Below are 115,614 nucleotides of genomic sequence, written 5' to 3' on the forward strand. Positions count from 1 at the left end.
GATGATAGAATACACTTAATTTCACATTTATGAGTAAATTTGGTATCTTACTTCACTATTAACAAGATTAAAAGCTAACCTTGCTTTATTTTAGGCTTTGATGTCTTAAGGACAGACAGCCAGGAAGATGGCCTCACATGCCTACTCTGTTGCTAAGTACTTTTCCTTCATTCACACATTTCATAATCAAAGCAGCCCTGTGCCTTATTTTACAGATGGAGAAACTGCAGGAAACTGGGATGCCCAGGTACTTATAATGCTGGCTTCTTTTCTTCATTAAGGTTCTAGTTCAAATGTCACTTCCTATGAGAAGCTGTTCCTGATCCCCATCTAAAGTAGCAACTCCTTCAACCCCACCAAAATCACTGTCATATTGCCCTTCCCTTTTTTCAGGGTATTTATCTACTTGTTGTTATCTTGCATATCCATTTGTTTAGATTATTTTAAAATTATCTACCTTCTCAAGTAGAATGTGGGCTTCACAAGAGCAGGAACGTTGTCTCCTGCTCATTGCTATTTCTCTGGAGTTGAGAAGACCTAGGACATCTTCAATCGATGTTAACATACCAAACGAATCTGATGCCAAAGCCTGCTGACTTAACCACCATGCTACAAATTAAGTCGGAGAGCAGAGAGGACCACAGATATTCTCAGCCCAATGAAAGTTATTAGCACTAATTTTATAAAAAGAGAACAAGTGACACTAATTTCTTACAACACAGCATGGTATCCAACACCCCTCCCCCAACTCATTTTGAGGATCAGTAATCATGATTATCAGTTTTTTTCTTTTTATTGATATCAGTTGGTGAAATGTGATTTGAAATTGGAGTAAAAGAGGAACTAAAATATTATAAGCTCTTTCCAGACTCTGCCATTTTAAAAATATTCATTAATAACTTGAATGCATGCTAGTTTTTACTTTCTGTTCATCATTCTTTCAGCAACTGGCCTTTGCTCTGTAGTTAGTTTGGTATAAAATTGTTCCAGGCTTCCTCATCACCGCTGAAGGGTTTATTACAGCAGATCAGAATCTAATTCATAATGATTTCATAGTTTAGCAATGAGTTTGAGAATTTGAGTAGCATTCAACAAACTAAAAAGTAAAAATAGGCTCCCTGGTAGTAAATGATAGCACAGAAATAGAAATCCACAGTATAAAAGAGAGTACTCTATAGTCACAGCAGCTATTAGTTAAATTTATCTTCCTCTAAATGATCAATTAGAAAAGTGGTAAGTTTATGGGGAATATGATATTCTTTGTCAATATAATACAATTAAAGAAGAACATAGAGTTATTATTTTCAGCAATACAGGTATTCCATTTAGCATGACATATGAATTATTAGCAGAGCTGCTTAGGGAACAGAAACATTGGAAGGATCAGTATTTTTTGAAGGTGATTTAGTATAAAATAATTGAAAACAGAAGAATAATGTTTGCTATAATAGTCATATTTATACACAGTATGTGTTAGTGGTTAAGATAAATGCTGCAGAATTACCTAACCTATAATTTCTACTGCAAAATGTTCATTGTGTAAACTTAGCACGTAAGTAATGTTTCTTTAGTTCTCTCTCAATGATGTCAGTTAGGAGATCATCTCCAATTTTGCTGACGTCAATGAAGGGATATTACAATGCTTAAGATACCTGTTAATTCCTTACCATTGGTGTCAGTAACAATTGTAGTGCTTGTTTACTCATGGCAGGGAATTATTAACTTACAGTCTGTGATATGTTACAGATACATGATCAAGCAAGGTACCATGAATAGAGTAGATAATATAGTTTTCTAAAAGGGTGACTTGGGATAACATCACTTGTTATCACTTGTTAGAAAACTGAATAATCTTTATTCTATCTAATGATTCAATATACAATAAGCAATAGTAACAATGCATGTAAATTATAAACAGAATCTAAGTAGAAGTATTAATTAAAATATTACTTTACTAAAATAATTTCTTAGTAAATAGAGGCAAGTCTACTTATTTAGATATTTTTAAATCCCAACATGAGAGTTTTAGATGTTTTTAATATTTCCTTGACTCTGACTAGCATGTTAAAATATTAAGTAGAGATATATTTTTCTTCCCAAGTTTTCATTTCTGCCTAGTAAACTAATAATACATTTACCTTACTTAAAATACATTCTAAAGGAAAAAAATCTATGCTTTATTGGGTTGAATAATGCCCTCCTACCACTCACCAAAATTCATGTCTACCTAGCACCTCAGAATGTGATCTTATTTGGAAATAAGATGTAAGACATAAATTAAGATAAGACCATATTGGATTAGAGTCATCCTTATAAGAACAGGGTTGATGTCCTTATTAGCAGAGGACAGAACATACAAACATGCAGGCACACAGCACTCAAGAGAGAGTGAAGATATAGGCAGAAAAGGCAGAAACTGGAGCGACATGTTGCTATGTCAAGTCTCTGTAAGAATTGTCAGCAACCACCAGAAGCTAGCAAAAGAGACATGGAACAGATTTTACCTCTAAGTTCCCAAGAAGGACACCTTGATTTTAGACTTCTGGTCTCCAAAACTGTGCATAATACATTTCTGTTATTTTAAGCCATCCAGTTAGTGGTAACTTGTTATAGCAGTCTTAGGAAATGAATATATATGCTAAAGTCTACAATTAATTCATATGTTATATTACATAAATATAGGAGGTTTATGTAAATTCTTTAAAAAATATTACCATGAACTTTTAGTGACATGATATATACTTCCAGCATATTTTAGTTAGTACCACATTTGATTTGAACAAGTTGACAAATAGCTATTTAGTAAGCATTTAGATTATGTATACACTTAACTGGTTTTTATTCTTGTGATTTAAACTGGTATCTAGTGAGGTGTGAATGGGCCCACCCAATAAACTAAAGGTGATTTTGTGTAAAAGACTTATCCCAGAATTTATAAAAAGTGCAACACATACACTATTATTTATTTATTTATTATCTCTTTGTGAAATACGCCATATTTATTCTATATGTGGGGCAGTATGTATTCTAATAAATAGACCTTTGAAAAAGAAACACAGCATTTTCTCTTGTTTCAGAACCACTCGTTTAACACACAATTTCATGATGTGTAAAATTACACAAACTAAAAAAATTATTATAGTCCAACTGAATTAAGTGCCATGACTTCTAAAGGTTCTATCTGTTATAGGTTATATAGAATCGTATACCAGTACTTTCCTTGTGAACTGAAAACCCCCTGGGGACTGGTTAAAGTTCCAACCAAGATTATATAGGACTACATATCTCATTATTTGACTGTTTGGTCGCTCAAAATACAAGTTAGTGACTATTCTGAAGGTATTCAATTATCAGAAGTTTTAGTTACGTAGATCTCGGATACTATCTTGTTTTTAATATTCTGTTGTTTTTGGACAGTTGGTACTTTGGTCCCTTGTGCTTGCTCTCTTTTAATTTCCTTCTCACTCTTACTCATGTAAATGCAAGAAATAAACTTTATTGTTTTAAGCCACTGACTTCTTTTAAACCAGATCATAACCCTGCCTCTGCTGACTGATGGAAGTGTTAACTTATTAAGATGAAATAATATGCAAGAAAGTTTTCTGTGACTTCTGGAAAAGAGAAACTTCCTGACAGTGTAGCACAGAGGAGGCAAATAGTGACTCGTGGCATCTTACTACACTGATGGACACTGACTGCAGTGGAGCATGGTGGGGGGTGTGTACACACATGGAGCAAAGGATGAGGGTTATACTATAGGAAGCAGACTGAAGAAAGGGAGAGGAACTGGTTCTTGCATTATATTATTTGAGTCACTGGATCACTTCTCTTCTTAAGTTAACAATTAGGGCTTATTTTTTTTAAGACAGTTTGACTTGAGATGCAAAAGACATATCAGTTGGGCCTGATACAAGAGAGACTGTGATTTTTGTTGTTATTTGGTCATTTTAATACATTGAAATGGAGATAACCACGGATATAGTGAAGATGAAGTTAAATAAGATATGAGTAAGATATGGGTATGGTTGATAGGAGTTACTGGGCAGAGCAGATGGTAGAAGATCTAGAGCATAGGCAACTCCTTTGGGCAGGAGAGATACTTCTTTCTGGATACAAGAGTCAGCATAGAGAAAGAGAACTTTAGGAGTAAGGGTAAGAGAGTAATGAGAGTTCATTCTTACCAGGTTCTTTTATGTGAAGGTGGAATACTGATGATCCTCTAAGTGAACAAGGATTGAAGGAGAAAACTGAAGGTTTAGAATAGCCTCTCTGGAAATAAGGAGAGGAAGCTCCATCCAGACAATCAATACTAGTATAGCAGGGCTTAGGGCCAAGCAAAGTTTAGAGACAATGATACTCTAGTAGTTTGTAGTAGCCTCAGTTCATATGCTCAGAAGTCTCTCAAACTTATCCTCCAGAGAAGAAACAGAAGATAGTTGCAGGTTTTATTACATTTGGATAAAAGACATGAAGGTGCACAAGAGAGGAGTTGAAGTGGTGCACTATGGGGCCCAGGAGAGCAGAGAGTGAATCTGTCCAGTAGATGGGCAAAGATGGACTACAGCAATTCCACAGTTACTTGGAAGATAGAAAAATTACCTAATGAATTTGTGGATGTGACTAAGGAAATTATTGGCAGAATATTGTGTGTACTGACAGCTTCTTTTAGTGTTTTATGAGTGATGAGTAAGCATAGAGGAACTATAGAAAGCCCAGGACAGATACTGGCTAAAAAAATATTTTAAGACCAAGAACTGGCCTCAAAGCAAGATTAAATGTAGGCTGTTTCCAGCTAAACATCTCCTCAGGTCAAGCCCCAATTAGGAGAGTGGCTGGAAGTCATAGTTTACCTGGACAAAATAACTTCTATGAACATTAGGAGCATTATACCCACATATAATACAAAAATATAATTAATGCAACTAATCCTGAAAGAGCAACAGGAAAGAAGGCTGTGCCAAACTGCATACACCTGGAGAAAGGAATAGACATCAAAGAACAGGGTAACATACCAAAGCCGAGACCCAGCAGACCCAAGCACTTCCCCTACACCAGCTTACTGGCGGGAGGAAGAGAAACATAGCAGGGAGGGAGTGGAGGCCTGGGACTGCTGAATACCTGACTCCAGAGATCTGCCCTGGGAGAACAAACCTACATTGCATGTTGCTCCAGTGATTAGGGGGTTGGAAAGCTGACACAGGCAGAATACCTGGAGAGACTGAGATTCCAGCTGCTTGTGGAAAGTAGGGATCCATATCTGGCTGCTCTGGTACAAAAGAAAGGCGGGTGGTCTGAGAGATTTCCTAACAGTGAGAGGGGTGCTAAAGGGGTAAGGATTGCACAGAACTTACTGCTCAGGAGAAAGAACAGGTGGACAAAATTGTCCAGGTGCCCTCTGCCCAGCAGGTTGGGAACTTTCATGATTTTCAGGGGCTCCATCTCCCTGACTGGCTACATGCTCCAAGGCCTCCCACTGTGGTACACAGCCTGCTGTGCCTTCCTTCCTGACCAGCCTGAGCCTGGCTTGCAAATGGGCAAGCCCTGCCCTGGCATCAGGTCAGACAGAGGGAAGACCCACCTACAGATGCTACAAATACAAAGCACAGAGGCATAAACCTGTGTGTTCAGCCCACTGATTCTGGCAGTGGAGACAGGCATAGCAGCCGGGAAGCAGGAAACAACTCTTTCCTCCCCTCAGGCACCAGCATCACTCTCTTGTGACCCCTGACATAGCTCCAGAGGCTGAGCAGCTCCAGAGAGTAGAGCTTCTGGGCACTAGAGGGTTCCACATGCTAATATAAAATGTCAAAGGAAAATCTCAATAACACCAGAAAAAGGGTCGAGTGAGACTGAACTAATCTCCCTGAAAGAGATTTCAAAATAAAAATCATAAACCTGCTCCTGGAGTACAGAAAAATATTCAAGAACTCAAGAATGAATTTAGGACAGAGATCCAATTGTTGAGGAACACAATGGAGGGTGTTAAAACCAGATTAGATATGGGGAAGGAGATGATAAATGAAATAGAAATTAAAGAAGAGGAATACAAGGAAGCTGAGGCACAGATAGAAAAAAAGATCTCTAGGTATGACAGAATATTGAGAGAACTGTGACCAATCCAAATGAAACAATATTTGTAATATAGGGGTATTAGAAGAAGAAGAAGAGAGAGAAAGGAATAGAAAGTGTCTTTGAGGAGGCAATTGCTGAAAAATTCCCCGATCTGGGGAAGGAGGTAGTCTCTCAGGCCATGGAGGTGCACAGATCTCCTAACATAAGGGACTCAAGGTGGACAACACCAAGACATATAATAATTAAAATGGCAAAGATCAAGGATAAGGACAGACTATTAAAAGCAGCCAGAGATAGAAAAAGGATCACACACAAAGGAAAATCCACCAGGCTATCATCAGACTTCTCAGCAGAAACCTTACAGGCCAGAAGGAGTGGCATGATATACTTAATGCAATTAAGGAGAAGGGCCTCCAACCAAGAATACTCTATCCAGAAAGATTCTCCTTTAAATTTGAAGGAGGGATTGATCAATTTCCAGATAAGCAAAAGCTAAGAGAATGTACCTCCCACAAAACATCTCTACAGTGTATTTTGGAGGGACCGCTACAGATGGAAGTGTCCCCAAGGTTAAATAGCTGTCACCAGAGGTAATAAAGATGGATAAAAAGGAGTACAGAATAAGATACCTAATATATAAAGAATGGAGGAGGAAGAAAAGGAGGGGAAAAAAAGAACCTTTACATAGTGTTTGTAATAGCATACTAAGAGAGATAAATTAGACTCTTAGATAGTAAGAAAGTTACCCTTGAACCTTTGGTAACCACGAATCTAAAGCCTGCAATGGCAATAAGTATATAGCTATTGATAATAACCCTAAATGTAAATGGTCTGAATGCACCAATCAAAAGACATAGAGTCACTGACTGGATAAATAAACAAGACCCAACTATATGCTGCCTACAAGAGAATCACTTCAAACCCAAAGACATACACAGACTAAAAGTGCAGGGATGGAAAAAAATATTTCTTGCAACTAATAGGGAGAAAAAAGCAGGTGTTGCAGTACTTGTATCAGACAAAATAGACTTCAAAACAAAGAAAGTCACAAGAGAGAAAGGAGGACATTACATAATGATAAAGGGGTCAATCCAACAAGAGGATATAACCATTGTAAACATCTATGTACCCAACGCAGGAGCACCTATGTATGTGAAACAAATACTAAAGAATTAAAGGGGAAATAGAATGCAATGCATTCATTCTAGGAGACCTCAATACCCCACTCACTCCAAAGGACAGATCGATCAGACAGAAGAAAATAAGTAAGGAGACAGAGGCATTGAACAACACATTAGAACAGATGGACCTAACAGATATGTACAGAACTCTATACCCAAAAGCAGCAGAATAGACATTCTTCTCAAGTGCACATGGAACATTTTCAAGAATAGATCATATACTAGGCCACAAAAAGAGCCTCAGTAAATTCAAAAAGATTGAAATTGTACCAACCAGCTTCTCAGACCACAAAGGTATGAAACTAGAAATGAATTATGCAAAGAAAATGAAAAAAGCCCACAAACACATGGAGGCTTCACAACATGCTCCTAAATAACCAATGGCTCAATGACCAAATAAAAACAAAACAGAGATCAAGCAATATATGGAGACAAATAACAACAATAATTCAACACTGCCAAGTCTGTGGAATGCAGTGAAGGCCATACTAAGAGGGAAGTATATTGCAATACAAGGCTTCCTCAGGAAAGAAGAACAATCCCATATGAACAGTCTAAACTCACAATTAATGAAACTAGAAAAAGAAGAACAAATGAGGCCCAAAGTCAGTAGAAGAAGGGACATAGTAAAGATTGGAGCAGAAATAAGTAAAATAGAGAAGAATAAAACAATACAAAGAATCAATGAAAGCAGAAGCTGGTTCTTTGAGAAAATAAACAAAATAGATATCCCCCTAGCCAGATTTATCAAGAAAAAAAGAGTGTCTATACTCATGAACAAAATCAAAAATGAGAAAGGAAAAATCACTATGGACACCACAGAAATACAAAGAATTATTAGAGAATACTATGAAAAATTATATGCTAACAAACTGGATAAGCTAGAAGAAATGGACAACTTTTTAGAAAAATACAACCTTCCAAGGCTGACCCAGAAAAAACAGAAAATATGAAAAGACCAATTATTAGCAATGAAATTGAATTAGTAATTAAAAAAATTACCTAACAACAAAAATCCTGTACCAGATGCTTCACTGCTAAATTTTATCAAACATTTAGTAAAGACCTAATACCCATTCTCCTTAAAGTTTACCAAAAAGTAGAAGAGGAGGGAATACTTCCAAACTCATTCTATGAGGCCAGCATCACTCTAATACCAAAACCAGGCAAAGACACCACAAAGAAAACTACAGACCAATATCCCATAGATGCAAAAATATTCAACAAAATATTAGCAAACCGAATTCAAAAATACATCAAAAAGATCACCCATCATGATCAAGTGGGATTTAATGCAGTGATGCAAGAGTGGTACAATATTAGAAAATCCATCAACATCATCCACAACATCAACAAAAAGAAGGACAAAAACCACATGATCATCTCTGTAGATGCTAAAAAAGCATTCAACAAAACTCAACATCTATTCATGATAAAAACTCTCAATAAAATGGGTATAGAGGGCAAGTAGCTCAACATAGTAAAGGCCATATGTGACAAACCCACAGCCAATATCATACTTAACAGCAAGAAGCTGAAATCCTTTCCTTTAAGATCAGGAACAAGACAAGGCTACCCACTCTCCCCACATTTATTCAACATATTTCTGGAGCTCCTCGCCACAGCAATTAGACAACACAAAGAAATAAAAGGCATCCAGATTGGTAAAGAAGAAGTTAAACTGTCACTGTTTGCAAATGACATGATATTGTACATAAAAAACCCTAATGAATCTACTCCAAAACTACTAGACCTAATATCTGAATTCAGCAAAGTTGCAAGATACAAAATTAATACACAGAAATCTGTTGCATTCCTATACACTAATGATGAACTAGCAGAAAGAGAAATCAGGAAAACAATTCCATTCACAATTACATCAAAAAGAATAAAATACCTAGGAATAAACCTAACCAAGGAAGTGAAAGACCTATACCATGAAAACTACAAGACACTCATGAGATAAATTAAAGAAGATACCAATAAACAGAAACACATCCCATACTCATGGACAGGAAGAATTAATGTTGTCAAAATGGCCATCCTGCCTAAAGCAATCTACAGATTCAATGCAATCCCTTTCAAAATACTGACAGCATTCTTCAATGAACTAGAGCAAATCATTCTAAAATTCATATGGAACCACAAAAGACCCCGAATAGCCAAAGCAATCCTGAGACAGAAGAATAAAGCTGGGGGGATTATGCTCCCCGAGTTCAAGCTCTACTATAAAGCCACAGTAATCAAAACAATTTGGCATTGCCAAAAGAACATACCCAAAGACCAATGGAACAGACTTGAGAGCCCAGATATAAACCAAAGCATATATGGTCAATTAATATATGATAAAGGAGCCATGGACATCCAATCGGGAATGACAGCCTCTTCACAACTGGTGTTGGAAAAACTGGACAGCTACATGCAAGAGAAAGAAACTGGATTATTGTTTATCCTCCAACAGAAAAGTAAACTTGAAATTTATCAAAGACCTGAATGTAAATCATGAAAACATAAATCTCCTGAAGATAAACATGAGCAACTTTTTTTTGAATGCATCTCCTTGAGCAAGGGAAACAGAAGCAAAAATTAACACGTGGGACTACATCAAAGTGAAAAGCTTCTGTACAGGAAAGGACACCATCAACAGAGCAAATGGCATCCTACAGTATGGGAGAATATATTTGTAAATGACATATCCGACAAGGGGTTAACATCCAAAATATATAAAGAACTCATACGGCTCAACTCCCAAAAAGCAATAGCCTGATTAAATATGGGTGGAGGATATGAACAGACAATTCTCCAAAGAAAAAATTCAGATGGCTGACAGGCACATGAAAAGATGCTCTGCATCACTAATTATCAGGGAAATGCAAATAAAAACCACAATGAGATATCACCTCACACCAGTTTGGATGGCCATTATCGAAAAGACTAAGAACAACAAATGCTGGCGAGGATGTGGCAAAAGGGATCCTTCCTACCCTGCTGGTGGGAATGTAAGCTAGTTCAACCATTGTGGAAAGCAATGTGGAGGTTACTCAAAAACTAAAAATAGAAATACCATTTGACCTGGGAATTCCACTCCTTGGAATTTACTCAAAGAATACAACTTCTCAGACTCAAAAAGACATGTGCACCCCTATGTTTATTGCAGCACTTTTTACAATAGCCAAGATATGGAAGCAACCTAAGTGTCCATCAGTAGATGAATGGATAAAGAAGAGGTGGTACATATACCCAATGGAATACTATTCAGCCATAAGAAAGAAACAAATCCTACCATTTGCAACAACATGGTTAGAGCTGGCAGATGTTATGTTCAGTCAGATAAGCCAGGGAGAGAAAGACAAGTAACAAATGATTTCCTTCATTTGTGGACTATAACAATGAAGCAAAACTGAAGGAACAAAACAGCAGCAGACCCACAGACTCCAAGAATGGACTTGTGGGTACCAAAGGGGAGGGGTCGGGGAGCGTGGGTGGGGAGGGAGGGAGAAGGGAACTGAGGGGTATTATGATTGGCACACATGGTGTTGGGTGGATCATGGGGAAGACAGTCTAGTACAGAGAAGGCAAATAGTGACTCTGTGGCATCTTACTGCACTGATGGACAGTGACTGCAATGGGGTATGGGGGGGACATGATAATATGGGTAAATGTGTTAAGCACATTGTTTTTTCATGTGAAACCTTCATAAGAGTGTATATCAATAATACCTCAATAAAAAAAAAGAATACATAGCCATAAAAATGTAGGGGAAAAGTATGTAGAGGTGTGTCTGGCAGTTAACTAATAAAAATATTACGCTATTTAAAAAAAAACAAGAATTCACAGTTTAGCAGGTATTTACAGGACATGTTTTAATCTGGGTAATTTATAATCTGGATATACAGAACCACATCATAATAGAATTTAATTCTATTTTAGGAAGAGTTACAAAATTATTGGCAGTTTAACTTTTTTTCTATTGTGTCACTAGTATATATGTGTAACACAGGCAATATATGTTAACATATGTCAACAAACAAATCAAGTTTTTGTTTTATAAGCTGATCAGATCATATATAGTTGATGTGCTTCAGTCACAAAATAATAAGATTTGGTTCAATTGTTTAATCTCTAAAGGTGGCCCATTAGGACTGGATGTTTGGAAATCAGCTTGCAGTCTCACTGTGGCAGCAGGGCAGTCTGAAAGCCACCACCCTAATGTTCTCAGATCTTCTATATAGAAATTGTCACCACTTCTCTGGATGAAGATAGAATATGAAGCATGTTGCCAAGTTTTGTTTCTTAAAATCTAAGGTGTACTTACTGCACTGATGGGCAGTGACTGCAATGGGGTATGGGGGAGACTTGATAATATGGGTGAATGTAGTAACCACATTGTTTTTCATGTGAAACCTTCATAAGAGTGTATATCAATAATACCTTAACAAAAAAATTGTAGAAAGAAAAAGAGCTTTGAAAACTTGAGAGAAAGGGAAGAGTGGCCTCTTCTTCTTCCCTGGATTATTTATTATTACTTCTTATTGAGAAGCTGGTGATCACACGGTCATTGCCATCACATAGTTGAGTGCGATGGAGCCTAGAATACAACTGAGCAATTCATTTTAAACAGAGTTTCAATATCAGCACAAAAACTGGCACATGAAGAAAATGTGATATTCTGACTTGGTCGGATCCTAGAAATTGTTTCTATTTTCTCTATTTCCTGTAGGGACATATGGCCTTCTACCTATTCAGGCAGCAGGATCTGGAGTAGCAGGAACATTCTAAAAAAATCTTCACTCAGCATGAGACAGAAGCAGTCCCCTTGACACACTGACAACATGCCCATTTAGCATCAGAAATGACTGAGAGATGCACCCTAAAGCTCACTACATCTGAAATACATGTTGACATGGAGAAATTAAATATTCCATGATTTTTTCTCACCCATGAGACATAATGTGTTCAATAATATCAGAAATTAGCATAGGAACTCAATTTAAAAGTTAATTTATTCATTGATGCATTCAATGAACATATTTATTGAACACCTGTTATGCTCGAAGACAATGTTTTTGACATGAGAGAGAGAGCCATAAACCAGCAGACCAGGTCACTGCCCTCACTGAGGTACCCATCTGATGGGAGAGAGGAGAGAGACAAGAAATAAATAAACAAGTCGCATATACTTTTGAGGAGTGGGGAGTGCAATGAAGAAAATAACATTGAGTAGGGGTCAACTTCTGATTGACAAGCCAGGGAAGACCCTCTGAGAGGATGACATGAAGCTGGTCTGGGACCATGTGAAACTATGCTAGGGTAAAATTTGTTCCAGGCAGAGTAAGCAACAATAGGAGAGGTCCTGAAAGAGGAAGGATTTGGTTAATGTGAGGAGTGGAAAGGCCAGTGTGGTCGGACATAAGTGAGAATGAAAGGAAAATGATAGGAGATGCGATTTAAACATGTGGGCAGGAGTAGGATCCCACGGGGTCTCATAGGTCACGATGGAAGTTTGGATTTTGTTCTACCTGCACTGACCAGCTGTTAATAAAAATTATTCGGTAAAGTAAACTGGAGTTCGAAAAAGAACTATGCAATGGTAATTTGATAACATAGGCACTCAATGATTTGTTACACAAACTCCAAACTTTGAAGCCAGCAGACACTTTGGGAGATCAAAGGGAGTGACATAGGATTACCCACTGGCCAAAGCTCAGGCACTAGAGTTCCTTGTGCCCTGCCCTTGATGCAGTAGCTCTGAATGTCTCTGTTGTCTGTAATTTCACCTGCCTCCATTGTGGAACTGAGAAGGTTCTGACTTCAGGAGGCTGTCCCATCAGGCTTACAAATCCCTAGGATTTGCCCAGATACTTAATGACCTCCTGAAAACAATGTTAACAATAGCAGAGAGCTATTTAAGGTCTTCTGCTCAAACATCGATTTCTAACCCCAGGGATGGAGACTTTCTAGACCTAGCCAACTGCCTTCCAACATAAAGCAACTATGTGCCTTTTCATTTAGGACTCTTATTGTATAATGCTCTGAGAACAAATAACCAAGCTTCAGCCAAAGCAGGAAAAGTGATGTTCAAGAAGCTTCCAGAAAGTTTTTGGAGCACAATTTTCATACATTAGTGTTTTACATATATGTATCACTTACAGGATAACTGATCCTCAGGAACTAGGGGGAAATAATAATTAGGGAGGTTTGGCATTATTGTTACAGATAAATGTTAAAGGAGTTCATTCATTCTTTCAGATATTTCTTGAGCACTTACTGTGTGCTAGGCATTGTGTGAGATATTGAGAATTCAATGGAGAACAAGATAAATTCCCTGCCATCAAGGAGATTGTATTTTAATAACCAAATTTATTAAGTGTTTCTTATATTCCAGCATTGTTATTAAGTGCATTAACTCATTCAATGGCAAATCTAGACAATGAACAAATAAGTAAATATGGAAAAAGAGGTAATAATCAGGGATGTAAAGAAAGAAAAATAAAGAAAGCTATGGTAGACAGATTACCTGATGGCCTGAAGATGGCTATGCCCTAATTCTCAGAATCTGTGAGGACGTTATCTTGCATAGCAATAGGGAACTTTGCAGATATAGCTAAGGACTATCTGGGAGGGCCCAATGTAATCACAAAGGTCCTTATAAGAAGGGGGGATGAGGGTCAGAGAGTTACAGAAGATGTAAGGATGGAAGCAGAGAGAAGATGTTGTACTCCTGGCTTTGAAAATGAAGAAGGGGCCATGAGCCAAGAAATACAGGCAACCTCTAGAAGCTGGAAAAGGCAAGGATTTGAATTTTCACCCAAAGTATCCAGGGGGAATGTAGGCTTGTTGATGCCTTAATTTTAGTCCAGTGAAACTGAGTTTGGACTTCTGACTTCCAGGAATGTAAGATGATAATACATTTGTGTCATTCTAACTCACTAAGTTTGTGGTGATTGGTTACAGCAGCAGTGGGAAAACATACACCTGGTTACAGGATGGTACCTGCTGGAGGATGCTCAGCCATGGCCTCTTAGACAAGCAATCTTCAAGTAGAAAAGTGAATGAAGTGAAGGAGGGAGCCATGTGGTTGGCTTGGCTGGAAAGCATTCCAGCTAGAGGGAACAGCAAGCAAATGTCCTGAGAACTGGTAAGAAGGTTTGTATGAGTGAGCAAGTGGCAAAGTGCTGGCAGGTGAGCTTGGAGAGGTAGCCAGGGGCCAGGTTATGTAGGGACTTGTAGACTTGCTAAGCCTTTTGAGTTTATTACAAGAGTGATGTGAAGTCATGAACAGGAAGTGATATGATCCTGTTACTTTTAAAAGGAGCTATGCCACTGCTAGGTTGAAAATGGACTGGTCTGGAGGAGGTAATACAGGGGAAGAAGAAAAGCAAAGAATTGGGTTGGAAAGCTACTGCTGCTGTCCAGTTGACCAGGTAAGAGGTGCAGGGGTGCAGCCTAGTATGAGAGGGGACTAAAGGAGTTATTTTGCAGATGGGATTGACAGGATTTACCAGTGGCTTGGATGTGAAGCATGAGAAAAAGAGAGGAAACAAGGATGACATCAAGGGTTTTGAGGACACGTTTTACTGAGAATCGGAACATTGTGGGGACTAGGTTTTGATGGAAAATCATGAGTTTGGTTTTTAGATATGTTACGTTTTAGATGATTATTGAATAGCCAAATAGTGATACCTGGTAGGCAGCTGGACATGGTTTCTGAAGTTGGTTGGGGCTGGTGACATCTCGAGGAGTCCTGACAGTATGTAAAACCATGGCAGTGATGCCAATTTAGATAGAGTCTGAGGACATAACCCTGGGTGGGCACTGGAACCTAAAGCTCAGGAAGAGGCTAGCTCATCAAAGGGAAAGAATGGAGCCCAGCCATTACTTTCAACCTTAAAAAGGGAAGAGCTGATGTTTTTGACTGTCTTGCCTGACTGAAGCTTGAAAAATGGCAACTTGCCCCTCACAAAGGTCCTAAGAAATAGCCACCTCGTTGGCCTATCTGCCCTGGCTATCGGTGAGCTTTTAAAATGCCAACGAGCTCTAATTGTGTTGACTGCCTGACAGCTGTGACTACAAGCTGCTGACTCTGAAACTACGGTGCTCTGTGGAGGGCACTAGCCCTCCTCACTAACGGCTGCTGCGCAGGACCACCTGAGGCGGCGTGCGGCCGAGCAGCAGGTGCGCTTTGGCTCCAAGAAATAGCTACCTGCCATCAGATTGAGCTGAGGCTCTTCCCCACTTTGCCTGGAAGCTTGGCTATTTGTTTTCAGAGCATTAAAGAGTAAGAGCCTGTCTTGCCAATGGGTTTCAGCTCCGGGCAAGTTCGCTATGGATTCAATGTGACCAAAGAAATTGACAGCAAAACGTTCTTTGGGGTGAAAGGGTTTATTACCCACTTCTTCTCCTGGCGGAAGGTCAAGCACTAGCATCTCTGCCCCTGCCCAGAGCACTGGGCCGAGCTCTCTATGAAGGTGTGGAAGCGGTAGCCCAGCAACAGGCCAGTTACGTCATCAGGTGGTTTAAGTTCAGGGAGGTATCCTGGCCATAGGAACCCTAACTTCCCCACAGAGCCCTAGCTTAACCGGCACACATGCACTTTATGTCTGAAAGGGATTTGGCTAGGTCTACAGGCTCCCTGGTTTTCTGAAATCCAGTTTGAGCACGGAGGCTTGAGACACTGCTGCTACCATTAGTTCTTCTGTCTTTGCAGTGTGACCAGGGACAAGGACAGAGTGGCTGGCTGCCTATCTGCAGTCAGTGGTTAAGCACCAGCACACTGGAACTAGAACTAGACTCACAACTTCATGAATTTAATTTCCTCTTTAACTCTCTCACCCCCAAATTTTTCTCAGTACAATTATTCTGACCTTATAAAAGCCTGCCAGTTTACTTCCTACTCCTCTCCCCAAGAACTTTCTTCCTGTTTCACCATGACAGGTTGTCAGCTCCCTGTTAATACACTGCTAGAATAGTGATTCTCAGCCCTGGCTGATTATTGGAATCACATGGGGAGCTTAAAACTCCTGAAGTCTGGGTCCCGTCACCAGAGATTCCAATTTAACTGTCTGTGACGGTAGCCAGGGCATCTGGATTTAGAAAAAAAACAAAAACAAAAACTCCCCAGGGAGTTAAAATGTGCAGCCATGATTGAGGCCACTGGCCTCCAGACTCTCTGCTTTTCATATTAACAGTTTCAGCTAATTTTATGAATCTCAGCTATCAGCAGAAAATGAAGCACGGATGCTCCAGGGTTCTCTCCGTTTCCAGGTAACACTCCATCACAGCAGCAGCCTTGAGGAGAACAAACCCTGCTGCTTGTCAGCTCTCTCCGGGGAGTGCCAGATCCAGGCAAAGACTGACAAGAGGAGATCTCCTGGGGAATCGCCAAAGTAGGACCCTCAATACTTATTACAGCAGAAGGCACCTTTAATACTGTTTGTCAAAGGAGAATTTGTCTTTCGCCATTTCTCAGGGCTTTTGGGAAGTGAGCTCTCTCTACCAGCTGCGCAAGGACCGCTAAGTCCTGAGGGCGTACAGGCATGGGTATAAAGCAGGAGCTCCGCTCTCCAGGAGAGCCCACGAAAAGCAGGTGGAAAACAGAGGCGCATCCCCTTGCGACTCAAGTGTGTTCAGCGCACCAGCGGCACTGGAGTCAGTTTCATCTGGGAGCTTCCGAGGAATACAGTATTTCGGGCCTCACCCCAGACCTGCAACAATAACCTGCATTTTTAACAAGATGCCCAGGGGGTGAGTATCTAAGTCCAAGTTTGAGAAGTGCAGCTTTATGCAACTGTGAGTAACGCGAAACTCTAAATCCCATGAAACAGTAGTGACTAGGCGGAGGGAGTCACTCCTCTGCCTGGACGGGGTCTTTCCGCAGTGAGTGGCGGGGACTGGAGGCCGGCGGGCCCAGGTGCCGGCCCAGGTCAGCGCAGCCCCGCCTGCCCGCCCCGCCTCCCTCCTGGGCCTCTGCCCTGTGCGCCGTTGCTGTGGCAGCGCCCGACGCGCCTCGAGTCCGGGCGGAGACGTCTTCCTTCTCCTAAAAGGCCTCCGCGGACCCCTGGCTTGGGCCCAGCCTGCAGCCACGCCATGCCGCGAGGGAGGCGAGGCAGCCGTGTGAGCGCCCTGGAGGGCGGCCGGGAGGAAGAGGCGCCCTTGGAGGCGGCTGCTGCGCCTTCCGCGCTGTGGGCGTCCCTGCCGCAGCCGGAGGCAGCGGCCGACCGGACTCTGCTGCGGGGCATCTTCGAGATCGGGAGGGGCAGCTGCGACGTGGTTCTGAGTGAGCGGGCCCTGAGGTGGAGGCCCATCCAGCCCGAGAGCCCCGCGGGTGAGTGGTCCCGGGGACGGTCCTGGCGCCTCCTCCCCGTCCGCCGCCCCACACCCTCCATCCGGCGCCTGCTTTCCGCCCTCCCCAGGCTCCTCCTCTGCCCGCGTGCCGGGCCCCCGCCTCCTCCTCCCCGGTTGGGGAGAGCCCGGGCCATCCCCCGGGGCCTCCCTCTCCCTCCTCCCGGTGCCCGGCACAGCCCCGGGCCAACGTCACACCCAGCTTCTGGGATGCAGGAACAAGAATTGAGCCCCAAATGGGCTGTGTTCTCTTAACTCGGGAAGGTCAACTTCTCTTGCCTTCTAAATGCATCAACTTCTGCCGACACACTGAAAGTATGAAGTTTTTTAGAGTGCACCTACTCGTGGGTTCGAATCCAAACCTCAGTTTGCTGACTTCTGAAAGTTTAATCCCAAAGTTTTAGGGTCTCTTGGACTTTTCCATCCCTCACATTCTTTGCCAGTGTCTAGAATCAAGTCTTCTCCAGGCTCAGTATAGAAGTTTTGACTTTTAATGTTGACTTTGCAATCACTATGTTTTTACTTGAATTTGCCTTTTATTTTTTTTCTCACTCTTTTATTAATTGATATACAATATTATGAAGGTTTCACATGAGCAGCATTGTGGTTTCAACATTCACCCATATGAAGCCCCCCGACAACCCCATTAGTCACTGTCCATCAGCGTAGTAAGATGCTGGAGTCACTACTTTCTTCTCCGTGCTATTTTGCCTTCCTGTGACCTGTCTGTATTGTGATTGCTAATTATAGTGCCCCTAAATGAATTTGCCTTTTATTGACTTAAAACTTTAGAGTGTTATAACCCCACACTTTACAATAGAACTACTTCAAGTTTTAGTCTAGAGATGATTTAGGGAGAAACCTTGGGATGTGGTACAATCTCTTCTGGCTAAATACAAGCTTATGAAATTTAAAAAATGCCATGTCCTGTTGGGAAACAAGACACAATGTGCTATTTATATTAAAGAATAGAAAGTCACTTTTAAAATATCATGTGCAAAAATTTAATAAGAATCTGACTACTCAGGGACCCAGCCAGCACTGGTTGAACGTGAATTCTGCTGTTACATGTGCCATGCTTGCTCTCTTAAAACTACCTTTGACTTTAATTCAAACGTTTTCAGGTGTTTGAAAACCAAGGTGGAATATTCTCTTGAACCTTTGAGTTAAAAGCTAGGGAAAGGGACATAGAACTGTTTAAGTCTGAATTTTGGTGATACAGAAATGTATGCTGGAGTTTAGACTATCCTACAAGAGCCAACTTAGCTGATTTACACTACAATGAAGCTGAAATGCCACAGAACTTAAACGAGACACACAATGAGAGGTCATACTAATCAGTGTTGCAATGTCAGTACACAAAAAGGCAAGTAATGGCACAAAAAAAGAAAAGCTGTTTTATATTGAGTGGTGATTGGGGAAAGGCCAGCTTATTTAGCATTCCTGATGACGTTAGAAGACATTCTGATGGTTACAAGTGTAACTCTAGAAGTAGTGACTACTGATTCTTTAATTTTGCCCTAAAGCCTTTGTTTTTCTTGCCCTTCATCTAGGTGTACCACTTTTTCTTTGTTAGTAACACCTGGTGTGCAGATCATTTTGGGCCCTTAAAATTGGAGGTACAGAAGTCTAGCACCATAGTAAGCTGTAGAAGAAACCAAGAGATGTTTTACTTAGTAAAATAATGAGTGAGAAAAGAAAAGGAGATATTAAGGGAGATGTTTAAATGTGAGAAGTACTCCTGGATGTGAAATTGGCTTAGATGTGAGTGTTGAAAGACAAATGAAACTGATCCCCCCAAAATACATCAAGGTTGCTGTACCTGAGATGACATGGTGTGGGAGGATGTGGTCTGGGAGACCATGTCCATTGCTAGTTGGGCAGTGACTGGCTGTTCCAGGAAAAGGTGGGGTTGGGATGGGGGTCACTGGGCATTATTAGATCAGGCTTATGAGATGTTTGCAAGACAATTCACTTTTTAAACATCATAGTGCCTTAGTAAATTTAAAAAAAAAAGACTAGTTTTTAGAGCAGTTTGAGGTACACAGCAAAACTAAGGAGAAGGCACAGAGATTTCCCATATGCCCTCTACTCTCTCCATGCATGCACAGCCTCCCCAGTTATCAGCATTCCCCACCAGAGTGGTACAGTTGTTCCAACTGATGAACCTAAATTGGCACATTATCACCCAGAGTCCACAGTTTACGTTGGGGTTTGCTCTTGGTGTTCTGTGGGTTTTTGGTGGTCTTGTTCATTCTGTGGGTTTTGGCAAATTTGTAGTGATATGTGTTTGAGTTCTTCAGAAAGAGAACCTTGATAATTACTACTCTACAATTTAAGAGTGACTTCTTATCACATGTAAGAAAGTATCCCCTCCCCTTTTGTTAAAGCATAAGACCTCTTTTTAAAAAAGATTCTTGAGCTAATGTTGGCCCACTTCTTCACTGTGAATGGTGTGGCCAGAAGGTTTCATTTTGCTCAGTGGCAGGTTAGAAAGCACTGACCAGGGCATAGATGACCAGACGCCACCACTATAATGTAAATTTTGACTTTGTGTACAAAAGGGCATCATCTGTTCAGAAAACATCTTTATTACCTGCAGTTGTACGTAATGATCTTACTACTGGAATCTCAAATGTCCACTTGTAGAATCATTCGTGAGTTTCATGTTAATGTAAAGTAATTACCAAGTTAGCAGTGCCCTAGGAGGGAGCAAAACCTTGAAGAAATGGGAAAGGGATCAATTGGGTTTTTTGAGGCCAAATGAGAAAGGTCGGGTAAATTATGGGGGTAAGCACTGTGTTGGTTTATGATGTGTTCCCTTTAAGGAAAAGCTACTGCTGGGGGGTCAGGGGAGGGAGTTGGTAATGGGTAGGATTAGACTGTATTAAGATCAAATTTGGGTACATTAAAGAACAATCAGCTTGGTGATCTCTACAAAAGGAATACTGAATGCCCACAAGTCTCTCTCTGCTATGTCACCTTGGTAACTTCACCATTTACTAATGGACGGCACCTTGTAAGTATGACAAGCACTATGGGATCTTTTGTAGACTCCCTACTCTAGCAGTCTATGATCTCCCATCTGTGGCATAGGAAAGGTTTCAGGAGAGGTCACTAAAGGCCCTGCAGTCTTATCTCTGCAACTAACAGACTTTGGGTAAATCATTGAAGCCCACTGAACCACAGGTTATTCACCTGCAAAATGCGACATTTCTATGATACGATCTCTAAGAACCATCAACTCTCTGAAATTGCAGTTAAAAAAAATACCTATTTTTATAGACTTCAGGTGTTAGGACATCTTAATAAGTGTAAGTACTGTGAATGATCAGCGGGGTCAACCATCTGGCGTGTGTATAGTAGATGTGTTTTACAGCAGCTTTCCAGCCCTAATGAATTTCTAATTAGAAGAACTGCATGGGAAGTAGGGCCCCGTGCTCCCCTCCCCTGGTTTTAGGGCACAAGGATGAGAGGTGGGCAATCACCTCAGCACAGGCCATGTTTAGAGAGGAAGAAAGCATTTTTTGATAGAAAATTGTTGGTCAAGGCTGGTCATAAGCAGATTTCTTCATGATGGACAAAAAGACTAGTTTTTCCTTCTGTTTCATTAATTTTTCCCTCTAATAAAATTTCAGAGTGAGGATTTTATGTTGATTAGCATTAGAATCTGTTTTAAATATTTTTAAAAACAATATGAGGGTTTCAAATCTTAATTATGGCTTTCAATTCTCTGTTTTTCATAGACTTACCACTCCAGGTTAGACAGTTTCATGTTCTGTTTTTTCAAAGGGGTATTTCTACCACAACACTGAGCTCAGCTGATTAGAGCAGCAACCAGAAAATGTGAGAAAGCTGGGCTCACAATAAGGTCTTGAAAGTGTTTCTTTTGGAAGAAAGTTAAAATGATTTTCTTGTGCTTTGTTTACATGAAGATTTATTTGCTGGAAATTTAGCAATGTGAAAGGTAATGTGGAAGAATGTGGAAATGAGTAGAAAAAACAATTTTAAAACAAGAGTTAGTGATTATTCAGGACTTAGCAGAGCTGGCTACATTCTAAGTATTAATCTACCTAAGCTGTTTGGGAACAGATGTATGTGAAACAGATCCCAGTTTTCTGTTGTGTACATCCAAAGTGAGACATCTGTCAGTGGACCGTGTGGTCAGAGATAATGGAAACAGAGGTTAAACCCCAAAATGACCTATTATGTGAATTATTGAAGGACTAATTACTCAGTAAAACATGATGCTTTGATTCGTCAATCTACATATTAAGAAAATATTCAAAAAATTGTTAGTATGTTCCTAAGTTGTCAAATTTGAAAGGATTTTTAAAAGCTGGGTGTGAAAAATCAAGCTCACCAAATAACTGTATGTACTATTTATGAAGTTTTAAAAGGCTTTGATAGGTCTTTTAACCTACTAGATAAATATTGCATAAAGCTTGTATAAATTATAGCTTTTAATTAAAGTAAGCTGGTCAGTATAGGAAAACAAACATAGAGTAGATCTCCAAAGCATGACTGTTGAGTTAACTTTTTGTGATGACGGAATGCTCTGTCCAATACGATTACCGCCAGCCACATGTAGCTCTTGAGCACCTGAAATGTAGCACCTAAATATGACTGAGGAACTTCATTTTTAATTTTATTCCATTTTAATTAATTTACATTTAATAGCCACATGCAGTTTGTGGTGATCACATGGGACAACACAGCTCTAACTCATGGCGAGTTGAAAAAGTTAATTCTCTTTATTTTCAGATGTTGGTTTTAATCTTTATAGGAAGGGACACTTTCCAAATAATTAATCTTGATGTAGAACTGGTATAATCATGCATCCTGAGTTGCTGATTTAAAGGTAAAGCAACTGAGTCCAGCAATGGCGAAGTGCCAAAGCCCTGTAACATATTTCGTGAGCACAACAAAAATGCTGTTATTTTTTGTGAATTAATTAGCTGACACGAAAGTTGAAGTCTTGCACATAAAATTGTATTCCTCATGGTCATTGTGACTCATTATTTAAACTGAAATTTGGCAAACTTAATCTGTCTTTTACTATAAGAATAATATATTTAAAATAACTGCATACTAACGTTGTTCCTCAACCTTGTGGCATCATCTAAAGGCAAGGACTTTTCAAAACCCATCTGTTTTGTGTACCCCTTCCCCCAGCCCTTCCCCCTGTGGGGGGGTGTCTTTGTGGCTGAAACTGGCACAGAAATATCCTCCTCAGAGTGGGGAACAGTACTTGCACTGAAGTCAAGGCCCTATAGAAAGTCAGATGGCTGATTGAGGTCAGTAAACCAGAGGGTGACCCAGATGGGATTGTTCAAAGCAGGAGGGCCCAGAGTGAACTGAAGAAGTCTAAACAAGGTGAAGCTAAAGAATCTGAAAGCCACAGCAGTAGGTACAGGAATCAACAAATAGGTTGGAGGATGCAATTGCCTAGACTGGGCATTTATGTGCTATTATATGGGAAAGTGGACCATCCCTGTTTAAAGGGCCAGTGATGCAGTAGGTATAGTTCACTGTGATATCCGTACTGGAATACTTATTCTGAACCTTATTGCTTATCCCACCTAGTCTATTAGTGGGCTTGCATTTCCAATTGCATTTCAAATATTAACAAATCTACAAACATCATCAAAATCTTCAACATAGTCATTCCATGGACTGTATTCCTGCCCAAGTTTTAGAAGTACTGTGCCAGCAAGGGGCATAGTGTATGCTGAGCAAGTGAGTTCTGTGTGTGTGTGTGTGTGTGTGGTGTAAGCAAAAAGAAGGAACCGTTAGGAGAAATGGCTCTTTATAGTATGTTCTTGTGTTTCCCAAAATCAGTATGTGGTGAAAGGAGGGAGAGAAATGGAGTTCAAAGGAAATTAAACCTTATGCTAACTTCTGGCAAGTGAACCAGAAGTTGAAGGCCCTTAGTGTCATCAGGGACTGAACCCAGAGGCAGTGAGTAGGCAGGCAGGTATGTGCTATGGATTTATGGTAAGCCTAAAGATAAGTCTAAAATAATGTACCAGCTGGCATCAGGGAATTCCTATGTACCTTCCAAAATTTTCATCAGAAACATTGTTCTGGAAACTACTGCTGCTGTACAACAGTGTCCGGTGTTTGACTGAAAATAGTGAACATTTATTGGGGTTTATTCTGCCAAGTCACGTGCTAAGTATCTTATCTTGTTTAATCTTCCCATGAAGACCGTGTAGTCTAGATAGGAGTTTTGTCCCTAGGGCCCAGAGATGACAAATAACTCACCCAGGGTCATGCTAGCAATGGAACTGCTGGGATTCAAATGCAAGCAGTCTGACTTCAGAGCCTGCACTTTACCCAGGAGCTTAAGCTGCTGCCCCACACAAGCAAGAAGGAATCCCCCCAGTGCCTTCAGGAGTCTGTCTGCTGTCTGAATTAGTCACTGTGGTCCAAAATGAAAGTTCTTTAATACAGCAATATCATCTGACTTCTAGGCCGTTCAGGCAGTTCCACCATATTCCACTGTATTCCATTTCTCTGGCCACTTTCACGTCTGAGTGATGAAAGTGGGAGAGAGAAATGGGAGTTTTTAAAGTTATTTTTAAACCCAATATTCTTAATATGGAAAACATCAAACATAGAAAAAATACTTCAGTAAGCCTCCATGTAAAACCCAGTGAGGGGAGAGTTCCTGTGCAACATATTATTGAGTTTAAACAGTTTTTCAGCCACTCTTTTTTCCTCTATGTCCTAGTCATTTGCTTTCTTTCTCTGGAATAACTGGAAGCAGTTTCTCATCATTATATAATTACATCTATGAACAACTCAGCATATATCTTTAACAGATAAGGACTTTAAAAAAGTATACAATATAATCACAATACTATTCCAATTTAAAAGTATCCTCTATATCCTTAAATATCCAGTCGTTCATATTCCCTAGATTGGTTCTCTCTTTCTTTTTTTAGCATGTATAGTGTGGGGGGGGGGCACAGGGAGGGCTGTGCAACACAGAGAAGACAAGTAGTGATTTTACAGCATCTTACTATGTTGATGGACAGTGACTGTGAACGGGGATGTGGGGGGGACTTGGTGAAGGGGGGAGCCTAGTAAACATAATGTCCGTCATGTAATTGTAGATTAATGATACCAAAATAAAATTAATAAAAAAAAATATATAAATCAACATTGAAATTTGTTGAATTTTGCAGGTGGTTGCTATGTCTTTTATATCTCCTTATTCACAGATTCTTCTCCCTCTTGTTTTCTTCCTTGCAATTTATTTTCTGAATAGACCTGGTTGTCTGGACTATAGCTTCCCATAGGAATATGAGAAGTTTACTGGGGACAAATGCCTGAAAGATAAAAGGGGTAGGAAGAAGACTGGGAAGGATAACCTTCAGACCGTGAGGCCAATCCGACACCTGTAGAGTGGGGCCAGAACAGGGGCAGGGAAAGCCTGTGCCCACTACGTGTATCTGATGACGGCTTTGCTTCCCTGTGGTGAGAGCCTGGGAGAACAGACTACCCATCAGGAGCCCGGCCTTGGGCAGAATGGCCAAATCTCAGCCCTGTTCTGTCATGGACTGGGGGCTGCCTGGGAGGAGTGTGAGATCTCGACTCCAAAGTCGACATGGATCCTGATGCTGCTAATAGCTGTAGGCTGTCATCTAACTGCACCCCTTGTGGCAAGAGGATGAGTTTTTCCCAAGAGGTCACAGCAGCCACAGTGAGCACAGTGAAATGAGGTTTATATTATCATTATGAACTCAGGTATTTAAACATATTACATACATTTTAATTCACAGCAGTGGCTATTCTTATTAATACTCAAATTATCCCAATTCTGGATTTTTGGATGAATGTGAACCTTGTCAAGTTGTCTTCTGTGTCATTTTGACATTCCCTCAGCTATGTCTGATAGCTTCCTTGCTTTGCAGAATGGCAAGATACTCCAGGTTCTCCTCAAACGTTTTGTGCCTCAGAGGTGACATCCATGCTATCACCAAGGAAGCCTAGTTTCTTTTATTGGGTAGTGGTATTAGAAGCCACTCTTTGAGTAGCAGGTGTGCTCATTGCTGATACTCCCTTATATGGTCCTGTTTCCTAGGTCGTTCAAGAAATAGAGCTAGGAAGGTTTTTTTCCCTTGAAATAGAAAATGCATTATTGAATTATGCTGACACTTCAAATTCAGGACTAAAATGTTTTTACTTTTGTGTCTTTCCTCCTACCCTCAACATCCTGATTCCAAACTGTAACACTGTCGTTAGTCATTTGCTTTTTCCTGCAAGATATACATCACAGAATAACACCACCAATGCTACCATCAACATAAAATTATAGAGAGCCATTTAAGATTATTCTGTTTTTTTTTTTTTTGTTGATCCTAGAGAAAATAGCACTTAGAACATTACATATGCTCTGTGTAGTCAGGTTACTGTGTTTTAAAGACAGTTCCTTTCTGTGAAGTTACATCTTCCACTTGCAGAACTGATTTCATTTTGCTTTTAGGGCATTGCTTTTTTAAAATCTTATTTTTGTTTTATGTTTATGGAAAATATTTATATGATTCCAGAGTCAATTCTAACCAATCTATGTTCTGGAAAGTATAACTTTAACCTGTGTTCTTTCTACCCTTTTCCTTCATTCCTATAATAGGTAAGCTTATTTGTAAGTTTTGGGTTATTGTCTTATTTTTTAAGTATAGGCAAACATATACATATATTTTACTCTTATCCCACCCCTTCCCACTTGCTTAAATGCATGGTCACATACCATACATGCTTTTTTTCTACTTTGACTTCTTAAATTAACAATATACCTGGCATATCACCTCATGAGGTTCATATATGTATATACACACACATACATGCTATGTATATATATATATATAGTAAGAGTTCTCATTCCCTTTTATATCTGCATACTAATTCATTGTGTACTAGAGTTTGTTGAACCAGCTCTCTGTTGAAGGATTTGGACTTCTAGTCATTTTCACTGTTGCAAATAGTGAAATAATGAAAAACCTTATGTGCCTCTTTGTATTTTGTTTGCCAGTATATGTTTTTGGAATAGATTCTTCGAAGTGGTGTAGTTGACTCAAATTCCTATAGAATTATAAAATTGTTTTAGAGCAATTTTAGGTTCACAGCAAAATTGAGTGGACAGTGCAGGTTTCCTGTCTACCCCCTGCCTGCCTATGTGATTTTGCTCCTTATGTCCTAAGTCCATCAAAAGAATCATGCTGTTGTGCTTCTCTGGCATCATTATGTGAGGGTGCCTGTTTCTGTGAGTGTCTCCAAAAGAGTATGTTATCAAACGTTTTTAACCAATCTGATAGATGAGAAACTGTAATCTCAGCAGAGTTTTAATTTTTTTTCTCTCACTAAATTGTTCATGTTTTTAGCTTATTCCTCTTAACGTTGGGGAGCACTTATGTGCTGTGTTCTCTGATAGGCTCCAGGGGGGCTATAGTCAATTTGACACAATTTCTGCTTCAAAAGTGTTCACAATCTTCAGGGAGACTTATCAGTAAAATAACTGATCTAATTTATGTGCCATTGAAGGATTACAGGGCATTAAAAATGACCATGGAAATGTAGCTAAAAGAGAAAATAATTTTGTTAGGGTGGGCAGAGAGGGCATTCAGTTAAAGCTGCAGAATGATGTGAGGGTGAACTTGACTGTAGGCCTTGAAGCACGACTAGGAGTTGGCAACACAGAGGTGTATGGAAACCATTCTAGGAAAATAATAATTTGGAAAAAGATATCTCAGGATAGAATGCTTTGGTCTTTTGGGAAAATAAGATCAGAGTCTGTGGGGAGAGTGTCGTTCATGGGGGGAGATACCAGTGCCCTTTTGTGATAAGTCAGTAGTTTGTAGAGGGCCTTGAATATCACGCCGGGAAGTTGGTTTCTTAACCTGGGGGTTGAGTAAGGGTGGTAAAGGTCAAGTGTCAGAGGTTATCAAGGATGTCTTTTACAGTGAGTTAAGGTTTAAAAGGACTATACAGGGTCAGGCTGGACTAGAAATGGGCTCTACGATGCCAGAAGCTCCAGGAGGCAGGGAGATGGAGTGGTGAGGCTCCATGAAGAGATACTGTCCAAGGCAGAATTTGGAAGATGTGAGGCTTGAGAGAAAGGGAGGAAACAATGGTGAGGCTGAGATTTTTAGTTTGGACAATGGAATCAGTAGTAGACACTGCTAAAATTAATTCTCAGATGAGCAAAATGAGAAGCACCTTACTTGAAATGTGTTCTACCAAGCATCAAATATACCAGTGGCTAGTAAAATGTCTAAACAGAGGGGAAATGGAGGGCTTGAAAAGCGCATAAGCTGGAGAAAATCGTTCCTGAAGGACTGTAAGTTGAACCCTTTCAAGCTTAAGATCTGTGTTCTCATGAGCCTCAGGCTCTCCCCTTCTGTGTCCTGTTCCTTTGAGGTTGAGGCTACTTAAAAAAAAAGAAAGTTTAAAGCTATTTGCAGAAAACATCCATTAAATATTGGTAAGTAAAGTTAATGATCTTTATGCAGCAATAATATTTAGGTATTTTCAAAATATAAAGGGTCAGTGAAATTTTAAATATGTCAATTTTTATACATAGGAAAGAACTGTTTATTTATCACTTTAAAATCAGAAAAAATTCATTTCATAAAATTTTTTTGCTAATATAAATAATATTTATTTCAAATTAAACTTCTGAAGTTTGCTAAATGTCACAAATACATAGTTCAAAGTACTTCCTAATATCCACTATGCAAGAAGAATATGGTCAACAAAAGTGAGTAACTGTTAGTACTAGCTTCCTTAATTTTATGTATTTATTCATGCACTGAATATGTAAAGGGAAGATAGTATATGGTTTGTTATGGTTTCCATTATACAGATGAAAACTCAGTATAGTAAAAATCTTGCGAATGTAGTGCATTTTTAAATTTCCACTCATAGTCCACTTACTTTTGATATTTCATTTAGCTACTTAGAATAAACTAAGCGTGTATACATTTTTGTCATGGAATTTGATTTATAATCTCTTATTTTAAAAGTAGAAATTTTTCTCTAAAAATCACATTGCCATTTCTAAGAATTAGCATTTTTCATATTTGAGGAAAACTGTTTATCTTAGCTCCTGAGTGAAAAATGAATGTATCATTTTCCAGATTGTTTGAATGTTTTGCACTGGGACCAAACCTACTTTGTTACTGGTTTAGTGTCATGGAAACATCTCATGGGTGAACCTAATTTTATTCCCATCTTCTTGGTACTTAAACACTTTGTTAGGTACATGCCAGACTCATGTTGCTTCAATTCTTCTGTATGGACAAATGTGTGCATTACATTTCTGAGTGCTTTTTCAAATTTAACTTTCTGGAGCATTCTGTGAGTCTCAAGAATTAGTCTGGAGGACTATGGAATGCCTTTTGGCTTTGACTTTTCAAAGACCTTCAAAGACCTAGCATTTGTTGTGTATATTTTCAGGTGATATGACTAATTCCAAAGAAATATTCTAGAATATCTCAGACTTCTGAGGTTGAAGTTAATATATACTTCTGAAATTATGTACTTTAGATTAAAATAATCATTCAGCAGTTATTTATTGCTTAACTACTTAGAGTAGATACCAGGTTGAAGCCATTGATTTGTCCTGAAGAATTCTTGTTCATATTCTAAACTAAGCAAGTATTAATATTAGCTTTGAAAATAACAACTGTCTTCACCATTTTTCTTGGATAGACTCAAGAAATCAGAAAGCCTATGTTGGAGACTCCTATAAAAACTTGTGTCCTAATTTGCTTAATATTCTGTTTTTAAAGTCTCAATAAAGTCAGTTAAATGCAAACTCTGAAAATTCAACATACCGTCTATCTTGGTCAATTTACTGTTAAACAATATTAACGCCCTGGATATAACCTTCTAATTTTATTTTTTCACCTTAATGAAAGCACTGGTCATTATTGCTGCCCCTGATGCTCTTTTGTCTGTGCATACTGTTGCGACATAATGTGTTGTGCATTTGATACAGATATTACCATATTGCCATAAGGAGCTGCTATTATTTAGACACCAACTGATTCTGTGATAGTGTCAGATTTCTTTAACATATGCTTATGTTTTTTTTTTTAGAAATAACCTCAAGAAACATCTGCTAGTTTTGTGGTGGTATCTACTGTTTCTTTTTTAGAATTTGACCTATCAGGCACTTTTAAATGTGAATCTACAGTATTTCATTAGATTATGCTGATTTTCTGGTTTTTATGCTATTGATATTAAGAACACTTTGAGTTAGATTGATGGCATAGTTTAGAAAGAAATTGAGCTACCTGTGCACATTATTTTCAAAGTATCTTTTCATGATTCCACTTTGAAATATTTTTTAATTAATACTTTTAATAGAAAGTACCCTATTAATAGATACTTTAGGTTCCAAAATTGCTTTCAGATGGTTTTGAAATTACTCTTTGAATTTTACAAACGTGCATAGTAGTTGTGGTCTATCTTCAGTTTGTATGTGGACAGCAGAGATTGCTAATCCTTAGTATCATCAATGGGCATGTAAAGGCAGACAGAGTAAAAGAAAGTGGTTTCTATGAAGTTGTGAGATCATTGCTATAGGAGACTGGTTGAATTCTAGAGAACATAAGCCATTGATTTTATTATAAGTGGGATACCTTCTTTTACTCATTTTGGTATGACCTTGGCTAAGAATCAGTGATCACAAATTTTCATTTTCTGGTGTTTTCTTTACTGTTTTCCTCTTTGTTTCCTCAAATTCTTTTTTTAAACATAGGAATTTATTTAAAGAAAGCAATATGGCCATGTATTTATGGTACTTAAACAAACCTAGGACATTAACAAAATGAAAAACAAAACTTTCTTTGAATAGCAATATTTGTCCATGTTTTCCAGTGTGTAGATTCTTTCCACCTCCCCTTATTTTATTAGAGGGAATTACCTATAAAATTTTTCCATTACCTCCACACTTAATACCAAATCGAAACCCAATAAGTATACATAAGTCCTTAATCACAGTATATACCCATGTTGTTGATAATAACTAGAACAGCTTACTTTTATTTTCTACTCCTCTGGTTTCTGTGCATCAGCTGTTGAACTCCTTCAGACTCTGAGCATGTCACCGCTCACATCTTTGTGCTCATTCAGTCGCCTTGCTGTTCTTAGTCTCCCTCTGTCCCTTGGGTGACTTATGTCATCAGGACTACCTTCTGTCCCCTGCTTGCCATTGCTTGGCTGAAACTGAGCTGAGGCCCTTGCCAGTTACCTTAGGTGCTGGACCTGCTGTGGTTCAGCTTTGGCCTTGGCAGTATTTGTGCGCCTTCTATGCCAAAATGCCGTCCTGTGAGGGGCGACAGGATTTCTAGAGGCTTTAGTTTCAGGGATAAAACCTGAGTGAGGCTGTGTAGAGTACCTAAGTAGCTTTTTTCTTTTTAGGCCTGAAACAGGAGATGCAGGGGCCTCAGTGTCCCTTGGGAAAGAGGGATTTCCCTTAGCCTTCTGTGTCTAACACTCAGCCACGTAAGTGGGCTCATGGGCTGGACCCTAAGGGGAGTCTAATTTCCCCCAATTGTGGTTTAGTCTCCCTTTGTGTATGATGGGGTTAGGATCAACTGAGGGAATTCCCCAGTGACTTTCCTTGCCTCTTGTAGGGTGGGTCATTTACTTCCAGTCATAGCTGTGTGCCCCTGACTCTACCCAAGGCCCTGGAGGAGCCACAGCGATGGGGGGGACATTCATGAAAGGATTTTCAAATACTGGGCATATCTGGAGTCATGTTTGAAGTATAAAAATAAATCAGTTAGCAATTTTCATTTTAATACTTTTTACTGCCTACACTTAGTTTTTAGTAGAGGGAATTTTGTACTATTATGGTGGGGTGGAATGGGGGAACAGAAAGAAATATATTTCCATTAACTATGTATGGTGACTGGTGAGATAATCATGAACAGGTGGGCCCATAATTGTTTACTTGCTGTTCTTTTTAAGAAGTCAGTTATATCATGGGAAATTGAAGAATAGCAAATTTAATTTGTTGAAGCATTCTTTAGGAAATCTTGCATGCATGTTCACTAGAGAAACATGGGATTTCTCCCTTAAAGGACAAGGCTTTGTTTTGTTTTTAATAAGAAACACTCTTTATAATTAAAACAAAATCCCAGTGTTAAGGGATTACTGTTTTAAATAATTGGATTTCTTTTCTTTGTTTCCCTGATCCCAATATATGAGAATAAATCTAACGGTGTTTTAGGATAATATATATTTCCAGATTAATAGTTCTCTTAACCAGTGAATTTTAATAATGCATCTCAAAGTTTATGGATAATGTAGAAAATAAGGCCTGGAACTTAGTAGTGGAAAAGGCAAAGATACTGACACTGGTTATGAACAACAGAAGCTATGGAAACACTTTTTAAAATGGTATATTGATCTTTGCAATAAATTACTAAAATATATATATTCATTATTTGCATAATTTTATTTAACCCTGCCCTCAAAATACTCAATTTAGTACTATATATTTCTTATTTCAGATAAATGTTTTCCTGAAGTGGTATTGTAAAATCCGAAGATGGTTTAAAAATAGTTAGGGTTAAAATGATATGGGGAAAAGCAAAGTGTAAATGTCAGCACTTTTGTTACTTTTAGAAAAATTCCTAGAATAATCTGTTTCACCTTCTCCATACTTGAGACTCTTAAATCATGTGTGAGCCGAGGAGAGGACAAACATTAGAGTGAGTGGTGAGAAGGGGGTTGTTTTGCTTGAGGCAAAGTCTTCCTCCAGATGGAACCTTCTCAAGCCCTCCCTTCAGCCACTTAAATCAGAACTTGAGCTCTGTGTTGGGGGAGGAGGCTGCGCTCAGAGCAGCATTAGCTGGGGACAGAGGAAGCGGGGTGTAGAAGTGGATGAAGGGCCATTTTTCTATTTGGTCATTTCTGGCTTTGATGAACCTTTTCAAACTGACTTGTTTCTCTACTTAATCCTGGGTCAGTCTTCACCTTTAACTTCCTAGGCAAAGCTGTGCTAGGTCCTCCTGGGGCTGGGAGCTTGAAGAAGCGCTGATTTTACTTTCAAATTACATGTAATGTTAAGAAAAAAGAATTGCTAGGAGAGTCAAGGGAGCTAAAATCTATTAAAATGGTTTGGAAAGATGTTTTTTTTTACATTTTAAGTAGGCTTCTTTCATTCTGAATCTCTGTGAACTTGGGCAATCTAATCAGTCTAAATGCAGCCCTAAGAGCTGTCTCTTAGTTATATAATAACAGCAATAGAAGCTCTCAAAAGACAGTGATATATTTTATATCACTAACACTATCTGAATTTGCTTGTCCTTCTAAAGTTTTCTTAAAGCACGATGAACTTACAACTTTAACTTTTTGTCTATGTACAAATGTTTGGTGAGAGATGACCGTGTCTGATTTTTCCCCCCTATTAAGGGTTTATTTCAGGTTTTATACCAAAATCAATGTTCACTTATGACTGTATCTTCCAAGTAAATCTTGCCAATAAATAGTGCATGATGGGAAGTTCTTAAGACTGTCAGATTGTTGGGACAGCCTTAAAAGGCCACACAGAGAAATGATTTGGGTCAATATTGCTCTGCTTTATTTAAGTCTGAACAATTCACGTTTGTCATGCAATCAAAATACTGACCTACATTTAAAAGTGCAGCCCTGTCCTGTCATCTAAATCCACTGTGCTATTAAAGAATGAAATACAGAAAAGAGGTCACCAGTATTATTTTCTCCTCTATACTGATTATAGGTTGCTTTTTTTTTGAGTGACAGTTTCTGACTGATAACTGAAATAGAAAAGTCACTAGGATTCCTATATGAAATCCTAGTAAATATAATTCTCAGGATTGAATAATATTAAAAACACATAGCCATGTTAAAATTTATCTAAATAAGGACTGAAATTCTATATGGGAAATATTTAAATTAGAGTGAGCTTTTACTTTTGATGAATGCTGCTTAAAAAAAATTTCTTCTGAGTATTTAAGCTTTTAATAATTCAGCCACTCTTGCTAAAGTCCTCACGGAAGCGTGTCCTTAGCTTGGTTTGGTAAGACTCTGAACATGCAAAGCAACAGATGTTATATCCAGCATAATTATATGTATCCTGGAAACCCATCTTTATAGAGTGGGATTGGTTCTTGGGAAAACAAAAATTTGGCAAACAAAGGGCATTAAATCGCTGATCTCAGCAGTAATTACCTGGGCTAGATTATAATAATCTTGTGTAGGTGGTAACTGCATTGCATGTGTTGGAAAAATAATGTAACTCTACAATACATTAAAAGGAAAAGGAACTTCTGTAAATTTTAGCTCATTATCCCCTTAAAGAATAGCAGAAGTCCTCAATGTCCTTTTTTTTTAATAAAATTGTTTCAACAAATTTTTGGAAAAGGGTTCCAAGATTCCAAATCCTAACATACTGAAACTGAAGCTTTTGACCATGTCTCTGCAGGCTACTATCTTTGTTTTTTTTTTAAATTATGTCCACTAAAAATAGGGCATTTTCAACAAATGAACTGATACCTGATCTTGAAGCACCCAAGTAACTCTCAAACAAAGTGGGCACTGTGAGATCCATAGTTATTTGAACCAACAGCCATACTAAAGCAGTGCTTTCTGTAATTTTGGTCTCTTCATTCCTAGGGCTTCTTAAAGCCCCCTCCCTCCCTTCCTCTGTGAGAGAAAGTAAAGCAGAGCTCCTTGGGGTCATGCCATGGAAGGTCTATAATTATCTGGAGGTCAGTTTGAGACTCACTGCCTCAGCACTTGTGGAGTTCCTTACAAAAATTTCTGAAGTTGATGGTATTGGTTTTTGGAGGCTGAAGCTTTTTAAATAAGAGTTTGTCAATAGTCAAGATCCAAAGAGCCAGTTAGTACTGTGATCATCTAAAGGTAGAGTTGTTTACTTTTTTTTTTGTTTTTTTACAAAAATGATTTTGAACGCGAATCATGGACAAGACTTAAACTTTGAGAATCTTCTGAAATAATTATGCATGGATCTTACTTTCTATATCTTAGATGATTAGCGTGTGTTTTTGTTGTTGACGATCTTATAGGTATGCTATTACCTAGTCTCAAATTCTTAGCAACTCCTTCACCGGTAAACTCTGGTTATGGCATAGTCTTCACATCTGTTAAAAAGCTGAAATGGTGAATAAGGAGACGGGCACATTTCAGGGCTGATGTGCTCTCATGTCTAGTGTCTCAGTACTCAGGGCAGAGCTGCACACTGTCTTTCCTTCCAGTTGTAGAGTGCACGAAGGTTTTCCTCCTCAGTGGTTTGTGTATTTCCGTAACAAAATCCAGGATCCAAGAAAAACCACAAGATGATGAAACCAGGTGATGGCGATCAAATTTCTGTTGCATGCTACATGATCATCAGGTGTCAAAACCATTGTTGTCCCACCCCCGGGGTGAAACTGATAAGGGACTTCACATTGACAGCAGGGCACATAAACCTTTCAGGATGAATGCAAACTGAACTTGATACATTTCCCCAAATATCTGGAAAAATATTCGTGCCTAACTAAGATGAGTGCGAGTGGTAGTGGCATATAAGCCAACTTCTGGTAATTTTTTCCTCTTGGTATCTCTTATTTTATGTCCCTGTTATTTTCTATACTCCCTCAATTCCTACTTTTCTCCTTCTAACCTACTCCAGAAATTTCTTAGTCCACCCTTGGACCAAGGGAGGTTTCCTAGTCCACGTTAGGATCAATGCTCAGGATGCCCCCTATTAATAGGAACCACTTTTACGCATTTGAAACAAGGCCAGAGCATTTTTGTATCCTAAGTGTGAGACTGAGGCCTGCTCAGATCATTCCTGCCTGTCACTATTCTATCATAGATGCCACTGTCTGGCTTATCTAGTTCAGATGTGGTATGGTGACTGACTGCAAGTGGTTTGCTGAGTTACTTCAGGTAACAGGAGCAGACACTTGTGTAGCACTTTGTGTGTGGCAGGACTTACGAGCATCATACATAGGAGCTCAGAATCTTCACAGTAATTCTCAGAGTAGGGGCCATGATCACCCCTCTTCTTGGATGAGGAAACTAAAAAGGAGACTTTAAGTAGTAACTTCCCCAGAGTCACACAGGTAATAATGGAGCCTGAAATCCCAACCCCTTTCCTCAGAGGCCATGGTTTTAATCACTTATCTGTTGCTTCTCTTTGGTGCCTTTTTCTTAATAGAATCTGAAGTGTAGCTTTTAACTTGGAGTTTCAGAGACAGCAAAAGATATGCTGAAACATGAATCCATGCTACAGAAGAAACCATATTGTCTCAAAGCCTGATTATAAAGCACACAATAATACAATTAATTATAGGGTGGTTCTTTATAAGTCCTTCTAGCTTATAGAACAGAGAAAACCTGTATGAGCTTTAAAGTCCAGTCTTAGGTTACAATTAAGGCTCTGCCATTCATATCTGTAATTGATAAGCTCCTTCACCTCTCTGAGGATCTGTTTGATCTTCACTAAAGCTGAGAAACAGGGATGCCTGTCTTCTTTAATTCTCAGCATACCCCAAAGATAACTTACAGTTCAATGAGATGGAGTGTCTGATACAGGGTTGGCCCAGCAGGCATTTCATCCTGATTTCCATGCCCTCTGTTTCTGGAGCATGCTGTTTATACTAAAACCTAGCTGTTGCCTTGTATGGTGAGAGGCACATTAATGGAATATTTGTGTATAGTAAGGTAACTTGGCAAATATGTAAAATGTTTTATTAGTATCAACTTTTTACCTACTGAGAACTTGAGAAATACTGAGCTTCTGAATACATATTTTGCTCTCTAGACAGTTATTCTTAGCTGCTAAATAGGAGTTAAGGAAGGAAAGAAACAGTTGGAATAGAGAATTTCAGGCAATGTAAAAACTACAGAATTGAAATGGATTTCTTTTTCTGATTGTCTAAGTTGTAGTCAATGTAGAAATTCAGCTAATGTAGAGAATTTGTGAAAGAAAATGTAAATAAAAGCATGTTTCTCAGAGAAATTTAGTTCTAATTTCACCTTTTAATTTGGGACTACTTTTAAAAAGAGATCCATGGAACACATGAATAAATCTGAATCTATGTTGAAAAGGTACTCTGGGTGGAAAGCTAGAATGAAAGATAGAGAACCAGATTGGGTGGTTTTCTTAAAATCTCTGATGCGCCCCAGTGGCCTTTTGTGAATAATCTGGCGCAAAGTTGCACATGATGGCTAGTTAGCCAGTGTGCGTCCATTCCCCAATGTGCTGAACTGTGACAGGGAAAGAACCATATCTAATCATCCTTAAATCCTCAATATTTAGGTCAGAAAACACCTGGCAGAGAGCAGGGACTCTATATGTAGGCACTCTACAGATATTGAAGCTAAATAGATCATTGATGGAAGATACATTTCATCTATACAATTTATAAGGTAATGTGATCACCAGATAATCTTCAGAATACAAGGGGAAATGCTAGCTGTAAGAATAGTTATTCAAAATGAAAAAACCCAGCTACACGATCACCATTCCCTGTTCAGAGCTAGAGAAGATAAATGGCTCCCAGCCAGTGAGGGTCCTTGTGCACCTGGTCCTGGCAGAGGTCCCTGACGTAGAGGGAGGAGCCAGATATGGCTCTCTGCTGAAAATCAGAGGGTGATCTCAGTGGTAGTAAGACCAGGCAACTCATCTCTGCCTCCTTTCTCCTCAGATTTCTGTTGGGATTTCACCACTTACCCTCAACAACTGCTTTCAGGAGCAAGGATAGTTGTACCACAAGGTGTGAAAAAAGATTTAGAACTATTTTTTGAAATGTTTTTGGGAGCATATTTACTTTGTTAGGCTCATTAGAAGTATTGATGCTCAGTAGAGTTAAGAAATGAATATGTTTGAACAATTTCAGAGAGAATAGAAGGAGTCATGGCTGAACAGACCCATTTGTTGTCCTGTGCAGTTAAGCACGTGGTACCTGGGGACTCGGTGACCTGAGCTACCACCTCACAGGCTGTCATTCTCTTTCCCTTGGGTAGCTTCTCAGGCTTCTTTTTTGTTCATGTTACTCCACTATCTTGATTTCCTTGATTTTTGTCTTTATATTGCTATTCACTTTTACTTCTGCAGTTTCTCTTTCATTGTTCTTCTTTTCTGTTTCTCTTACTCTTATTTCCCATTTTGAATATTCAGAGACCCATCAAGGAAAGTAAAATAACAGAAGAGAGTTAAACACCAGTAAAATGAGATATAATAGTAACTTTCTATACTACTGAGAGCATGATTTCTGGCGTCATACTATCTGTCAGAATCTGAGCTTTGCCCCTTCGTGTGTGACTGTGGAGTAAGCTATTTAAGCTCTTAGCTTATTTCCTCCCACCCCATCTGTAAAATGGGATCTAATAATAGCACCCAGCTTACAGTGCTGTGTGGTTTCAGTGATATGATAAATCTAAACATTTTTGCACTAGCCAAAAATAGAATTTTGTGTCAATTAATGTTTATTAAACAGCCGTTATAGCATTTTAGAGCTAAAAGAAATATTACATTAGATTGAATACATCTCATCTTCCTTATTAATGGGTAAGTTCCTGCTTTTCTCACCATTGTTAAATATTTAGAATAGTGTATAGCAAATAAGGGCTTAATAAATATTTGTTGAATGAATGGATGAATCTATTCCAATCCCCTTATGTTAGGAATGAGCTAGCAAGCTCATAAATTAAGGCACCAATCCTCAAGACTGGTGACAGAACTACAGCTAAAATTAAGGCTTCCTAGTTCCCACGCCAGTATTCCCACTGGCGAGACTATGTTTTTCTCAATATTTATTTTGTATGGCAAATTCATAGGAAACTGAATAGTAATGTAAGAGTATGAGCTTTGATAATCAGATATGCTTGGAATCAAATTCTAGCAGTTTCATTAAAATCATCGGCATACTGCTCATCTTAATTTCCACATCTTCATCTGTAAAGTGAGATAATTTCTATAGCACAGAACTCGTATGAAGAATAATTGAGGTAATCCATGTAGAGGGCTTGATTCCATTTCTTTGCTCCCCACTCCCAACTTATTAGTCTAGCTTGACTTATTAAATGTTCCGTCTCCACTTAGTTCTCATTCTTTCTTGAATCTTCTACGATTTTGATTCCCATCACTCCACAGCTCACTTGTCAAGGTCACTCATCTGACTTGACCTGTGAACAAATCTGTCAGTTCATCACACTGTGCTCCTTGAAGCAACTTTCTTTACTCACCTTCTAGGATGTCACTCTTGGTCCTCCTCCTACCCCACTGGCCTGCTCCTTCTCAGTCTTTTCTCTTGGCTATCCTCATTTTCCCATGTTTACCCTCTGACCTCTCACTGGTTCCACTCTCTAGTTCAATCTCCTCTAGTTTTTGTCTTCAAATCCTACCAAAATACTGATAACCTTCAAATGTATATTTACAGTCCAAACCTCCTCAGAATTCCAGATTTGTAAACCTTAGCTGCATACTTAAATGTCAACTTAGAGGTCAAACAGATTTCTCTAACTTACTGTGTTCTAAAATAAACTTCATATTCTCTCCTGCAGCTTCCAACTGTACACTTCCTATTGACTTTCCCATCCCAGCACATGGAGACTTCATTGCTCAAGCCAAAAATCCCAGGAGACCTGCTAGATTCCACTCTTTCTGTACATCCAATCCATCAACAAATCCTGTTACCTCTTCTTTTGAACTATATCTAAAAGTTGAGCGGCATTATTACTACCACCTTGATATGATACCATCAATAATCACTTGATTTATAAGCCTCCTTACTAGTCTTTCCATTTCTAAACTTGTCCCCCCTCAGTCTATTTTCTATGTAGCAGATAGCATATTGCTTTTAAACTGTATGTCAGATAACATCATTCTTCTACTCAAAAGACTTCCAGTGAATTCACATCTTATTCAGGCTAAAATCCAAAATCCTTACTAGCGTCTACATACTCCTACACAGTCTACCTTCTTCCTACCATTGTATTCTCATGTCTTGCTCCTCATCTCCTTTCTCACTAGCTCCAGCCACACCTTTCTCTTCTGAGAATACATCAAGTAAACTCTGATTACAAGGCCTTACATTTTTCCCTTTACCCAGAAACCCATGGAAATAGCTGTGTACTAAAATTCAGATGTTTACTGTAGAAAGCTAATACTTGTCATATATTATATGTGTATGTAATACTCACAACTAGTCTTGGGTAGTGTGCCATAATCAAATAATATTTCCAAATGAAACATTAAGAAATGTCCATGCTAAGTGGGATTAAGACTTAAAATCTCATTGTCAGTTCAGGTCCAACTTTCTGCAAAATGAGGTCAGCTCAGGTTTTGCTGCCAAATAATTCAAGAAAAAATGTACCATCTTCAGAGCTTTGGGGATTTGGGAATTGTAGATGAGACATTCTGGACCTCTACCCACATGGCTCACTTCTTTATTTTTTTTCCTGATTTTTAGTCAATGATTATTTATTGGGTTATTAGAGAAAATCTCTATTGAAAAGTCTTGTCTCTGAAGAGCAAGTCTGGTATATGGTAGGTGTCCAGTTAAGAACTACTGAAAGAAGGAATGAGGTGCAAATTGTTTTTCACTCAAATATGTGTTACTTAGAAGACAGTGTGACCAGTTAAGAATAGTTAACCATTATCGAAAACAGAGTGCTATTTGATTAGCGACAGTTAAGCACGTGTTATTATTTGAAATATAAAAAATACTTAATGGATGAGTCATCTGCTGTCTCAAAACCCATTACCTACTTTAGTTCTGGTGGCCTGATTGGTTAGCCTCTGTTTCATTAATCTGTTATTGATTTGGCAGGTAACCTTAAATTCTGCTTTAGTATAATTTGACCTTTTTCTGATCGCCCTACTTTTGAGCATTTTTGATCAAGGACATTGCCACTATTTTAATCTACTTAAATTTAAAAAATATGCATATTCATTTTAAGTATATCACTTATAAAATTGCTTGGAAATAAAAGATAGTGCAAAAAATCACCAGAGATTTTAACATTTACTTATACCCTTTACACAAAGGAACTAGTTTCTAAAGAAAGAGAGAGTAATAAAGTGCCATAACGATATCTGTCTTAGTTTTGGTTAGGTATCCACAGGAGAAAGTTAGGCATGAGTAGAAATCATTAGTGTACCACTTGTCACAAAGGTTCTTCAGCAAAAAAGGTTTTATGTACTTCCAGAAATGAATCATTTATCTTCTTTTGAGCTTTGAGGCCATAACTGTATTTAAATTGCCAATCTGTTTTTGAAGGATACATAATAAATTGTTTAACATTTATATTCAACCAAATGTGCAACTTATATAATTTTTTAAGAACATTTGAAAAATTAAATTTAAGAAAATGAGAAAGTGGAAATGTTAATTTTACTGTATTTTAAAAAGTTGGCTCTTGCCCTACAGATTAGAATCCTTCTTTAATCATGAAGTTTTAGTACTTTTCTCTCATAGGCTAGATAGAGCAGATGTAATTTTATTTTTAAATTCACATTATGGGGAGATATTTCTTTTGGTTTTATGGAAAGGATTTTATTTATTATGATAGTTATACTTCACAAAGAGTGGTATTTTAAATACAAGCAGTGATTTACTTGCAGCCTTAAACTTAGCAAACATACTTGTAGGTAGTCAGTATTTTTGAGGTCTTTATATCTGGCCACAATGGCTTGTATTCAACAGTGCTGGTAAACAAAATAAACATGGATGCCTCTTCTGTCACAGAGGCACAGGTGGACATCTTGGTAAGCAAGCCTCATGCAGTGTGACACATGGCACAACCCTACATGGGGGCAGAGAGCATGCAGCTTGAGCTAGGAGTCATTTTATGGGTACTGTGCTGTAAATTAGTGTTTTTCTATGGAATAACCATCATTCAAGACATAGTCTGGCCTTTGATTTTTATTAAATGTCTCTTACAATTTCTTAAAAATAGTCAAGACCTGACTAGCACAACCTATTTAGGAGCCAAAGTTCCCCGACCTTGCCCCTTGCCATCTATATAAATAATATTTTTGACTCTGTCCTTTATAATGTTGGCACCCTGTGCATATTAGATGTAATCAGGGCTGAAAGGAAACTTGAATCCATCTGGAAGCAATAAACTTTTCTAAAAGACTGCACAGTGTTATTTAATCCTGTGACTTCTTACTGTGAGTGAAATTAAGGTTCGATGCAGTTGTGTCACATCGTATTGATATCAAATTTATCTTTCTAAAAAAAACCTGACAGGAGTATTACAGCGCAGTGGAGAAGATGGCTTGCTATAATCCTACAAGCTGTTTAGCTTTGATTACATGTTATATAGTGTAGCTAAATATATAATATACTTGATCTAGAATGTTTAAGCGTTCTTTAAAATTTTCACACAATCAGGTAACACTTTCTTACCTTCACCTTTAATTTTGGCCGTTTATCACAGTACTAACTATGCAGTAGACATTATATAATGAAAGGTATGGAGAAGAAACTAAAAACTCTTCTTAGTTGTGAACACACTTGTAACAGGTACCATGTATACCAAGGTCCAACATTGAGTCTATTTTTATCAGACTTATTGAATCAATTTAAGGCTTTTTCAAGAAAAAAAAATTAACATCCTTTAATTTCTGCTCCATGGGTTTTAATGTTTTACTTCAAATATGTAGCTAGAGGATTCTTTTTTGTGTGTAGAGTAGCCTAAAGGTATTAACTGACTAGCATAATTTATAGTGTTTATGTATATTAAAGACAATTTTTTTTTTACATTTGCCTCAGTCCTACTAAACAAATTAGAAAGTTAGGAAATTTGAATATATTTTATAGGTAATCTCATTGTAATTTTTGTTTCTTAGTGAATCAATTCGTGCTCAATTTACTTGGTTTCTAAATGCCAAAGACAGAAAAGGAACCAAATGTGTTTTTTTTTTCAAGTATATGCTTTCAAGTAGAAATGAAATAAAGACCCATATAGCCCATGTGACTAGCATATTAAAAATAAATGTGAACTTTGTCTTGTATGTTAAGTTGGATTTTTATAAAATCATAAGCTATATTAAAATTATCTCTTTTCCCTTGTCTCTACCAAGTGTAGGCCTGCAAATCCTCATCAAATGAACAATGGCTTACAGTTATTTTTTGAAAATCTCAAATTATGTGTATTAGGTTTTTTGGTATTAAGGTTTCATTGACATGTAATGGGTTATTTTCAGATGTATAACAATGATTTGATATTTGTATATATTGTGAAATGGTCACCATGATAAGTTTAGTTAACATCCATCACCATAGCAACAAAATTTTTTTTCTTGTGATGAGAACTTTTAAGATTTAGTCTTAGCAACTTTCAAATGTGCAATACAGTATTATTAACTATAGTCACCATGCTGTACATTGTATCTCCATGACTTATTTTATAACTGGAAGTCTGTATCTTTTGAATTTTACCCATTTTGCTAAACTCCTACCCCTGGCAACCACCAATCCATTCTCTGTGTCTATGAGTTGTTTTTTGTCTTTCTAAATTCCACATATGAGTGAGATCATATGGTATTTGTCTCCCTCTGACTGACATGTCACTTGGTATAATGCCCTCACGGTCCTTCCATTTTGTTGCAAATGGCAAAATTTACTTCTTTTTATGGCTAAATAATATTCCACTGTGTGTGTGCATGTGTGTGTGTGTGTGTGTGTGTGTGTGTGTATGTGTGTGTGTGTGTGAGTATACATGCATGTGCGTGCCACATTTCCTTTATTCATTCACTGATGGATACTTAGGTTGTTTCCATATCTTGCCTATTGTAAATAAACACATATTTTCTCTAAGTTTGCTATTGTATGTTCAGTGTTTGTAGTTTTTGGCAGTTGGTCTTTATCCTCCTTCATTACTTCCCCTCTACAAACAGTGACTGACCACAGGTGTGCCGTTTCTGGCATCAGGAAGGTGGACTAATGGTAAGTTCAGGGGTCTTAGAGACTGACTAGGTGACTCTCTTCCAGTCCAGTCCTGGATGGTCAGGATCATGGCATTCTGTTCTTAGCTGTCTTGGCTGCTCAGATGAACTCCTTTTCTGGCACTAGGACCAGTCTTTATCGAGTAAAAATTTCTATATTTCCCTAGTCTCTCAAGTAATGATTCTTTCCCCTTCCAACAACACAGACCTTTGTGTGCTAAGTTCAAATACCCTGGATCTTGAGTAGTTATTTTGAAATTTTTCATGCCTTCTTAGGAGCAAATAATGACAGTCTTGAGGGTAAAACTGAATGGGAATAGTATAAAACTGAGCCTTTTAGTGTCTCAAAAGCAAAACCCTTTAGCTTATCTCGAGGGCTAGGTGATATCATCACTGTGACCGCTCTGAGGGGGTGGGTGATCTGACCTGCACAGACAGGGCATTGACTGATAGCAGCAGCAGAGGTGAAAGCAAAGTTGGTGTGACTATCCTTGAGGCACTCCAAAGAAAAAGGGCCCCTACCAAGCAGGAGGCAGAGACTTGGGTGTTGTTCTTAGACACTGGCTTAGACTGTATTTCCACAGTCCAGCAAGTTGTGGGCCATGAATGATGAACTCTGTAAACTTTGTTATCACAGGAACAGTTTTCCACAAAGATTATTACATTAATATTAGCATTTTAATATACACAGAAATGCCTGGAATATATAGGTGCTTAAATATGTTACAGAAGTAAACTTGGGCTTACCCTGAACTATCATCACATTCTCATCTTTATCCCCTCCTCCATCATCATTTCTTAAACCACCATTTAATCAGTATGGAAGAAAACATATATATAACTTAAGTTCTTAAAAGTCTTTGAAAGACCTTTGTGCCTTCACCCTCTAGTTAAGTAACAAACTTCTGCTCTGTGACAAAACCTCAACTGAGTAGTCCTGGGCTGTGGAGTTCAGAGGGACAGGGAAATGAAGGCTGCTTCTTGGAGGAGGGGCTTACCATGCTTTTACAGATGGTTAATGTTTGAAAAGACTAGTCAAGAAAGTCTTCCATTTGCTGGGAAATAAGGGAGCAAAGGTTCAGAGGTTGAAATGTATACAGGATGACTAAGATATTATCTGATTGATGGTAAATATAGTCAGTAACAAGCTTTTATTGGAAGCCTAGCCTGTGATTGAAGCATTAAGGTAGCTAGGTGCTGAGATACAAAGATTGATATGAGGAGGAGGATGAAGATACTGTTGAAGTGATTGCTGAGAAACTAGAAAAAAGGAATGCCAGTTACCATACTTCTGAGGTTCATGGGGAAATCTGCATGAAGTTCATATGGCATGATATATGTGAACTGATATACGTACTTGAATTGATAATGCCAAAAAAGGTTAGATTATAAGATAAAGATAAATCAGTTAAGGCCGTATTTTATGCTAGTGCCATTCTCAGAGACTCCTCCCTTTATAAATGTTTTTCCTAAGGAATTCAGGTGAAAGAGGACAAATAAAATGACAGAGGCAAATATATAAGTAGATAGTAATATCAAGGATAAGGCCCCAAATATCAAAATATAGTTCCACTAGAAGTAGCACATTACTGTTCTTGCTGAAGTGAAAATAATGAAACCCAATCACACTGCATGATAAAGTCATACTGTGGAATATGAAATATGAATATGAAAGAATATAAAATTTGGAATTGTTTTACTAGGCTTCAGTGTAATAGGGACTCCTGGCATAATCTAAAAACAGTAATAAAGCCTTACAGTTATCTGATTCAAGGTGAGGAAAAATAAAATGTGTGGTTCATGCTATCTCTAGCCTGCATTTTCTTAAGGTCAGGCCTATGTTCCCAGTGCTGTAGGCCACAGGTTCTTGAGCATTTGGTCTTATCTCTTACATTTTTGAAAAACACAAAGAGCTTTTGCTTATAAAAGTTACACCCATTGATATTTATCATATTAGAAATTGGACATTTAAAAATACTTATTAATTCATTAAAAATAACAAATTTATTACATTTTAACAAATATTTTTATTAAAATAACTGTTTTCCAAGACTGCTTCTGCATTCAATCTATCATGAATATGTTGTTTTGGATAAAGTATATAAGGAATATCAAGTTTCATACAGCTGTATATATGGAAAAGCTAAAGTATTTTAATAATGTTTTCAGATAATTCTGGATGTCCTTTGATGCTACAGTAAAACTTAAGTGCTAATTTCTTAGAGGGTAGTTACAATATAGAATCTGAAAATCTGTCAATGAAGCTTTCATAGTCTGTTCTTTGAAAATTTATTGGTCTGTTTTTTGCTTTTACTCATTCATGATTTTACAACATTCTGCATTGGCTATTTGGAAAATTTGGTGTACTGAGTTATACAGAGCTTCCAAATGTTGACACATTTTACTGTACAATAATTAAAATTATCAGATACATTAATATTACCACCAGTCTCATCAGAAAATTCTTTAAGTATTGGGAAGTTCTCAAGCTCATTTGGCAAATCCAAGTTTTACAAAATTCTAATTTTTGCTTGAAAGCTTGAATTTTACCACTGATAACAAACATTCACAGTTGTTTTTATTGAGTGGCTCAATTTGCTCATTTCTCAGAAAATGTTTGCCAATCTTTGAAGTACAAATAGTCTTCCTCCAGAGCGAGCTGATTCAACTGTAACTCAAACGGGGTGCATGCTCTTCGTGGAGAGAGCCGTCACTTTCATTTGTAGAGGTGCCTTGTCCATGTCATCACACATATTATTAAAAAGAAATGTACTCAAGGGCAGAGATTTAAAAAAATTGAAGTGCTCCTATTTCATCAAGGACAGTTGAGTGAAACTGATTTTTTAATTTTTTAACTGAGTTTGAAGTGGTGAAGAATGCAAGTTATTAGGAGAATTTGGTGTCACTGCCTTGATTCATCCTGACACCAGGAGTCTTCCCACTGTTGCCTTCGCGCCATCAGTAGAAATGTTCACATGATGAAAAAGGCAGACATCTAATATTATTATAAAAATCATTTTGGCTCCGTACACCCTCTGAGACTATACATTGAAAATTGCTGAAGAAAATGTTTTGGTTTAAGTATTTAAATGATTGACTTAGCTTGTCAATTTCTCCTGATTATTATCTGTATTAAACAACAGTGTAAGTATAGATATGCCTCTTATTAGTAGTAGAGACTTAGAGGAAAAAACTGATTTTTAAGAGCTTGCCAAGATGTTTGGAACATGAATAAATTATGTGTCAAGAAAAAAGCTTTAGAACAGAAGATTGTTTATGATTGGAAGTCAGCCTGAATTTTTAATTTAGCTATTTAAAAAAAATCAATTTTATGTATTTATGTTTAAACATAGACTAATTTAAAATTGTTAATATCACTTTGTATTATAGGCATTAAGTGTTGTTTTGAATAAAGAATTACATGTTTATTTTCTAGTTCAAATCTCCAAAGAGGGGCTCTCTTGTCCCCTCCTGGCATGAGCCAGGAACTCTATTCTCTCACTTTATTTCTAAATAAAAGCCTGTACCTTGCTCTCCTAAAAAAAAAAAAAGTCTCCAAAGAATAATATTTAAGCTTTTTGACTAGTTCATTTTAGACTTCATGCAAGAATACCTATATAGCTTCAAGTGCTTAAATTCTTAAGAGAAATAGCTAAGCTATTTACACCTTATAGGAATAAGTAACTAGGTGTGAAAAAATTAAGAGAGATTGTGAGAAAATAGATATCTATAAAAAAAGATAATTTTTCATTTATTGTTATAAAAATGTGACTTTTGTGTATTGGAATGGTAATTTCCATTTCTTTCTGTGAAAAAGTTTAAAATTTCCTCTATAATTCTTTTACTAGATAAAAGTGCTATTTCTTGTCACTCTCGATATGTGTATGTATTTAGGAAGTTAAGCTGTTCTAACAAATGGTGTAATTCTTGAAGATAGTCATGCAGTGTGATGGTTTTTCAGTAAACTGTGGGAACAGCCCTGTTTGTTTAAACCCTGGTTTTAACCTGATTATTAACAATTAAATTGTGTTTTCTTCTTACAATTAAAGTGTATTCAAATTTATTGGTCCCTTGCTTCACAGATTTATCTCAGTATGTGGTGTATTCAAACAGAATTTTGTATTTTTAATTAGGGGATTAGAAAAGTAATTCTGAAGAGCCAAAAAAAAAAAATGTTAGACATCACATTGCTTAACCATCTAATATACCGTAAGTGTGTGTATGGACTATGTGGTTGGAGCTATCTATCAGGCAGGCTTGTTTTTCAAGCAGTATTTTAAAGAGTGGACATGTGCAGAAACTGTGAGCACAATTAGCACCAAGCAGATAAATCCAGCTCTAATCCTGTTTACGGTCTGCATCAGACAGATGTGCCAAGATTGATTTAGACAAGCCCTAGGCTTACAGTAATATTTTTTAAAGTGCCATTCACTGTTCTATTTCTGTTAAAGCTTTGCTAAATATTCTTAAGTGTCGTTGGTTTTACTCTTCTTGTTAACCACTGTAACCTACTTTAGGCAGGTCCTGCTTTGCTCTCATGGTGACAGGATAACCTGCTAGAAGTTATCTTTATTCTGTGTAATTAAATTGACTTTTAGCCCCAAGAAAATACGATAATAGGAAGTGGGTGCTGAATTAAATAAATAGCATGATATCCAATAGACATATACTTAAATCCCTTACAAGAACAGATGGTCCCCAATAACTCTGTAAGTAATGTGAGAGGACAGTTAATGTTCTGAAACAACCAGCTATAACCAGTATGATACTAATGAACCAATAGATTTCAAATAATAAACCACATGCCACAAAGAAAACTTATATATCAGCTGTAAAGTTTTAATTCTCATATCCTAAAAAAAGTACCTATAGTTGATTTCCATATTTTTATCTACTGTTATCAACTACCAATTTATGGATAAAGTTTACTTCATATTTTTTACCAATAAAAGTATGCTTGAAGGTAAAATTAAGGTTATATTTAAAATACCTGTCCCAAAGTATTTCATTTTTTTAACTCCTCTTTTAACATACTGTCTGCGTGTGCTAGGTTATAAATGGAATGTGGCTTTATCTGTGGCAGAAACTGGTAGTCCTCTAACAGAGGTAGCTGCTATGGGGATTGAAGCAACAATTTTGATGAAAATTTAAGCAGAAATATAAGACCTATGTTTTTCTCAGTATTTAAAAATACATAAATTATATATAAAAAGCAGTCTTTTTCTGATTCACATGGAGTCATTTATACTGGAAAGGGTGTTGATAAGTGGTCAATTTTTAGACGCCCTACCCCCCAAAAAACAGTCATCTCTCTCAAATTGGTTTGGTTTTTCTCCTCTGGAGTCTTGGTTCTCACAAATATTTGTGTATTCTAAGTGTGTCACAAAGAGTAAGTGTTTTGGAATGGAGGTTGGGGAGAAATAATGACCTCAGATTTTTAGTTCATCCTATCAGATGATCTCTAGAGCCTTCAACCTTCACTCAAGGTTAGCCCGAGGGTTTTCCATCAGAAGCCTGAGGGATCTTTGGCCTTAGTTCTCTTTCAAGTCCAGAAACCAGTGTACAGCCTGTCCATTGCTCCTATCTTAAGAACTTCAAAATGGAAACAGAAATGCATTGCCTAACCCGATGACTGATTAGATAATAGTTCTAACAGTTTAAAAACATTTTAAATTCAAGTTCACAGAATTCTAATTGAATTCTAAGTTTTATTTGTGAAAACCATATTCAGAATGAAAAAACAATTTTCCATAATGACAACTAGTAATATACACATCTTTATGTGCTAACAAACAGGTTTATTCCCAATCAAGTGAATTCTATGATTAGAGGGAACTAGGCAGAGTTACTCATAATGTAAATGATTAACACTGTAGAAAAAAATAATAGGATGTCTGTGGAGGAAATTGGCACCTGAGAGATTTATAGAACTGCTGAAAAAGAATGCTGAAGAACATTTGCCTGTTGTTAGAAAGTGGTTTTAAAAGTCTAGAATCTCAGGTCAGTTATCCTTATTTTTCCTTCAAATAAAAACAAAGTGTTTGTTAAATCTGTAGGTCTTCCTCCTAGTCTCTTCTTGTCACATTGGCAAAAAGACGTTTCATGTGGAAACCACAAATCTGAATCTGTGGGCAAATGTGGGAAAAGACATTGGAAGCCTGAGCAAGAAAAGCCGGAAATACCTGCTGGAGAGTTACCAGACTTTCATACTTCCCACTCTGAGAGCTCCTGATTGTTACAATCTAACCTTCCACCTCAGTCTCATGAAATACTATTCAGTTAACACATCTGTGGTCTTGCTATATTTCCAAGTACTAGTTCAAGACAGAACAGTGGTCTGCCTACTGCTTTAAATTTGACTAGATTTAAACACAGATCCAGGGGGTCAGATGAGAGTGTGTTTACTTAAAGAAGGTCCTTAGGTTAGTCCCTTAGTTACAGTGCTTGGATTTAAATCTTGGATATGCCCCCTACCAGGTATATGACCATGGACAAGTTACTTAAACTCTGTCCCAACTGTCTTTTCTTTTGGGAAAAAAATATCTACTTCATAGGGTTGTTGTAAGGATTAAATGAGATACTACAAGTAAAGTGCAACGTCTGGCTTTTAGCACATGCTCATTAAATATTAGCTACCCTCTTTAGGGAATGGATTTTAAAAAATTAAAACAAGTAATATGATCAGAAACTCTTTTAGGATGAGCAATGGAAACAATCTTCCTCAATTACAGAAATATTTTCACTGTAGAAAAATTAGAAATTCAAGTACAGAAACTATATCATAATCTCAATATCCTTCCAAGTTTTCATATGCATATTCATATATATGCATATGAAATATATTACATATATATTATATATTCAATAAATATATGCACTATAATAAAATACATTTTTTGGCTCTTCTAGTCATATTTCTACACTTTAATGACTGAATATACTTTATATGTTACTTACAGAATACATTTTATAGAACCAATATTCTAATATACATTTAGGTGGTTTCCAAGTTTCGCTCCAATAATGCTTGGATGAGCATTCTTTTAGCTAAACTGTGCATATTATTTATTCTCTTAGGGTAAATTGCTTGAAGTAAATTGCTGGATCAAAACCATCTGTATTTTAAAGTATTTTTCTTGTTCTACATTTTGAAAAATTGTAAAATTGTAATCATTACAGAAAGGGAAAATTATGGAGGATTATAAAAAAGTTAATTTCATACTCCCTACATCATATTTCTTTTAACCAATATTTTTAATGTTTTAACCAATGGTATAACCGATGTTACCTACTGAAGGATCTTTCTACTCAGGGTTTTTTTCCCCTCCTTTCAATGAAAGAGATCAAATCCTCAAATTGCTTTGTAATTTGCTTTTATTTCACTTATCCATAACTCTTAATGTGAATGTCTTTCCAGATAAGAGCACAGAGATCTAACTTGCTCTTTATGAGCAGAAGACTATGTATGATCCAACCATTCTGCTGAAGAACGTGAATATTGCTTCAGATATTCTTGCTATTATAAATACTGCTGCAATTAACATTTAAAAATCTTTGATACATATTCCCAACTTGTTCTCTAGCAATTACCATTTTGCATTCACATGAGCATTGAACATTATTTTTGATCTTGTGCCAATCTAAAAGGCAAAAATGGTATCTTGTTGTTTTAATTTGCATTTCTTTGATTACTAATTAGATTGAACTTTCTCATATGTTTATTGGTCAATTTGCATTTCTTCTTGTGTGAAATGCCTGCCTGGGTCTTTTATGTACTTTTCTACTAATGTGTTTCTTTTCTTGATTAAATAGATTATTTAACTATCATGCGTTGCAAATATTTTTGCTCAGTTACCCTTGGCTTGCAATTTTTATTTATTGGTCTTTAGAACTTTAGAGGCATTAAATAATTTTTATGTTAAATACTTCAGTCTCTGTATGTCTGCCTTTAGTGTCATGCTTAGGGCTTTACTAATTTATGGTTACATAAAGTTGTTTCTGATCTTGAAACATTGTTATATATTATGAGAGAGAGCTCTATTTTTTTCTTTTTCAAAAGATTAACCAGTTCTAAATCACCTTTTGCTTAATGTTTCCCATTTCAGTGAAAAATATTGAAATATTTCCTGCAGAAATGGGAAATAGTTCATAATGGCTTAGATGCCACATTATCACATTAGTGACTTGTTAAATGTATAGTGTCTTTGGTCCATACATTTATCTATTCCTAGATATTTTAATTATTATAGCTTTATAAAATATTATATCTGATTGGGCATGTACTCTCCCTCATTAAAGCATTTCTTCATCAATGTATTACATTTACGCTAAGAAAATTTACAAATCATTTGATTAGGTTCCTTGACCCTTATATCAAAGAAAATACCATTGAGATTTTCATTGAGATTGCTTTCTAAGTAGTTATTAGTAATGAGAATACTGGCATAGAAAATGTATAATCCTGGAACTTGGTTTGTCTTCATTTATTTGTCTGTCCCATACAAGTCCAGGACTATTTTGTTAAATTTATTCTTAGGTATAATTTACTAATTGGCTTTGCCCCATTATGGTTCTTCCTAAGTATTAATATATTTGTAACTGGCTTCCTTACTAGGTATCCTTATTCATTCTAATGATTTTAAGTTGGTTCTTGGGGATTTTGCAAATATATCATCTATAAATAATTATAATTTCAGTCTCCCTCTATCCCTTTCATCACCAATTGTTGCCTTATTTTTCTTATGTGTATTATTGGCCAGAACATCCAGAATAATTGGGAATAGTAAGAGTGATAATAGATAATAGGTATAATAATATAATTCTTCTGGTTTTCACTACTAAGCTTGATCTTGGCTGTTGACTTAGTATCTTTAATTTGCAGTTCATAAGAGGGTTTAAATCGGAATAGTCATTGAATTGTTTCCTGCCAAAGTAAAGCATATACATGGTAAAGAAGTTAGACTATAATACAGGACTTCAAGTAAAAAGAGGAGTTTATTTCATTCTTTCAATTTTTTTATTTCCCTCAATGATTCTTTGTTTTCTTTCTTACTTCCTTTCTTCCTTCCAGTTCTTATTTGTTGTGTGTTTGACTACATAAAAATATTATGAGACACATGGTAATAACCAATATTATAAGATGAGCCTGGAAGTTATTTGAAACATATACATATATCATAAAGGACTAATTTCAAGAATATTTGAAAGAATCCTACAAAAGTAAGAAATAGATAAGCAGTCAAACAGAAATAGAGAAATGCACGTGGAGAGGCAACTGTTTTAAGAAATACAAATGAAAAATAAATGAATGAAAATATATTCAACTTTACTGTCTAACTGAGTTTTCAAAAAGTACCCACAGATATAATCAAAGATAAAAATTCCTTTAAAGTAGGTAAGTGATGCAATTTACCTCTGCACATTCAGCTATATGAAGCAGATACCCAGTAGCGCGCCTATATGGAAGGCAAGCTTTGTTACACTTCTTGGGGCACCGTTTACCATAGAGTCTATTACATCCATAGATTGGGGATTTGTCAGGACCTGTGATGAGCCTGCTTCCTGTTATTCTTGAAGGTAGAAGAAGCATGTAAGATCTCCCTGGTCCCTCCCAAGTGTTCTAGAGACCCTGGGCATATGCCTACCTGCTCAACAAGTGAAAATAACTTGTACTAAGCTCCCCAGGTACAAGGTACAAGTACATTACTGATGATTTAGTGTGAAAGAGCTTGGTTTCCTTGTATATAAGACATACTGTCCACCTTTTAGTTTCTAATTTCTTCCCTTAAATTAGGGAAAGGAACTAGGGCTCCTTGAGGAATCCAGATGAAATACTATGATGTTAGAAGAAAGAAAGACTATTTTCAGAGACATCTGCAGGTTGTAACAGAGGCTGGTTGGAGGAATTCTGTTAGTCTGTAACAATTTGAAGTATTAAAATGGAAAGACAAGAATTGTAGTTAATTGAAAAGTCTATAAAAGGTCATAATTTCATTGTATGATCAAAGGAAATAAACAGTCTAAAATATGCTAAAGCAGCATTACTAAGTGTGGTCTAGGACCCTTCCAGGAAGTTAGTGAGGTCAAAGCTGTTTTCATAATAATGCTAAGAACGATCTGCTATTTTCACTCTCATTTTCTTCCATGGATACCGTGGTATTTTCCAGAGCCTGTGATATATGTGATGACATCCTTGCCCCACTGGAGAGCACACTTTGTATTCTTGTATTTTAAGAAGTCTTGGTTTTAATACCTAATACGATAAATATTGATAGATACAGATAAAAATTAGTTGGGGTCTTCAGTCTCCAAGAATGTAGACAGGTTCTGAGACCAAAGAGTTTGGAGAAAAGTCGGTCTTGGTGATGTAGGCTAATCCATTACAGAAAAAGAGTGGGGTGAATCGCTCAGTTTATTAAGGCACGTGGAACCTTTTGGCTTGCATAGTACTTTCAGTCTATTGATTAAGTGATGATTGTAGTAACAGTGATGATTGTTTGGTTTTCTAAAATATAAAAATGTTTTCCACTGAACCGATACTTTGAGGGTATTGATTTTTAGGTCACTGGGCAATAAGAGGAGTGGCCTATATGCAGACCTGACGCCAGGGTTTTCTGAGAACACAATAGGCCTGAACAACTGACTTTGGGTTTACCTTAGCCCACCACCATAAACAGGAGAAAAGGGTTGGTTTCTTCCTTCCTTTGGTGGTATGTGTTGTGAGAAATTGGGCTATTTCTTGCGGGATGTTTGGGAGAAGCCCAAACACTCCTTGAGAATGCAGAGAAGGGACTTCTTACAGCACCTGAAAGGCCTTGCTCGGGTCTGAAAGATCATGACTGCTTAAGGGTGAAGAAAGCTGAGAGGGGGCTCCTGCTTTCTGTGGCTGGCTTAGCCTCGTATTTCTCCATTTGTTTTTATTAACTTGTTTTTCTCCTATAGGGGTCATATTTTTCTGCTTTTTGCATTCGTAGTGATTTTCAAATGAATAAAAGATATTTTGAGTTTTATAGAGTTGCTGGATATTTTTGGATTCATATAAATATTCTTGTGCTTTGTTCTAGGATGTAGTTAAGTTACTTGGAACACTTTAATCCTTTAAGGCTTCCTTCCTTAGATGGAATCAGAGAAGTCTTTAGCTCACTAATTAGACAATACTGTTTTAAGTATTCTTCCCAATGTCCCAAGAATTTCAGTATTTTCCCACTTTGGTTGGTAGGAATGCCTGTGTGATCTCTGAGCATTGTTCTCTCTGATCCTTCAGGTAGTTCTTTCCCTGGCCTTGCACACATGCCAATTCCATACTCAGCTGAAGGTTCAAGGGAGATCTCTGCACAAGTACAGGATGCTCTTTCTGTGCAACTCGTTCGTCTACGGGAATTTGTCCAGTGAACTCCAGTTACCTCGGCTTTCCTGTACTCAAATTTGTCCCCAGTTCAGGACAGTCAGGCTACGCCAGGGTTCCCCACCTGCCCTGTGGCCTGGAAGCCCCATCCACACAGCAGGCTGGGGCGATCATATGGCTCCTTTGTTTACTCTTTTTAAGGAACCACTGTCCTGTGCTGATGTCTGAAAGCTGATGTTTCCTGTCTTGTGTGCTCTTTTAGTTGATTCAGGCAGAATGTAAAACCAGTCCCTGGGAGTCCATGTTGGCCAGAGAGGAAGTTTTGGAAGTACTTTTTTAAAAGCATAAAGCACTCCTACTTTGAAAGGCCATTGAAATGATCCTTTCCCACAGCAAATATTTTTGGACCTGTGGTTAAACATAACCAGTAAAATTTCATGCCATTCTAAAAAAAAAAAAGTGGCAAGATTCAGGGGTCACTTTCCTTCTAGACTGGCAGGAATTCATCATGTTTTCTATTCATAGTAATCTTACTCTGCTTCCTTTTTTGCACGTGTTAGTTTATCTGGGATGTTCATTTCCTTTCCTTTACAAGTTGCCTTCAATAACCTGTCATTTACTCACTTCTAGTGAATTCTATTCTTTCTGTTACTTTGTCCTCATTAGTACCAAGAAGGCTCTCACATGATACTAATTGTTGTTACTGAAATGTTGCTTTGTTTATTTTCTTGGAATTCTTCATACATTCAATACTTTCAGATTCTGAATGTCTTAAGCCTTGTGTATCAGGGATTCTCTTCCATTTTTCTACTTTTTCAATTCCTGGTAAAATAGACCCAACTCTTCTTTCCTCCCCAGCTCATACAGGGATTGACATAAAGCACAGTCAGTAAAATTACAAATGATTTCTGGGTTTTTGCTATTTGTTGTGCTTACATATAAGATATGGACACAGTGGTTTTGACTGGAAAATTTAATTTCTTTTCAGGTGATCCTAAGTATGATTTTCTATGTAAAGAAGAACTTGTTGAACTCAAGGACATATTTTCTGTCAAACTGAAACGGCGTTGTTCTGCTAAACAACAGAGAAATGGAACTTTATTAGGAATCACTCTCTTCATATGTTTGAAAAAGGAGCAAAATAAACTAAAGGATTCTACACTTGATCTTATTAATTTAAGCGAAGACCACTGTGACATATGGTTTAGACAATTCAAGAAAGTTTTGGCAGGTAAGTATTCTTTATGAGAATTTTTTAATGAGTCTAGTTTCCTTGATGTAGATTATCAATCTAAACATGATATTTATGACTACAGTAACCCTTTTAAGATTATATTGAGGTAGTTTGCTTCTCTTCCTAGTTTGTTGAACTTTTTTTTTTTTATCATGACATGGTGTTGAATTTTGTCATATGCTTTTTCTACACCAATTGAAATGATCATATGGCTTTTTCCTTCATTCTGTTCAAATGGTATGTTACACTGATTTTTGTATGTTGAATCATTCTTGCATTCCAGGAATAAATCCCAGTTGGTCATTGTATATAATCCTTTTAATATGTTATTGAATTTGGTCTGTTGATTTTTGGGGGGGAATTTTTACATCAATGTTCATAAGTGATGTATATCGTTTTTTTTTTTCTCTTGTATCTTTTTCTGGTTTTGGTATCAGGTTAATACTGACCTCATAGAATGAGTTAGGAAGTAACTCTTGAATGACCACATCCATGAAGAAACTTTGATAATCTGAAATAACACAGTTCTTAAGTAATTTAGTTTATCTGAAAGTTGTTTTTGAAAGTAAGTCTATTTTTATTTACAATCTCCAGCTGATATTAGAACTTATTTTCCTTCCATCTAAACATTGATGGCAAATACATACATGTGCTGGGTAGCTTGAAAATAACAGTTTTTTGAAGATAATATTTTAGTTGTCTATTTCATGGTAGATTTTTTTCTAAAGGTAAATGTCCAGAGAACAAAGAATACACTTACTAAAATATTATCTCTTAATTAATACAGTGTATCTGATATTTCTAAGTGGCACTTACACTTTACAAACTAAATAAAATGCAGGAAAACAGATATAATGCAATCTGGATTTCTAGAAAGTATCCAGTTAAAATATAATCAAATTGAGTTTTAGGATTAATTTTTTTCCTCATAGATCTTGCTTGGTTTCTTTTGAGCCCATTTCTTCCTGTTTACTGGGTTGATCAGGGTAGAGGCAGCTGGTACAGGTAAGGACACAGTTTTGGGTAAGATGACACAGGACAGAGATGGGTGCCAGACAAAGAGCAGGAATGTGGTGATGTCAGAAAGTTTCAGACTGGGCAATATTGATCAAGACTGAGGCCCCAAATTGGCCCATGGTGACCAGCTGATGGGGATATCCAGATAGGAGATGAGCTGAAGTGACATTTTTAAAGTAGGACACCCTGGTACTAAGTGACCCCATGCTTTCTTGTTAGCCCCTTTGGGAACTTCAAGGACACTTGATTCTTCCAAGAAGGCAGGAAACTATAGAGGCTGTAGTTTACTTCATCTCTCTGGAAACAGAGAATATATATATTTAACTAAGAGCATTCTACCTTAATAGTGTGTCTTTTATAGTGTTTTACTTTAAATTCATGTGAGAAGAGATAAAGAGCTAAAATAAAAATGAAAAAATTAGGTTAAACTGAATTCAATTTCCTTACATGGGCAAGACTCATGAGATTGCATGGTCTATAAAATAGAAATGAGTCATTTGATTAGGATAGGCAGAGATCTTCCTTCCACTGAGAGTTTGAGGAAATCTCCCAGGGGGCTTATGAAGGGCTGGCTGAGTGACGGGAGAGGCAACTTCCTCAATAAATTTCACCCATAAAACCAACAGTAAGCAGAGGACATCACAACAAAGCTCAATTTAGTAAAAGCAATTTTATAGGAGTAGAGGGATTAGGGTCCTCTCAAAAAAAAAAAAAAGAGAAGAAAAGAAAAAAACACATAATACACAACACAAAACAAAAACACTGTTAAATATCTTTTCAGTTTATTGAATTGTAGTTTGGTTTGATCTAGGATTAAAATCCAGGCAAATTACAAAGGTGAAAAACTACATATCTTTTGGGTTACCACCCTCTGGGAATGTTACTTTTTTTGTACCTTTGATTTAGATAAGAGGTAGGAAAATATATAAGGTCATATTCTCAGGCATGATCCTGGAGAACAGAGTGATTTTGCTGATTATAGCAAATAGATTGACTTTTGAAATCAACCAGTGCAACCGAACAAAACAGGGTTGAAGCCACCCAGGAAAACTGAAGGAACCTAACCAAGGTGGTCTGAGGGACTGACTGACTGCTCCGTCTTGCCAGCGTGGGCTCAGCAGAGTCCTGTAGGAAGAAACACTGCTCCTCACCCGCATCCCCGCAGCAGCGATTCTGGGTTTGTTCCCTCACGCACAAGTGCACCGTCAAGGCTGCAAAGCTCCCTCTACCAAACGTCCCCGCTTCCTGAGTAAAGTTACCGTCTTCTGACTTCTTTGTTTGATGTTCATTTCACATGCAAATCTTTGTGACCCACGCGTTCATTAAGGTGCTTATCCTTCCAAAAGTATTTTTCAAGTCCCTACCCCAGGAATTTGTGTTTGAAGGAGGCTTCAGTTCGAGCGAGGGTGATACATAGACGTCTACATTACAAAAATATAAATGCTACGCTTTAATAGTAGACATCTCTTGCGTTTAAGTCCAAATACCTTGCTTTTAACTGATTGTGTAGCAAAATGAGCAGACTGAAGAACATAACTCTGCATTGATTTATTTTGAATGTTGTCTTGAATCAGCAAATGAATCGTTTTTCTGCTAGCCTTTTACTTGTTTTTCCTTTCTTTCTTCTAAGACAAACGTGAAGAACATGTTAGAAATCTCCAAAATAGTTGGTCCTTTAGTCTAACAAACATAATATAAGTATATTTGGCAATTGAGTTTAAATGTGCACATTTATATTTTGAACTGGAGCATTGAATACGCTGTGATGAATTTTTGAGGAAAGAACAAACTGGAAACACCAGGAAGAAGAGGGCAACTCAGATAGATCCTTGAAGACTCAGACGTTGGCAAAGAGTGACCAGATTAAAATGAGTTTGTAAATATAAAAAGGCATCTTAGAACTGTTTTTTTTTAAATTTGAAAATAAGTCCTTTGCAGTCCAATTTTTTAACGCAGTTGAGCACAGTATCTTTTTTATTCTTAGTAATAGAAAAGTCACCATAACTTTATTAACTGATAAGCAATGTAGGTTAATTCACCTAACACATGTTTTGTATTAGGCACTGTGCAAGGTCCTGGGAATACAAAAATGAATGGTTGTAATCCTGTATATGGAACACTCTTGCCCTGGGAAATGGACAAGAAAATTTGTATTATGATTGTGTTAAAGGCCACCAAAGAACATATTAACAGACAAATAAGGATTATAACCATTGGTCATTGATTCGGGAGTTCAAATCTTTTGAAAATGTAATTAAGGCTGTTATATAGTCACTGATAAGCCTAACATTTAGTTATTGTGATGAAAGGCATTTGATAGTCTTTTCTGCTTCTTTTAAATACCTGTGGTACAAAGATAAATATGCATGAAAGGAAAGGAGCGACACACAGCAGCAATTCACCGGAGAATTCCGCTTTATTAGGGAAAGGTGCTGGGTTATATAGGAAGGGGCATGGGGTGATTGTGGTGTCACTTCTACGGGGCTGGTGGCTATTGGCTAGGTGCTGGGATTAGGGGGGTGAAGGGTGATTGGGGTTCAGGTGGCGCCGGCAGGAACCGAGGACCTGGAAGAGAAGCAGTAATTTTGCCATCTTATGGGTGGGGGCCCTTCATTCCCCCCTTTCTCCTCTATGGGGTTGTGGACGTTGCTTTCTCTCTGACTGCTTCCTGCTGAACGGGGGCGGAGAAGGGAGTGAGGGCTTGAGGACTGGGAGGAAAGGGTTGATAGGACTCCCCACAGTAAGGATGAGTAGATGTGGACTTCTTCAGGTTGGAAATCAATGAAGGTTCCCTGTAACCATAGGTCGAGGACTTGTTGATTCTAATGGTGCAAAGAGGATATGGGTGCCAGAAGCCAGGTGTCTGCAGCCATTGTTTCCAGGAACAGTTTCCAGCGGAGAGAGGGGTCCATCTCAGCATGTGGTGAGGAGGTCACGTGAGGGTGAGGGATCTTCTGTGGCTAAAAGCTGGTAGTTCCTGAGTAAAAGCTGGTTGGAAGTTTGATTAGAGATTTTACCAACTTGGGATTTGATAAACTTTACTATACAAGGTAAGAAGAGACAGGCGAGAAGAATGATTATTATAGGGCCTGCAATGGGCCAAAGCCAGGTGAGGAAGGGGTTTGTTAGTATTGAAGAGAATGGGTTGGAGGAGTAATACTGTGAGTACCGGGAGTTACCCATGTAGTGAATGGCGCAAGACCAGTAGGAACATCCCCGTAGATGCCTGGCCATCACCTGCAACAGGCTTGTTTTTGGTCATAGAGGAAGCAGAGGTAGGGAGAATAAAGGTAGCTGCTAGTGAACACTTCGGTGGAGGGAGGAAAGTGGAGGTATAAAGGCTCGGAGCAGCCTTTCAGAGGGCAGTCTGATGTGGCAATGAGGGCAGTAATTTTTGTTTGATGCTGTGTGTAAGTCTGTCTGACTTTGAATCACCATACAAAGGAGGCTGGGGTGGCGGGGAAGACAATAGGAATGAGGAAAAAAAGCGAGAGAGAGCGAGGGAGCAGTAAAGGAGGAAAAGTCATGATTTGGGTATGGATGGCAAAGGGGGTGAACGGGATTTTGGAGGAAAGAGGACAGTAAGGTCAGGAGTCTGGATGGAGGGAGAGTCTGTAAACTTTTGTAGGTTAAGAGATCCTTTAGGTGATGTGGGGACAGAATGGTAAGGGGCGCCCCGAATGTCAGTTTATGAGCTTCCTTCTGCAAGAGCTGTCCAGCGGCTAATGCCTGTAGGCAGGGGGCCCATCCCCGAACTGTGGGGTCTAATCGCTTGGAAAGATAAGCTACTGGGGCAAAGGATGGGCCATAATGTTGGCCTAGGACTCCTACAGCTTGACTGGACCTCTCATGAATGTATAATGAGAAGGGCTTCGACAAATCAGGAAGATGGAGAGCTGGGGCTTCCACAAGGGCTCGACGGAGCTTAATGAAGGAGTGTCGGGGTGAGGAGAATAATGGTTCTTCAGGGGGACCCTTGCTGAGGTCGTATAGGGGTCTTGCCAACAGGGAGAAGTTAGGGATCCACGCTCTAAAATACCCAGCCAGGCCTAGAAAGGAAAGGATTTCGGTCTTGGTTTTGGGAATGGGCAGGTCAGAGAGGAGCCGTTTTCTGTCTAAGGTAATGGACTTCCTTGTTGAGATAGAAGAAATCCGAGGTAAGTGACAGAAGGGGAAGAGATTTGAGCTTTGACAGGGGATACCCGGTAACCTGTGGAAGCTAGAAGGTTAAGTAGGGAGGCAGTGTCAAGTTGAGACTGTTCCCACGAGGGACTGCAGAGTAGAAGATCGTCCACGTATTGTAATAAGGTGGACTCGGAAGCCTTGTGGCAAAACTGTCCAAGTGAGTTGTTCAGAATGTCTTGTGTATGGGTCTGTCCAGGTGAAGGTGAAAAAATCTTGGGAGGAGGGGTCCAGAGGGATAGAAAAAAAATGCGTCCTTGAGATCTAGAACTGAGAAGTGGGAGGCCGAGGCAGGGATCTGCGATAAAAGGGTGTATGGATTTGGGACTAAGGGATGGAAAGGGATGATGGCCATGTTGATGAGGCGAAGGTCTTGAATGAGGCGGAAAGATCTGTTGGTTTTTTTAACAGCTAATATGGGGATATTAAATGGGGAGTGAGTGGGTCTGAGGTAATTTTTGTTTAAAAGATTTTGAATGATGGGTCGGAGGCCTATGAGGGCTGAAGTGGTTAGGGGGTATTGGGCCTGACAGATATACTGAGAGGGGTCACATAATTTGATAGAGGCAGGAGGACATAGAGCCACGGAGGGGCTTGTAATGTCCCAAACTTTGGGATTTACAGGGTGTATGAGGGCGGAACTGGAGCTTTCATTGGGTAGAGGGGGGTCGTCGGCTATGAGGGCCATCAGAAAGGGAGTACTGGGGGCTGTGGGAGTGGATATAGTTATGGAAACATGGAGGAGAGAAAGGATGTCCCGTCCTAGTAAGGGGATGGGACACTGGGGCATAACCAGGAAGGAGTGGGAGAAAGGTATGGGATTGTCTTGGATTGTGCATAAAAGAGGGGAGTTTAATGGGAAAATCTGTTTACCTCCTACCCCGACTATAGGAGTAATGGCAGGCGTGGTAGGACCCTGGTATTCTTGCAAGACTGAGAAGGTGGCTCCTGTATGTAGGAGGAAGGAGATGGGGTGACCGTCTACTATTAAAGTAACCCTGGGCTCCTGTTTGGTGATGGAAATGGTCGGGCGAGAAGCCCCCGGGCCCCGTCAATCCTCCTCTGCCAGTCCCACTACGGCGGGCTTAGGATGGGGGTTGTTCGTCCAGCCTCCCCTTCGGGTGGTTGGGCAATCAGACCCCCAGTGGCCCTTTTTGTGGCATCTGGGGCATGGGGTGGTAGGAGATCTGGGGGAGGGGCACGCCCTTGACCAATGTCCTTCTTGTCCACACTTGAAACAAGCTCCTGTGGGGGGGCTTGTTTGTAGAAGGGCGCCCAGGTTGTGGTTTTATCAGCTGGGCCAACATTTGGAAATTGGCCTGATCAGCCTTTTGTTTATGGCGTTCTTTCTCCTCTTCCCGGTGATGGAAGACTTTAAAGGCCACTGTTAGGATCTCAGTCTGTGGGGTAGCGGGGCCCTGTTCTAACCTTTTGAGTTTAGCTTTAATGTCGGGGTAGCTTTGAGCTAGGAAGTATGTCATAAGGACATGTCTCCCGTCAGGCGTTTCTGGGTCCAGGCTGGTAACTGTAATAGGGCTTGAGTGAGTCTGTCTAAGAACTCGGAGGGAGTTTCCTCCCTCCTTTGAATCATGTCTTGGAGCTTTTGAAAATTGACTACTTTACGAGCTGCATTTTTCAGACCTGCTATTAAGCAGCAGGTGAAGATATCTTGAAAGCGGAGACCCATGGCGGTGGGGGACTGAAGGGTTCTGGCTCAGTCTGTGGGGGAGAAACAGGTGATGGGGGCAAAGACGGAGGAGGCTCTTGGAACTTAGTTAGAGGGGGGCTGAAAGGCTCAGGCTTGATCTGCAGGGGGGTGAGGTGGGGGAGGAGATGGTGGTGGAGGAAGGGGGAGGGGCTGTTGTAGGAGAGGAGGGGGAAGGGAGTGAACGGGAGGCTTCTGCGGGGGAGACGGCTTGCAGGTGAGGAGAACTTGGGGGGAGGCGGGCTGGGGGTCGGAAAGCTTCAGTATAGGGAATCTCCTTCCATCTTTTCAGGCGCTGGCAGTAGTTAAAGAGATCGCGAGTGATGTTAGGATCAAGAGCTCCCCCTGCGGGCCATTGGTTGTTATTGTCTAGGGGGTATGTCGGCCAATCTTGGGAGCAGTATTTACGGAGAAGTTTTGGTTTTATATCAGGCGTCAGGGAGAGGGTGGCTAGATGCTTGAGCAGGCATTCAAGAGGTGAGCTTTCAGGGAGGGATGAGGAGGCTCCCATGGCTAAAGGACAGAGAAGGAGACAAACAGGGGAAGACGAACGGAGACCCTCGGACTGGGAGCAGACGGCAAGGAGACAAAGGGCGTCCCCGATGATCCTTGGTGGTCTGCGGAAACTCGTATACGAGTCGGTTTCTTAGGAAGTGTGGGTCGTCACCCAGACTTCTCTAAGAAGGCAGAGTGCCGGAGTCCGAGGGACCTAGTACTAGGAGTTTTCGGCGGAAGGAACGGAAGGAGGAGGGGGGAAGGGAGCGTTCTCATCCGCAAAGGAGTCACCTCATTTATGGCTGTTGAAGGGGGGCCTGAGCGTCCACCGCAGCCGTGAAGGCCTGAGGCGGGGAGAGTTCCCTCCTCGTCCCCGAGCGTCAGGGCCTTGCCGGATGATCACGGTCAATGGCGCTGCGATAGCTCGGGGAAGAGTGGCCCGCTCTGGGGGAAAACTTACCTAAAGGCCAGAGAGGAGTGGTGAGTGTGAGGAGCCAGCGCTGGATAAAGAGGACGAGGGCAAGCTGCTCCTGGTGTAGGGGGGAAGATGGGGCCCAGTTGGGGTGTCCCGTCTCCCGGGTTTCGGCACCAATGAAAGGAAAGGAGCGACACACAGCAGCAATTCACAGGAGAATTCCGCTTTATTAGGGAAAGGTGCTGGGTTATATAGGAAGGGGCATGGGGTGATTGTGGTGTCACTTCTACGGGGCTGGTGGCTATTGTCTAGGTGCTGGGATTAGGGGGGCGAGGGGTGATTGGGGTTCAGGTGGCGCCGGCGGGAACCGAGGACCCGGAAGAGAAGCAGTGATTTCACCATCTTATGGGTGGGGGCCCTTCAATGTACAACCTTCAAATAATAACATGTAGACACTAGATATGTTTTTATTCAATTCTATTTTATTCTGCGTATTTGGGTTTCCTAGAAGTGGTGAATTACAAACTTCTTTAGACCCTAAACCAACCTTTTCTCTAGAAACTATAACCTCTACTTTAAAGCACACTCACAGGCTTTCTGACAGGTGCCCTACACAGGAAGACAAAACAAAGTACCCCTCCGGTGAAGCTCAGGACCGCTCACAACTGAAAGATTTTACAGGGCTGTGGAAGTGGAGAAGGAAATAAAAAACAAAAGCAAAGAGCCTAATGCCCAAATAACTTTGAGAATGGTAACAACATCAACAGATATAGTGAAATCCGAGTGCTGGTTAATCTGAAGGAAATATGTTCTATTCTGGACACATTTGGGATATATTTCAATATCCTCTGGAGATTTTTAACAGGCTGGCATCATGAGAGGAATACATGAAGAGGTGAAAAAAAGCTGATATGATGGGAAAGATGAAAGTTTGCAAGGAAATAGTAGAGTTAGAAAAGAAAAGCAGAGGGCTACATACAGAATCTTGGGGGTATCCTCATATTTTAAAATAGGAAGAGAAGACAAAAGCCAGAGCAAAAATATGAAAGGAATGGTAAAAAGAATAACAAAAAACCTCTTCTAGCAATGGACTGTTGAATTGTGTTGTTACATTTAGGTCTACTAATTCATTTGAAATATTTAATAATTACCCAGAGACAATTTAGCAAAGGCATTTTAAGCACATATTTGGTTGAGCTACTTCTGATACCATATTTTTCATTTCTAAATGCTAATTTCATGAAGTAGGCAAATAAAAATGAGCCATATTTACATAATGCATTTTGCCCTTGTAATGTAGCCCGCTCTCTACTCCACCAGTCTCACTCAATATTCTGCTATGAAAAAATAAAGAAAATGGAAAAATTATTTAAATACTTGTTTTCATTCCTAAGAAGAATCATTTTTCCTTGTTTCTCACTGGCTATCAAATCTGTTTCCCATGTCATAATGTTGGTCTTCATAGGATGCTTTCCTTGATAGCAAAAACCAGGGATTTTTAAAACACTGATTTTGTTTAATTATTTTCTGGTATAAGAGAATTATGGTGGAGTGTCTTTGAGTTTTTTTTATCCAAGCTACATCACTAATTATTACCATGAATCAGGCAAAATTTTTCTTAACAGGAGAACAGAATAATGTGAAGTTGTACTTGGATATGCTGTCAAATATTGTACTTATAAGGAAAAATAAATTGGAAAGCATCATTATAATTATTTAAAAATGAACAGTTCTATGTCAAAAGTATGATAGCTTCAGATGGTTGTACACTATTTGAGTTGGCGACACTTGTTGACACTTAGAAACAAGTTATTTTCTACAAGGACAGTGTGTCTGAAATAGTTTCTCTTTTGAAACCCTGAAAGAGCAATTTAAGATTTATTATAAGCTTAGTTGAGTTGGACATTAAAACTGTATTTGTCACTTGTGAACGTTTTAACTTTCACAATGTATTAAAATAATGTAGGAACTGATTAAATATGTTTTATCTCATTTACAACCTCGAAGTCCAATCCCATTTGAACTATTCTGTCCCACAATGATCATGGGATGTCTGCTTCCTGTAGTGGTTTCATACTGGGTTGGGATTGTCACCTCCTCATTCCCAGAACTTGCTTACTGGGTGAAAATTTGCACCTGTCCCTCACTTTTGAGCAAGTATAGCTCCTTACTGATAGGTTTTATATCTAGTAGTACTGAATAAGGCTTTGGAGAAAGCTTCCAGAAGAAAACGATTTGAACATCTCTGATTTAGTCATCCTTAGCGATAATAATCTGTTAGTATGTTTTAACCTGTTGTGCCTTTTTTGCTCACCTCTGGGCAGAGACTTCATGATGTCTTTTAGCTACTCAAATATGCACTCACTATGGCAACCACAGAATTTGAACTATCAGGGACTATTCATGTAATTTTTATCTTCCAAAGAAGTTACTTATTCAATATATATTTAAATGTATTTTCCTTTCTACAACTTTATAAGATGGCTTACACATCAATTTGCAAATAAGAATATATTGTATCAAAGATTCAAATTGAGTTTAAAAAGTTTACTTCAAAGTTTCGGGCTTTTATTCCCCTCTTGAACTTCCTTAACTGGATATTCAGATGAAAATAATGAAATTAAACTAGCTTCTACTAAATTTTTAATGACAAGTAGCACTACTTCAAAGGATATTAACACTTTAAAAAGAAAGTCTTCTAAAACCAAGCCTCCAATTTCATCAGATTTGCAATAGAATATATAAATGTATGGAAACATCATTATCATGCAAAATTTGTTTAACAAAGAATAGGAAAAACTATGTTGAACCCAGAGAGTGCCAGTTGGACATATGGAACCGTTTCCAGTCCAGCGATGGCAGTGTGAGAAGTGACCATGAAGAGTTCGCGTGTATCACGAACTGCAGCAGTGGGCCCCCAAGAGCTTCACAGGATAGAACAGGCAGAGGATATGAAATGCATTTGAAATGACCAAACAAAATTGGAAGCATAAAAGAATAGAGTGCAATAAAAAAAGAGAGCTTTTGCCACAAGATATGTGTGAATTTCATTTTTAAAAAAGCCATCTTCCTTAGAACTTTGCTGTATCCGAGTCTGAGAACTGAGAGGTTCTGATTGCATAGATCTCCAGGGACCCAGCCATGAGAAGTTCCTTCAGTGATCTTATGTGTTGCCAGGGCCAAGAACCACAGATGTCAAAGATTTCAACAACACAAGTTTGATTTAATGAACATATATAAAATTCCGTATTTCGCATGTACCGCAGGTACCTTTGCAGGGATTAATTAAAGGTATAGTCTATATCCTTGTTATTTTAAATATTCTTAAAAGTTAACCGATATCCTGAGTCATGTAAGGTTATCACTTATTTTCCAAGAGTATTACCTTGGGGCTAGTTCACAGGAGCCTAGCATGGACTGACAAAGGCATACCAAAAGTTTCTCTTGCCTCTTCAAATTTCATTTCTTACTAGTATCAGCTCTAACTTAACAACCATTGAAGGCAAGCTAGAATTAGTTCTTTAGGAACTTCATGCTATTTGTTCTTGGAATGAATGACACAGACCATCTATCCAAGGGCTTCTCACTGGCCTCTGTAGTATTTTTGTCTTAAGGGAGGGATATATTTTGCACGTAATTGATTAAAATTATATTTAAAAACAATCAATTGGTATTTTATAGATGAAAATCCCTCTCCTGCTTCAAACATTGACAGAGTATCTTGAGAATAGGGCTTAAGAGGTGTATTCATTCTCAAGCCTTTTTCTGATACATTTCAAAATCTTTTGCTAGATAAGTCTTTTATGTCTTTTGTATAATGAAATTTCTTTGGAGAAAAAGTTTTAAGTATTCTTTGTCACGTTTTATCATGTGATTATATGCAAATAGCTAAATAAGGATTTTTCTAAGTATTTCCTGTAAAATGTTGCATTAAGTTTTCATGCTGTTAAAAAAATTAGTTAACATTTTTTCCTTTATATGAATATAGGAAAGTCATTATTTTAAAACCTTAAATCTTGATAACTGATATTTATTAAGCATTTACTATATACCATTTTGTAAGTAATTTTTATTATCTCATTAAATCCTCATAATAATAGCATGAAGAACTACAAATAAGTTCTCATTGTAAAGAAGAGAATAATAGTACTTATGAGCTTTGCTGTGAGGTTTGAGGAATTAAAATGATGCATGGTAGCAAACTGTAGAATTAAGTAGCTTATTTTTTCATTACTCATCATCTCAGTGTATACATGAGAAAACTAATGCTTAAAATGGTTTAAAATTTTGCTAATCTGAGATTAAACAGCTAGTACATGGTAGAGGAGGTGGGAACAAATCCATACCTGTCTGAATGGAGCAGGAACCCTTTACTGAAGTGTTACTGCCTACCAGGTCAGTGGCATGCTCCACAATCCTTTTGAAGTATACTGCATTTACTACATCCTGAAAACAAGATTTCACTTTTGTTATAAAGAAAAAACTGCATCATTTTGTTTGAAGAATATCCCTTCATAGTTGAATAACGTTCTTTTACCAAATTAGGATTCAGAACTTTAGATTCTTGGAGTTCTAAAGCTAACCCTCGATATTAGAATGGGTTGTAAAAAGTGCATTTCTCAGTTCTTAAAAAAAAACAACACATTATACTGTTGCCATTGTTAACTGAGATTTCTCAAATGCCTTGGAATGAATTGGGCATGCACTATGAAAAAAATGGAGGCAGTTCTTTTTATTGCCTTCAAGGCATTTTAGAAACACATACTGATTTGTGGCTCATTTATAGACTTCATGTTTAGTTGAATTCCTAAGCAAATCCCAAATGTTGTAAGCCTACAGGAGAGATTAAAAGTTGGGTGACTCCTTAGATGAGAGTGTAATGGATTGTCATTTAACAACTTTTTCACTGGAAACAAATGAAGTAAAAAAGTACTAAAGCAGTATCTCACAGTATGCCTAAGTAGGAAATACATAATATTTCATAGTAAGTGACAAATTATTAAGCCCCCCTGGCATTCATTAGACTATCATTAATGGTAATGAAATTGTGTAGTATTTATATAGATATTATATGCAACTACTGGAATTTTATTATAATCTTGTATGAATATAATATCTGTTGCTGTTTGAGGCAGGTAGATGAATATTTACAATGACTTCATGTTGAAGCACTGCCATCACATTTTCACATCAACCCTGTTTTCTCATTTGTCATTCAGAGAAAACATCTATTTTTAAGATCATATTCTTTGAAAAATTATGTTGAAAGCTATGTACTTTGAAAAATGCATTTTCTCTTTCTACTAGCTATAAACTTGTTTTTCCAAAGAAAAGAGAAAAGATAGCAAGGATAAAGCCTTCTGTGTGGCTGGCTTCATGGGCCCCCTGCAGCATCTCATGCCAGGCTGTGTCCTCGGGTACCTCAGCACCTTCCCAGTTGCTGAGTAAGTGGTAGAGGAAGGGACTTTCCCCTGTTTAGAGTGCACCTCATCTCTTGTTTGCCCAGTGGAGTCCAGTATGCAATTCAAGACCTGGTGAAGCCAGCCATTGCTCTTCAAAGCAGCACCGCACAGCATAATCAGGCACTTGTTTTTGGTTTGGTAGCACTTGTATCTTTGATAGAACGTATTGATTGCTTACATTCTAATTGTTGGCTTATGTAGATGATACCTTATAAGGCCCATAAATTTTTTTGAGAACTGATTTTTTTTTAAGCACGTGAAATAGGGCTTCCCATACACTAAATATTCCATAAATGTTTGTTGTTATTTTATTTCTAACACTTCCACAGTGCCTAGCTCAGGAAATCTGGTGAAGCACACTGAATATATTGCTTGTCTGGCATGGGTTAGGCATTGTCCTAGCTGATTTTAACATAAACCAACTCCTTTAATGTTTATCAAAGCACTTTGTGCTCCAGATTTTTAAAAAATTCCCATAGATAGCAAAGGAGATGAAACTCTGAGAGAGCGATTGACTTGCTCTGGGTCAGACAGTTATAAAGCGGTGGAATAAGATTCAGACCCAGGCTTTTCAAATTCCAATTCATCTGCTTTTCACTGTACTACACTGCCTCCCAACAGAAAGATTTAAAACCTTAATGGATATTGTAAAGGAGTATTGCTGCATTTTTGAAAGGTGAATTATAGCTGACTGAGCTATGTATTTGGAACTAAATATATTATTGTCAAGCACATTAAAAAAAAAAAGTCTGGAAGCACTGCAAAGACAGAGCATCAGTAGGCTACGCAGATTGAAGAATTCTGGAAGGTAAGAAATGGATGAAATTGATTAGCTGGGAGAGCCAGCTAATCCTGAAAGCCCGATATGACCCAAGGAAGCCGGTCCCTCTGAAATCTAAGCGAACGGGTCTTTCCTATTGCCCAAGTTTGGAGCAGCAAGACTGGAAGCTCAAAACAGTCTGATGGAATAAATCCCCGACTTTTACCAGTCATTTTTTCTTCCTAAAAAGAAAGTGTTCTTTAGACACTTCTGAATGTCCTATCAAAAATAAAGACTTCCATTTTGCCATACATAGTCTTTTATTTCTAACACTTCCACAGTGCCTAGCTCAGGAAATCTGGTGAAGCACACTGAATATATTGCAAGTTCAAACTACACAATTTATTGTTTTGAAATGTCTTAAATTGCTCATTACAGATCCTAGTAAATCTGTCAGTAATGGGGTGACTCAGCCTTAATCGACCAGGTGTGCTGAAAGGATGATCACCCGGAGACAGCACAGCTGGGTTCTTTTTTCATCCTCCTTTTACATAAATGAATGGAAATCCATTATTGCTGGGTTTATGAATGAGTCATTGTGGCCGATAGGATTTTTATTGGGGGTAATCTGGCTTTGGTTCCTGGCTTTACCACTTACCTTGCTGTGTACGTGTACTTCATATCTTTGAGCCTTTGTCCTCCTATTTGTAAAATCAAGTTGATAATGTTACTAGGTTATTGCAATACTTAAATAATACGTATTGTGTGTCAAACAGCAGGCACTCAAAAAAAAAGGGTAACTCTTAACCGAACAACTCTCCAAGTTTTTATTAAGCTTCTTTAGAATTCACAGTCCCAAACCCTTTAGTCTTGCAAGAATATGTTTAAGCATCATCAGAGGGTTGGGAAGAGGGACGGTCAAATCCCTTATAGAATTCATCATTATCATCATCATCACGATTCCTTGGTATGCCATGATTATACAGTTTCACATATACCAACTGATGTTAGTTGTCACAACATCCCTGAGACAAGTACTATTATTATTACCATTTTTTTCAGATGGGTAAAGAGACAGAGGAGTAGAGAATTTGCACAAGCTCACATAACTGCAAAGTTGTGGAACTGGGATTCAAACACGGGCACTTGGGCTCCACTGTCCATATCCTTGGATCTCATACTATCCTGACACTAACAGATGACATATCCCATAGTCTGTAATGTTGCTTCAAAGGGAATCTAATTTTAATCTATTTTTTAATTGAAGTCTATTAGCTTCTATCTTTGGTATATTGATCAGATCCTGCTATCCTTACAACTCCTTTCCTAGCTGCTCATGTAATTGGGCATCAAATATATAAAAACTCAAAAAGTGATGGATGCCAACAAAATAGTTGTTTACAGTTAATGCATATGTAATCTGTTCTGCATGTTTGCAAGCTGGTTGGTTCTAATATATTCAGGATTTAACTTTTAGTTAAAACAGTAAACTCTGCTCATGATAATATTACCCAATTGCGAACATTTTCTTGGAGTTGACTCCTGTATCTGTAAGTAATGATTGAAGTTGATCTGGCAATTCTAGATCTGTCAGACCCAGGAGATAAGAGAAAACATTTTTTTGGTCATGAAGTCAGAAAGAGACAGATACAGACTCTTAGGGACTCTTATTTCTTGCCTTGGTAGATGTGCATGCCTGGAACTGAAATAAAGGAGCGGGTTTAAGGGAGAAAGATAAGCAGCTTCCTTTTAATACAAACTGAGTTTCTTATGAGGTATAGAGGTGAAGAAGTTTTTAGGAACCCTTAAAGCTGGCTCCTATGTTCTTTCAACCTGATTCCATCAATGTGGGAGCATTTCTCTACTTTTTGGGACAATAGGATATTCCAGTTTACTTTGTACCTTCCCTGGAATAAGCCATTTCTCTAAGGAGTTGTGGTTCCTTTTGGTGGGGAATGGTATTAGGAAACCAAAATATGGGTGCTAGATGTGCACATTGTTCTTAGGCTGTCGTAATTTCTAGGCTCTTGTAGCAGACAGAGCTAGGAAATACTGATTAGTAATCAGAACTTCATATTGATACCTCTAATCCCAATCCAGTTTCCTTGTTTCTCTCCTTTCCATTATCTCCCTTCTTCCATAGTAAGAACTCTTACTCTCAATGGCAACATATTTGTCCATTTGCTCACTCATTTAATATACGCAAAACATTTTAGAATAGCTGCAACCATCCACGATGAAAAGTAAACCTGCTAAAGTGAGTTCAAGATTTCTTGGCTGGTTTTTTTTTGGCACCCTAGACTGAGGGTATATATTTCAAGTACTGTATTTAAAAGTCATATGGATTAGTCTTTCCCCCTTCATAATAGTTATGTCACTCGTTTGAAATACTTTGTTTCTGTTTGTATTCAGTTTCAGGGTTTTTTCCCCTCCATCATCTCCATTGATTTAATTGTATTTTTTGAATGTGTAGAGCATAAATGTGTTTCTAAAAGAAAAAAATACTCTTTCCAGCATCCCTTCCATGTTATTCCTCTTATGGGTAACCACTTTCATTGGTTTCTGGTTTATCTTATATTTCTTTTTGTAAAATGCCAGATATATGGATTAAAAAAAAAACTTTTATTTCTTACACAAAAAATAACATACAATACAAACTCTTCTGTAATCATTTTATATTGAGCTCATTGCTTTGTTTTTGTTTTTTATAGCTGTATAAGACTCCATTGTGTGGTCTGTACCCTATTTTATTCAATTGTTTCTCATGTTTGGGCATTTTGATTGTTGCTAATATCAGCATTCACAAATACTGTGATAATTTTGTATATGTTATATCTTGAGGGTAGCTTTATAGATGGAGACTTCTGGGTTAAGGAATAAATGCACGTGTCATTTTGTTAGATAGTAATAAGTTTTCTTCCATAAAATATGTACCATTTTTCATGTTTACCAGCAATGTATGATAGTGACTGTTTCCTCACAGCTCACCAATCGATTACTTGCATAGAATTTTTCAGGTGTTTTAGGTGAGAAATGGTGTGTCAATATAGTTTGGATTTGCATTTGTTAAATGTTAATATAAGTTGAAAATCTTTTCATATATCAAAGGGCTACTTTTAATATACTTTTAAAATGAATTATCTTCAGATTATTTGCCCACTTTTCTATAATACTTTTGATCTTTTTCCCCCTCAATTTTTGAAGTTCTTTATATATTAAGGGTACTAACCCTTTTCTGTGATATATGTAGCAAATATTTTTCTCCTGATATAAAATTTGTCTCTTAACTTTTCTTCAGTGATTTTTTTCCACTCGAAGTTTTTATTTTAAAATTTATATGTAGTTAAACTTGTCACTCTTTTCTTTATTAATTCTGGTATTTGAATCATAGTAGAAAGCTCTATACCCAGATTATAGAGAAAAATCAACCACATATTTTTCTAATACTTGTATAGTTTAGTTTTAGATCTCCAATCCATTTGGGGTTGATTTTATGTATAAAGAATGGGCTGTATCTTTTGTCCAAATAGTTATCCAGTTGTTCTAACACCATTTACTAAAAAATTCTATGTCCCAGAGTTTTGAGGTACCACTTTTATCATATACTAAATTTCCACATACAGTTGGGTCTATTTCTGGGCTTTCTGTTCTATTCCATTGACCTACCTATTCATGTGGCAGTGTTTATTTAGAGGCTTTGTAGGATGTTTCAGTATTCGGTTGGGTTACTTTTTCTTATAGATCCTTTTGTCCCCAGTGTTTCCTACCTACTTTTGCAGGTCATTTTTTTAGATATATACTTTAGTATTAACTTGACTGGAAAAAAAATTGGTACTTTTATTGAGAAAACATCACATTTATAAATAAACTTAGGAAGAACTGACATATCAGACCAGAATCTTTCTGGCAAAATTTGATTTCAGATAGCTGCTATTGTCTTCCAAAATGGGAAACCCTAGCAGTATCATTTTGATGGAGAATGTCCCTCAGAATTTCTTCTCAGTCTTCTTACACTGAGTTGTTAGGCTTTTGGGAATGCATATTATCATTATCATGTAAACATAGGGTTAATTTTATATAAGTATCAGCCTCCTGAACCTTTTCCTAGGCCCATCTGTGTACTTCCTTATAAAATCCATTTTTAGCAAGAACCCTGCTAAGTCAGTTTAACTAGAATCCCCCAGTCCCCATATCTGACCACCCTCAGTATCTGATAAGGTTCCTTAAGCTCCACATCCCCCCAGGGACATCTTAACAACCTGGCCTGTCTCCAGCAAGAATCCAGTTAAGTGGATTTAGGCACAATCCCCTTTACTTCTAATGTTTTCTCTGAGTAACTTGACATTCACTGGTATCTACCCTGCTCCTTGATAGAAATTCCCAGTTGTTCATGCTCTGTTCTGAAATGAGCCTGGTTCCTATACTAAGGTCTCTTTCCTCCTATTGCAATTATTCTGAATAAAATTTGTTTTTACTGCTTTAACTACTGCTCAGTTCAGACTTTTGACAACATATATTTTAGTACATAAGCTTTTTTAAGATTCTTCATCTGTACAATGGAACATATGTTCTTGGAATACTAAAAAATTTGTGATTTTTTTTTTGAGGCCCTACAGATAACTAAAAATTCTCTTTAAAGTCATACCTAATTACTTTTATATGATCCAGAAAGGATACTTTGAGAAAGCTTTCTAACTGATAAAATTGTTGATTTAAAAGATGTTCATGAAATTATTCTCTAACATTTTCATGATTTCATAGTTTGTGAAAGATTAAATGTACAGTTATTTCATCAAATTGAAATTTTTTATAAAGTTAATCATATTTAAATGCCAATTATTTTAACTAATTCCATGGTTGACTTCTAAGTAGAACAGGGGGGAAAACTTTCCTAAAGCCAGTAACACATATTTCTTTGCAGTCTGGATATTAATTGGGGAAAGTGATATATTAATTACAATACCACTGTATAGGTCTACTCTGTACATCTTCCAAAATAAATAAAAATTCATTTAATCAGGATTATCAAAAAAATCTGGTAAAAAATAAATAGGTTAATTTTCTTTTCCTTTGCTTGCCTTTCCATTCACTTTTCCCTATGTAGTCTTGTCTCTGTCATTATTTAAATACTTAAATATTGAGGTGATTATTCCTGGCAGCAGGTGATTCTTTCTACTAATTGCTATTCAGTCTGTTTCAGTTGTTAGAAATAGAGAAATGTTCACACTGGTGAGCTACATGTGAGTTTAGAAGTTATTGGGCTTGTTTAGACTATGCATTGAGATTACTTTCATCTGTATGTATAAAGATGTGCATCAGTTAAGCTTTGGCTGATAGTAAATTGATGCATTTTAATATAAATCACCTATTATAAAATGTCTTCAACTCTAAGCTCTGCTGGGAAGTTGTCAAATCTTACGTGTGAAAGGCTTTTATCACCACTGTTACACATTAACTGGGCATAGTTTAATATTAATAGCTCCTGAGGATTGTGGTTAACTGAGGTCTTTATTTCCTGTATTTGGGTTTTACATGTGCAACAATTTGGTTGTTTTTCTGTATAAAATGGTTGTGAGTATACACAAGACTATGACAAGGTTCTGGGCTCTTAACTTTGATGAACACCATGCCATTTCCATTACGCTGCACTCAAAATAGCGCAGATGTGAGTCTGGGAGTGGCATCCCTGCCGTCGTCGTGAGCCTTTGTTTGGAGAACACCCTGATTAACCCCCACCCTTCATGGTTCATTGACTCACTGATAGATCAAGTTTAAACTAGTACATATTAGCACATTTGTTACTAACAGAGGGAACAGTTGGCCATTCTGTTTCACACTGCTGGTTCATTGCAAACTGGCATGCTAAGAAGGTCTATACTCTAGAGTATGAATTGAGAGGTTACCAAAGGACTGAGAACCAAGGCATTTGCATATTAATGTTAAAGCATGTCTTTATTTTAATCTTGGATTATCTATTTGCGGGATGCTTATCCTATTGTGAAAATAAGAATAAATGGTCATGATCACTCTGAGATTCATTTTTTTCCAAGGAGTTCTGAGGATTTATGTGCCTTAATAGAGCTTTCATATTGGACAGTTTGTTATGACTGGATGAGAGAAGAGCAAGGTCGTGACTGCCTGATGCTTTTTGTTGCTGCATTCTAGAAATGTTTTTCGTAGAGTTCTTGGTAGCTAGGCATTTTACATCTGTCTTTGCAGTGTACTCTAGTTCTGTATTGCATGGAAATGTTCGTTGTTTTGTCAAGAGGGCTAGGATGTCCATATCCTCTCACAAAGAAAAACGGTCTCTTTTACTTAAATACCAGCAAATATCTTAACATTTAAAGAACTTTCTCCTTTTACTTACCTTCTTAACCTAATTTTCAAAGTGTCCAAATGCTTTTCTTACTGTGATAGTTCTTTTCATGGAAGATAGGTTGGCCAAGTCCTGTGGCATTCTTCACTGGTGACTTTTGTCTTGGCTTCGTCTGCACTCACCGGTGCTGTCCCCTCCTACTTTACTTTTCTCTTGTGAGCTGATGAAGTACAAGAGCCTTGAGGGGGCTGAGAGCAGCACTCCACGCATAGGATAAAACAATTGAAGTTGCTTTTCAAAACCAGCTAGTGCCCTGCGGACTGAAGGCTGCCTCTTTTCCGTCTGCTTTCTGATAATTTTTATAGCTGATGATTTGTTTCTGGAAGGCAAAGTGGTTCATTTTAGATTCTGAGCAGAAGATTCTGTATTTATTGTCATTGCCACTATAAAATTGAATCTGGAAAAGCTTTCATAAGCTCTTCTATGTAATTCTTCTACTGGTTTTAAGTTTGTAGATGTAGAGAGTTAAGTATGAGATGGGGACTGAATTGCTTTTCCATGCTAAATGTTTCTTTCATTCTTTGAAAGAATGTCTGTTGCAAAACCTACTTTTGAAAAATCTTTGGGTTTTTATTAAGTATTTGCCTTACCTTTTTTCTTCTTAAGGAATTAAGTGGATACATTTCTGGACTTATTTTATATCATAGCAATTTAAACAAAAACTTTTTGCTTAAGTGTTTTGCAGTGTTGGTCATCTGTCTTCTTTAATACAGATGGAATTGCAGTTTTACAATTTGTCCTTTATTCAATTTTTGGCTTATTTTTAAAAGAATAGTAATGTGTAGATGTATTTATTGGACATCTACTGTGTGCCAGATAACATTGTAGGAACTGGTAATATAGCAGAGGCCAGAGCCACAAAGTCTTTGACCCCAAGTAGTATATATTCCACTGGTTGGGGGTGTGTCTTAGTCTGTTTGGGCTATTATAACAAAGTACCATAGACTGGGTGGATGATAAACAACAGAAATTTGTTTTTTATGTTCCTGGAGACTGGAAGGTCGATATCAGGGCGCAGGCATGGTCAGGTTCTGGTGAGAATCCTCTTCTTACTGTGTTTTCACAAGGCAGAAAGAGCTAGAAAGCCCTCAGGGGTCTCTTTTCTAGGAGCACTAATCCTATTCATGAGGGCTCCACTCTCACAGCCTAATAACGTCCCAAAGGCCCCTCCTCCTGATACCTCACACTGGGGATTAGAATGCCAACATTTGAATTTGGTGGAGGGAAGACACAAATATTTAATTCAGAAAAATGGGGAGTCAAAAAATATCAAATATATTTCTGTGATGTCAAATGGTGACAGGTACTACCGAACGATGGGATGGAAGTATTTGCTATCATAAGAGGGAGGCTTCCTTGGTTGTGAGGTTCTAGAAGAGAGCGGAAAGTAACGGGGAATGGGAGCCTTAGTGATATATGAGGGGAAATGTTCCAAGCAGAGGGAGCAGTAAGTGCAAAAAGTTGAGTAAGAAAGTCATGCAGGGAATGGAGTCAGCAGCAAGTAAAACGGTGGGAAGTGAGGTCACAGAGGTGGCTGGGAATAGGGCATGAAGGGTCTTGCAAGCTTTGTATGGTTTTTGGCTTTTACTCTGAGGAAAATGGGGGCCATTTTAGAGTTTTAATCAAGGAAGTGACGTGATGTAACTTATAAAATGAATATTCTGACTGTTAAGTAGCGAGGAGACTTATGTGAATGGGTAAAAGGATCAAAGCAAACCAATTAAGTAGAAATTGGTATAATCCAGGATAAGATGGTGACTAAAATCAGGTAAGAGGAGAGGTGGTGAGAAGTGGCCAGACTTTAGATTTGTTTTTGTAAGATAGAGCTGGCTAGATTTATTGACTGGGCTTATCATGCTTCCTATTGTATTGCATTGTATTCTACATGGGAGACAAAATTTTGTGATATTAAAGTAGTTTTTAGTTCCACAAACAATGTATGGATCTACGAACCAAAGAGTGAAGGTAAAAGTGCATCTCTTACCTTCATTTCCAATGACCCACTCAAAATTATTTTGCTTCCTACATCTTACAAATGTTAGGTGCAAAAATTAATTTTTTGATATATGCAGTCAATAGCTAGTTAGGAGATGGGATTAGGAACATATTGACAGCAACAGAAAAGATGAAAACTTAGAATTGTTCAGCATTTAGCTGTAAACTGTTTAACATGATACTGAGGGACACAGGAGACTTAAAATGGAAAAACATATCATGTTTCTGTACAGAAAGACTGAATATCATAGAAGTGTTATTGGATTGTGTTAAATACCATGCGATTTTTTAATACTGGACAAACTGATTTTAAAGATTATGTATAAAAATAAGCAAAAGTAGGCATAAAAATTCTTAAGAGTAATAAGGAAGGAGGGAGACCAAACTTATCAGCTATTGGTCATGTTATAAAACTATGTTTAAAACATTGTAGTATGACATTTGAATAGATCAGTAGACCTCAGACTGGATGTTTCAGAAGAGATCCAACACATTAAAAGATTTAATATAGCTAAAGGTGGCATTTGAAGGTAGAATTAGCCAATCAATAATGTAACGATGAGTGGCTAGCCATCAGGAAAAAAGTAGACAAATCCCAATTTTATACCTTCTATCAAAATAAATTTCAGATAGGATTAAATAAAAATACTAAGTTGAACCATGAAATTATTAGAAGTAAAATACAGATTTTTTCACAAAAAGGAACTTTTTAAATATGAAAAAAATATAGGGCCACAAAAGAAATGATAAATTTCATTGCGGGTACTAAGAAAAGTATTTGAAATTCATGTAACAAACAAATGGTTAATTTTCTTACTGTATGAAGCCCTGCTACAATTAGCAAAGACAATACAAAGAAATAATTGGCTAGTGATATAAACTGACAATTTATGGCAAAATGAAAAAGTATCTCTTAGGCACATAATAAGAAACATATATTGAAATTAGAATGAGAAATGATTTCTCTTGGATTCCTGAAGATCAAAAAATTTGAGAACATCCTGGGTTTATAAGGGTGTAAAAAAAACAGACTAAGTTCCCGATGGAATATAAATTGGTAGTAATAATAATAGGTAAACTAACTGAATACTTAATATGTGCCATACACTTTTCTAAGCACCACATATTTTCTTATTTAATCATCAATATTACCTTTTGGAGGAAATGCTTATCCCCATATTACAGATGAAAAAATTGAAGAAAGAGAAGTTAGAGAAATAACCCAAAGTCACACACAGTTGGTAAATGAAAAAGCCAAGATTTAAGACCAATTACTTTAGTATCTACATTTTTTTTTTTTTTGGTCACAACTCTAGATTGTTTCTAGTGCAAGTAATTTGGCAATGTGTGATACACTTTCAAGGGTATATACCCTTTGATATCCTTTGACCCAGTGATTTTATTTCCAGAAGTATGTGCTGCAGTTATATGCAAAAAGATGCAAAATGATATTAATTTCAGCAATTTTTCCAGTAAAGGAAGATTGTAAATAGCCTAAATATCTATAACCAGGGGACTAGTTAATTAAATTGAAGTTCATCCATGCAAAGAAATACTAGGCAGCTTTGAATAAAATGGGATGGTGCCTATGTAGTGATATGGAATCATCTCCAAAATACAGTAAGGGGAAAAAACAAGATATAGAATAGTGGGTAGAGATGCTGTATCTACAAACAAAGGCACAGAACATATATGTGCATTTTCATATATGCATAGAATATTTCTAAGATACTCAAAGTGATACCAGTGGTTATCCCATAGAAGAACTGACTATTAAGGACATTGTGAATTTTGTACTATGGGTACGTTTTAATCTGTACAGAAGGCAACTGAGCATGTGGTTCTCAAATACAGAACATTTGCACTGAGGGCACTTGGTGAACAGTATTACCTCATGCCCCCAGACAGACCTGGGTTTAGATTCTAACACTGGCTGGTCTACTGAGACGAAAAGGGGCTTTGGAGCTCTTCGAGCTCCTGGCAACATAGCTCATCCCTCAACTTTGACACTGGCTTGAAGGGAAGATAAGTTCTTAGAGTTTGTGTGCTTGGGGACTAGATCCCACTCCCCACTCCCCTACTCTCTAACTCCAACTGTTGCAAACAATTCTTATCTCTTTCATACCATGTGACTGCCTAAGACCCTTCATCATCTGCACTGCCATCATTCTAAGGCTATGGGGAAGGAAGTGGAGGCAGATAAAAGGGACAGCAGGTGCAAGAGCACTGTGGTAGAGGGAGCATGGTGGTCCAAGGAACTAAATGGAGTAGAGGGAGGCTTGAAGAGAGGGCATGGGAGGGGAGAAGATTGGAGACTCTTAAATTGTATCTCTTTATTCTACCTAATTAACATTAAAAAGAAATCCTACTTTACTCAGTAGAAATCCCCTTTCTGATCTCTAAATTGGTATCAAATTACTACCTAATTTCTATATGCTTAGACTCTAGTTCCAAAATCATCATATTAAGTACACCTAAGGAAAAGAGAAATGAGAAAATGAATACTTGCTCTGGTGAAAAATTTGCCATGTTGATATGTTTAAAAAGACCTCAAGTTTATCAGAATGTTTAAGGAATGTTACATTTTGATTAATTTGTTAAATTTCCACTGCTATTATTATTAACTGAGGCTTAAGAATAAAATTATTTTGCTTAAGTCTTTTTGGAAAATCTTTAAAAATAATTTTAGCCCCTTACCTGCCTTAAGGGAATTTTATCACAAAAGTTAGATGAGACATATAGCACACACTTTTATACATATATGTATGTTTAAAGTCTGTAAGCCTTCAACTATAATGTGCTTTACTCACAAGCCCCAAATGACTGTTCCTCATTTCCACAGATTTCTCTCTACAGTCATGATGTGTAGGAAGAGGGGGGAATAAAAATTGGTTTTTATGGTAACATTTGGGGATTGCCTTTTAGTTCCTTGCTGGGACTTCCCCTGCTTGAGAAATGAAGTGGGTCTTCCAATAAATTTACCAGGTAAGGTAAACTTAATTTGGATATTTAATCTGACCCTTGGACTCTGGGTTTTAGAAAAGATTTCTTGTTCATGTATTTTAATAAAAGTGAGCTCTAGATTTATCTGTTTAGCCCTTCCTGATTAAAGGACAGCAGTTCTGAACTTTATGGGAGTTTTTTTCTTTTTCTTTTTAACCTTATCCAGAATCACACATTGCGTTTGTCATCTCATTAGTCTCCTGTAATCTGGAAGGTCTGAGCTTTTGTCTTTCATGGTCTTGACATTTTTGAAGAGTGTAAGGCAGTTACTTTGAGAATGTCCCTCAACTTGGGTTTGTCGTGTTAGATTCACATTGTGCTCTTGGGCGAGAAGACAGCGTAAGTGGCCTGTCCTTCAGTGCTGTGTATCAATCACATGCCATGAGATATCACAAGGCATATGTGTCTGTCTCTACCCTTAAGGGTGTGGTTAACTTCGAGCACTTGACTAAGTTTTCCCCACTGTAAATGTCCTTTTTGCCCTTTGTAATAAGAACAATAGGAGAGATGGTGTTTAGGAATAAGTAAATATTTTGTCCCCCAACTGTCACTGATGATTTTAGCATCGATTGCTGATTCTTGCCTGAATCCATTCTTATAATGATGGTTGAAAATAGTGATTTTCTAACTCTGTAATTTCTTCCACATTTATTAGTCATCATTCTACTTTAGACAAAGTTTTTCCTTCTACCTGTAGTGTGGTGTATTACTGTCTTTATTCCATTTCATATTGCTCCAGCCTTGGCTAGTGGGAGTCCTGAGAATATTGTGTCTTTTATCAGTTTTTTTATATATGTGATATAAAAAGTAGTGAATAGAGGCACAGAGGAAAGTAACAGCAAGAAGCCAGAGAGATGAATTCTGTTGGTGATCAGGGAAGGCTTCAGCTAGGATGTGGTATTTGAAGTGTGCTTTGACAAGTGGTAGAATTTTCATAGAAATAGTGATAAGGTGGAATGGAAAGGAAAAATCATCAGAACAAAGCAACACCTGCATACTTCGTATTTGGCAAGTGTGGGTAAAATTGCAGTATTTCCAGAATCTCTCACCCGGTCTTAGTACATCTCCTATCCATAGGTCTTTCCAAGGGGTGGAGAGAAGTAGTCCATCTCCATATCAATAGGTAATTACAAGGGGGAGCAAGGGCATATGGGGACTGGAGAGGTTGGGTGGGGGCTGCCGCTTATGCAGACCCGTTGCGAGAGACATAGGAGAGCACAAGTGGACGACTGCTTGTAAGCGATAAATGTGTTTCTCCCACTTTATTTCTCCCCTTGACTGATTTCGGTTTCAAAGGTAATTTGCCCCGGGCTTGGAGACAGATGCACTTACTTAGCTTCATACATTTGCTGGAGCTGGTCTCACTGCTTAGAACTCCTTCTGCACCACACCTGCTGTTTTGCTAAGGAGTAGAATAAGGTGTGAGGAGAGGAGGGAATTCTAAGAAGTGAACACAGCACCAGCAGGAAGCCCTACTCAAAGCCTCCGTTCTCCATGATGTCTTTCCACATCCAAAAAAAGAATTAACCACTCTCCTTTCAAACTCCCAGGACAGTTCATGCCTCTCCATTAACAAGTCTGTCCCATTTTGTGCTGTTTCTGTGTGTGGATCTCCTTTAAACATGAACCACATCTTAATTGCTTTGCCCCTCTTCCCAGTATTGAGCACAAATGAGCAACAAATGTTTCTTGAACATGTGTGAGAGAGCAAGGAGAGAGGACAGGCTAGAGTTGGTTGTGGGGCTCAGAGTGTTCTCTGAAGGGACCCTGGCAGGGCTGCTCGGAGCTGGGATGTCTGAGGGCACTGTGGAAGGGGAAGAACAGCAAGCGCCCCAGCAGTGGCCCCCGAGAACCTGAGACGAGGGGACTGCCAGGAGGGGACGAAGGCATGGAAGAAAATAGCTACCTGCTCAAGAATCTGGGCGTTGAATGCAGGAACTGAAACAAAGGAGGAAGGAATTGTCATGGTTTTGAGGTTCCAACGACGGGTGATGGACTGACCGAGGCCTCTGACCCACAGGGAGCCCAGGGGCAGATTCTGAGAATGGAAAGAATTGCTCACAGTCTGGTCTTTTCCTATCCAATTACTCTCCCTGAAGTCAAAAACAGTATGCGCTGTTGAAAGATGTTTTTACTTAAAATATGATGAGAAATGAGATATTGTGTCTACTTGAGGCACATATAACTGACTTTGGTGTAATGGACATTTTTCATTTGGCTTTAGTCATGGTTTTGTTAAAAATGGATGTTAGTAACTGCCTTTGTAACGTTGAAACGTGGCCCTGCGAGAGCAGTTTACCATGAAAGAAAAGGTCGCCAGCTTTCTTTTGACTCCTCTGTCCCTCTTGCACCTTCGTAACAACAGAAAATTTGCTTTGCACCTGCTCCAACTGGGTTCTAAGTGATAAGCATCTTGCAAGCCTGGAAAATTGTAGTATCAAATCTCAGCCCCAACTGTGAGGCAGCACTATCACCGGATCCCCGCTGAGAGGCGTTGCTTTCCCAATTCCCAGAGGAAGAGTCCTTTCTCCCCTGGCCGCTTTTCAGGCTTGAACTCCAGCCTAACCCTTTTTGAGCTCCCAGCATGCATCGCTCTGAGTGCTGGCCCGACCCTGGCGCTGGTACTCTCCTCCACCCTGGGCTCATCCACAGGTCAGGCTCGGCCGCCCTGGGATCACTGGAGGGCCCAATTCCAGTAATAAGCATATTTATCTACGGAGAGGAAATGGGCCTTTCTATTGGTTATAGCCAACTGCTTCCCCCCTAACCCGAACAATTGGTGAGGCAGCACTTGATAAATTATCTGTAATATGGTAAATATACCTAATCATTGCCTAATACTCATGAAGTTGCTTTCATTCCCATCTTCCTTCATAAATTAAATGCTTTGTTAAAACTCATGGTTTAAGAGGCATATGCCTATTTCATTGACAGCAGACGTAAATGTTTTAAAATCATGCCATATTCAGGGAAACTCAGAAGAATTTCAAGTAAAAATTTACTCTTCAACTAGGTTTATAACATCCTGTCTAACTGGATTTTAGTGTATGGTTTTAAAGGGAAAGAAAAAAATGCTGCCAGAGACTTTGTAACTTTGTCTTTATGTTTTTCCCTTAGGGTTTTCAAACAGACCAAAATCGCTGAAAGTACTTCTAAACCCCCAAAGCCACAAAAAAGAAGCTACCCAGGTGTACTATGGGAAGGTTGAACCACTGTTGAAGATTGCAGGAATAAAGACTGATGTAACAAGTAAGTCATGTTGAGAATGTAATTTTGACATTAAAAAAAAAATCATACTTAAGGATGCAAGATAATTTGAATTTGTTCTTAATCCAAATTTAGGAAGCTACTTGTAATATCTAAAGCTTTTTATGTGCTCCTATAACCTGCAGCCTGCTCTCTGGGATTAATGTTTAATTACATTGTTTATTTTCATTGTGTTACACTTGTTAGAATATACCAGTATTTTTTCTTTAGACCTCTTTTCAGACATTAAAAATTGTTAGGTATCATTTTAAATGGAGCTGCACACTTTTTAATATCTTCATTGAGATGTTTGCTATTTATACATTATTTCTGAAGTTTGAAAAGCCACTGATTTTTTGCTCTCTTAAATGTTTGAGGTCTTTCCACAGAATCCTTCATTAGCTAGTTTTTGTTCTGACTCTGACCCCTGCTGGTTAGGTCATAACTAAGCACTTAACTGCTGGTTTTAGATGCATTTAGAGAAGCCAGAAGCTTAAATTCATGTCCAAACTAAGAAAGGAGCTTAGGTTTATGTCCAGGTAAATGGAAATTTGCTATGTTAAAGTTAATAGAAAGATTAGTAAAATCCTTTTCAACTTTTTCAATTTGCTGACCAAATTCCTTTGTTTGCTTGAGACTGTTATTTTTCCCATGGGGGGCAGACCAAGATCTGAGGCTACCAAGAATCACACCTCAGGTTTCCTGATTTTATTTCTATGTAGCTTCACTAACACACAGTGCAAGTTTATAGCAAATTTTAATTGATGAAGAATATTGCATAATAAGCCAACTCAGGAGACAAGGCCAGAATCTCATCTCCTTGGACTCTCCTAGTGCCAAGTATAAAATCCTGGAGAAGGGACCGAGAGCGATCTGGATTTGTTCAATGATAACCAAGGGATATGGGTTTCACAAAGAGCTGATGGACTGGGGTATAGGAGGAAGTTCCTTAAAAACAAGCAGTCTTTGTAGGATGGTCAAAAGTCAGCTACCCCAAATGGCATCTACTACAATAGAGGTTCCACAGAAACTACCGTAATAAACTCAAGAGGAATTTCTGAATTAAAGTAAAATTGCAGTGGAAGAGTTAAACTTTTATCTCTGTGGCCTTTGGCCTACTTAGAAGTGATTTATACAGAAAAGAAATAATTCAGAGCTATCACTCTTTTCCACTGAGGATTTTCAAACACTGGCAAAAGGAAAGCTTTGAGATTCACATTAGGATCAGACAGTTAAAAGTTGAAATTGAATACACTTATTGGCAAAGTCATTAATGATTTCGTTTCTTTGAATTAATGTCTAGAACAGTTTTATGTGGTAATTTGTAAATACCGAATTCAGTTCAAGGAACTCTTGACTGCTTTGTAAACACTCTACAGAGTGTAAGATGAATAACTGTACTAATACCTGCTCTCGAGTGGCCAGTAGTTTATTAGGGATTCAAATAGGTATGTCAAATAAATGGGACATACAAAAGGACTATGGTGTCTCAGGGGGTGATACTAATTTTGATCAGAAGAGTCAAGAGTATTTGAACTGGATAGTTATGGAGAGCCAGAGAAAGCAAACAAAAAAAAAGGCTTTCTCTGCATAAGCAGAAGAAGAAGAGTGAGGGAATGAAGGCAAACTAGCAGGTAGATAAAGTGTGTATGTGTGTGTGGGGATTGTACCCTTAAAATCTTGGGAGTTCTTTCATAACTTTCCTCTGCGTTCCTCAGTTTAGACTTCTCTTAATCTGGGCCTTTCCATCATCATACAATGGTTGGCAGTGAACTGGAATCTTCTTTATTCAAACTAGTGGTGTTTGAGGACTGTGTATGAGGGAGACCTAACATGCTTTAATCCTGAACGAGGGTTAAAATTTCTTCCATTCAGTTTGTCCTAATATATTATGTAATGCAACCCAGAGCAATCACTTTCTTAACCATCACAATACTTCCTATGGGCTGAGGGTAGGACCTCTTTTTCTTAAGGGCTGAGGATACCTGAATGGAACTTGGGTTCTATTGAGGAGAAAAAAAGGCAAAATGGCTTCTGGGAAGGCTCCCAACAATGTGCACTAGAGAAAGTCTGAGTCCAGATTATGACTGCATCTTTCTGCTACAGTCAGGAGTGCTGAGTGGACTCATCATGCATTGACCCTGACTGAGTTGGTATACATTTTTTATCGTAGTGTTGTATTCTGGCTTAGGAAAAATGATTCTGCCATCAGAATAAAGATTAGAAAGGAAGAGGGTGATTGGAGGAAGGGAAGCTGGTACATGAGGCCTGAACTAAGGGAGAGATAAAGATAGGAATGTGCTATCCTTCTTAAAACAATAGTATTGGAGAGAAAAATGTTATGTTCTAAGAACTTTTTCCTAATTTGGAAATATTGAGTACTATATTTAGTTTAACATAAAATAAAACAATATTACATAAAGCAAATTTGAAGTTTACTTACATATTTGTGCAAAATGACTTATTATTAGCTGCCTAATGCTCCTCCTACAGGCAAATAATAGAATTGCACCATTTGCTTATAAAACCATTTTAATATGTATATTGGCTAAATAGTTATATAAAATATGTTTTCTATTTTGTGTGAAGCTGCATAAACATGTGGATACTTGAAAAGTCTTAGAATCTTCCTGTCTATCTGACAGTACAGTTTTATAGTCTGAATCATATAATATATTTGAAACTACCTTGTATATTATAAGGTGATATACAAAGTTGGTCATAATGCTGTACAATTCAGTTTCATAAATAATGCAATAGTAAAATTCAGTTCACACTTTGAAATAAAAATATCTTATATTAAAGCAAAACAGAAAGAATATATCTTTTACGCATGTCCAGTGTGACCATTGTTTTAACATATATACATTATTGAATCCTGGTGTCATATAAATTGCATAATACATTCTATAGGATGATGAATTCACTAGTAGGTAGTTCTATATATGTGAGGCATAATGTGAAAAATTATAGCTAATTTTCTAGCTATAAAGCAATTTTTTTACATAAATTTCTTTTAAAAATGACTAGTGAAAAAAATAATTTGGTTAAAAATGGAAAGATGGTCTGAATAGACATTTTCCCAAAGAAGACATACAAATGGCCAGGCACATGAAAAGGTGCTCAACATCAATCATTATCAGGCAAATGCAAATCAAAACCACAATGGATATCACCTCACACCTGTTAGAATGGCTGTTCTAAGAAAGACAAGAAATAACAAGCACTGCTTAGGCTGTGGAGAAAAGGAAATCCTGGTGCACTGCTGTTGGGATTGTAAACTGGTGCCACCACTATGGAAAACAGTATGAAGGATCTTCAAAAATGTAAAAATAGAAATACTGTATGATCCAGCAATTCCACTTCTGTGTGTTTACCCAAAGAAAACAAAAACCTTAACTTGAAAAGATATCTGCGCCCCCATGTTCACTGCCACATTATTTACAATAGTCATGACATGGAAGCAACCTAAGTGCTTATCAGTGGATGAATGGATAAAGAAAATGTATATACACACGTGGAGTACTATTCAGTCATAAAAGAGAAGGAAGCTCTGCCATTTGCAACAAGGGTGGACCTGAATGGTATTACGCTTGAAACAAGTCAGAAAAATACAAATACTATATGATCTCACTTATATGTAGAATCTTAAAAAAAGAAAAAAAAAACCCCAGCTGAACTAATAGATACAGAGAACAGATTTGTGGTTTCAAGAGGTAGTGGGTGGAAGGTGGGTGCCATGGGTGGATGTCAAAAGATACAAACTTTCAGTTAAAAAAAAAGTCTCACCACATTAATAAGAATATACTCCTTTCATTTTTTAGTGATGAAACCCTAACTACTTCTGAGTATAGATCAGCATCTTTTGAAATAATTGAACAAAAATTGCATCTTCCCTGTGCTACCACTACCAGTGCAGCATCCTATCTAATAATGGTATCAGATAAACTTCTGGAAGAACCACAAAAGAAATGAGTTCCTTGTTTTCCTAATAACTTGTTGGTGTACTAATGAAGGAAGAGCATGGGTGGTAAGCCCATGCTGGCATGTGATACTTCTTCTTTCTCTTCTTTCTAAAACAGAACAGACTTTAGGAATTATATTACTTAGAGGTGTTAGAGGAATTTTAAGAGACTGTACATTCATAGGATAATTCATAGAAAACAAAGTGAAAAAGTCAAGGCAGCAGAGAAATCAAACTGGAAGGAATTTAGAGGCCATCTAGTTCAATTCCCCTAGGTGGTGGAGTGCAGGGGTGTGGAACTCCCCTTGGATGACCACACAGTCTTGACTTGGGCCCCTGTGGTTGAGTCGGTGTGTGCTGGACAATGCTGATAGACATTCTTATAGTGAGTTCAGGGGCTCTGTGCCTTTGTACATATTAGACAAAGGTACCTCTTTTGACTTACAAGAAGGTACCTTCTCTTCTGGGCTGACTGAGCCAAAGGTCACATAGCACGTTGAGTAACTACATTGGCTGGATTGCAAACCCACCCTTTGGCCAGTGCCTTTGTGCAGGGGATGAACTACATAGAGAACTTGTGAGCTGATGTTTGCTTCCTTATAATTTTTAGAGTTGATGTTATTTTTGTAGTAATAAAAATAAATGTGTCCCATCTTGTGTATGTCATTGAGATATTGAAAAGGGATACTATGCCTGCCCTTGATCTCTCTTGTTCATGATAGGCAATTTCATCTTCTTCAGTTGATCTTTATATTAACAAAGCGAAGCTGCTCATTATCATTATCATGGTCAAAGACACTTTTCTGAATGTATCCTTGATCTCTGCCAGCTCAGGGCTGGTGGGAGTGCCTAGCTACCAGATAATTTTTACCTCCTATCTGTTCTGGCCAGAACTGTCAAGAAAGTGGAGTTCCTTGTCTCTTCCTTCTTTTTCCTCCTTCTAGGATCAAACATTTAATTTTTAACACTCTTACCAAATTTCCTTTTTGAATTGTTTCTCTTTGGCTCTTCATGTCTCTACTTGATGCCTTCTTTCCTTGGAAACGCCACTTGTGATTCCTGATTTCCCCTAGCAGAAAGCTAAGCAACTTGATAAAACTGAATCACAGAAGATACTTGTAGACTGAGTCATTACTTTCATACAGAGTTACCTGCATTTTCATAAAAATCTGGATGGTAAATGTCCATGCATCATATCCAGCTGGCGAGAAAGAGAATTCTGGGTATAAGGCTCTTTTTATTACTCCTTAAATAATTGTAGATGTATATGGCTGATCCCATTTCCTGTACTCATTTGTCAGTTAGGGAGTTGGAACTTTATACCAGGGCACAGTGAGAAGTCATCAGTGGAGGTTATGTAGGGAAGTGATATGATTAAATATATGTTTGAGAAAGGTCATTCTGGCTAATGGGGGATAAAGATTGGAGAGAGACTGGAGAAAGACTGTTGTAGTATACACATTAAAGATGGTGGTGGATAGATCTTGGGCACTGGTTTGAGGAATGTTAGGATGCTGCAGCATAATTAGAGACAGAAACAACTGGAATTGGCCATAGAGTGGTTGAGGAGAGTAAAGGAGAGGGATAATCAAGGAGGAAGTCATTTTCCTGTCTCAGGCATATGAGAAGTGAATTTCAGAACACCAAAAGAATGATATATTTGAGAGGCAATGCATTTGAAGGTGGAAATTGCAGATTCCATTTTGAGCTTAATAAGCCTGAAGTACTATATAGTACAGGAAAGAAAATGACATCTCAGTATCTTATCCTATTAGAGAATTTTTATCACCAGACCAAGAAACGTTTCCTTAAGTCCAATAAAATCTTGTCTGATTTTACTTCAGCCCATTTCCTCATCAACATTCAAGATCAATCTTGAGACATCACCTTTCTCCAGTGTTGTCTTTTTGAGGAAGTAATATTTAAACTGAAGGTTATGTCGGGTGGAGGATCCCAGCAGTGAGAACTGTGTGTTCAAAGACTAATACATAATAGGGACTCCAAATTTCCTCTATAAAAGGGCCATAGGTTGTCAATCTCATTGGAAAAGGAAAGTAGATGATGAAAGAAAGAGCTTGTAACTTTCTTTTGAAACTGGATTTGAAACCAGCAGTCCACTTTTTATGTTTATGTGGAGTAGGATAATTTGAATCTGACTCTTTCTGATTTCAGAGCCCATAATGTCCTATCTAAATACTTATTTTGATTCCTTCTATTTTATCTAAATAGTAGTCCAGATTACTCTCTGTCCTTTTTCCCTATCTTTTTTTATTATCACTTATTACTACTTTATATTGTACATTCATTTTCTAAATTAGAGTATATTTGTTTCCAGAATGTAAGCTTCCTGAGGTCAAGGACTTTATTTTATTCATTGTCCTAAAACATTGTCATTGGGATTTTTTAGTCTTTTCTATCTCTTTGCTCCAGATCAATGATTTTATTTAACTTTTACAATGTCACTTAATTAAAAAAAATTATTCTCCTTAGTTAATGTGCATCAGTGTATATACAAATTCCACCTGCAAGATCAAAGGAAAAATTAGACTATTATTTCAAATTTTTTTCTAATAAAAAGTATTCAGCCATAACATAATTTTAAAGGTAATTTTGTATTGGATTTGAAAAGCTTTACAAAAAGTAAGCTTTGGCATAAAAGCCAGACTTGATAAACTGATTCTCAACATAAATAGCCTTAGTTATTTTTAGTGTGTGTATGCAAGACATTTTATTATTTTGTATTTTAAGGGTAAAACTATTTTCTGAGGTTATAGATGAATGATCAACACATTCATCATACCTGATCAAATTTACTAATATTTAAATTTAGTTTTCTTGTAGCTTTCTTCTGGGTAGAATTTAATATAGAGAATTTTTGTTTATGTGAATGCTAAAGGCATTTGAATAAGCTATGGGAGAATTATAATATAATGCTGCTGGACAGAGGATGATTCTTCTAGACACCACGACTAATAATTCTTAACAATACCTAAAAACATTGGAGGAAAAGCTTGAACCATGCTGGCACCAGGGACAGACAGGCATGAAAGATTAATGTAATCTTGCATATAATGATGCACATTCTTACACAAAAAATCCATCTGCAATGTCATGTCAGTCAGCAGAAATCTTTGATGGGTGGTTACAGCTGGGCTGTCTCTTCTGGCAGAGCTGCCCTAGAAAATGCTAAATGTGGTTGGGATGCTTGGTGCCATCTGCAGTGTGCTAGTTTATCCTGTCTTCACTGGCATTTGCAATACTGCATAGGGCATTGTGACTTTAGAGACAGCGATAGGGACTGACAGATTCTTTTCCTTAGAGGATCCAGCTCGGGTGGGCCTGTGCCACCCGCCTCCTCAGCTTTGGATCGGTTATCACTGGTGTTGGCTTGGCTTCATATTTTCACATTCAGCTCCTCTTTTTAGTCTAGCAGTTCCAGATACACATTCTTCTAGTATGTAAATCTTACACTAACCTTTCAACTAATTTATTCATGTAAGGTTGCCAAAGTGATTTAACATTGAGTGTTGGATGCCAGCTAATATGCCTTATTTTCAAAATACTGCTGCTCTTAGGTTTCTGATTTAAAGGAAATGTGTGGGACTAAACAGACAGGCACCGAGATAAATAATCTAACTGCTATGTGTGGGATATCCCCAAATGACTTATGTAGTTGGAACAACTATTTGACCCTCTTTTACATAAAGCTATAAAATACATCAGGCAAGTAACACTTAATCCTCTTTCCCATGATTAAAATATAAATATTCAAGAATAAGTGTTGGTTTATGACCTGACCATATGTTTATCATATTATTTTGCAAACTCAAGTTAAAAAGAACATTGTTTAAAACTTTCACTTTGGTGTGTGTGTGTGTTTTTTAATAGTCACGGAATACGAAGGACATGTGCTGTCACTGCTAAAGGAATGTCAACTACAGGGATTTGATGGGTAAGTTCTCTTACCAATCTATCTTTGTCATATAGCATATACTATTATTTTCATTAGTGTTTTGCCACTTGGGGCCTATAATTTTTAGTATTTGTGATCTATGTAATTGGGCTCTATTTCATTCATATCTGTGTAATAAGAATGAATGACAATAATGATAATATGGCATAGTCATGGGAAAGCAAAAGAAGAAATCTAATTTTAAGTACTGGGAATTCACCTTATATTTACCTAATGTGCATAGATTTGCATCTATAGTCCTTAATTCTTAGCTTTAATTGTGTGAGTATCTAGAAAGCATTGATGGAAGGTATTACACTTGTCATATGGCATAACTCTACTGTGATCGTCTTTTGTAAATTTATAGGTAGTGTTAATAGCTACCCACTGGTTTATTTGGCTGTGACTGATTAAGGGTAAATATTTTATAAAGAGAAATTTATTATTTGCAACACAAATAAAAGATGCTAATTTTAATTATCTCTTACAATTTAGTTGCTACCAAATAAGTATGTTATTCACAGTAGGCATCAGAAACCATTTGCAATACATGGCTGGAGTGTGTAGAAATTGTTCACTGGCATGCAAACATTAGAAACAAGACAAGTGACATATATTTTAGTAGCCCTTCTTTAAAATTAGGTGAGTCAGTTTGCTAAAGTGCTGGACTGTTGTGTAAGACAGAAACGTATTCTTCTGGGGGAGAATTTTTTGCAAGGGTGGCTATTTCAGAGTTCTAAAAGGTGGCAAGTATATGAATCATTTGTGTCACATGGTAATGGGTGAGAGGGGCAATAAGACTCAATAACAGGAAGGGCAATTGGGTCTTTCAACCCACAGAACCATTAACATGTTTTAGGGAGGACAGTGATGCAATGAAAATGGGACATTAGCAAACATTAGCATGGTTTTTCAAAAATGCTCCATATTTTTTGGTGGGGAAAAATGTTAGTGAGTGGAGAATAAAGCTTGGCAAAAAACATGATTTCTCAAAAAGGAATTTAACTAAGAGGAGTAAATCTAGAAGGCAATATTATAAAAATATTGAGGCTGAAAAGTATGAGGTAAGAGATTACTTCAGGGCCTTATGCTTAGAGCTAGACAGATTGGTTAATACACTACATTTAGGAAATCCTCTTGCAAGTATACAGTTTAAGAAAAGTAACTGGGGTCAGCTACCTACCTTAATATGCTGCATAGTCCTGAAACACAGCTTGTGAGTATGTAAGTATGGCTGCATTGTGAATAAGTCCTTGCTTCAAAATATGGTTATATAAATAATGAGAATACCAGATATGATAGGTATTAGATCTTGTCTTGCTGATCAGCATTGTGAAATGGTCCACCAAATGTGGTATCTATAAAGAAGTTCCACTGGTAATTATATAAGGTTCAAGAAGAACTTTGCAGAATTGTGAAAGATTGTTGCTCAAATGCAGCATAGTATTACTTTCCTCTTTACCTGAATATGCTTAATTCTAGTTTTCTTCACATGGTAGGTGTTAGCAGGTGTTGTTATTTTGCATTGTGGTACTAAAAGATATATAGATCCTGTAGATACTACCCACAGTTTTTTAACCAAATAGTTTGGCTTAACCGTTATATGAATTAAGTTGTAGTAACTTAGCAGTTTCTAAACTCTGCAGCATGCTGACTTATTTAGGACTTCAATAATTTAAAACTTCTATTGAAAGTCGTCTATCTTCTAAGATCCTTTAAACAGCTCATTTATCTTTTGTGGGCCCAGCTTTTCCAGTAGGAGCCAATATGTGGTTGGATAACTATCTTAATAAAGTGGGAATTTCAAACTGCTCTGCTTACATAGAGAGGCATATAAGGAGAACAATAGAAACAGTTTCTTCAGGCACTTCAGAAGAATAATTCTCTGTATCTGTGAGTTTTGTCATGTTTTGTTTATTCGTTTTCTCTTTTACATTCCACATATAAGGGAAATCATACAGTATTTGTCTTTCTATGACTTATTTCACTCAGCATAATACCCTTAAGGTCACCCATGTTGTTGAAAATAGCAAGATTGGTGGTTGCCAGAGGGGAGGGGGAAATGAGTGAAGGGGATCAAGAGGTACAAACTTGAGATTACAAAATAAATGGTAAGGAGATAAAGTGTATAATGTATGGCACAGTGACTATAGTCAATACAATAAAGTATATTGAAAGTTGCTAAGAGAAGATCTTGAAAATTCTCATGAGAATTAAAAAAAAGTGTTTTTTGGAACTTTGTACGAGAGTAGATGGTAATTAGACTTAGTGTGGTGATCACTTCAAAATTTATAAAAATACCAAATCATTGTGTTATATACTTGAAACTAATATAATGTTATATGTCATTTACACTTCAGTAAAAAAGAACAATTCTCAAACAAGTAGAATGTTTGAAAATGGAATGCACTCCGTTTGTGAGTTCCCTTCTCCTGAACCTGTTCAAAAGTGGCCAGAGGAACCCTTTTGAGAAATATATACAAAAGACTCAAGGATGGGGTAAAGTAACCCCAAGAGTCCATAGTATTTTGATGAGAGAGGGCTCACATTCCTTGAAGAACTTGGACCCAAAGCATCTCTGCCTGACTCTAGTGGAGGGAGTGATTAGCAAATCACCAAAAATTTGTAAACACACACCAGAGAGGTTAAGCTCCAAGGAAGATTCTGTGTTTTATTGAGTAAAACAAAATGATTTGTTGAATACTGCTTAAGAAATGTTATTTGCTAAGATTCTGGAGTTTTTTAAATGAGTTACATGTTTCTGTGAAGCCATATTGTGGCATATTTCTAAAGCCAACAGGAGCAGGGTATCAGTACTCACGACAGCTGGTGCACAACGCCGGTGTGTCCTTGTAAACACTCTAGATCCATTGCTACAGCTTCTGTGAGCATATTACCCTTTATGACCTTCCATATTACCCTTTATTTATATAGGGTATGAGTAGGAAGTTTTGTAAAGGCAACAAAAATAGTAGTATTAGGTGCAAAGAGTGATATCAGACTTGAAACAGGAACAGTGGAATTTGTAACTGAATATGGTTGAGCTAATATATAGCTTTATATAATTAGGAATATGCTAATATTTTCCTATTTTCTTTTAAAATATTTTTTATTTGAATTTGAATTTCAGTTTTTTTCTTTTGTTACCATTAGTAGGACTCACAATAATCTAGACATATAACTAACATTGAGATCTTATCACATTTACCATATCTGTTATTAGTAAGGTTAAAAAATAAAAGGATCTCTTTTCAAAAAAGAAAAATTTTAAATAAAAAAATCCAATAATATACTAAAAATTGCAGAGATGATATTGGTTGATAGACAAATACAGAAACACCCACGAGGTCGTAAAAAGGTTTTAGCAGTATTGAGTAGGGTCAAAGGGTAGTAATACTAATTTTAGAAGTGCCATAGAGCATTAATGTCCAGGAGATGAAAACCATTTCGGGTCTGCAATTACTGCATTCATATACTAATGATAATTAGCAGTTCCTTAAATGAAAGCTTCATATTTTACATGATTTTTATTGCTGTTTGTCTTTTTAGAGCTATATTGAAAACTGGCAGGATTTTATGACTTTGGTTTGTGTTAGTTAAATGAATTGCAAACGACTATGATTAATATAAACAAAATGAGAATAATATGCTTTTGGATATTAACAAAGCAAAATGCAGGTCAGATGTGAATGAACATGTTCAAATGTTTTAATGCTTCTTAACCCATTTAAAAATATTTTGTCTATGAGGTATCATCTAGGTATTTTATTTTTGCAGTAAATTTTACTAGTGCAATGCGAGTGTCTCCTTATCCATCAACACATACATACTAAAATGTTTGAAGGTGTGTGTAATCATGCATATATGCATGACTAATATTTTGAAGTCTAGATTTCCTAAATTATTACCAGTTATTTTGAAGTTGCATTCTTTTAATTTCTTGTTTTCTAGTGTTGTCTCTGTTGGTGGAGATGGATCTGCCAGTGAAGTAGCCCATGCTCTGCTTCTTAGAGCCCAGAAGAACGCTGGAATGGAAACAGACAGCATCCTGGCTCCTGTCCCAGCACAGCTTCCACTTGGTGTAATACCAGCAGGTAAGGGAGTGGCCATGGCTTTGCTAAATGGAAACCTCCTGCCTTTCCATTTTACTTCCTAACCTAGACTGTGTAATGCAGAGTTACATGCACAGGGAAAGCTCAAGGCTGGCATCTCCACTAGCAAATGTGAGACTTTGGACAAGTTATTTAATCTCTTTGAGCCTCACTTTTCTAATCCATAAAAGAGTGATAACACACATAATATGTACTTCATTAGCAGTTACTGTAGTGTTAAATTAGATGTTATATGTGGAGGGTTTAACACATAGTTAAGCAATCAATAAATGGGATTATTACTCTACCTTCCCATAGAAAGGTCTAATGATCACACAGTACCAGATAGGAAATTTTAAAACAGGGCCACTCTAGTCAAGCTGCTTACAATTTTATGTGGTAAAAGGTGATAGCTCCCATAATCAAAATATAAGCAAATAACCTTGAAAATGCCAAAAAGAGTTTTTATGACTGCTGTATCTCTAGCTGCTAAGACTAGAACGGAACATGGCACAGTGAACACTCAATAAAGTTTAAGTGAATGAATATAAAGTAAATATAGAGTAAATGCTACTTGCATTAAGCCTAAAAATGAGTAGGTTCTGGCCTGAAAAGATGAGAATGAGTTATTTTCTTGGCTGTAAAAATAATAAATGCCAAGGCAAAACCCAGGAGTGTTGAGGAGTAGAAAATGGGCCATTTGTTGGGTGATAATGATGTCAGAATAAGTCCAAATCATGGTGTCTCCTGATTGCCACAGGAAGTAGTCTGAACTGTATTTGATAAACAGTAGGGAACATGGGAAGTTTAGAGCAAGGGAACAGCACGCTGGGAGCCTGTTTGGGAGGTTTCACAGTTAGGGGAAGGGAGCAGGGGAGAGTGGAGGGCAGGGCTGGGGAGAACAGCAGAGCAAGACAGGGACCCAGAAAAGAGGAGAACAGTCTCACAAGTTTGTTCTGTGGGTCACTCCTCCCAAGTCCTTATTTAAATAAATAGTGAAGGAAAGTGATTCTTTTCATTTAAAACATCACACATTATGATCTCTACAAGAAAAGCAGAAACAATCATTCTTCCCTATGAAAATAGAAAGTAATGCACATGGTTGAAAAAAGGTCAGCATGCTGTCCATTTGATAACCAGATGCCTTTAGTATGGATTTCTGTTGACAAAGAACAAACATATACAACTGCCGCGTTTGAGTATAAAGTCGCTCATATAAACAATTTAAAAGGAGAGTGACGTTTGAATATATCCTGGTAATTGTAGAGCATATAGAGAAAAACCTGTGATGGTCTTTAAGTAGAAGAGAACAAAATAACATCAACTTGAAATGGAAAAAATATGCATTAAGGGCCAGCCCACTTGGACCTTTTTGTATCAGTTTTGTAGCTGTGTCTATAATGGTAGAACTTTCTCAAGATTTCCTTGGGTGCAAAGTGCATGTGCTTATTAAGTCACTGTTTCTCTTCATTATTGGTACTTACACTCCTGAGGTCACTCACTGACTGCCATGACTCATCAGTGGAAAGATAGGTGTTCCCACAGGTATGCATTTGACATAAAGTGAAGAGTTCACTAGAAAAACTGGTGGTTATGCTTATAACTCATTATAAAGGTATAGCATTGATTATTGTCATTATACCTTTTAAGCATCTCTGATTTTGAAAGCATTTTCTATATGCAGTGGATATGTAGAAATGCCATTTGAATGCTGTTGTTTAGAAGACACAGCCTATTGCCAAAATTCTTGACACTGTGCAGGAGTTCTAGGTTATGGATGCTATAAGTCGGAGGAAGTCATGTGTGGGCTGCATTTAATGTGGGGACTCTATGCCTAGTCAGGGCTTTGCTAGAGAATGGGAACAGGAGCTGGGCAGGAAGTTTCCAAGTGAACTCAGAAGACAGTGTCTTTGAAGCCACTTGCCTCCTGGAGAGAGACACCCAGAGGGAGAGTGTTTAGTAAATTACTACACCGAGCCAACAGACTAAGCTGCTGAATTATGGTCAGACTCAAATGAATCAGATGTGGGGAAGCCTGTATTTGAACTCCTGGCCATTAGCAATGGTGTTTGTTGCTATGGGAACTGGTGCTGAGGAACTATATAGAGAGATTCCGATTAAAGGGGTGGGGGGAGAATAGAAAAGCCCGAGAGGACATAAAAATAAAAAAGCAATCCAGTTGTTGTAAAACAAGGCTCAATCCACATACTGATGGCTGTGAACCATATATTCCTATAGAGTTCACATAAGTAAATTCATGCTTTCCAATTAATTTGAGAAGAATAAAATATTGCCAGGGGACTGTTAATTTCTATGATATTTCAGGCAAAGAACCAAAGTGTAGGTGCAGTTTTCATGAGAATTTTAGATATGCTTGGCTAGGAAGTCATTACATCACATTTATCTGTTTGGATGTGGGAGACATTAACGGCCTTATGAATATTCATGGTGTCTGGTTAATTAAGTTAATTGTTCTGCAGGAGTGCTTACACTTCCAAGGACAATTTTTTTCATTTTTTCTTCTTGCCTCTGTAGTTTCTGCCTGGTACCTCCATCAGTCATGCTTTACATGAACTGCTACTTCTACCCTTATTCTGTATTTGGCACATTTTAACAGGTCTGGGGAGGTGGTGGTGAACCAAGTTGCTGGTAGCATTTAGAAAGATAACAGGTGAATTAAAATATTTACCTTGAGGTAGAACATTTATAGCTTTTGTGAGAATTGGAGAATTACCTAGTTGTTTTTGACGTGAGCAGCACAGTTCTTATGGCACTGCAGACATCTTTTCAGAAGGATCACTTTCTTTTTTTCCTGGAAATTGCTATTTTAGTTAATCCAAGCAAAAATATAGAGCAGTCTATAGTTTTACAATTTTACTTCCATTTTCCTCATTGATTTTCCTTTTTAATTCGGAGTGTGAAAAAACCGTTCTTAAGGGCTAAGGTACAGATTAACCAAGAGTAGAAGATGACTGAGATAATCATCTCACTTCTGGCCACTCCCATCCTCCCTGCTAAGTTGTACAGAATGAAAGCAAAGTTGCCACACTGCAAACCCCGAGGAAATATAAAAATAAAAAAAGTGATTTGTGCTCGGGCATGTTTAGCATACTTAAAACTCACAGGGAGTAAACGGATTGTATTTTCTTGAGTCATGATATGTGTCATTCGCTATTGCACATGACACCGTTACATTATGTTTTTTAATAGCCTTTCTAGAGGAATGCTTTTATGGTCTACTCCTAATTAACCATAGTAATGGAGGAAATGTGTTTCATGGAGTACTGTAATCCATTGATAATCCTAAATATCTCACTCTAATTATGTGGCCTCCTCTAAAACCTTTACCATAAATCTGATTGGGAAGCAAAATAAATTGATTTGTTTCCTCTTTTTTCCCCCACCCACTCCAGATTAATTAGCAATCAAGTGGACAAAGGGCAGGCTGTAGGGGGTCAAAGGTTAAGTGGAAAGGCCAAGGTAATTGACTCCTTGATAAAAGACCCACTGAGTAACAGGTTTCTGTACTACTTGTTCTCAAAATGCAGAGTGTATAAAATCACCTGGAGAACTTACTAAACCATGGACACCTGGGCCTCAAACTCCAAGATGTTCTGATGCCATGGGTTGTTGGTGAACCCACAAATTGGCCTTTTTAACAAGCTCCCAGGGATGCTGCTTATCCCAGGACCATACATTCTCGAAGAGTGTCTCTCCAAGTTAGTGTTACATGCATATCCTGAGGATCTCGTAAAATACAGTCTCAGTAAGTCTGGAGTGGGGCCTGAGAGTCAACATTTTAATAAGCTCCCAGGGAATGTACAATTACTTGAACAACATAATGGTTACTAGACTCTCCCTATTATCAAGTCCCCCCCACATACCCCATTACAGTCACTGTCCATCAGCATAGTAAGATGCTATAGAATCATTACTTGTCTTTGTATATACTGCCTTTCCCATCTCCTCCTGCCCCCCTACATTATGTCTGTTAATCATAATGCCCCTTTTCCCCCTTATCCCTCCCTTCCCACCCATCCTCCACAGTCCCTTTCTCTTTGGTAAATCCATCAACATCATCCACTACATCAACAAAAAGAAGGACAAAAACCACACGATCATCTCCATAAATGCTGAAAAAGCATTCAGCAAAATTCAAGTCATTCGTGAAAAAAACTCTCAACAAAATGGGTACAGAGGGCAAGTACCTTAACATAATAAAGGCCATATGTGACAAACCCACAGCCAACATTATACTTACAGTAAGAAGCTGAAAGCTTTTCCTTGAAGGTGGACTTTTATTTGCATAGTATTACTGGGGGTCTGAAAATCATTAGTGCTTGGATAGGTCCCTCACGATTATTATTATTTTAGGACAGTCTTGGTTGATAGTGCCTGAGTGCCTCATCCTCTCCAACTGAGCAACCCAAGCAACATCAGTTCAAAGTGATACAAAGTGAAGAGAAAATGTGCGATCACACAGGAATGTTCCTGATGAACAAATCCAGGCTAGCCTTTGCTGTAAGAGCTGTAGTATGTAACACACCCTTGCTTTCACAGGTCTCTGCTATTACTGGGTTTCTTTCTCCTATTCTTTAACTCAAGAAAAAGTGTATCATCTTAATTTTAAACCCTTTTATAGCAGGAACTAGCTGGTATATTCCCCTTTGGAAGCAAGTCTTTATCCTAAGAGTTCAGAGACACATGAATGTTACAGAGGCTTAACCTGAGGAGCTTTTTCTGACTATAGGCTGGTGGGAAAAGTTCATGTGGATCGTACATGATCTTAATGATTAAGAAAATCAGAAATCTAATCAATGCAGATTTTTATACCTTAGCAAATACCATGGAATTAAATATTTTCTTCATCTAAATAATAAAAGGGAATCCCTTTTTGGATGAGAGCTTATTTCTAAAATTTATTAGATGTCTATGAAGTATGTCTTTTGTACTTTATAGTGAAATTTTTTTCTTAGTAATTATTTGGATTTAAATTATTTAGGTATTTATGAATTTGTTTCTGATGTCCAGAGATACCCTTCAGCTGCTGGTGCTCATTTGGGTATAGAAGTTAGAGCCCATTTATTAAAGATGGATCAAGTGGACTTTGATTTAGCTAGTATTTTGGGGATAAAAAAGACATGGATGATGGAAAAGGCTGTGAGAAAGTAGATACTATAAAGTATATTCTACTTAATTCATTTAAAGATTGAACAATAATTCAGCATCTAAGCTATGAATGAAAACTTACAAACTTCCACTAGTTTTTCATAAGAGCATTACATAGTGACATCTCTATAAAGTAAGAGCAAATGGTTAATTTAAAATATATGCTACATTAACTGTATATATTTTCAAATTGATTTGGCAGGATCTACTAACATACTGGCACATTCTCTTCACGGAATCTCTCATGTGGTAACTGCAACTTTGCACATTATATTGGGTAAGAATTCTTTCAAATAAGTTCATGTTTTATAAGGAAGTCTTTTTATTTATATAATGAAGGCTATTTCATTTCTATCAGACTTTTTAAGAGAAAATAGGTTCTTTGTCTTTCAAAGTAGAGAAATGTTTGACTGAAAAACCAAAGTCAATTAGGCAAAGCTTCACTATTTGAACTGCCTATCTTCAGAATATAGGTGCTATAAAGAGCAGCAAATGAAGTTTTATTATAATCTTAATAGAGAAAAACATCATAATGATGCTCAAGATTACAATTTTAGAACTAGATAAATAAAGCCTGTGCATTTTTGACTGTACCAAGATTCTAGGGCTAAGATAATGTTATTAAAAGAAAAAAAGCACAAGAAAAAATTTTTTCAGCCATTGCACAACCACTAGACCTTTTATTATCCCAAGTGATGGAAAGCACATAGGCTCAGATAAATGCAATGCAAAACTGTTGTTAAATCTAAGTTTACTTTGTACGTGTACTTCAACTTCACTGCCTTGACCATTTTTTTTTATAAGAAAGAGCAATCAATAAGCTGCAAAATTTACTGCTTTGTGTTTCTTCCCTTAATACCTGAAAAAGTTACAGATGGTGATTGCAATCGTTGTAGGTGAAGGGATATGAAGAGAAAGGAAGGATATGCATTGTGGTATAAAGTAGCTTGCGATCTTCTTCTATAAGTAAATAAATATGCTCTTCTCTGTCTACCTTTTTGACAACTGGCCAGCCTGCACTCAGTTCTATATGCAGTCAGTTGAATATGACTAACATTCAATGTCATATTCAAGGGCACATACAACCAGTTGATGTCTGTACCTTCAGCACCTCTGGCAAGCTTCTTCGCTTTGGGTTCTCAGCCATGTTTGGCTTTGGTGGAAGAACTTTGGCTCTGGCAGAAAAACATCGATGGATGTCCCCTAACCAACGGAGGGATTTTGCTATAATTAAGGCACTGGCAAAACTTAAGTAAGTCTTTTTCTTAAATCCAAAACTTTATATCCCAGAGTCAATGACTGTTAATAACAAATTTCATTATGTTTTAGGCCAGAGGACTGTGAAATATCATTTTTACCATCTATCAGCTCTCAGGATTTACGAGAAGGGTAGGTCAAAAGCCCAAAGTAATATAGACATTTATATTTTTCTTCAAAGCATAAAACAGCTTGATATAAACTGTTTATTAGACTTGTGATCTTTGTTTTTCTAACAAACTAGTCAAGAACATAGAATTGTTGAGTCCTACAGATTCTCGAAGGCCATGTAATTTGGCTTCTGCCCTCATAAACAACCATTCATTCCATTCACCAACTACTCATTCATTCATATATTCAACAGCTGTTTATTGAGTGTCTCTTATATGCCAGGCACTTTGGATACAATAATGAGCCAAAAACCAAATTATTTTTTAGAGTCCTCATGAAAATTTTTGTCTAGGGTGGAATATAAGTATTACTCAAAGCCATGCAAAAGAAGTGCTCTAGTCTTAAAAAAAAAAAAAATTGAAAGTCATTGTCACCTATGCTACTACTTTTAAATCAATCAACACATTATAATGCAGTAATAGAATTGTTCACGTAGTTTTATACTGTGTTTTCTAAGAAAACATTTAATATATGTAATGTTGGATTCACCAATTTTCTCAATTTAATAGATGTTATTTTTTGTGTGATGTGTTCTTGTTTCTTTGTTCTGTTTTCTTACTTTTAGGAAGGTGCGCGGATCTCCCAGATCTGGTGAGTTCAAAAGTACCTCCTTGAGAACTGAGCCAGGCTCTGTGGACATTTTGCTCTGGCGAGGGAAAGTAACCAATCACTTCCATTACCTTTAGACTGTAGTGGCCAGTGGCAAATGACCCAGGGTCAGTTCCTGAATGTGAGCATCATGGCGATCCCTTGCCTGTGTTCAGTGGCACCAAGAGGCCTGGCACCTAATACCAGGTTAGTAAGTGTTTTTATTGAATCATTGATACTTATCTGTAAACCAAATTTTTCTTTCAGAATATCTTGTTGACTCTTGGCTAGATAGAATATTATCAAGAGGTAGTCTCTGACTGTATTATTAGGGATTCTAAGGGATTTGTCATGAGAGTAGACTGAGAACAGCTGTTAAACTGGAAAATTACAAGACAATCACTTTCTTTTAAATATCACTGAGGCTAAAATAATGGTCCTTAGATTTTACTGACATGATTTTCTTATGTTATTTTATGCCTATTTTGCTTGCTTTGTTTATTTACCAATTATTGAGAACATTATGTTTAATTCTGGTATAATGTCTTATAAATGTCTGCTTTCCAATTTTAGTGCAGACATAAATATCATCATGAAAAACATTTATAAGCATATATATGATATTTTTGATATATTTGATATCTTTAATCAAAATAAACATTTCAAGTATATTTAATATGACTAGCAGTACATATGACTCTACTGCCTGGATTTTCATGAGACATTTTACATATTATTTTATCCACAAGATACAGATATTCCATCTCTTGCACATTCTTTTTCAGGCTATCCATTATTGGTCTGAAAATATTTTTCTAGTATTTGTCTAGAGCACAGAAAAAAAGGATCTTGAATATTTTGTAATCAGAGTCAAATTTAGATTTTCCCCGGAAGGGGAATAAAAGAATGACTTATGTATTTTGATGATTTATAATATCATTTCAATGACTGGTTTCATCTTCCCTACAAATATTTAACCCAAATGATTAACAGCTAACAAAAGGGATTGATTTCAATTTCTTTCCTTGGCAATTGCTATAAAGGTAATAAAGGGAAATGTCCAAAGTTAGAGAAGAAAGAAACTGCAAAATTTGACATTAAAAATCCAGATGTCAGGGTTCTCATTACTTTAGTGCTGAAAGGTGGAAGCATTTTGAAGCTTGTGTGATTGAAAAGTTGAGTCTGATCGTTTCCTTCCACACCCTCAGAAACCCTAGGGCGTGGTGTGCCTCCCTGTTGGAGTTTCCTCCACTACAAGTGAAGACATGGCTAGCTAACTAAAGGGACAGTGCTACACAGGACTTGAGGCAATGCTTATCTAACCCTACTCCATCTCTACTCTCACTTTTCCTTAAGGACCTTCATGGGAGGTAGCCTATTCTTCTGGGGATGGTTGATTCATGCCTCATTCAAAGCCACTCCATACATTTTTCAGCTTGCCTGGAATTCCACTGCTTAACTGTCTAGGTTCAATCAGTATTGATGAATTTTTCAGAGAAGAGTGACTAGTCAGAGATTTCTTTTGTGGGTTATTATCAAACATGCCATTTGGGAATGGTCCTTACACTGGGCCTTGGCTGACCAGAGATAGTTGGAGATTTATCTTCTGAATGATTCAAGATAAACACACAGGAGATGCAACTCTCAGCTTTGTTATTTTTTTTTCCACAATAAAGTATAATTTACTTCACAATACCTCAGTGCAAATTACTGATAGAAACTAATATTTTCTTTTTTTTATTTTTATTTTTATTTTTTATTATTGAAGGGTAGTTGACAACAGTATTGCATTACATTAGTTTCAGGTGTACAACACAGTGATTCAACATTTATATACATGATAATTCTAGGTACCAGGTATCACCATACCAGGTTGTTACAATATTTTGACTATATTCCTTATGCTATACATTACATCCCGGTTACTTATTTATTTTACAATTGGAAGTGTGTTTATATATATATATATGTATATATATATTTTGTGAGGGCATCTCTCATATTTATTGATCAAATAGTTGTTAACCACAATAAATTTCTGTATAGGGGGGTCAATACTCAATGCACAATCATTAATCCACCCCAAGCCTAATTTTCGTCAGTCTCCAATCTTCTGATGCATAACGAACAAATTCTTACATGGAGAACAAATTCTTACATAGTGAATAAGTTATATGGTGAACAGTGCAAGGGCAGTCATCACAGACGCTTTCGGTTTTGTTCATGCATTATGAACTATACACAGTCAGTTCAAATATGAATATTCATTTGATTTTTAAACTTGATTTATATGTGGATACCACGTTTCTCTATTATTATTATTTTTAATAAAATGCTGAAGTAGGTAGATACGAGATAAAGGTAGAAAACATAGTTTAGTGTTGTAAGAGAGCAAATGTAGATGATCAGGTGTGTGCCTGTAGACTATGTGTTAATCCGAGCTAGACGAGGGCAATAAACATCCATGTATGCAGAAGATTTCTCTCAGAACATGAGGGGGGAGGTTCTAAGCCTCACCTCTGCTGCTCCCCATTTTCTCACCACATGGCCCCCTGCGACTGTGCCTGTCTTAGGTTGTTCCTCCCTTGAGGAGAAACTAATATTTTCATATTCTAATATTAAATGCATAATATATGTGACAGAACAGTGCCAGACACATAGAGTGTATTAATTATGAATAAGTGTTTAAAAGTAGACATATAACATGTTATTCATATGAATGAGTAAAAAGCAATTTTTAAAAATAAAGGATACACAAAACATTACTCTGAACATTTTGGTACTACTGTTAATTTCCCAGAGAAATAAATTGGGAAGAGGTAGCACGATGCGAAAGGAGCACTGGACCCTAGAAATTAAGAACTGTGGTTCCAGCGATCATTTTTCCTCTCTGTGCCTTTGAATGGATAATTTAAACTTGGGGTCTTCTCTCCTTTGTGCATAAATCAAGTGAAAGGATGTATAATTTCCAAGGTCCCTGAAGAGTTCTAACCTGACTTTCTGTAAGATTTTTTAAGAGCCCTTTTTAAAATGTCATTGTCGTTATTCTCGGAATAACTTTATATTTGCACTGAAATTGGGCTACAAGTCATTTGCACATATTTCTCCAAACTGCCTGCTAAAGCTAGATGTGAGTAGCTTTTCTGGCACTAAATCACATCTCTAAATTTGCAGTCTCTTATATGAGCTAAACAGTTATGCAAGATTAAAATGCTGAGTCATTCAACTGAACATGCGTGGCGGCATTTGTTCATTCCATTTCATTTACCCAAGGGCCACTTTGATTTAGTTTCCTATGTCACTTAGACCTGTCCATAAACAAATATTTAAATCACACTTCAGAGTTTAGAAAGCATTGAATGATTTGTTATACTGTTTTTATTTATTAACTATTTTACAATACATCTTTTAAAAATGTACATGGTTTCACATTTTGAATCCCTAAGGAAATACACTGGATTTTAAATTATGTCTTGATAATGTGAATGAAATGCATGATAACTTGTTTTTCAAAAGCCCTTAATGTAAGAGGTTACTGAGAAGGAAATCAGTTGTTTAATAAAACTAATTTGAAAGGCTGTATCATTTAAGAAATAACACAGCAAGAAATTATTTAAGAATTTTAGGTAAATCTAATCATGATTTATCAATTGTGTAAAACTTGTCGTAAACATTGTATCTGTTAGAAGGAATGGTAGAGTAATTTCTGATGCAATCAGAAAAGTTCTTAATGTCAAACACAAATGTTTTGTTTCAGATTAAATAATGGAAGTATGGCTCTTATAATTGTACAAAATACTTCTCGACCAGAATTTATAAAACACCTGAAAAGATATGCTAATGTTAAAAATCAGGTATAGTAAACTCTTTTTTGTTATTTATGTGCAAAGCTATTGATCATGGAGAGAGAGAAAGAGGTGCTGAATGCATATGAAGTCCTGCCTCATATGCTTTTTCTTCATGCATTTATCTTTTTCAATTTGTGTTTTCTTAAAATTTTGAAAAATACCCGCAAGTATTAATATAGACTGGCCTTTCTTGAGCTGGTACGTATGTACATTTTATGTGTGTGTGTGCAGAGAAAACACAAAATGTAGTGTTATATTGAGATGTGAAGGAAGTTAAGGATAAAATTACCTACTTGGCTGTTCTTCAAAAAGAAAAGTAGTAAAATTTGAGATTTTTAGCTTTATTGATTTTATGGCAGCAGACTTTCTCTAACTTATGACTTTTAGATTTCCCTGCCATTTGTTTACAGATCTACCTACATTCTTTGACTGAAATGGATTTGCAGATATATATTTGAAAATAGCACTTCTATACAGACATTATTTATTTTATACAAAACTACAGTGTTTGGTGGTATTTATGTAGATAGGTAGGTAGATACAGTTGTATTCCATTTAAAGGATTTGTTTTAAAGAGAAGCAGTAACTATTATGAGCCATATTCTTTTGGCAGATATTTTGGCCCAGTTACTATGAAACTGATCCAGAAATATGTGACTTTCTGAAATTGTGAGTCTTGAAGTACACAGGCATCCTTCTAAATCTGTAGCCTCACACCATCTTAAAGGTATAAAACTCTGCCCGGATACAGTTGGCAGAAAACAAATAGAAGAGTAAATCCAGCCATTGGCCAGCAGTTGTATCATGTTTACATAGTTCACTATTGCAAGGCTTACATTTTTGCCTCTTCAAAATTTGAAACTTTCTTAGGCAGTCCTCATGAAGTTTCTGTTCTCTTCTGCCTGCTACTATTTGATCAGAGTTTATTGAGCAGGGAACCAAAGTGTTCAGGAAATTATATCATAAAAATTAGATATAGTTCCACTTTCCTTAAATAGAAATCTGTAAGGAAACAAAGTAGACAAAAGCAGCTACAATGTGGATTGTGAGCCTAAGTAATAACTTTATGTATGTGTGTTTTGGTAAATACAGTGATTTACTGCTTTTCAAAGGAATGCTTCCTTTTCAGATGGTACTAATTTTGTTTGCAAGTTTACTATTTTTCTTAATTCAAAAACATGTTTATTGTTACATGTTCATTGTTAAATTTTTCCTACTCAGAAAATAGAAACAATACAAAAATCACTCAGAATTCTATATTCCAAGAGAGAATCGGTGTCATTACCTTGGTATAAACTTTTCCTCATCTTTTTCTACTGAATAAATGTGAACTTAAATGAGTATTAACCTTAAGGTGCTTAGCCAGAGAAGCTCTATATTTATTTTAGGGAGGCATCTATTGGATAACTTATTTATGAAGTTCTCTCATAGAACTGCCTGAAGGGTAATTTTTGTAGACATTTTTTTCAATATGAAAATAGCTTTCTTCCGATTTTAAAAGTAATAAATGCTTAATGATAAAAATACATAGTAGTGAATCTAGGTCTGTATCTATAGGAAAATACTTGCTTTTAAAAATATTGTTATGTAAGATATAACCTATTTTCCCCAGATACTCTACCAAGTCAATCATATCTTGCTTTTGATGCAAAAACTATTGCTTATGGGGATGAGGGGGATGGGGGCGTTCATTAGGCTTAACTGATTGACTTAGCTCTTTCCCCAAATTAAAGTCTATGCTATTGCTCTGTAATTTTTGCAAAAAAATTCTATAATGTTTCACATAATGTATTATATTAAGAACAATTAGATTGACTCCCAAGGTGACTGCTTTCAAGCAATGTTAATTTGATACATTTGTTTAATTGTAGGCACATATACATATGGTATGTGTGTAGTCTCTTCTTCACGGTGACATTTAAAAAATGTAAATTTATGTAAATTATGTAATATTATAGGAATCAGGTAAATGTAAGATTATATAGTCTACTGTCTTAGTAGCAGTTCTGGTATCCAGGAAGGAAAATGCAGCACTTCAGCCTAAGAACAACAATAATATAGGTCTCTGAACCATCTTTACCAGTTGAATTGAATGTTCATAAATATTAACAGTTATTTGTGGGGTGACTCAGCTTGCCTTCCCTATCTCTGTGTGAAATAGAAAGAAGGTCAAAATTACCTGTCAAGTCCTTTCAACTCCATCCCATTGCTGGCCTCCTTTTTGCCTATCCATTCATTTCTACATTGACTTTGATCATCATTTTTGGTATAGAGTTTACAAAACTCTTAAATGTGAGTCCAGGGATCTGTTTGCAGCCTTTCTGTCTTCTCATAACACTGTCTCCAGGGTAATCTCATTGTCCCCCATGGTTTGAAACACTATCTGAGCTTTGCACACTTCCAAGAGTTCTGTCTTCTCTTCTGATCTGCAGGACCACTGTGCCTTTCCGTGTGCTGAGAAGGCTATAAAACCCACAGGCATGTTGAATCCAGCGTGTCCACAGCTCACCTTAATGCCTCTTCCCCCAGAGGTGCGCCCCTTCCATGTTCCCTGACACAGGGCAGTGGCGCCCACCTCTGTCCACCCTCCAGGTACTCTGCATTCCAGTCACTCCCTCGTTCCTCACATCCCGTCCACCAAGCAGTTCTCTTAAACGTTCCTGAGATGTCTGTCTCACCTGAGTACAAACCTTAATCCCTTCCTGCTTAAAATAGCCTCTGGTCTTCTTTTCTCTAGTCTTGTCTCCCACATTTCTTTCTAGAGGGACTTTTCTAAAGCACATTATCTGTTTGCTGTCTTTAATTCTTCAGTGTCTTCCTCACTGTCATCAAGATGACATCTAACTTCTTCAGGATGGAGTATGTGGCTCATATTCTGGCTTGTGCTGTGTCGCAGCCTCTTGCCATTCTCCGCTATATGCCTGTGTTTTGGTCATTGTATTAGACTTCTCAGGCTGTCATAATGATACCCCAGAGGTTGGCTTAAACAACAGAAACTCATTTCTGCACAATTCTGGAGGCTCAGCGTTCAAGATGGTGTTGGCAAGTTTGGTTTCTCCTGAGGCACATGGCTGCCTTCTAGCTGGGTCCCGACTTAGTTTTTCTTCTGTGCTTGTGCTGTGTGTGTCCCTATTTCCTATTTTTAAAATGACACCAATCATATTGGATTAGGGCCTATCTAAAAAAAACAACTCATTTTAGCTTTATCACCCCTTGAAAGACCTTACCTCCAAATATGGTTACATTCTGAGGTACAGGGGGCTTTAGGACTTCAACATGTGAATTTATGGGAGAAGTAGACACAATTCAGCCCATAAAACCATATGTCTATTTTTAAAAATCAAATACAGGAATTTATATATTTTGCAAAATAAATGCCAAAACACCAGTACTATAATATGCTTAATTTTTTTTAGTTGCTTGACTATGACATATCTCTACCTTTGCAAATGTTCCCTCTTTTCAGACCTTCTTCCCTTCTCATCCAGGCTACCTCTTCTGTCTTCTTTAAGGCAGCTCAACGGAGAAGCGCTCCGACATCCTCAGCCTGTCTGCCTCATCTCATTTCTCTCATTTAACTCTGTGCTTGCACCATTATGGCACTTACATGCATCACAGTGTTAACTGTGTATTTCTCTTTCTCATATCCCAAACACACCCTCACATATGATATTAAGCTCTTGGCCCCCTAAAGTCCCATCTAACAATGTCTGTGGCTCCACTGGTAATAGCTTTTCATGGAGCTTCATTTTGTGAAGTATGCACATGAGAGCTGATGATTTAAGCTAAAAGACTCACTGGTGGCAGCCATCGGTTCCTGGCATTCCTTGGCTTGCAGCTCTGTCACTCTGGGCTTTGACCAGAACAACAGTTGTGCTGGAGGAAGGCCCACCCTAATGTCCTCGCCTTAACTTGGTTCCACCTGCAAAGACACTCTTTCCAAAAAAGGTGGCATTCACAGGTACTGAGAGTCAGGATTTCTAGATATCTTCATAGGGGAAGCAATTTAACCTATAAAAGTCAGTTACCAATGACTCATTTAAAACATTATTTTCAAAATGAATGATTATGTACAAATTATTACTATTACTATGAATGATGATCCCATATCTTCCACAGAAAGCTGCCTGGGGACCTATAACTCTATATACCTCATTCAGAACAGCTGATACCAACATGTAACCCCACCACCACATGATTCACTGTGTAACCCAGTGCATTATACAGTATAGACTGTAAAGTCTATTGGACCTTGCTTTCTACAAATGTAAAGTGAGAGTATTGGGGAATATACTAGTTTTCTGCCAATTTTTAAAAATCTGTGCTTCATTGAAGTTTATATGTGAAAGAAGGGGGAAAACATGTAGATACTAGGAATACAACTCATGCCATTTATCTGCAAACTGAAATACATGAGTATTATTGTGCATTTCTACTAAAAAGTTATTTAGCTGAGTTATTTCAGAAAATACATAATGTATTTTCATTGTTATTTCCTTAGGCAAACAAGAAAAATTGAAATTTGAAGGTTATTTTGCACCATTCTAGAGTAGTCAGTAAGCAAACACAATTATCTTACAATTTGTGTTCCTCTTTAAAATGAGAGGAGACAGGTAAAGATCTGTGAAAGTCACACTGGAGTGACCTCCTCACTTTTGTAAGTTTTAGCCCTAGGTTCTTCTCAATTAAATTCTAAGTGTGAAACTTATGTTAGAGTTTGCTTTACCTCAGCTAAACTAGCTGAAAAATTAATAATCAAGTCAGTAGATTATCTAAATCTTTTCTATCAACAGACCAGTATTAAACACTCAATCTTTAATTGGAAATTTGATGATATCATTACTGTATACAATTTCATAAACATACTAGTTCATAAAACAAGTTTGCCAGCTAGTAAATCTGAATGATCTAAGAAATCTTTAAAGAAGGGGTAACTTCTTCCTATGAAATTGAGGACCCCTAGACACCATCAAGAGTTTCAAAGCTATAAAAACATCAGCACACTTGATGTTTATTTGCAAGAGAGAGCACAGAGACTTTCTTAATTTGCTTTAGCAGTTAGAGATAAAACAAGTACCATGATTATTTGCATTTGTTTTATTTAGTTCAATTTTCCATTTGTTGAGACTTATACTGTGGAAGAAGTAAAGGTTTACCCAAAGAACTGTAACAGTGGACATAATCCAGAGGAGGACGGACCACATGAAAACTGCAGTTTTCCTTGGAATGTAGATGGTGATTTAATGGAAGTTACATCAGACATCCATGTTAGGTAAGTCTAATTGTTTCCCTGCCTTCTATGTCCACCAACAGAAGCAAAACTAACAGCATAATTAAAGCCTCTTGTTGCCAAATATCAACTAGCTAGATATTTTTAATTAGTAAATCAGGGAAGCATAAAAAGATACATGTACAATTTTAATAAATAAACTATGTTTACATTTATGTAGAACCAAAGCATTTTCTTTGGTTATGAGTCTTTACATTGGCATGTCTGAATTACCACTCTTCATAAATCATACAGATAACATGTCTATAATTTCTATTTTGAAGTTTTAAAAATAGATAAAGATCTTAAACCTTGTGAATACATCTGAGTAGCAGATTGTTATCATCCCCCAGTCTTTTCAAATTTCCTTTCACTCGTAACTAATATTATAATAAACACTGTGTTCAGCAGTTTGCTTTTATCAAGTCTTTCCAAAGCATTCAAATTACTTTACATAGGAATAATTTTACATAGTATTTTCATTAAAAGTAACAAGAGCAACTGGCATAAACAAGCTTAGAAACATACAAACTCATTTTTGGTTTTGAGACTCAAGGGGAAGAGGTGGTGTGTAGAGGGACCCTGGGTAGCTCAGCAGACATGAGCTTCCTTTAGACACAATTGATAGGGCTTTACAGTCATCAGGGGTGCTGAACTGTCAGCCACACCCCAAGTTTTTTGTAGACTGCAGCTCTGCCATGAATGTATGCTTGTTGGCTGTCATTACATTTGTATTTGGTACTATGCACCATACTCAACAGGTGTATGTGTGAAAAAGAGACTGAAAGGTTGATGAAATAATTATACATATTATAATATTCTTTACAGATTGCACCCAAGACTTATCAATCTTTATGGAGGAGGCATGGAAGAAATGACTGATTCCAAAGTAACATGTAATTGTTTATAAAAAGTGTATGAACTAGAATTTTAATATGAAGGAATATGGTCATGCTTTAAACAAATATCATAATAGGAAGAAATTCTTATTTTTAAAGAAATTAAGGTTTCTATTTTTGCTATAAAATTGCTATTTTTATAACCAAGGAAAAGCAAAATATGAAACATACCAAAAAACAATTTAAATTATTTTTTTGGAAACATTTCATATATCATAATGTTTAAATTTTATCAGTATGTAAGCTCAATAATTCCAAAGTGAAATACTTTGGATTCTATCATTTTTCAGGATTTGAGAACATTAATTCTGATCTTAAATTTTAATTCTAAAAAAAGCCTGGTACAAACCATGCAGGAATGCCCTGATTTTCCTAAATTACATGGTTAATGATATAAAAACTTTTTTCCAAAATCTCTCCAATACTTAGAGTGCTTGCCAAAAAAATCCATGTTTTTCAAATTTATGGTATCAATTTTGTGAATATTTTCTGAAAGACAAAAACTTTGATTTCCTTTAAGTTTGTTACAAATTTTAGTTTACTATGTGAAATAGTTGGTCAGAATCTGGCCTAGAAGGGAGCTGTGTTCCTCTTGCTCCTGAGAGTTATGTTATCTGGCAATTGGCATGTTGTTTTCAGTGTACCCAATAATACCTGAAATGATGTTGTTTTGACTAGGAAAGAAACAAATTTAAATTTCCTCGGGGATCATCCTTAAGAAAGCAATTCTAAACTGGCATTTGCTTTTCCAGTGATCACAGACAGTGCTTTGAATCACTTGGCTTTATATAATGAAAAAAACATAAAACTCTTTTGCTCTCAACAGTGTTCTTTAAAAAATGCTCTATAAATTAAATTTCTCTTGGTGCACTCTGAGGTCAGGAGGTTTTGTGGTCATTGTGATGCAGGTTTGCGGCTCAAATGACTTCACAAATCTCCGTACATTCCCTCCTCTCCAGCCACCAATCCCAGACTGCAGGTTTGTGAATGGATGATTTACAGGAATTAGGCAGTCTGAGGAAGACAGCTGTTGGCAGATACTTTTATAAAAAGAACTCTAATTTATCTATGGGATCACGTCCCATAACAGATTTTCAAAATTTGGCCACAACCTTCTTATATATGTAAAGACAAACATAGGACATTTCAGATGAAATTATATTCTGCAGTTATCAGCATCTAGTTCATATGCATGAATAAATATTATAAAAAGTGATTGTATTTGCAAATGAAAAGGCAGTTAAAATCTAGAAAGTAACTATAGCATCAAGCAAAAACTTAAAAACCAAAACCTTATCACTAAACCCTATATCATGGAAATTCTCATGTCACATTTATGGTCTCCGGATATAAATCTGTATTTTGAAATGCACATTTAAATCTGTGAATTTTGTTTCTTCATTTCAGTGAAGAGAATGTTTTTATAGACCTATAAGAACACATTAGTTTACTCATTTCAAATGTATTTGTGAATTTGCTTGACTTGATAGCCAATATTTTACATACTATCTATCTGTATGAAAGAAATACCAGCCCCTGTCTCTGCAGAGCTTTGAGTTTTAAAAAAATTATTAGTGAGGTACAGGTTTCATATTTTACATACATCAGTGTACTTATATTTCAAATA

At 37.4% G+C, this 115,614-nt stretch overlaps 1 protein-coding gene across 2 annotated transcripts; it reads left to right on the forward strand.

Moving 5' to 3' along the window:
- The first annotated feature begins 17,274 nt into the window (after positions 1–17,274).
- CERKL (ceramide kinase like) lies at positions 17,275–114,028 on the forward strand. Of its 2 annotated transcripts, XM_036879411.2 has the most exons (13): positions 17,275–17,577; positions 55,878–56,120; positions 84,651–84,782; positions 92,632–92,695; positions 96,647–96,789; positions 102,158–102,232; positions 103,030–103,207; positions 103,285–103,344; positions 103,949–103,974; positions 104,070–104,178; positions 107,729–107,825; positions 112,925–113,091; positions 113,917–114,028. In XM_036879411.2, the coding sequence occupies exons 1-13, from the start codon at positions 17,340–17,342 to the stop codon at positions 113,996–113,998; spliced, it is 1,614 nt and encodes a 537-aa protein (XP_036735306.2). In that variant the 5' UTR covers positions 17,275–17,339; the 3' UTR covers positions 113,999–114,028. The 2 variants fall into 2 exon arrangements, with proteins under 2 accessions (XP_036735306.2, XP_036735307.2); XM_036879412.2 differs by lacking the exons at positions 107,729–107,825; positions 113,917–114,028 and having other exon boundaries at positions 112,925–113,102.
- The last annotated feature ends 1,586 nt before the right edge of the window (positions 114,029–115,614 follow it).

Source organism: Manis pentadactyla, chromosome 6, assembly GCF_030020395.1.
Source record: "Manis pentadactyla isolate mManPen7 chromosome 6, mManPen7.hap1, whole genome shotgun sequence".
Classification (NCBI taxonomy): Eukaryota; Metazoa; Chordata; class Mammalia; order Pholidota; family Manidae; genus Manis; species Manis pentadactyla.

Coding starts and splice junctions, on each gene's coding strand:
- CERKL (XM_036879411.2), top strand. CDS start 17,340: ATGCCGCGAGGGAGGCGAGGCAGCCGTGTGAGCGCCCTGGAGGGCGGC. Junction 103,975..104,069: donor GCGCGGATCTCCCAGATCTG/GTGAGTTCAAAA, acceptor CATTACCTTTAG/ACTGTAGTGGCCAGTGGCAA. Junction 113,092..113,916: donor ACATCAGACATCCATGTTAG/GTAAGTCTAATT, acceptor TATTCTTTACAG/ATTGCACCCAAGACTTATCA.